Genomic DNA, 144179 nt, shown 5'->3' with positions numbered 1-144179 from the left:
AGTGCAAATATTGGGCCCAGAAACATTAAAGGCAGAATTCAGTCTACTGTTCAATAGATTTAGTAGTAAATAGATTTAATAGATTAACAGTGAAGTAACAGTGAACAGTAAGTGAAGATAAAAAAAAAATGACAACTCTTTTCAAAAATCATTCAAAATCATCATCAAACTGTCCCAATCATCTGATTGCCCACCACCTTGAGGACTTGCCCCACAAAAGATTGATATCATAGGATATCAATAAGATATCCTTTATCAATCCAAATACTGGGAAAGGATCATTTACATTTGTGATAATCATAGACTTCCCACTGATGTATTTATTCCCATTGAGAATATACCACTTCAGAGACAACAGATTGTATGACCTCTATTCCTAAAAAATCTTTGACTTTTCTCTTAACATATTCAAGATTTTTGACAGCTGAGACGGGCCCTGATTCTCTTTCATTTGCAAAAATTGGATGCTCAATACCTATTGCATTCTGACAACATTCAAGAAACTGATTGTGATTTGCAAGTGATTTATCAATCAATCAATCAATCAATCAACATTTATAGTACAAACATTTTTCAAATTTAACTTTGAAGCCCACTGCTTAATATAACTGTGCTTTGCCTCAAATCGCATGCACATACTCCTTATTAGAGGACCAAGCGATGTGATTTGACTTGGAAGATGCAACATGTAATGCTGCTTGGGTATTACATTGGCATCAGGAAAAAGTTGTTTGAACTGATACAAGTGTTGCTCAATCATACTCTTAAGCCGTAATATCGTCTACAAAGAAATAATCGGAGCAAGGACTATCAGAACTATCTCAATTAATTTGACAATAAATTGAACATACTCATTGTGCACATCATTCAAAAGAAAAGGCATTATTTTTATAAGAATTAACGTTTGCCCACAAGATTGTTTCAATCTGTTGTCATTAGCTGCCAAAGTGCTGACACTAATAGGAGATGGCTTATCCCGTATATCGAGAGGTGAGTAAGGAAAATTTTGAATGGCTGAATTAAACTCATCTAATTCTATCAGTCCTGACAGAATAAGGTATTTTAATACAAGCTTAACTTCCATTGGTGCAACGCCTTCAAAAATTACATGCATGACGTCCTGTGGAGTTTGTTTGATCAGGTCAAATCCAGGAAAATCAACAAGTACACTTCTTCAGTTAATCCCGTAAGTGGTTCTGAGGGATGAAAACTGAGGGATGAAAACAAAGTGAAAACTGGAGGCGGCCAATACAAACCAGCACAGATTCGGCTACATAATAAGGAGCTTAAATAATTGTTACTATTATTAAAAGGTATCTGTGCTTGCTTTGTCTATATTAAGACACTGGCTAATTTGTTTCTCCAAAGTTCTTTCAACAAACTTATTTTCTTCAAAAATACTTTGCATATCCTCAAAGATGCACTCGCATTGTCTACATTTGCTATAGGCAAATCCAACACCTTCTTTAAAGCCAGCAAGCTCATGCTGGGCAAGTGTGTCTCCACATACAGCTGTTACCGCACCGAACAACTCTATTTCACCGTTTGGCATTTCAATCCTTACACCATTGTAAAGCAGTGTTAGATCTTGTAGAATTCTTTTTAGTACAAGATCCACACCCGACTGAGTAATATCGTTTGCCTTAGCAATAGCAAGGAGTCGTATAGCAGCCAATTTTGGATCAATATTTCCTAAACTATTATAAAACATCACCAATTTATTTGCAGACGCATGGGACCCTAAGGGGTTACAAATTTCAATTTCATCCGAGTACAATATTACTTGCAATGCATTAGGCCTTGGAGAATATAAAGAATGAGATGTAAAGAGGTTCCCATCAGTAAAGTCATAAAAGAATCCTTCTCTGCTTCTTTGTGGAGCAGTGTTTAACATGTTGAAGATTCTAGAATTGGTCAATAACTGTTTTAGGCTTTCAATTAGTGGTACATAGTAAAAACTTTTGTTTCTCATAGCCATGACCCTTGAACAACCTCGCTTTACCCAACAAATCTTCTGGGACACTACTACTTCTTCTGGGTTGACTGGATTGAAAAGCTCCCGAATAGTTCTATTCTGTCCATATGCAGTGGTGGAGAAAGGGTCTATGAACTTATCAAATGTACTAGGGATGGGCATTCGATAAAATTTTCTTAGTCAATCGTCGAAAGAATTAACGATCGACTATCGATTAATGATTAATATTTGTATATTCAAATTTATTATATTTCACTTTTTATAAATAAAAATGCATTGAAAATACAACAATAAAGCGTGTTTTTCCTCGATATATATAGATAATTATTACAAGATTATCAACTTGTGGCAGTTAAACAGGGCGTTTGGTTAGGCTAAATTTAAAGTTATGCGCGGCAGTGCTCTAACGCAACTAAACCTGCAGCTGCGAGTTGGCCCTTGTGAGACCCTCGTTTGTTCCAAAATAAGTAAGGGTTAATGCCCTCCGAGGTGTCCATTGTCAGGTTTTAATGGACGACGGCGAGGCGTAAACCGGCCGACGCGCAGCAGAGGACGGTTGCCTCCGCCGAAGTCCATTAAAACCTGACAATGGACATCTCGGAGGGCATTAACCCGCTGTTACCATGGTCACTTGCCAAATAAAACATTTTTAAAACATTAGTTTATATTTTAATTAGGCTAAATCTAGTTTTTACAAATAATAACTTGCCTGACGGTTTATTTAGCAACCGGAGATATTTATAGTCCGCTCAGCTTGTACAACCCTTCAGGTTCAAAAATGCATTTTTTTTTTCATGAAACACAAAGGTAGGCATAGTTATTTTTTTTATTACACATAAAACAATTAATAAAAAATAAAAAAAATAAAAATTTGTTCTGAGCACCAGCGATTTGCGCTTATAGAGGGCAATAAATTAATCAGATCAAAGAGAGGGTCATTTGCCTACATGCTAGCTTTTTTTATTTACAATTAATTTCAACGTTTCCATTTATAGTGCAATTTGAAAAAGTCGGCCAGTCAGGAGGATCCACAAAAGCTGGGTAACGTTACTGCTGCCCATGATGGGCACTTGATGCAGACAGTACGTTGCTCCAGCTTCGTTTCTCACGGACAGACGGAGCCCAGTAACGTAAGCCCGCAGACTGCTCTCGCATCGATGGCCTGTCACCGACATTATTTGACGGCTCTCCAGTCCAGCATCGGAGAGTCGACCTACAGCATACCAGTCGTCAAAGTTGCCATATTCTCCATAAATGTTAAAAGAAATAACGAAGACGCTCATTGATGTATTAGGCTATAGTAATGCGTTAGATCTAACGTTAGATGTTTGTTTTGATAGAGCGTTTGACTGCCTGTTGCTATGGTTACTCACAGCCGTTGTAGGCAGCGCATTTATTTATTAATTTCGAATGGTAAACAGGCAGTTTCACCAGAACTACTTTACTAGGTGTCCTCTATCACTTTTTAACGGACACCCTGCAGCCAATCAGAATCGAGTATTCACCCAGACCATGGTATAATAAATAATAATAAAAATAACTTCACCAAAAACATAATAACATTTAGATCTGACAGGTTTTGTCAACATGTAACTCAATCAAGGCACAGAGTCGAGAAAGGGTGAGAGAGATTATACTAACTGACAATCAATTAGGCTAGGCTCCTTTAAGCTTCAGAAAAAAAATAACTCACATACAACTTCTGCTCCAGTCTACTGATTTCTGTTGAGAAAGATAAGCATGTTGATGACATGATCTGGGGTCAGACGCGACCGCAACCTGCTTGGTGACCGTCAAGCCTTGTTTACACTTTCCCCTGGCACTTCAGCGCGTGAGCGCGAGTCTCTGCAGACTGCCCGCGCACCTCCCCAAATGGACGAGGGGTTTATATTTATACTAATTTTTGCCTCGCGCACCTTCATGCTCGCTCGTGCGGACGCGTCGAGTGTAAACAAATGCTTCAGTCCAGCCGCTGTAAACACAGCTCTGATGAGGGGACTCCCAGCAAACAATATTACGTTGTGACGTCACGTGCTGGTCATTTTTAGTCACACTTACGTTAGCATATGACGTCGCCACAACTGTCAAAGTGAAACACCAAAAGATGTCGCTATGACGTCGCCAAACGTGACAACGTCTCCAGTACATCACTTTGTGACCATGTTATTGGTCGCCGATTGGTCATTTGATGACTTTTTCATTATATATATATATATTCATTCTGCAGTGGTTTTTATTGACAACCATTTACCTGCCACTACTGCCACAGCAACATCTATAATTGTGGTTCTTGTTCAGAACTTGTTTTTCAAGTAGCTTTACTGTTCAAATCGTGACATTTTACTCAAACAATTGGTAAAAACATGTTTAAACATTTACTATTGTTAATGTTAAAAAAATATGTAGAATAATTGAAAAAACTGAAAAGTGTTTTTGCAGATTTTATTTAACATAATTTAATAGACACTATAATAACAAATTGGGGAAAAAATGAACAACTATACATTAAAGCAAAAAAAAGGCAAAAAATAAATGTCACTATTTAAAACACTTTAAAAACAAATGAGAAAAAAATGAACAACTGTACATTAAAGCAAAAAAATGTTGTTTTTTTTGGAAAAAAAAAATGTTTAAAACACTTTTTAAAACACTTTAAAAAGGTCTTCATGTGATTTGCTGGTTATTGTCCTGTTGCGGGACCGCCACTTCTGGGACTGACTGCACCTAGAAAAACAAGATAGCCCCTGTTGTGTAGAATACATTTTTTTTTTAAATGTTTATTTCTTGTGTAATTACAATGTTTTACAAAACAAGTGGTGGACTCATTTAATATATATATTATGGGCATTTTGATATTGTCTTTTAGATTTGAAAACAGCAAGCTATATTTTGAAACATTAAATAATTTTAGAGCATAAACTGAAACTAATTTTTAGTTTCACTAAACTAATTTCACAATTACTACCAAAAATAACACTTATATTAAACTCACGTTTGATAACCTGGTACACTGCTGTATGCAGCAATGTTTTTTTCCCCTTCTTCCCATGAAGGCTGTAGTTTTTCCAGACACCGCTAGAAGCAACAGCCCGCATGATACGCCTTGTAACTTCTCCCGGGTTGGCTCCACCAATCAGACTGAGATGGTGTGTCTACACAGAGGAAATACAGAAAATTAAAAATCAGTAATGCGGTAAATATTTAGCTCTACATAAAAGATACTTTATGTTTAAACCATTACCCACCAATCTCTTCTTGTAGTCCGGAAGGTCTTTCAGTTTTGCCTCCAAGACAGCAAGTTCTTCCAAAGACTGGGCCACATCGGTTTCTATTGGGGTCTCCGGACCCTGGCTGGCCCCTCCAATCTGGTTTAATCGGAGAAGTATCTCCTGGATGTTTTTTGACATCACATCCTGGCGGGTCAACATTGTCTTAAGTGTCTCTGTTTCAGAAACACAAAATATTTCAAAGACATTAAAATGAAGGTCAGAAACGTACAAAGTGCAAAGATAACACATTGCAGTTCAGCTTGTACCCACAATAAAAAGTAACATACCTTGTATTACTGTAACCGTTTGGGTTAAGGCGGAGATAGAATCTGACACACTCGAGGAGCAGCTGGCAGTTTCTGTGTGCACATATGCAATAGAAAATGCAAGCGATTAAACTCAACACTTAATGAAGTTTTATGTAAACAAAGTTCGGGAGGAGCATGTTCAGGTCAATCAACTCAAAGGAAGCCGGTATAAATAAAGCTTCTCTCACCTCATGTCTCACGACAAGTCTCTCAGCATTTGACTCCGCCCTTGTGCCGTCATGTCCGAGCTAGAGCTTTTCCCTTCCGATGACGATTCTCTCGTCACTGATGAGACTCCATCACAACCCGCGGATCCAAGGATCGTTCCATCTCCAGCCTCCTCAAACCGGGGACGCCAACTTCCACGATCCTCTCCACGCACGCCAAGACGCAGAGGACTCCCCTCACCACCACCGGCGAGGACCCCACCATCTTCCTCTGCGTCTTCGCACTCTTTGACACACCCAAACATACCTCCCATAGGGAAGTGGACCGTTAAAGCGCTGAGACAAGCCCTGATTAATTCAGACGTTAACTTTTCTCGCAGAGCGAAAAAAGTAGATTTATATAACTTGTACGTGTCTTTACAATCTACTCACCTTTCTGTTCCAGATGCCATTTCACCGGCTCGAACGAGCAGAGCCTGCCGGACCCGGATTGCTCGCCTTCCAGCCTCTCCACCTTCAGTGCCGGGCTCCGCCCACGCGCCACGTCGCCGCAGACCTTCCGCCAGCCTGGGCCGCGCCCCAGACCTAGTCGCGGAAGGGGTTCTTTCTCTTCCAGGTCAAATTTTCCCTCCAGCCCCTCCCACCGTGGCACCGTACGCGCCGGATCTCTGTAACACCAACATTACATCAGCTCCTCAAACGCTTCCTCTCCCTCCTGACGTTACTTCTTTCAATTTTCCTTACTTTCAAGCACCAGGTGCGCACCCTAGCGCGAGGATGCCTCCGTTAGCCGGTCAGACGCCGACACATTTTCTTCCTCTTCCTCTTCCTCACTACTACCCTCAATTCTTCCCCCCTCCACCCGTAGCAGGGGCTGACTCTGGCGTGAGGATGCCTCCGCAAACGACCTCAGCTCCGGCCCTCCCCACTTCTAATCCTCTACACGTTCGATCTTCCTTCTCTCTCTTTTCAGCCACTCCTCAACCAGCCCCTCCAAACGCCGTTGCCGCAGAACCTCCGCCAGTGACGAACAGCATCAGAGCTCAAATCCTCGCAGGTGCGGATGTAGACTTGGGCTCCCTACTTTCGATGTTCCCCATGTCGGAATCCAATCGCCAGGTGGATTGCGGCGATATATCCGTCACTTTAAAAAACAACACGCAAGCTTCATCTCGCACATTGTCTTTGGCCGAATTCTGTATTTCCTTTAACCGCTATACCGAAGTTATATGCTCCGTTTTCCCCCATAGACGGCGCGAGCTCAACGATTACCTTTCTATCATAGCGGAGCTTGCGCTGTCGTATGGGGGTAGTCATTTTTACACTTATCACAAATTATTTTCTGCTAAATGCGCCGTCCGTATTTCTCAATGGAATCAGTGTCCTTACTGGGGAGCGTTGGACTCTGATCTCCATAATCGCGTGTTTCTCGGATGCCGAAACATCTCTTGCGCAATTTGCAGGTCCGTAAACCATGCCACCACAGCATGCCCGCAAATCAATCCCTCGATTCCTCCCGGCCCAGCGCAGATCCCCATCAAACCCACAAGCTACGTCCCGCGACTGGCAAGAGAGGACCTCTCTTCCGGTAGCATCTTTCCGAGCAGAGCCCCAAACGTCGTGTCCAACAGGCAAGTCTGCAATAATTTCAACGAGGGTAAATGCCAAAGACAACGCTGTCGTTTTCTCCACATTTGCAATTATTGTGGCGGTGCCCACGCCCGTGTTGTATGTCCTGTACAAAAAGCTGTAAATAAAGGTGAGAAAAACTATCTCTCGACTCCAGTGAATATTTCCCGCCTGGCTGAGGAATTATTCCATCACCCAGACGTCAACTTTACAAATTACCTGTTGTCCGGTCTCAGCCAAGGTTTTAAACCTGGCGTGGAATGCCAGCCTACCAAAAACATCATCTGCAATAATCTTCAGTCCTCCTTAGCAGAGCCTGAAGTGGTAGACGAGCTAATAAAAAAAAGAAATAGAATCAGGTTTCATGATCGGTCCGTTCGAAGCCCCCCCGTTCGTCAAATTTCGCATTAGCCCCATAGGCGTGGCTACAAGAAAATTTTCAGGAAAAAAGCGCTTGATTATCGACCTCTCAGCTCCTCACAACTCTCCATATCCAAGCATCAACAGTCTCATTCCCCTCGAAGAGTTCTCAATTAAATATCACGACATTGATCAAGCTATAACCATGATCAAAATAGCAGGTCGCGGCGCGTGGATGGCGAAAGTAGATATCACTTCTGCTTTCAAAGTAATGCCTATCCATCCAGATTCGTGGCATTTATTCGGCGTGAACTGGCGGGGAAAATTTTATTTTTCGGTACGCTTAACTTTCGGTTGCAAAAGCAGCCCCAAAATCTTTGACACCCTATCAGAAGCCATATGTTGGATCCTTTCCAATAATTATGCAATTCCTCACCTTCTCCATCTGCTCGATGATTTCTTAATTATTTCACCTCACGACGCCATCCTGCTCACCTCGTCAGGGTGCAAAAAGTCTTCGCCGAGCTAGGGATTCCGTTAGCTCAGGAAAAAACAACAGGGCCAACCACATCCATAGAATTTCTGGTCATCAATCTGGATTCCGTTAATTTCCAGGCTTCACTGCCAAAGGAAAAAATAGATCGAATCATTTTAATCGCCGCCAATCTTACGGACCGCTCAAAGTGTTCCAAACGCGAACTCCTCTCGCTGCTTGGCCACTTAAACTATGCAATGCGTATCATCCCGCAAGGCCGCCCGTTCATCACGCATCTCCTCGCACTCTCGTCATCAGTTCACGCGCTGGAAGACCAAATCAACCTTTCTTGCGAGTGCAAAAAGGAGCTAAAATTATGGATCACTTTCCTTAATCAGTGGAACGGTCTAACTTTTTTTTACAACGATTTTATCTCTCTCCCCCTCGACATCAAGTTGTTTACAGACGCAGCTCCCTCAGTCGGTTTCGGAGGTTATTACCAGGGTCGCTGGTTTGCATCTCCATGGCCCCCCCAGCTGCTAGACACTCCCGAGTCCTCAGCCTCCTCGGCCCTTTTTGAGCTCTACCGGATTGTCGTCGCAGCTTCCCTATGGAGGAAAGAATGGTCATCTAAAAGCATTCAAATTCATTGCGACAATGAAGCAACCGTTCAATGCATCAATAAAGGTGCTCACCTGCAATAATGCCACTCCTCAGACGCCTCATCTGGATCTCCGCCTGCGATCAGTTCATCATTAATGCAAAACACGTCCCAGGTGTTCTCAACCAAATCGCTGACTCTCTCTCCCGTTTCTATTTTCAGAGATTCAGGATGCTGGCACCAGAAGCGGACCCCGTTCCAACCCCAGTACCTCCTTATTCTCAACTAATCTTCCCATAAACCATCCATTGAAATCCCTTCTGGTCACGTCCATCGATTCTATCCTGCAAGCAGTTTCTCCCAGAACTCTCCAATCATACTACACCGCGTGGAAATCTTTCAAATTATTTCACCTCTCGCATAGCTTACCGTTTCCTGATTTTTCTCTTCTAACCGTTACTTCTTTCATATCTCACCTCAACCAAGTTAAAGGTCTCCAAGCCGGATCCATAAAAAGCTATTTAAGCGGCATTCAATTCTTTCACAAACTAACTTATGGTAAGCCCGCCCCCGCTATCAATAACTTCCAAACGTCCCTTCTCATGAAAGGAATTCAAAGAACTCACCCCACTCGCCCGGATACCAGACAACCCATTACAATTGATATACTCGCCAAATGCATTTCATCACTCCGTCTAGGATACCACTCCACCAACACAGCGCGCACATTAGAAGCTATGTTTATTTTAGCTTTCTTCGGCTTTCTCCGTTGCTCAGAATTGACAATCACATCCAATTTCAATCCAAACATTCACCCTACCATTTCAGATTTGCAGATCGTGGATAACGAAACTATATCTTTCTTCATCAAACAAAGCAAAACAGATCGAGCTAAAAAAGGTCATTTTTGTATATATTTTCAATCTGCCGACTCCCATTCAACCGTTCCATTCCCTGCTAAATTACCTTCAGTATAAACGTTCCACGCTAAAATCCCCTCTCGATCCACTCTTCACAGACGACTCCAATCATCCAGCCACGAGATTCTGGTTCCAAAAACATCTCAAAGCAGTCCTCATCAAATCCGGCATCTCTGCAAACCAATTTTCAAGCCATTCTTTTCGCATCGGCGCAGCAACCACAGCCGCACAAAAAGGTCTTTCCCAACAACAAATCCAAACCCTCGGTCGTTGGTCATCTGAAGCTTTCAATACTTACATTAGATCCAGCCGCTTCCACATCCGAAACGCTCACCAAGCCCTTACTAATTAATTAGTTAATTTCCATCACCTGTTGCGCTCCGTTCATCGACACCATCACCGTATTCCACGCCCGCGTCGTAAGCATATCCAAATTACGGCGTAACATTTTAAAATTGCAGGCTCCCCCGTTCGTACGAAGTGACGGCTCCCCGCTCGTGGGTCGGGCTCGTCCCCCTTCCGAGCCGCTGGTCGAGCCCTCCCGTCCGAATCGCAGTGAGAGCCTGCCTATTTTCATCATCGTTGGACGACCGCGCTTGTGTCGCCGCAAGGGCTCCCCGTTCGTTGGGCCGCGAGAGGTCTATTTCCGTGCCCCAGCACCCTTCGAAGCGCCGGTCGAGCCCTCCCGACCGAGTACAGCGGGCGCCCCCGTTCAACTGGCGAGGCTTACCCTTCCGACGCTGTGTGCACTCAAGTTCCCGTCGGATGCCGCGAGAGCCCTCCCGGTTGAACGGCTTAACTCGTTCCAATATCCCGCTCGTATAAATCTGGCGTCATCGAGCTGTCAGTTCAACTGCTGGCGGGGCTTATCCGTCCGATGCTGTGAGCATCCAAGTTCCCGTCGGACGTCGCGAGAGCCCTCAATGGTCGAACGGTCAAGCTCGTTCTTTAGTAATTACCTTCTCATGCCCTTCACTTTTTGGGGGAAATATTTTTACGCTCGCTGTCCCATACCTTGCTTTTTGGGGAGTACTCTGGGTTCGGGCAAAATTCCGAGCTCGGAGCCCTCCCCCGAACAGCACGCCAAATACGCATTAAAATTATATTTGATTTCATGTACGTGTGAACTCCTGAAATGAAGTTTTATGTAAACAAAGTTCGGGAGGAGCATGTTCAGGTAATCAACCAATCAACTCAAAGGAAGCCGGTATAATTAAAGCTTCTCTCACCTCATGTCTCACGACAAGTCTCTCAGCATCCCTCCACCACCCCATCACCTCACTCTGGGCTGGGTCTACCCCAGTATAGGGGGGAGTACTCTGGGTTCGGGCAAAATTCCGAGCTCGGAGCCCTCCCCCGAACAGCAAGCCAAATACGCATTAAAATTATATTTGATTTCATGTACGTGTGAACTCGTGAAAGGTTCTGCATAAAACAAAACTACCAAAGTTCAAATCACCTGGCTACATTTCTTGTGTGTCAACATGTTGATAACTAACACTTTTTTAACACTAACACAAGATTTTCATTAAACCAACAATAAGAATATAATCACACCATCAGACATCTCAGGCTGAATAGGATTAACTGGATCAAGGTCTGTGTAAATAAATAAAAAATGTCAACATAAGGTATATTTTAATACAGATCCGCACAACTTAACAAACCTTATGCAGCAATTGTAAACTTAGCGTTTATAGTGTTTGTCTGCGGAAAAAAAGCAGATGGGAGGTGGAGGGTGTGTTGGTCCTGCAGAAGATTTCCTTGAAGGTGGCACCTCTGGTGGTCCATGGAACAAACCTAGATGATGCATATTACCAAGATACTTTGGTTAATCGTTCATTTATGGGACCGTCTCTAATGATTTTCAAAAATGTTATGTTATGTTATGTAATGTTATGCTAGCGATTTTCATATAGAGGGGAGTCTTGTGAAGCATGGTACTCTTAAGAAATATTGAACAATTATTTAAAATCATACCTCTGGATTTCTTATTAATTTGGAGAACCTGTTCAGCAAGGTCTTCATCTAAAAAGCATACAATTTACTCCAGACAACAAACCAGTCAGGGATACAGCATGCAATAAATAACTGCATGGAAATGCAAATACCCTCATCACTGCTGTAAGCACATTTTGCTGGCCTTTTTGAGAGCACAGCCCCATCATCTGCACTTTCCACGCTTGACATTGTTTCTGCCTTTTTCAACCACCGCAGTGCCTGGTTGAAGTCAGCTACAAAGAAATGTTAACATTAGGAAAGTACAAACAATATAGGATTAGTTTAAACATTTACAAGTATTCTACATTATGCAATGTATTTAGCTTTTTTAACAGCTTTCAAAAAATTACTTGAGCATGCACAGCAAAAACAGGACAAGAAATTAATACAACTGTACCTGTAACACCACTAAACACCTTGACTTTCCTTAAAATCCAAGTATCAGGATCAGGTTGTTCTCCCTTTCGTGCTCTGGCTGTCGGGTTACATGCAGGCCAGTAACAATAGCCATCCTGAAATTCATGAAAAATATTTAATGAGTACTGTATTTTAAAAAGTACAGTACACCCCCAGAAAATAGTCGATAGCCAATGATCTGATAAAATACCGTTTGTTCCTTATACGTCCAACATTTAGCCACCACAGCTACACTCCCTTCACTGAGGAATTCAACAACGATGTAAGACATACTGTTGATTAGAAAGAATAGACAATCTCAATGACCACTGACATATTCCTGCCCGTGGTAATTCTATGCATTTACCTAGAAATGAGACAACCACAACACTGTAATTTAATCCCATTTAAAGTCAGGTGTGTCCTGCACAGTCTTAAGCCCCCAGCTAACATTTCCGAGCTTCATTTAATATTCAGAGTCCAGACCTTCCATTGCAGAAACAGTTTTTAAGCATCAAGGTATATCCCACTGCCTGGCACGAAGTAACAGGGGTATATTTTTTTCAAAAACAGCAGCTACGGTGAAGTAACCTAAAAGGTAAAGGGTAAAAGGTAATCGAGCCTTTGATACAATGTCAACATAAGGTATATTTTAATACAGATCCGCACAACTTAACAAACCTTATGCAACAATTGTAAACTTTCCGTTTATAATGTTTGTCTGCGGAAAAAAGCAGATGGGAGGTGGAGGGTGTGTTGGTCCTGCAGAAGATTTCCTTGAAGGTGGCACCTCTGGTGGTCCATGGAACAAACCTAGATGATACATATTACCAAGATACTTTGGTTAATCGTTCATTTATGGGACCGTCTCTAATGATTTTCAAAAATGTTATCTTATGTTATGTTATTTAGATTGTTCGATTATTTAGATGTTATATACATTGTCGTGTTTATTTAGAAATAATTTGTTTTAAAAAAATTGAGTCTTTAAATGATTCAGCCTTTGGGCTAAGACATTTTCTACTTGGTCTTAATCCCTCAGATCCATTTTCAACTTTCTTCAGACCTGATGTAGAACTGCCATAAAAGTTGTAATCTGCCCCCTATCTACTAGTATGACGCTCCTCCAGAGTTCTGTTGTAGAAATCCTCTTCATCAGTGTTCCTCCTGTGGTATTGGAACACCCGAATCAAAAAACGAACTGCATGGCTGAGAGAAAAGAGGTTCAGGGTGGCGGTAGTGGTCCTTCCTTTTTTTAGAAGTTATCTTTTTTTGATGTTTAATTGGCCGGTTCAGACTCTCTTCCAGTCGGTTTGCTACATGAGCCAGGGAACTTTTTCCAGATCGTACCATCTTCTTAATGGCGTGGAGGTAGTTCTCAAACATGAAACCACTGCTTCGAAGGCCTGGACAACTGCAAACTGCATCTGTTGACAGGTGCAGCATGGTGTGTGTGTTGTAGACCAGGAAGGTGTGCCCGTACAGTTCACAGCCTTTCTCTACAAAGTATTGTAGTAGTTGGTGACCATAGTCATGGTACTGCTGCACCAGTGTTGGACACACCAGCAACCCAACAGCAACACTCAATGTCAGGAAGTGGTTGTAAAGGTCCTCTCCTAACTCTTTCCCCGCCAAACACGGAATTTTCCGTGTTTAATGAAAAAACGCATCTGCGCCAAACACGGAATTTTCCGGGTATCCGTGTTTAGGTGGTATACGGTAAGGAAGACCCGCGCGCATGTCCTGAATGATTGCTCAACTCTTTGATCAGAGAAACAGATCGCAATCGTCTCAAACAGTGGAGTGGTGAGAATGTATCAGACAGACAATGCAGAGGTATATGGCTGAAGTACTGGAGGTTAATGGACTCGGAGTCCGATCACTCTTTATTTGATAATTCTGAATCTGATCGGGACGAAGTAGTCAGTGAGAGAGATGCACATGTTCATGCTAGCCATGGACGTGCCGCAGATAGATCGTATAATATTATGACACTACAATATGTATGTGTGTGTGCAGGCATTTATGTGTGGCTGTCTAAATATGAAGCGGTAATTGTCAAATTATTTCTCTCTTTGTGCACATTTACCACATTGTAATATGTATTTGTGTGTGTGTGTGTGTGTGTGTGTCTAGGCCTGTTTATTGTAATTCCAATTATTCATTATTCACAGGTAGAACACAGAGAGGCAGAGGCAGAAGTTTTAATGCAAAAGTTACATTTCCCTTACATCCTGGGAAATTTGATATATTTTACATTTATTTTATGTTTTTAATTTATTTTGGAAAGTTTTATATATGAAGGAAACAACATCTGAATGTATTCTGCTTTTAAATGCACTTGTTTGATAAAAATACCTTTTTCTCAGTTTTTTGTCCAAAATGTTGTGTTTTTGACAAAACCTACCTCTGTTCAAGAGGCAATAAAAAAAGAACAGATGAAGATAAAATAAAAACGTTTTTTTTGCCTAAAAGCAGAGGCTCAGATCTTTATTTTTATATATATCATCTTCATATATTCATGGAAGAAAATATTCAGCGGGGGCATTCAAATTTAGCGAAAATCGTCAAAAACCTGGGCGGTGGCTGGCAACTTTTTTTTAAAACGCTGGCGGGGAAAGAGTTAAGACACCTTTCAGCACCAGTTTCCCTGTGTATAGCAGAAACTGGCGAAACTCAGTTGCCTTCCATCGTTCAAGCTCATCCAGACCTCGAGGACTGCGTGCAAAAAACGAGGGGATTGATGACTTCAGCAGTGGTGGCTGGTGAAAAATATTGGAAGGGGGGCTGAATAAGAGCCCCCCCCCCCCCCAGAAAATTTTGAATTTAGTAGATGTGATTTCCTGCATTCTGGTGCATTTTAGGCCTTAGGCCATGCCCTTACCTATACCAATAAAATAACTTAAACCAGTCAATACCAATGGTCAAATAATACAATAATAATAATAACAGTTTGACAGTTACTGATAATGAACAAGTTGCATGTTTATTATGCTCTGTGTGCTGACAGAAAAAGTGCAAACGCATAATATTGATAAATTATAATATAGGTAATACAAAAAATAATAGATAATACAACAATCTAGTTTAATCAATCCCCAGCTGTAGATTACATATTTTTGACAAATTGACAATTGGATAATGGATAACAATGTGTTGATACTAGAGAAAGAGAGAGAGAAAAGGCTCTGAAAGAGAGGGTGGGACAACGTTCTTGAGGGTAACACCCAAGTATGAGAAGAAAGTTGATTTTAACTAGTATGAAACACAGTAATCTAGCTCAGAACTTAAAAACATCAAAAAACAAAGCAAACACACAGGTATTAATATTCCTATAACTATTTTAATATCAAATGTGTGTGAAACAGTGTTTATGTGTGTGTGAGTGAGTGAGTGAGTGAGTGACAGAGACAGACAGGTCAATTCCCACGACTAACTTTACATTATTTCCACTCGACGTCACTGGCGCTGCCATTCTGCTCTCATCTGAGGTAAAAAAATGTCCCGTGGGGCGCGTGCACGGTGCACTCCCCTAATCTGATACTGTGGGCGATATTTTCAGCGCCCCCAAACCATAAAATTTGACGACGCTGATTGGCGAAATATAAACTTTTTTGCATAGCAACCGGGGAACCATTGGCTTAAATTCCAGCACTGTGGGGCTGAGCGAACTGGCGCCCTGAGAAGACAGCCTATTGGCTATACTACTAAACCAACATGATAAAAGTAACGAAAGTGAATGCAAATATCATTCTGGTGAGTTCAAAACACTTTTCAAAGTAAAACCATTATTAGTATATAATTAACATTGATTATTTTTCAAAATGATAAATTATAATATATATTAAAAAAACAGACAGACAGGTCGGAGGGAGGGCGGCGCCCCAGCGCCCTCTATGGGCGAGCCGCCCCTGGACTTCAGCATTAGCAGCCTGCTGCTCAACTCCTGAACCTGGCTGGCAGATATCCGCATCCCCTTTTCGCCTCTGCACCAAATATAGGGCAGCTTCTTTGTGATGCCAAGGCAGACCTGGTGCATATAGTCAATGGGGAAACTCTGAACCATGTCAATTGGAAGGTCAGACAGTGGTGTGGTGTCATGGTGGTGCTCAGGCTGTGTTTGAGTTCTGAATGATGCATCAATACGCAGCTCTAAATCAGATGTCTCCGGGTATGTGACTCGATTTAACCATAATCCTTGTTGTGTGCATCGCTCACATCCATAGTACCCCGAGTAACATTTGGTCTTCTTGATCATTGCTCTGGCTGGGGCGTCACACACAAAGCACCTAACCGTCACTTTAATGTGCCTCCCTCTGTAGTCCAGGCCATTTGCTAAGATCTCAGCTAGGTCCTTCACTGTGTCCTCCAAGAAGCCAAGGTCAGTTGGCTTCTTCAACCCACAAGTCAGTGTAGTGGGAAAAATAGTTACTGGACTAAGCATTACAGCACAGAGGACCGGCCACATGGACTTCCCAGAACTTTTGAAGAGAGGCAGTCCATCTACATTAAAGGACAGCTCCAGAGTCTCAAGATCACTCACAAGCTGAACTGGGTAACGATCCAGGGTCTCAACTAGTTTCTCCTTCAATTGGTAGTGTAGACTCTCCATGCCAGACTTCTCCACAGTTTTCACTTCTCTAGGTGTTTTCAGAAGTGTACGGGCAGTGGATGGCAGTTGTGGATGACCATGGCTTTGCAGCAATTTCAGTAAGCTATCCACAGCATTGTGCTTCACCTGGAACTCACTGGTCCAAGCTGCAAGGGCTTCAAACAATGTGCCATCAGAGTGGTTGTCGAGGTCTGAGTCACTGCTCACTGAGTCACTGCAGGGTGACTCCATACAACTTTTGTGCCTATCACATAACTCGTGCACACTGTCTTCAAACAAATTGTCTTCATTCACGCTTTTATCTCTCTTCAAATCTGACACGTCCTCCATTACAATTCCATCTCCATCTCTCTCATCACATGCCATGAATGCGTCTCTATTGAGGCTCTCAGGGTTTTGGCGAGTGAGATTCTCTGCCTGGCTTGCCCGGGTATTCCCTGCCTGGCTTGCACGTGCATTTTCTGCCTGGCTTGCATGGAGGTTTTGGAGAGTGCGTCTGGTAGCTCTCCAGGACTGTAAATAGATTCTCCGACTTGGCTTCATCCTAAAATACAATCAAATTTTATGACAAATCAATCCCGAGTGTACTTTTTTTATGTTTGCTGTAAACAAATCGAAGTATGACTGAAAAGACAATATCAGAGCAGTTTTCTTAGTTATTTTTTGTTGTTTACCATTTACATGCAATTGTTCTATGAATCAAAAGAATTAAGTTTATTAAAAAAAACAGAGAACAGTCAACAATGTCATCTCAGGGGTGCAACAATACCAAGCTGTTCTCCTGGATACGCTGAGGGAGGGAATGAGAAGGGTGTTTGAAGAGCATCCAGAGACAACCACTCAGCTTCAGGATGAGATTTTGGGTACATTTTAGGGATGGGCATGATTAATCGACGATCGGTTATTGATCATTAAGAATTTCGTCGATCACGTTAATTTGTTATCGATTATCATTAAACTAATGCTGCTGCGTTGCGTAGTTTGAGTGGAAAGTGAACGTGTTCCCCGGGCTGGTGATGTTAGCGCGGAGGTACCTGTGCATCCCGGCAACGTCAGCTCAGCAAACACGTGACGTAACGACGACCAAAAGTGACGTCAGTATTGGTCGTTGGTTCGTCGCGTCACCAAAAGACTATGTCACGACTATGTGGCAACGTCATCAGAAGGTAGTCTTGTGACCACATTGCTTGGTCGTTTCCTTACCTTCCCACAACATTGTCTAAAGACCAGGTGATGACCAATCATCTTTTAACCTCCTCACCACGTCTTGGCCACGCATTTCTAGACTTCGCAGTTAGAAATTGTTTTCAGATGTTTTATATTTACAGGTGCTGGTAATATAATTAGAACATCATCAAAAAGTTGATTTATATCTCTAATTTCATTCAAATAGTGAAACTACATATAGTATAATTATATTTAATTATAGAATATACCCAGATAGCAAACTGACATTGAATCAACGTGGAAATATGACATCGAAACAACGTTGATCTGACATTGTTTTGCTCATCGAATTAACGTTGAACCAACGTCAGACGCGTCATTCTTTCAAAACTAATGGAAAATCAACTTGAAATCAACGCGTTGTTTCAACGTTATGAAAGCAAACCAATTTTCGATTTTCATTTAGCTTTGAAGAATGCCGCGTCTGACGTTGGTTCAACGTTAATTCGATGAGCAAAATCAACGTTGTTTCAATGTCACGAGAGACGTCGTTTCCACGTTGATTCAATGTCAGTTTGCTGTCCGGGTATATATATATATATATATATATATATATATATATATATATTCTTTTTTTAAATGTTACCCTATTCACCTGTAGTGTCTCACTTAAGACTCATTCAAGTCATACAGATTTCAACAATTTCCCTTCAGTACAGTAGGGGGCAGTATATGCAACTCAAACGCTTGCAGTGAAGAGCTTCCGTTGCTGGTGTATAAGTCCCGCCTCACGAACGTGTGCGGATTGTGTTTGAATTTTCACTTTTCGTATCCTTCGATTATCTTCTAGTTGTTTATTTTACACACTTTCCTATCTTTTCAGTTTTTAGTTATCTAACGTTACAGCAGTAGTTTAACATATCAATCGAAGAAAGAAGAAATACACCATTGCTTCACGACGAAACACAGGTAAGTGTAAAAACAACCCGCCGTAAGGGTCCCACACGTTCTCTGAAGTATTTTTAACCAGGATCTCTATTTCAAATGTAGTTTTTAAATGGCTTTTTAACTAGTTGGGTTTAATTGTTGAGTAGACAGTGTTGGGTCTGTAAACTATTCTGTTTTTAGAACTTTACAATCCCCTAACTTTGTTTTCAACACCTTTTCAGAAACATCAATTGGCTACAATGTCTTTACACAAGTAAAATATTTTTATAGCACTTTTCACAATTTAGCATATTTTGTATCAAAGCAGCTTCACAGTATCAATCAAAACAACATAACAATGGTTATTTCTTAGTGGAAAAACAACATATGGTCTCAAGTGGATAGTTGCTTTTGCTTATTTTATTTCCAAACCATACTTTTTTTTTTTTTTTTTTTTTTTTTTTTACAATATTAGGGCCAGTGCTTGAAGTGGGAGAAAAAAGGTGCCGGTACTCTCTTGCATTGGCAAATCATGACATTTGAAATTTATACAGCGAAGAACAAAACTTGGAAATATTGCTGGTACAACAAGAATTTATTGTTACTTATGAACTACATACATTTATTTAAACAAAGTAGTGTGTGTGCGTGCGTGTGTGCGAGCATTTCTTTACAAAGAAATCATCTTTTTAGAAGTTGGTCATTAAAAAATAAGAGATTCGTATTAAATCCTCCCCACTATTAATAATAACCTAGAGGTCCACAATATACACTACACTAACACAATGTAAGGGATTGCCATTTTAAACAAATATTGGCCATCATGACAATGTAAGGGATTGCCATTTTAAACAAATATTGGCCATCATGACAAGCACAACTGGGACAAGTGACACTGTTCCCGGACACAGATTGCAAAAGCTGCTGCAGATCTGGTAATATCAGGTCTGGCTCTGGATGTTACAGCAACAGCGTCTTCCTTTAGATTAAAAAAAAAAAGAGAGCAAGTTTTTCATATCCGTATGCCACCTGACAATAATGATTGTGTCTGACTTAAACTAAAGATGTTTTTGTATCATTATTGGGTGTCATATCTTGGATGGCATTGGGGAAAGTAAATTATTAGGAAATTTTCATTTTGAAGTGAAATAATCCTTTAACCCTCTGATGGTCCTCGGTTACTTCTGACCGAAAAAAATTCTGTTTAGAATTTACAAAAAAAAAAATAAAATAAATAAAAAAATCACAGCTTCATCGGAAGGTTATGATACTTGGTGACTTTTCTGGCATTGGGTATGTGAATACAAAAAAATGAGGTCATGATCCGAGCATGCTAAAATGACCCCCATAGGAAATGAATGGGAAACACTTTATCAATATTTATAAAAAAAAAAGAAAGAAAGAAAGAAAGAAAAAAAAAACTTCATTCACATGCCTATCCATAGAGAGCTGTACATGCCATCTAGTGGTTACACCATGGTTCTACCCTTTTTCTCTATACTGTAACCAGATGGTGCTGATTTTCTTTAAAAAATGTTTTTTTTTTCTGAAGGCCTAGACTCTATATTAAACTAAAATACTGCATTAATAATTAATATATGTAGAAAAATGTAAATTTTTTCAATGGCAACTGCAGAAATATTACTAAATCTAATCAAATTAAAAAAGAATAAATATTAAATTAAATTAAAAAGAATAAATATTATATAAAACAAAGATAAATTATAAATTGCATTGGTTTTTACTGGGATGGAGGAAGTTTCATTTTTAGGGGTCACTGACCGGGAAGGCTCAGGACGTGACTCCTAAATGAAGACCATCAGAGGGTTAAGTTGGCTGTCAAAATGACCACTGAAACTTACTTGGACAGGTCTGCCAACAACCTCAGGCTGTGGTGTTTCCGGTCGAGAGGGTCCAGAAGTATCAGGCGATATTTCCACAGCGTTGGTCGTTGTAGGAGTGCTACAATTGGAAAAAATTGATACCCCAAAATTTTCCAATCCATGTGAGTGTGCTGTGGGCATCGTTCTCCATCCCCTGGGCATCCATTCGTCAAATACAGAGGGTGCGTCCGTTTAATGTGGCGAAAGAATGAGTTGAAAACTCTGAAGTCTTGCTCACAACCATCAATTCCACAATAAACCCAAAAATCCAGACTACGACCGTGACTTGTATTTATGTGGCTACCCAGATAGCAAACTGACATCGAAACAACATTGATCTGACATTGTTTTGCTCATCGAATTAACGTTGAACCAACGTCAGACGCGGCATTCTTCAAAACTAATGGAAAATCAACTTGAAATCAACGCGTTGTTGTTTCAACGTTATGAAAGCAAACCAATTTTCGATTTTCATTAAGCTTCGAAGAATGCCACGTCTGACGTTGGTTCAACGTTAATTCGATGAGCAAAACAATGCCAAATCAACGTTGTTTCGATGTCATGAGAGACGTCGTTTCCACGTTGATTCAATGTCAGTGCTGTCTGGGTAAGGAGCACTTTTAGACTTAACACAACAAATCGCGTTAAGTCTGATCGCGTCTGATATGACCATGAGCCTGAGGGACGATGGGAAAGTGAGGCGATTTTTACTATTTGCTATTGTGCTACTACACTATTTCCATTTAACATACAGCATAAAATAACTGTTTTTAGATAATTATATTTGTTATTTTAAAATAATTTTTATTAACAAAAATATTTTTTTTTGTTTTGCGTTTTCACTTTTTCAGCCCGTCTGTTGCGTTCGTCCGTTACGTTCACGGTCACGTGTGGATGATGTAAGTCATTTAACGTTCTTAAGCGATTTCGCGGTCTTTCTTGGATGCAATTTGCAAATTGATTGGGACAAACACACCTGGCTGTGGCTCATTATTACCAGGAGCTGCTTGGGCGAGCTCTGTTAAGTTGGCATGGACGATTTTGACGACACCATACTGTCTGTGTTGGAGGGTAAATCGTGTTTTTCATTAATATTTGCGGATTAGTTTAGCATTGTTTTAAGGGGGTCACACACCGGACTTCAAGTACAGCGCTGCGTCGCGTCTAGGACAACTCGAGGTTTCGCACACCGACGGCCACTTTTCTCAGTTTATGGCCAGCAAAATTGTTATGTTTAAGCCATTATTAAGATAATGTCAGTACTGTCTATGTTGTACTGGACAATTAAATACAATTATTTGTAGCGAAGTCTGCAGTCTGAACACTTTAACGTTACCTCAGAGCGTCCGTTAAGTGAATGAATTGAGAATCACCTGAAAGTACGATAACATCAGCAATTTTCATTCAAGCAGCTGATTTCTGTAAATGAATGTAAAACCAAATGTATATTGCTGCACAGGGCGAAACGAACCACGATTTGAGACAAGTAAACGTACATTTTAAAAATGTAATTATTGTAAATGGCGCTCTGTAGCGCGGCAGGATATTGAACAAGGTCATGAGCCGCTGCTGTGTGTAGCTAACCTTACACTCATAGAGAATGTGTTCGAATTTTAAAGACGTGGCTCTGCGCTTCTCGTCCAGTGTGCGACCCCCCCTTTAGCGTCGGTCTTTGTATCTCTGATCACAGAATCGTTAATGTTGCACACTGTTGGATAAGGCCTGTCTGCAAAAGCCCATAGTCTCCGTGGATAACAACTAAGTTATAGTTCCAGAAAATAAGTGAGTAAAATTATATCGGCTGCCAGCTATTAGTTTCTTTTGAAAAAACGTGGACTCTGGATGCTTAAAATCAATTTTTGTCAGTTTTAAGTCGAATTTCAGACATTTAAGAAAATGTAACATCTATGATGTATTACAATAAAACGTAACTGTCCAAAAATAAAAAGATAATTTTTCAGAAAAATAATATTTGTCACAAGTAATGTTTCTAATTTCCTCAAATGCTTTTTTAAATTTGAATCAGTTAACGTCTGGATCTACTAAACGATATTCTTGAATATGCTTTTATTATTTGAATCAATAGAATTGTGTTACAAGTTAACATTTTTGTACAAATTGGAGTAATGCACCAGTTTATGTACTTTGAGCAATATACATTTTATGAGGCTGTCAGAAGCAGCAACTTTAGTGATGATGTTGTTGAAAGCTTGGTTAAAGGGCTAGTTCACCCAAAAATGAAAATTAAGTAATTAATTACTGTACCAATGCTGTACCAACCCCGTAAGACCTTCGTTCGTCTTCGGAACACAAATGAAGATATTTTTGATTAAATTTGAGAGCTGGATCACTCCTACATAGACTGCCTAAGGGACTGACTCTTGACGGCCCAGAAAGTCAATGAAGAAAATGTTTAAATATCCCAAGTGACTACCGTGGCTCAACTATATGTTTATCAAGAATACTTTTTGTGCGAAAAAACAAACAAAAATAACGAGTTTATTCGACTATTCCTTTTCTTCCTTGTTGGCCTGAAACGAGACTTCCATAGATTTCCACGACGCATGCGCGAGATTTGCGATCTCCTTCAACTACTTCAGTTCAGTTCTCGCGCATGCGTCGTTGAAATCTAAGAAAGTCTCGTTTCAGGCCAACAAGGAAGAAAAGGAATAGTCGAATAAAGTCGTTATTTTTGTTTGTTTTTTCACACAAAAAGTATTCTCGTCGCTTGATAAACATATAGTTGAGCCACGGTAGTCACTTGGGATATTTAAACATTTTCTTCATTGACTTTCTGGGCCGTCAAGAGGCAGTCCTTTAGGAGCCAATGTGGTAGTTATACAGCTCTCAAATTTAATCAAAAATATCTTCATTTGTGTTCCGAAGACGAACGAAGGTCTTACGGGGTTGGTACAGCATGGGGGTGAGTAATTAATGACTTCATTTTCATTTTTGGGTGAACTAACCCTTTAATTGGTCAATTTGGTAGCCTGGTAGCCCACAACATTTTTTGGTCGGGAAGTTCGGTCTGGACTCGATCCATTGAGGAGTAATTATGGTCGGTTCAGAAATCATCGAGCCAATCAAATTGCCAGGGCGGGCTTTATACGATGATGGACAGGTGATCTTAAGGGACATAATCATCACGTTATCAAAGAGCGCTTACTGGTTTCCCTCAGAGACGACTGCAGCTGGAGAATTGAGATGTATTGATTCCGCTGTCGCGTCTGTTGTGAAATAAATCGACAGCGCATTAATTTTAATAGACAAACAGAAAACTGCAATCAAGGCATTTGTCGATCGGAAAGATATTTTTGGCGTCCTTCCTACGTGATTCGGGAAAAGTGTAACTTATCAGCTGGCTCCGACGGTCGTTAAGAAGATGGGACGTAATGAAAAGCCTGTGGTCGTTGTGGTTTCTCCTTTGGTGGCACTCAAGAAGGAGTAGGTAAAAGAAGCAACACTCGTTATTTAACTTCTAAAATAAGTAAAGCTAGGCTACGTTCTGTATTTGAAAACTATATGCAAAGTAGCTGACTTACTGCGTTGCTCTGATTGGTTGTAGGTTTACCGACTATCCAATTGAGTGCAGAGTTGTTGTTTTTTCCTGGTTCGGTTAAGACACGCCTCATAATTAAAGCCAGACGGAGGGTAGGAAAATGAGTATGACGAAGTCAGGCTATCAATTTGGCCTTAGCCAGTAAATTTAGACATTCCTTTAAAAGGGCTTAGTTTCAATTTCTCTTGGTTGCAGTAGGTTAATTAATTTCAATCAGATTAACAATTACATTAAAAATAGTATTTTATAGGTTTCTGTCAAACATTCTGTCTTGGGCTATGTTTTGGAATTCAGAGAGACAAAAACAAATATTTGTCTCATCAATTTACAGCTGCCAGTATTGATGAGGAGGCTTTGAAAAGCCTTAGCCGTGATGACCTGAAGGATCTTTTCCCTGGCCCTGAAATTTTTTTAAGAGAAAGAAAACAGACAGGCTTCGTAAAATGAAGGCAGCAGGGCAGGTTTTTGAGCGCCGTTTCAGAGCCTCTGGCCTCACTGTCCACAAAGAAATTTACCAGGAGCAACAAAAAAAATATGCACAGTCCCTCAATGAGGCAAGGTCACAGTTTTACTCCGATGCCATCAGAAATAGCCCAGGAAATTCCAAGCAGCTTTTTTCCTCTATAAACCATCTTCTCAAACCACAATCTCCATCACTTACCACCACTACAGAAGAGCAGTGCAATAAATTCATGGATTTCTTCACATCAAAAACTGCACATATTCGCTCAGCCCTTTCTGGTCCTCCCACCCAAACTGTCCCCCCAAAATCTACCGTCTCCAAACCCTTAAACTGCTTTCCTGAGATTTCATCTGAAGAGGTGCAGAACATCATTAGGAAAATGAAATCCTCCACCTGTCCCCTGGACCCTCTCCCAACCTTTCTGGTAAAAACCCATATCACTGTCCCAAGTCCCCTGATCACCGCTGTTATAAATAATTCTCTCCAAACTGGTCACGTTCCCCCTGTTTTAAAAAATGCCATTATCACACCACTGCTCAAAAAACCCACTCTTGATCCTGAAGTCCTATCCAACTATAGGCCCATCTCCAAACTTCCTTTCATATCAAAAGTACTTGAGAAAGCAGTTGCCACCCACCTTCAAAATCACCTCAAACATAATCACCTCTTTGAAAAATTCCAGTCAGGTTTTCGCTCTGCACACAGCACAGAGACTGCCCTAGTCAGAGTCACAAACGACCTCCTCATATCATCCGATGCTGGCTCTCCCTCCCTTCTCATCCTCCTTGACCTTTCTGCTGCATTTGATACTGTCGACCATGGCATTCTTTTAAACCGGCTCCACCTCACTACTGGACTAAATGACACTGCCCTCAGTTGGTTCAGATCATACCTCACAAACCGGACAGAATACATCTCCCTGGGCCACTCCAAATCGAAACCACACACGGTTACTTGTGGTGTCCCCCAGGGGTCAGTCCTTGGGCCCATCCTCTTTATCCTCTACCTCACCCCACTTGGCCAAATCATCAGCCGTCACAAAATTTCATTCCACTGCTATGCCGATGATACACAGCTCTATGTAAATGCCACAGCTGACCCCCCCGGCTCACAGTCATCCACATCAAAACTCATCACTTGTCTGGAGGAGGTAAAGGTATGGATGGAACACAACTTCCTTCAACTAAATAGCTCCAAAACCGAAGCCATCCTGGTTGGCACTCCTCACCAGGTTAAATCATCACTCATAACCAGCATCACTTTTTCTGGCACCATCATACCCCACTCACAAACAGTCACTAATCTTGGTGTAAAAATGGACCCCCAACTTACTTTCGAAGCCCATATAAATCACCTGTGTAAGACTTCTTTCTACCATCTCCGTAACATCTCCAAAGTCCGGTCCATTCTCTCCCTCTCAGATGCTGAAAAGCTGGTTCATGCCTTTGTCTCCTCCAGACTGGATTACTGCAACGCACTTCTCATTGGGACTCCTAGAAAGAGTCTGCAGAGGCTTCAGTACATCCAAAACTCTGCAGCTAGGATCCTGGTGAGAGTGCGGAAACATGAGCACATTACCCCCATTCTCCACTCACTCCACTGGCTTCCCATCTCCACCAGGATTGAGTACAAGGTTTCTCTTCTCACGCATCAGTGCATCTATGGTTATGCCCCCCCCTACCTCAAAGAACTTATCAACCCACATAACACAACACGTTCTGTCCGCTCCACTCACTCAAACCTCCTCCACATACCCAGAACCAGACTTACGACAATGGGAGATAGGGCCTTTTGTGCTGCTGCCCCAAAACTGTGGAATGCACTCCCTGACACCTTGAGGGCACCTCAATCCACTGAATGTTTTAAAAAAGGCCTTAGGACATTCATTTTTAGCAAAGCTTTTGATACCCTTTAGATGTTATTTTTTTCTTTTGTTTTTTCTCTTTCTTTTTTTTATCTTCCTCTCTTTTTAAAGAACTGTTTATCTTTTATTGTTTTTAACCTGTAGCACTTTGAGATCCTTGGATGAAAAGTGCGTTATAAATAAAACATATTATTATAAGAAGCTTTGGGATTTCATCAGTCAAAAGGTAATATACATATTGGAATAACTAATGGGATTATCAAAATATCTTGTATTATTAATGCTCTCAATTGTCTTTCTTTTTTTCTCCCTTGCAATTTTTTTAGTGTGAAAAAAACACGACTGACTAAGATGCCACCACTTGTAGTGGGAGTGGGATTATACGCTCAACTAGTGTCGTGCCACCTTGTCAGCCTCCAGCCTTATATCCCAAACTGCTGACCAAACTATGAAAATGCCAGACCCACCAGAGTATGTGGTCTACACAGATTCAGAATTAGAGATGGTGTGCAGCCAGTATTTTGCATTCCTTCGCAATGGAAAGGAAAAGGATGTCAAGGGCATCCTTGCAAGATGTCAAAGGAGCTACGTTGCAGACTTGTAAGATACACAATCCCCAGCATGGTTGCGATCCTGCGTGCTAGCAGGGAAAGAAGTAAAATACCCCGAGCGGATGTACGGACGCGTTGAGTAAAAACAAGGCTCGAAAGTCTTGGATAACACAAAACGAAATGAACAGGATTGTTGCAGGGTTCATTGTAGAAGACATGCTTCCCCTGTCGACCATTAATCCCCCAGGTTTATAAAAATACATTTTAAATTAAGATTAAGAATTTTATGGGATAAAGTGACCTTTATTTTATTATTTTTCATTCACATCTTAATTTTTTTTATTATTATTACGATATTTCAAATAAAAAGTTGGCTGTATTCTCAGAAGAAGAGTTTTATTCTCCCAGCCTCTTTTGAAACTTCTGTGTTAAACCCCATTTTAAAATTTTGAATTTTGAACCCCATTTTGTTTGTGAATTTTATAGTGCGGCATATTTATTTGTGCAGACAGGGATATTGTTTGTTCATGTCATTTTGTATAAATTTTTACAATAAAGTGATGATGGGGCAAAAACTGATGATATATGATGTTTGTCCATGTACACGGTAAATTAAGAAACGGGATAGTAAAGTAATAAGTAGTGAAGTTACTTTTTCAACGCAGTAACTAGTAAAGTAATCTCATTACAATTTACAGAAGTAATTAATAACTAATTACTTTTTTTTGAGTAACTACCCCAACACTGGGTCAGACATGTATTTATCATTAATTCCAGAAATAATAATAATAAAAAAAAAACATTCTTCCTAGTTCAGATTTCATCCGTGAACATCATACGCTGCACAAAAGTCCGCCACCATCAATGAATTCGAAGTAAAGGCAGAGATAGCAGCATTACTTAACTTCTTCCTATGACAAGACCCCTGTTCCAAGATGACGGGGTTTTGACGCATGCTTAGAACCTCAAGGTGTGGTCTAGTGTATATGTCTATGCATTAAGCCTATGCTGTCAGACCCATAGACTGTAAAAAATGTGGACGTAGTCTCCGTAGGGTGGCCATTTCCATAATATGTACCAGTACCAGAAAAAAAAAAAAAAAACATTTCTGGACTAAGATAAATACATAAAAATTAATAGAAATACATAAATAAACAAATAATCTGGCACCATAGGGTCATCATGTCCACCAAGCCATGTTTTATCAGCCTTCAAAAATCGGTATGGTTTTAAACCCAATACATATTCATATTTCATATAATATTCATATTCCCATTCGTAAAATCAACGTTTGGGGGTTTGCGTCGTGCGCGTGCAAACGCTCTGTCATCATGCGCGTGCTGCATCTATAATTCTATTATATATATTAACTGTTGGCAAACTAAGATTGTTTGTAGAATTTGTCAAATTCTTATTTTTACCTGGGTGCGCTTTCCCATTCTGTTTCCTTGTGTAAGCAGCTGGAACATTTATTAAACATGTAGAATACTTTCCAGAGCATTACATATAGTATTATAAATTCAGACGTTTATGATATATAAAAAAATAAAACATAAGATTATCTTTTTTAAATTAGATTGAACACGGAGCAGTTTTTTTCCTGTGAGTGAGACTGGAAAACCCGTAGTGGATTAGAGTGGAGTGATAACAGAACACTAAGACTAGAGTGCAGAGAGGAACAGGCTTTTGCTCCAGTCCTGGCTTTGCGTCCGCGCCGTTAGGAGCTAAGCTCTAGATTAGTGTATTTTTTAACTAATTTGCGGTAAAACTAGTTGATCACGAGTGGCTCATCAGGTAGATCTATAGATAAACTCATCTTTCAGGGATTTGACCGGCCGGGTTCACACTTCAGCGTGAGAAATCTGTGGCGTGAGAGCGTGAGAATTGGCTCAATTTTGCCTGAAACTCACGCTCAATGCATGAGAGTTGGCAACCCTGGATTCAATCATGTGTTTGACTAGAGATCTCACTAGGCATGGGCGGTATCCAAATTTTCACACCGTCAAACCTCCTCCCTATTTTACCGCGGTATACGGTATTACCGCGTGACTAATTAAAAATTACGAGATAAGGCTCAGACGGCATCACACATGATGACACGTTCAACCAGAGAGTGTCGGTTCCAATAATGCATCTAAAAGATATAGCTTGTAATTGTTTTGTTTAAAAGTATAGACATTTCAAGCTTACTATATATATACACTTCTCAGATCATTAAGACATGTATCTTATATGCCGAGTTTCAGTTCATGTATGAATCGCGCTCCAGTCACGCGCCGGCGCGTGTCCTGATCACTATATTTGCTTTTTATTAATTAATCCAGGCAATTCGTTGATGAAAAAAAATTAAAATGAAGATGCAATTTATTCAAAACGAAATTCGTTTTTAAAAAAGGATTTCTACAAAACAAAACGTAATAAGTGGACATAATCATGTCTGACTGACCCATTCCAAATGTTTTCCGATATTGCGCATTTTATGATCTTATCTTATTCAGTTCCCTTTTCATAAAATCAACATACATTGAAAAACATCATATTATTAAAAAATATGAAAGGAATAAGTTTTTTTTTTTTCAAACCTAGCTTATATTTAAGCGTCACACGTCCGTCCCGCTGTAGACTGCATGCATGTGGCGTGCATGTGGTGGTGGGGCACAATTTTCAAATAATAATCGAATAATACCAGGCAATCTTTAAATATTATTTTTGCTTGAAATGCCCATCCCTGCCAAACTGCAGAAGTCGTGTTCTTCTTCGAGACCAAGTCACTCGGTGCGCAACTTGCAATCTTTGCCCTCTCTCCCCCACTCTCTCGTCACCACACTGTCACGTCATGAGAACCAGATATAAGCATTTTAGCCATTAAATGAATTGTATTTAAAACATTGCATTTATATAGGAGACAAGGAATCCTTGTCTCCTATATAAATGCAATAAGTGCATTGTTTTTTTTTTCTGACGGTATGACGATATTGAAACTGATACCGTTGCTATTTTTAGATTCCGCGGTATACGATATTACCGTAATACCGCCTAAGCCTAGAGCTTACGGCATTAGATGCTATGCTGCTGCTGCGTCTCAATAAAGATTCTAGAGCGTTTTTTTTTTTTTTGTGGCTGATTCAGATCAACTCCAAAAAGGAGGACAAAGTGAGTGTCCGGCTTGAGGCTGCGCCGGACGCCGGACACGAAGCTTAAAATCTGGACTGTCCGGCCAAAATCCGGACGTATGGCCACCCTAAGTCTCCGTGACATCACCCATAGGTTTCTAAAGAGCGGTTTAGAAGCCTAAAGTGGGCGGGGCCGGCCGTCACCATCTTGGCAGTGCGTCACCTCTCGTCACTGCCGGATAAATTAAAATGGGCAAAGAGGCGGGCCGCGGGTGGAGCTGAGATACTAATGCTATGCTACTGCCGCTGAATTGACAGCTGATTGAAAAAGTAAAGCCAATGGTTAAAGTTCATGTTTTGCCCTTCTAAATATTATAATAGTTAAGACGTAACTAAAAGTGAGACTATTTACTTTACTTTTTTATCAACTTTATTAATCTCACAAGGGGCAATTAGTTAAGAGCATGTATACAAGTACATTAACACATATCACACACATTCCTCACAACATACAAGCAGTCAACTATGTGCATCGTGATGCATTATTATTCTGCTAGTTAAAAATGTATTAGTTACTTACAATATTGCTCTAAGCTTGTGCATGTGACAGTGATTCAAGGCAATTAAGCACATGTCACTCGGCTGCCGGCATCTCACGTCAAGTTCGTCTGATTTTGGCCGCCAGTTTCTCAGATGAACTAGAAATGAACTAGAAATCCGCGCTCATTCAAGGGTGTGCATCATTTAAATATAATTTAAACAGATGAGTTGTAAAAAAATTCACCCCCCTCACAGTCCTCATGAAGGGCGAAATTAGCGATATAGACCAAAAGAACTATTTGCCACCAGGCTGTAAACATGTTTTTTTCTGCTGTAAAGTTGGGCATTTTAACATGGGGGAGATACAGATTTGACTCGCTTCTGCAGCCTGCCTCAAGCGGCCACTCGATAAATTGCAGTTTAATTCACTTCCGTGTTGGCTTCAAGAGAGAGACGGGGAGGTTCCCCCTTGGTCAGACCACCGGAAAGAGCGATGATTAGTTCACTTGAGTCTTCGGGTTTGAGTCCTTCATTCTTTAGTCATGTGAATTGCACCGTATCGAATAGCCCAATTCACAAACTTTTTACAAACTAATTCACAAACTTTTTACAAACAAGCACGTAGATGATGTATAATATAATAGTAGTCGATTAATGTATAATATAGGCTATACTAAAACACACGACAGATGGACAGGGACAATAATTAGGAATAATGAATAATGGAACTTTTGTTTATAGTGTTTATTGAACATATTTTGTATTTTCATGTTTAACACAATATACATTCAGACGCAGTCAATAACACAAATCTAATGTTGTATTTGATGCGAGAGACCAGTGGCCACGTGAGAAAAGAACGAAGGACTCAAACCCGAAGACTCAAATAAACTAGGGCTGTCAAAACGATTAATCGCATCCAAAATAAAAGTTTGTGTTTACATAATATATGTGGGTGCACTGTGTATAATTATTCTATATATATATATAAATACACACACACGCTTGTATATATTTAAGAAATATTTTCATGTATATAGATTTATATATAATTTATATTATATATAAATATAAATATTTTATATATAAATAATATTTTTTTCTTAAATATATATGTGTTTTTTTATATATATATACAAAATAATTATACTGTCACGGTTTGGGTTTTGTGTCTTGTTGCTGTTCTTGTCTGTCATGTGATCCCCTATTCTAGTCATGTGATCTTGCCTTGTGTTCACTTTTCTGTTGTGTCATGTTTTCATTGGTTGATAGTCACAGGTGTTTCTCATTAACCACGCCCCCTTGTTATCTTGTTCAGCTTGTTTGTCTGTGTATTTAAACCCCTGTGTTTCAGTTGTTGGCTGTCGGTTGTTGTTTAATGTTTGTTGTTTCCTAGTTCCTGTTATGAGTTCCCTATTCTTGGTTTCCCTGGATTCCCTGTGTGTTTTGTTATCATTAAAAGTGCTTGCATGTGGATTCACTCTCCGTTTCATTCCTGCCTGCAGCATAACATATACACAGTGCCCCCACATATATTATGTAAACAGAAACTTTTATTTTGGATGCGATTAATCGTGATTAATCGTTTTGACAGCCCTTAAATGAACTAATCATTCCCCTTTCCGGTACTGACAGCATAGTCTCTATGGGACTGACAGGAAGAACGAAAGACTCGGACCCGCCGAACCCGAACTGAGACTCGAGAGATGAACTAATCTTTACTCTTTCCGGTCCTGCTATATCGCATGGCACGGCCCAGCAGACAGCACAGATCATAGTTAGACACTGACCAGTCAACAGCTAACGTCTCGAGACATGAGAGGAGGAGAACAAACCTGATAAATATGAAGTTGCAAAGGAAAGAACGTCTCGGATCAGGAGGTGAGGTGAACTATAACAGGGTCAGACTGCAATAGCCTGAACTTGAGACCCAGCAACTAATTAATACAGTTATTTCAGTTGCTTATAATTTGGCTAATTTTGCTTATAATGTTTTGGGATATTTAACATGACATTTTAATCATATAATGATGAAATGACCGAAATGACTCAATAAAAGATTTGTTCATTTTACTGAACGAGACTCAAAGATCCGAGTCAGTAAAATGATCCGAACTTCCCACCACTAGACAGAAGGCGACAGACGAAGTTTTTCAAGCGATAACTATATAATTCTTGAGAGCAATGATGAACTCAGCGAGGATGGATTCAGTGGAGGTGTGTGCTAAAATGGGGAATAAATAAAAGTGTGCTACATAGTCCTCGTTTCTGTACGTCAGAGTAGATTGGCCTGTGTTTTCCTGTTACTTATACTTGTTTACAATTTATTTGGTTATTTTTCCCAGGAAAAGCATCTTCACCACAGCCAGCCCCCCGTGTGCCAAGGAAGACGCACATAAGCACTCTGGCCTCACCGATGCCATCTAACTCAGCATCAGACCCCTTGCCCAAGACTTTGACCACTGCACTAAGGCTACGTTCACACTGCAGGGCTTAATGCTCAATTCCGATTTTTTGAAAAAATTAGATTTTTTTGCAAGGCCGTTTACATTTCCAATTAAATGCGACCTTTTGTGATCTCCTGTGTGAACGTGAAATAACCCAGAAGTGACCCGCATGCGCAGAAGAGTAATCAACGGTCAACGACGTCACTTGTTGTTTGCGGAATAGTCCTTTTTTTCCATATGTTCCGAGCTTTTGTTTATTATTATTATTGCCACAGCCCATATACAAACACAGACAACAATTATTTTATCAACGGGCAAAGTTTGCACATAAATGTAAGATTTTTCCGATCCTCACCGACCTCGTCATAAACCCCACGTCCTCGGCGCTCCTTGCTTTGTCACCGGCGGCCGCAGTGCGTCACTGGTGGCTGGTGTTGCCAGATTGGGTGTTTTTCCGCTACATTTTAAGGCATGTATACATGTGTTTTAGCCAGGTTTTCGCCTGGAAGGCTCTATAGAAATCAATCTGGCACCCTACTGTACAAAGTTAAACTGACAGAGAGCGCACGTTTACAGACACCAGAATGAACGTGTTCACAGTAATGTTCATCAGGCAGTAATACAGTATATGAACGCGTTCAGGCACAACACTGGGGAAGAGACACGTCTGCAGTGGCCCATAACAGTGCAGAAACGTTGGCGTTAGCGTGTATTGGCTAGCTACAGGTGCTTGCAATGACGTGCGGGTCGGATATATGTGACCTGGCCGTTCAGATTGAAGTCGCATTTCAAAAGATCGGATTCATATCGCATTTGGACCACATACCCAAGTGGCCTGGGTCACATTTGAAAAGATCGGATCTGTGTCGTTCAGACTGTCATGAAAAAATCAGATACAGGTCGCATAGGGGCAAAAAAATCGGAATTAGGTCGTTTCAGCCTGCAGTGTGAACGTAGCCTAACTGCACCTGCAGAGGATGTTGTTGGTAAGACCATCAATACCCATGCCAATGTCAGGGTTTTTCCTGGCTCAAAATGAGGCAGAGGTGGTAAAATCGCAATACTAGGGGGGTCCGGGGGCATGCTCCCCCAGTAGAAAATGTTGTACATTTTTAAAGAAATTCATTAATCTGGTGCACTTTGAGTCACTTGAATTTGTTAAAAGTCCACCCGTCAACCACCCATATTCTTTGATTTAGATATCTGCATCTGATCATCACATCACATTACAATTATTCAATTAAGCTTGATAATATGGTAACATATCACACTGAAGTAGGCTGATTTAAAATTTAACATTTATTTAAATTAAAAGTTCTCCTTTATAGCCTAAACAGAGTCTTTACTCCCTTTAAACTTAAATTGTTAATGTTTCATTTTTGAAAATACTCTTATCTGAATAATTTTTTGTACCTTTATAAAGGGCATTTTCCCCCTAATTTTATTTAATGTATGCTCTAAATTTCATTTCAAATTTTTGAATTTTATCAATAGTTCATTAAAATAAGACACTAGGCTATTACAATTAAATAAAAACATTTACATTAAAAAATTATTACTGTATTAAATGAGATTATGAGATTGTTTTAAACATTTTTGAAAAAAAAAAAAGAATGTCGAAAAGAATTATACTTTGACACTAAACCACCATTAGGAGGCGACCGTTTTAATGAGCGAGTAATTACTTTAAACATTATTTTTCAATCAAACGGCTGATTTGTTTTGTTTTGTTTTCCCCAGAATGAGACGGTTTAATAATAGGTAATTGAATCTTTGACTCGATTATTGAACTGTTATGAAATCTCGGTTTCAATCGTGATGGCATTCAGGAAAACGGCACTCTGGTCGTGCGTAGCCTTCCATGTTTCTTTATATAATTAATGTTATAAATAACTGCGCAAGCCTCAACAGCGCAACTTTGTTACCGTCCGTATATAAGGTAGACCTATAAGCTATTATCATCAACTATAGGCTATCAATTGCCACTTACATTAAATGAAATAAAATGGAATCTTCCTCACGGTTTCCTGTGATTCAATTGTTGTTTTTTATTTGTATTTCTTATTGTTTTTATATCACTTTTCCCTTAAAGGAGCAATGTGTGATTTTTAGCGACATCTAGTGGTTCGGTTGCGAGTTTGCACCAGGTTTGCACTAAGGGCTCAGCCCACTGCTCACCCCTCCCTTTCGAAGAAGCTACATCTCGTCGGCTGAGACAGCAGAGAATAGCCAGAGTAAGCCAAGAGTGTGTAACATTGTCACTGTTTCTGTACCACAGTCCATTATAAACCACATCATGAATACTGTCTGTTTACAAAGCCATAGTCAGGTGAGGATCAAGGGTTTTAATATATAATTTAATAAAATAATAATCAGCTGATTGTCTCACAAACGTAACCAGCAGCACATTTCTCCCCACATACTGTAGCAAACCCATAATACAGCGAGGGAGCAGCTATATATTTTTTCTAACAGGGTAGTAATAGTTTAGCTGGCTAATATGAGCTGTTACTGTGGCTGAGCTGGGACGCGTCCACATCGCATGAGTCCAAAGGTCGGAAGTGCGCGCGCTGTTACAATCATGTCATCTCCGCATCCCATAGATACTATTTACTACACACAATAGGCTTTTTTTCTCTGATTTTGAAAATTCTTCGCGATCGACTTTAGTGATAAAAGACTTTAGTAAAAGTCTCTATCGACGGGTTAGTGATTCCTGTAACGTACTGTTTTCCTGAGGAGAATTACGTTGTTGAAAACCAAAGTAAAAGAGTGACACAGGTTCATTGCGTTTTACCCTGATGAAAGTTACGTGTCTTTATTACACTCAACACATTATAATGATTTATCTGTCATCCACCCTCGATTGAATGGAGTGTTTTTGTTACTTGGCCAGCTCGACCTGCGGATTGTGGTCCGTGCAGCACTATCGGCAAGCTATATGGTTTGAGAATGGACACAAGCGGGAACCAGTGTAAATGAGCATGTGATTGTTAGGGGTGTCACGATTCTCAAAATCCTCGAATCCATTATAGTTTTGTTTGTAACAACACTTTGTTTGTTATAATTCAAGGTTTTTCCAGCATACAGAATTCAGCAATGAACAAAAAGTCTGTTTTGAGCGGTGAGGGGAGTCTATCTTAAATGTTTCTGATTGGCTGTCTGTGATTGGCAAAATCGTTCAATGCTGCAAACATGTTATAAATAGAAACTCTGGCCTGTAAATCGTTTCTATTTTGTTTTAGTTCTTGTAGCTTTTCTGCAACAGATAAATACAAATTTATTAGTTTGAATGTTTTATTCATAGATTTTTCTAGTTTGCGGGAGTCCAGCGACTCGTTTTATTCTCCCGCACACAAAGAGTGAGTGCATTACTGCCCACGCTCGCACTCGGCCATCAAATCTAGTCCCACGCCCTTTCTATTGTGAGTGCACGTCTATAGTCTTAAACGAGGGCCCGCTATGAGGCCCGAGGATAGTGATGGGAAATATCGGCCCGGGTCGGGTCAAGTTCCAGTAAAATGATCCGAACTTCCCATCATGGGGGTGACGTGAGGGCGACGATTTCATTTTTTAATTCGATGACCTAATTTCGGTGACACCCCTAGTGTCTGTCCGAGTTTTGACGAGAGGTGGAGGTGGCGTGAAGTTTGATAGAGGAGGCCGCCTCATAATTGTCTATGCAGGAAAAACCCTTTCTATGATGGTAGCTGTCAGAGGGCAAGCCAGAGTTGAAATTCCTAAGCACATCATATGTTATTTCTCAGAGTCTAAAGTTTTTGACACACTTTTTCTGACCCCAGTCGATCAGCTGACTCAGCCATTGCCCACATCATGTACAAGAAGCCCAATGTAAAACCCAACAGAGGTGATGTTGTCCAACTTTTGGACCTTGAGTTCGAGGCCAGGCGGGCTTTCATTGATGCGGATGTTACAAAGGACGAAGATAGACCCACGAAAATTTTTGAGGCATATCCATGCTTCAAAGACACTCGAAATGTAAGCTTCTTAACTTCCCTCTTTGGTGCTCTGTGTGTCTGTTCAGGCTGCCCTAACGTGTTCCCTTGCCATCCATCCCCAAATGTTCTCAACGTGTTCTCCTGATCTAAATCCCATTGAGAACATTTGGGGATGGATGGCAAGGGAAGTTTACAAAAACGGACGTCAGTTCCAGACCGTGGATGCCCTTCGTGAAGCCATCTTCACCACATGGAGCAATGTTCCCAGCAGCCTCCTGGGAACAGTCACATCAAGCATGCCGAAACGAGTGTTTGAAGTGATCAACAAGAACGGCGGGTTATATTGCAAATATTTGCATTTTGCGCTGGTGGATCATAACCGGGTTGTAAGTACTGCTTCAAAATGCCAAAAGAAGAAACCGGAGCAAGAGACAAAAAATAGAGAGTAGGCAATTTATTGAAAACTGCATTTAAACTCAAACAGGCTGTTCATCAGCTGATCAAAAGTTTAAGACCATAGGCATAAAAATAAACCTACAACAGAACTAAAAGTGTCAAAAAAGGACTCAGTAGTGAGAAGCAGTACTTACAACCCGGTTATGATCCACCAGCGCAAAATGCAAATATTTGCAATGTTTCCCCCGGTCTTAAGATTTTGTTCAGGAGTGTATCTGCAAAGTTGCAGCGCTGAAAGTTCAGTGTAAGCAGAGATATCGTCTTTTAAAAATCAGGAAGTATATTCCCTACAAAAACGATTCGAATGGCTATATTTCTGCGGCTTGTCAAGTGTGTTATGTTCACCAGCTGTCACAATGGTTACAATTTGTTTGATTATGTTCCTGAAAATGAGGATCGTAATCTAGCTCTCTGTGCTGCGCATTTTACGGAAGACAGCTTCCAGAATCTCCACGAGTTCAACACCGGATTCAACAAGAAACTGTTACTAAAACATGAAGCAGATCCGACTTTATAACCAGAGGCAGCAGTTGTTGGGCCACAACCTGTAAGTAGGCTAAGACTTCATCATGTGAAGAAAAAAAGCAGTAAACCACCCCTTTAAGATGTATATTCTAAGAATAAGGACTAGTTTTAATATGTGTTTAGGTTATTTCAAGATGAGCAAACTTGTATCAAGTAACAGCTTAATCATACTTCTCTAAAACAGAGTAAAATTGTACTTAGATTAGTTAATTTTGTCTTGTTCCGAAGCCTTAATTTGCTCAAATTTAAGAATACAAATCTTTTTAAATAAGAATAATTTGCTTGTATTCAGTATATTTCACTTATTTTGTGCTGTAGGAAGTTTGTTTTCAAGTAATTTGATCTAATAATCAGTTTTTTCTACTTATTTTCTACTCCTTATTATTTATAGATTTAATAATGTTTTTTCAAGATTTCTTGTTAAGTGAAATTAACTTGCTGCATGGACAGATAATTTCTCTTGTTTTAAGTAATTTTCTCCTCAAATTTAGTTTTTTTTTTCTTATAATTCAGCTGCCCATATTTGCAGTGTGAATTTGCATTTTCATTCAGTCCGTATGTTTTTGTTTTATGCACATGTGTCTTATGTAACAATTTCACAGCTAAAGTCAGACCATTCTGTGTTTTCTTCAAGTCTTGAAATTACACAATCTAGTCAAAAACAACTGCTCATGCTACATGTATGTAGCATCTCTGTTTGGATTGTGATTAAAATGCAGTGATTGACTCATTTCAAATAGCTACAGTTTTTTTGAAGGCCAGTTTGGACTGTTATAGAGCAAATTAACAAATATACGTATTTGTTTAAATAAAGAAGAAATAAAAAACAGCAGCTGGTATCGGTATTGCTTGAAAAAAAAAAGAAACAGAATCGGCCATAAAAAATCTAAAGGTACATCGTGCCTTTTATCAAGGCCGATGTCAGGGAACTTGGACTTGAAAAGGTTGGTGACCGCTGACTATTGTAAATGATTAATCCCTCTTGACATTTGTGCTGCGACTGTTTACAGGCCACCAGGGCACCATACAGACTTTATCAAAGAATTTTCTGATTTTTTTAATCGTAGTTAGTACTGGCAACAGATTAAGTCCTAATTGTAGATGATTTTAATATCCATATTGATAATGAAAAAGCTGTATTGGGATTGGCATTTAGAAACATTTTAAACTACTGGAGTAAGACAACACGTGTCAGGACCCACTCATTGTTGTAATTGTAACAGAGCTGCCAACTTTTAAGTTTAGCTTAGCTTGGCAGTGTTTCGAGGCCGCGAGGGCTGGTCTGATAAAACGGAATGTAGGGTATATTTTAATTAAGTGTCTGTCTTTTTAGCAAAAGCACGCCCGTTACGGCACAGCTACAGTGGTGTAGATCTTAGAGCATGTAGTTCGTGAAAGAGCTTTTGATGTGCTCGGACCCGAGTTCGAATCCGCCTTTTGGCGAACGTATGAGATGTAAAATGTATAAACTAACATGAAGGTCTCTAGCGTTATATTTTACCAATGATCTATAATCGAAACCATATGTTTTTTTTTTTGCCTTCATAAAACAGCACAAGACTGTAAGAATAGGCATTCTGTTTGTGCTGGTGATTTAGAGAAACATGTGCAATTTGCTCATGCGATCAGCATGGTCATCTTTTGTTTCCCCCTAATTAAAAGCTCAAGGGTTTATTTCTTGCAAGTGTAGAAATAAAGGACAGAAGTATTTTAATTTCCCTATATTATAGTGTAATGTTAGCCTGGCTAACCCCAGACCACGTATCATTGAGAATGAAACATGATCTGGAAACCACATGTTAAATTTCTCGTATTTGAGGCGTGGTTTACGAATCCCCAGAGCCGTATTGTTGGGTGCTACGAGTCTATCAAATGCGCCTGTACGTCTATCAAATGTGCCTGTGCTCCCTCCCCATTCTGTGATTGGTTCCCTATTTCAGGGGAAATTTTGGTTCATGGTATCCAGACTGCCTTGCAGTGCGAATAAAATCGTGCTGCGGCAAGGCAGAATGGGGAAACCCAGGATAGTGTAATGTAGACTAAAATATACTTTTGAAATATTCATTGTCATTTATATACTAGCCTACATTTATATGGATTTTACATTATAGGAATAACTATATAAATCATTATTACATTATAATAATAATTGTTTGGCATCCTAAAACACCATTGATAATAAAATGTAGACTGAGACTCTCATAATTAAAAAAAATGTTTTAAGCCCTATTTATTGTCCTGGTACAAATCAATGCTTTATCTTTGTTTAACGAGCAGTTTATGGGTTGAAGCTTTTAAAGGAGGGGTTTGATTGTGATTTCATTTTTTTCATTTTAAATAGTGTGTAATGTTGCTGTTGGTGCATGAACAGTATCTGTTGCAGCGCTGAAAGTTCATGGATATATATTTTATGACGTTATTTTCGATTTGATCAAGAACGTAAACCAATGCCAACGCTGTTTGTGAGGTATATAGTAGACAGTCAGTTCGATGCTATTGTTTAAAAAAAACGTGTATAAAGTTAGAAAAATATATAGGCAAATTTCTTTTCAGAAACGTTTAATAAGAGCCGTGTGTGGCGAGGTTCTGCATGACTCTCTTCATCGCCGCTTTCTCAGTCTGATTCTGGCTCACTGATACTGCAGTATCGACACCATTATTTACATGGCAGGACACACATGCAACTCTCGCCTGTAAAGGTAATGGGCGTTAGTATCCGGACAACGTGAACTACTCAGTTTAGCCAATCACAATACACCGGCCCAAACGAACCAATCTGAGCCCACTGCGACTCAGGAAGTCGACCAGTCGTTCAGAGGACAGAGGAGAACACGGCTGACAAAATAAGACTTTTTAAAAAAGAAAAACCACGAATACATGTTATATTGCACCCCATAAACACAATCATGCAAAGAAAAAAAGGCAGTCAACCCCCCCTTTAATTTTGATCTATCAAAGAGCACGAGACTGATGCATTTAACCTTAAAATGTAAAATAAATTCTTGCGGGGGAGCAGTCAGTAAAAGTCAGTAAAACATAAGATTATCTTTTAAAATCGATAGAACACGGAGCAGTTTTTCCTGTGAGACTGGAAAACCTGTAGTGGATGTAATCGGAGTGATAACAGAACGCTTACACCGTGTCCTAACTACAAGCGATGCGACGCCACAACACGCGATAAAAGGTATCTTTTCCATGTTAATCAGAGCTTTTGTCCTAACCAGACGCGACGGCGACACGCGAAGTTTCTAATTTAGAAACGGTTCCTATTTCTGCGACGTCGCGGCTGACAGAATGAAGAAATTACACTGGTTATGAGTTACACATTATTTATTTCTAGTTAAAAATAGGTCACTGTGCCACAAGCAATAACGGATAATTTACCTCAGATTTTGAAAGCATATAATATAGCGTTCAAAATGAATTCTATGCAAACATACAACTGTACTTCATAACAAAATTAGTCAATGAGTATATTTTGTTAATGTTTAGATTTTTAATAATGTTATTTCTTGATTTGATTATGTCCTTACCCATTTCCATTGCGAGTGTGGGCCAACAGTGCGCTTTCACAGAGAGACTCCGCCCACACGCTGTTCTGAATGCGTGGCGTCTCACAGTCGCGTCGCGTCTAGTGTGGACAGACACACTTGCTGTCGCTGGAATTTTATCGCCACGCGTGTAGTTAGGACACGGTGTTAGAGTACAGAGAGGAACGTGCTTTGGCTCAACATCTCGCAGGCAAGATCGCTCTAGATTAGAGGATATTTTAACTAATTTGCGGTAAAACTAGTCGATTACGAGTGGCTCAACTGGTGGATCTATAAATAAACTCATGAATCAGGTATTTTACCGACTGGCTTGACACTTCAGCGTGAGAAATCGGGGGTGTGGCGTGAGAGCGTGACAAATTGCTCAATTGCGTGAGTCTCACGCTCAATGCATGAGACTTGGCAGCCCTGTTGTAACATTTAGTCCACTGAAGTTGTGACTTTGTGGAGAACCCAAGTGTAGTATATTTACAAAATCTGATCAAACAGAAAACAAAAGATTGGCGTGGGATGAACTCAAAAACATGGGACATGATGCTTTCCAAACAGCGGTTTACAGGAAACAATACTTGACAAAGACAAAACACAATAAAATACTATTCCTATTTACTACATTGCTTTGCTGGCTGTAAATGCAGTGAATCCATGATAAATCCTAACTGGGAACTCACAGTTATAATTAAATTAAGTTTTATGTGCGTGTGAACTTGTGAAATGCACTGGCTGGCGCTGTGGAGTTGTGGTAATATGCATTGCATTTGTAACGGTCACCAGGTGGAGTGCCCTTGAGAGTCACCAGAGGGCACTCCACACCAGATGTTTCATTCACAACTACATTTCCCAGAACTCACTGCCTGGACTCATCACTGATCACATTCACCTGTACCTCATTCACTGATTGCATTCACCTATGTCTCATCATCCTGTTTGTCTGTCTATATATACCATGTTCATTCAGTCACTCACTGCGAAGTCTTGTTTAAGTGTTACACTGCAATTCTGAGCATTCTTGTGGTTTTCTGGTCTGTTGGTTTTAGATATTTTGCCCTGTTCCCTGGATTGCTCTCTTGCCTCTGGTCCCTGCCTGTTTTGTTTGTTTCTTTGTTTCTCTGTTTTGGACTGCCTATCTGTGTATGACCCTTGCCTGTACATTGGATTACGCCTCTGGATTGCCCTCAAATAAAGCTGCGTTTGGATTTCATCCCAGTGGCTGAGCAGATTCGTAACAGCATTAACCGTGCTAGCTATTGAAGGCATTGTATTATTAGGGTTTACATTTTTGTCAAGTCAAATCATCTTCATTTATATAGCGCTTTTATTAATAGAGATTGTGTCAAAGCAGATTTACAGTGATTATAGGGAATTAAAGTTCAAGGGCTCACTGTGTGTGTGTGTGTGCGCGTGTGAGTGAGCATGGCTCATTATCTCTGCTGATGAGCAGATCAGTGGCAGCTTTATATTTATTTTCTGTGGTTTTGTCAGATCGTTTGTAGTCCTCCTGGGCATACAGTGTTTTTTCTGAGACGTCATTCCTGGTTTGTGTGATATTCCTTGCTTCCTGGAGATTTTTCTGGTTTTGCCCGGACCACAGTCTGTCCATTGCCTCCCAAGCGAAGACCAGGAGACTGTTGTATCTTCTGCAGGACTCTTTATTGAGAACACGAGCTGTTTGTAGCTGCAGTCATCAAGACTCACAGCGCTGTAGTCAGAGCCGGATTAACGCAAAGGCAAACTTGGCACGTGCCTAGGGCCCGATTGGTGGGATGGGGCCCAGACAGAGGGACAAAAATAAAAAATTTTACAGTTTCCTATCTACAATTTATTTCAATATTTATTAATTAACTAAAAATAGTGACGATGTTTATCTTAACCACAGACTGTTACATTACGTCACATTAACGCCGGTGAGCCCATCAGGTGCTGCGAAGCAAAAGGCTAAATAGGCACGCAAAGAAGCACAGCTCGTAGCTGTGTGCATTGTCGTCATGTTAAATATAAACTTGTACTGTAGATCAGTGTCATTTCTGGAAAAATCATTCTTTATTATCGCTTTATTACGAGTTTAAAAGAGCGTGACCCTGCTGAAAAAAACAGCATAGTTCCCATGCTGGTTTATGCTGGTCTGGTTCTGGTTTAGCTGGTGGATCAGCATGGTTTTGCTGCTGATGCTGGTCAAATAGATTTTTTTGTGACAACCTTAAAGGGCACCTATTATGCCCCTTTTTACAAGATGTAATATTGGTCTCTGGTGTCCCTAGAATGTATTTGTGAAGTTTCAGCTCAAAATACCCCACAGTTAATTTATTATAACCATTTGAAAAAGTCATTTTGGGACCTGATTCAAATTGAGCTGTTTCGGGGGTATACGACTTTAAATGTAAATGAGCTGCATATCCCCGCCCTGCCTTTGGATGAGGGCGTCACTATGGCAGTCGGTACTGAGAGAGTGAGAGACGCGCTGTTTTGAATGTCATTCAGCGTACGTTTGAATCGGAATATATAAATAGTACGAAGAGACTCCGGCAGAATAAACACATGAGAATGGACCAGTACGTCTCGGTATGGTTATTTGATACATTTATGAACTTTAGCGTTGTAATCGCGTCCTCTTTGAAATGATGGGCATGTGCAACACACACACACAGAGACACACAAACACTAACGCTGGCGCAATTTTTTTGAAACTACATACACATGCTGTGATAAAGTTTGCTACGTACAAGCGAAATTACATTTATGCGAGGGACGGGGACCTGTTGCGTCATGTTTAGCTTGTCATACAGGTGCTTCTGTGGCAAATGTGAGGAGATGGCTAACTTACAGAACAACAACATATATGCAGTTTTTAATACAATATCTTTAAATATATATTTATAAACGTGTGGTTACACACTATACAAACAAGGTTTAAATTATATAGCCTACACAGACATCCTACGACGACAACAACTTTAGACGCATTTGTTGTTGAATTGGCTGACATTGACTGAAAAGACTATTTGCTCAAAAATCATAAAACACACTTACTGTTACTGGATGTGACGGTGGATCGCAAACAGTAGACGACGATCCACACTTGAGGATTAATTTTTAAGCCACAACAGGATTAACCCACGAGTCCACGACAGAACACTTATGTTTCCAAGAGACATTACCGGCTGTCATTGAAACAATGGAGGATGATGTGTACAGATCACCGAGGGCGGGGTCTAGGCCACAGCCACACTGTCAATCAAACCCCTTGCTCACTTTCTACGTCACAAAGAGCTGAATCTCAGAACAGCTCGTTCTGAGACAGTGCACATGATTTATTGAGTTTGTAAAAAAAACACTGGGTGGATTTTTTATCATTCTAGGGTGGTTTTGCTCACACACTGCCAACACACATTTATGTTCAAACACCATGTAAAAGTGAATTTTCCATAATAGGTGCCCTTTAAGGGTAGCCTACCTTTACTTAATTACTAAGTAATAAAATAACAACATTGATGAGCAATACATAACATGTGCTAGACAGATTTTGTGTTATGAGTGTATGTTTTTTTCAGCAGAAACAAATAAATACATTCAAATAACACTCCGTGCTTCACCTTTTCCCTGCTCTTCTGAACAGGAACAGAAATATCTTAAAGAGTCACACAAAAAAAAAATTAAGCACCAGTTAGTTCTCAGTTCATTTATGAATGATAATGTATAGGTTTTAATCAAGTGACTTTTTGCAATGTAGGTTACTTTTATTTTTGCACTGTTTACCATTTCTAAAGCTATATATATATATATTTTCAAATAAATTAAAGAGATTGTGTTAAATTCTTAAACTAAATTCATGAATTAATATTAATCATGTTTAAAATTATGTTATATGTTTTAATTTAGATATGCACTAAGAATGCAATGTGCCAAAAAACGAAAGAAGAAGAAGAATCTAAATGTTTGCTTATATGCAGCGTGCATTTGAAGTGTTTTAATGCACGTGCCCGTAAACATTCGAGTCGCATGGAAAGACTGGAGCGCGCGGGTGAGAGAGCTCGGGCCTGTTTCAGAATGGAGGTTAAGTGAAAATTCTGTATGTTAACCCTGAAATGAGGGAAACTCTGGGTTTTCCATTTTAGAAAGGGGGGTATATCAAACCCGAGAAAGCAGAGTAAGTCAAGCCCGTTTCTGAAAGAGAGGTAACTTATACTCAGAGTCAGTTACCATGGTAACTTACTCTGTGAACCTAACCTGGTCGGGAGCAGGTTTTCTTCAGTAAACCCAGAGTTTCTTGTGGTCTCCTCCCCTTTTTTAAAGAGGAAGTGCTGTTTAAACACCAACAATAATACTAAAATGTATTTACACATTCTTTAAGGAATATATATTGTTTCTCCATGGTTTAATTGACTAAATCTGTTTTGCAATACTTTGCCAAAAAATAAAAGGATTAAAACGTTTGCTAAACTTTTATTTGATTACCACCAATTTTGATGATATAGTTGATGATATAGTGGGCGTGGGAGTCCCCCACGCCACGCCCACTGTTAAACAAGTTACTCAGCAACTTTTACTCATGTTTTAATTTAACTACTTTTTACTTACTTTTTACTAAATTATGATTTTTAGACTGGTATTTTTACTTAAGTAAAAATGTATCAAAGTAATAGTAGCCTACTTTAGGTTGAATAACATTCTTCCACTTTCACCTCTGATATTATAATAGTAAGTTACTCTAAAATAGTTATAAATTATTAACAACAAATGACATCTCCAATGGTGTAGTTAGATTATTGAAATAATTACTATCTCTAGAAAGTATTGGTCTACATATTACTAATTGCTAAATCCTATATCAACCTCAACTACTTGATTAATACAAGGAGGAGAGACAAGAAACTGCACTTTTAATTCTTTCAAATTAACAATATACAATTGCATGAATTATTCTAGAATTGATCAATGTGTGTAGAGGGAGAAGGTTACATTAAAAAAATATACCTTTTAAAAATGTATGTTAAATCAACTATTGTTTTATACTGAATTGGTCTATAGTTTATGCAGTAGGGTTGCAACGGTATGAGATTTTCACGGTATGATAATCGTCTCAGAAAATATCACGGTTTCACGGTATACGATATTAAACTATCATTATTGTTATAATCATCATCAGCTACAATGATCCTTAAATGAATAAAAACAGATATGGTTTTTGGTTGAACATGGTTTATTGTAACAAACTTTTTTTATGAAAATAAGAAAACTTGGAAGTATGAATCTACCTTTTGGAAGAAAAATAAAAATAAAGCTGAACATCTCCCATTTGAACAAAATAAGGAATAAGTTATTTCTCTTTATATTTGACAACAATAAACAAAACTGTCCTTCCTCTTTAATATGGGAGAGAAAAATGTGCTGGGTCATGTTAATATTTTCCTGAGATTATCATAGCAGCCTGCATTTCTATGCTTTTTTCAGGTCAGGTTATGATGAAGAAATGTAAGCATGTTGAGATTTTCAGGGCTCATTCTTGACCTCTGAGGTGAGAGAATGTGTCCACTTGTACTAAACATCCTCTCCGAAGGTACACTCGTGGCAGGGACACAAAGATACTTTCTGGCCACATTTGCCAGAAGAGGCATTTCATCAGCATGCATTTTCCACCATGCCAGTGGGTCAGTGTCCGCGCTGATGCTTGGAAGAGACTTGTACATCGTCATTTCAGACATCACCTTTTCACTGACATTCTCATTTCCTGAGGTTGCCTTGTTCTGCTTAGATGAAGTGATTCGCTGTAGCAAACCAGATAGACTTTTCTGTTTCTTTTTAGTGTTGGTGGTGGTAGTGGTAGTTTCCTGCTTCTGCCCAATTTTCTCCTCTTTCTGCTTGAAGATGTTCTCTATCCAAAGGAACTTTAGCAAGATTCACAGCTTCTTCCACACATGCCTCAACTGTGTCATCCAGGTTTTTACAGAAGCTTCCCTTAAATCGGGCATCCACGAAGCTGGAGATTTGTAGCACTCGTTCCACCTGTTCTGTGTATCTCCCTTGCAAGTCTTCTCTCATTACTTGCTTCATCTGTCTGATTAGTAGATTGTCTTCAGCTTGCTCAGAGAGGATTTCGCTGCAAATGTGCTCCAGTACCGGTGTGAGTGAGGACAGTGTGACCCGTTTCTCCGATGCCAGGGTATCAGTGAGGTCATAGAGTGGTTGAAGGAGCTGATTGACATTCTCAAGAGTGGCAATGTCACTATCTTTTGGCATGAAATGCCATGTACTTCTGTCACTAGCCAGGACTGCACAGACAGCTTGTTGTTGCTCCAGGAACCTAGAGATCATCTCATAAGTTGATCCCCACCTTGTTACCACGTCATGGATGAGGGCATGCTCAGGGAGTTCCAGGTCTGACTGTTTTTTTTTAAATTCTCTTTTCCTTTTCCAACTCCGAGAAAATCCTTGAATCAAGTGTCTGCATGCTCTTACTGCAGATTCAACCCTTTGGATCTTCAAGGCTTTGCTAATGGCCAGATTTAAATTGTGACCAAAACAAGTGAGCCAAACACATGGGAACTCTGCAGAGGCCTTCTTCATATTGCTTGCATTGTCTGTGGTAATTCCGCACAGACTTTCTTTTGAAATCTTCCATTCCTGGAGCATACTATCAAACATCTCGGAGATGTTTTCTGAGGTGTGGTCTTCAGGAAAAAAATGAGACTCCAAACAATGGCACTTAAGCTGCCAATCTGAGGAAAGGTAGTGGACTGTAAAACTTATGAATGGCTCCCCACCTCCACTACTGCTGGTCCACAGGTCTGTGGTGGCTGAAATCCACACAGCTTCCTTCAGCTGTTCTTCAACACTGGCCCTTACCTCTTTGTACATGCGAGGGATTTCATTGGTGGAAAAGTATGTTCTTGATGGTACCTGGTACATTGGGACTGCCTTTTTCATCAGGTGAAGAAAGCCAGGTTTTTCCACTACTCTAAAGGGCATCATGTCTTTAGCAATGAAATAAGCTACAGCATGATTCAATTCTTTTGCTTGTTTGGATGTAGGATCTATCTTGATTGCTTTTGCAAGTGACTGTGTGACAGTTGGTTGAGCTGGATCAGGAAGCGTCTTTGCAGAGGTAGTTTGACCCTAAAGAATAAACAGAATTATGAACATTATTAGCATGTAAACAATTAGCATGTAACTACATATGAAGAGTTCAGATGCAAAAGCCTCTAAATGCCATTTGAAATTTTCTTCTTTAATGATGATTTTTATCAAACTTGTATATTTAAGTTCAGTAATTTCACTTAAATAACAATTAATAGGTAATCATCATTGCCATTTAAGTGAAATCACAGAACTTAAATATACAAGCTTGATAAAAATGATCATTCTAGAAGAAAATTTCAAATGGCACTTAGAGGCTTTTGCATCTGAACTCTTCATATACACACATAATAAACAACGTGGATTTAAATAGGAAATTTAAGTAACTTGGATGGAGCAAACTAATTCAAAATTTTAAAATACTGAAACATGTCTAATAAATTGTATTAAAAAAACATTTTTAATTTATTATTTATTATTTAAGAACAAAGAGTCTTTATGAAATATATATTTATTTCCTCAGAAATTCTGGGTTGTCTCATATAACTGGTCTGGATTCTGTGATTGAATACAAAATGTATTTTTGAAATGCAATCAGATAAAATGTAACAACTTTTGTTTGTCTACACGAGAGGTTTACTAAATTAAAATATGGACAAAAAAAACTATATACACAATGGTATATATTTTAGTCATTATTTATTCAGGCTAAAACGAACTTTTTTACAGGTTGTACTGAACACCTATGAGTTTCAGTCAGTGTATTTGATGATTATTCTTTTAAAAACAATCATAAAATGATCATTAAGTGTTCTCTGTCTGGATATGTTCATGTGTTCACGTCTTCACATAGTGGGTGAGACAGCTTTAAAAACCATGAGCGTCATGCATACTTGAGTGTGTACTAGATCTACGAGACAAAACGGCGCTGCTCATTAATACAGAGACACACTAATAGAATTAAGAGGGTCGCACACCAGTCTTTTTGCGCTGTATAGTCACAGAAACGCACATCGCGATTTGATTTAGGCTACTGCACAGCTATATTTTGATTTATTCATCCATCTAGTATCTATCAAATCGCACATTTTACATGGCATCTGTATTGTAGGCCTAACACAAAACGACTGGTGTGCGTCTTTTTGACAGAGCGGGATTCCCTCAGCATGACAGAAATAATACGGCCTTAAGTTATAAAAGTTATGAATTACCTTCATCTTCACGGAGGGATGGTGTTCCCGAATATGGGAGAACATGTTCGAAGTGTTCCCCCCTTTTGCAGCCACTCTTCGTCCACAGATCTTACAAACTGGATATCCATCTTCAAGGACGACACCACGATCGTTTTTTGGATATCCAAAATATTCCCATACTGCAGATTTTAATTTTTTTTTCGGCGGGAGATAGAGATTTGGGGCCTCTGTCTCGGACATTTTCAGCGCTGTTCAGGTATGGGTGGAGTAGCAGTCAAGCAGAAAGCAGTTGCATGCGGCAGTGCGGGTGAGTTCTGGTTTAATTTTTTTTTTTTTTTTAAACCGCGGATAAGCAAATGTGCACGATATGATAATCGTACGTGTCAATATCGCAATAAACCGCCATACCGGTATACCGTTACAACCCTTTTATGCAGTAGCCTATTTACCTCATTTCAGCTGTTCTGTAACCGAAAACGTCTCGGGTTATGACTATAACCCTTGTTCCCTGAGAAGGGAACGAGACACTGTGTCGAGAATCGACACTTTGGGGACGCTCCCTAAGCGTGCGCCTCTGAAGAATGAATGAAACTAATCCAATCCTGATTGGTGTTGCGTCGTGACGTAACATGTGACAGCATACCCGGAAGTATAAAAGTGACGCTGTCACAACACACACTAGCCTCGCGATGAAGCAAGACGCTCTAAGGCCTCAAGGGGCGTGGCAGAACGACGCAGTGTCTCGTTCCCTTCTCAGGGAACAAGGGTTATAGTCATAACCCGAGACGTTCTCTTTCGAGGGAACTCTACACTGCGTCGAGAATCGACACTTTGGGGAACGAGTGCCCACTAAGCCACGCACCGAATAGGCCTGTCCCGGAGTGAAGCTGTCTAGGCACTCAGCAAGGACTAAGCACGTGTGCTCCAGGTGTACTAGGAAGGTTAAGACTGTAGAACCTGATAAAAGTATGTGGAGTAGCCCAGCCGGCTGCCTCACGGATCTCCTGTAGAGGTACTCCCGCCAGGAGGGCCCTAGAGGAAGCATGCCTCTAGTTGAATGAGCCCTTAAGGCTAAAAGTGAAGGCAAGCCGCACACCTTGTAAGCCTCAGTAATAGCCTGGACAATCCAGTTACTAATAGTCTACTTGGTTGCCGGGAGCCCCTTCTTAGGTGACCCAAAACATACTAATAACTGGTCTGACCTTCTCCAAGAAGAGGACCTTTCAAGGTATAAGCTCAAAGCTCTGACGGGGCAGAGCAAGTGAAGCCTCTCTTCTTCCGCCGACACATGAGGTGGAGGATGGAATGCCTGAAGGACTATAGAGCGAGCCGTATCTGATGGAACTTGAGGCACGTAGTCCGGACTCGGGTGCAAAAAGGCTTTTACTCTACCAGGGGCAAACTCCAAGCAAGCTGGCGTTACTGCCAGGGCTTGGAGATCTCCCACCCTCTTAAGTGAGGTAATTGCTAAGAGAAAAAACATTTTTAGTGTTAAGTCCTTAGGCAAAGCCGACTCTAAAGGTTCAAAGGGAGCCAGGGATAACCTTTCCAGAACTATTGCCAGGTCCCAGGCAGGAACCCTGGACCTGGTTGCCGGCCTCATCCTCCAAGTACCACGGAGAAACCGAATGACCAACTGGTGCCTCCCCAGAGGCCCACCATCTAATGGTGCGTGGAAAGCCGAAATGGCAGCCACGTACACCCTAAGCGTGGACGGGGAGAGACCCGCAGAGAAACGATCTTGGAGAAATTCCATAACTGAAGCCACCGGGCAGTTTAATGGATCTAACCCATGTTCCCTACACCAAGTGACGAACACATTCCACTTGAGGCCATAATCTCCTGGTAGATGGGGCCCTAGAGCTAAGTATGGTTTCAAACAATCCAGCTGATAAGCCAGCATTCAGGTACTGAACCCCCTCAGAGGCCAGACCCACAGTTTCCACAGCTCTGGACGAGGGTGGAAGATTGTGCCCTCGGCCTGAGCCAACAGATCCCTCCTCAGAGGAATCTGACATGGCGGAGCTATCAGGAGTGAAATTATGTCTGAAAACCATACTCGGGTCGGCCACATTGGGGCAACCAGAAGAAGACTGATGCCCTCTTGACGGACCCTCTCCAGGACTCCCGGGAGCAGAGCGATCGGGGGAAACGCATACAGGCGAAGCCTCGGCCAGGCCTGTACCATGGCATCCAACCCCAGTGGGGCTGGATGTGAGAGGGAGAATCAAAGTGGGCAGTGGGACGTCTCTCGAGACGCAAATAGATCCACTTCCATTGGTCCAAACCTCTCCCATATTAACTTCACCACACCTGGATGAAGTCTCCATTCCCCGGGCCTCAGCCCCTGCCTCGACAGGATGTCTACTCCCTGATTCTGAACCCCTGGAATATACATTGTGTTGATAGACAGTATTTCCCCTTGGGACCCAAGAATAATCTGATGCGCCAGTCTGCACAGAGGGCGCGTTCTGAGTCCCCTTGTTGGTTCAGATAGGCTACCACTGATGTATTGTCCGAACGTATCAAGACATGATAACCCTGGATGTCTGGAAGAAAGCTCCTCAGAGCCCTGAACACAGCCATCATTCCTAGAAAATTTATGTGCCAAGAATGATGGTGGTCCTGCGACAGACCCCTGGCAAAACGGCCATCCATGACCGCGCCCCAACCAGTGAGGGAGGTGACTGTCGAAACGGTTTCCCGGCGACATGACGCTCCCAGCACTGGCCCTTGGGATAGGAACCAATGTTTCTTCCAAATTACCAGAGAACGAAGGCATCTGCGCGTAAATCTGATCATACGGAACAGATTCCCCTTGAGGGAAAAACCCTTGGTTTTCAGCCACCACTGAAGGGGGCCTCATGTGTAGAAGGCTCAAATGTATAATGTTGGATGCCGCTATCATGAGGCCCAGCAGTCTTTGAAACTGCTTTACAGTGATGGCCTGGCCTAGCTTTATCCCGGACACAATGGCCAGGATGGATTCGATACGAGCGGGAGACAGTCGTGCCTGCATTGTAACCGAATTCCATTTCATGCCCAGAAGAGCAGTCTTCTGAACTGGGTCCAACACATTTTTCTTAGTGTTGAGTCTCAACCCCCGATTCTAGTTTTGGCCAAGGGCGACATCTCGATGCCGAACTGCCATTAAGATACAGTCATCGAAGTAATTCAGTATACGGATGCCCTGAAGCCTCCGTGGAGCCAGAGTCGCATCCGTATACCTACACATGAACATGCGGGGAGAGAGTGCTAGGCCGAACGGACCTAAGAGAACCAGCCTCTCGAGACTGGCCTCTGATGTTTTTCGAGCACCCTTCTCGACTGCCTGAAGTGGAAGACCGGCAGGCTGTAGTCGATACGGTTTTGTGACCATAACTGATGCTCGTTATATTTATTTATTTTTTTATTTTTTTATTAGAGGAAAAACGACGCAGAGTGCGTTCGTTGGAGATTAATGCGGCCCAAAGCGCCATAGACGGCGGGCAATACACATCGTTTCCTAGAGGGCCTCGATTGCCCCGCAACTGAGTGGACCCTCAACTTTTAGATCTACCAAACCAGTCCTCGGATCTGATTTGGTTTCCGATAATGGAAATAGTAAGCATTTTGAACCTGAATCTCCTCAAAGAACAACTCAATAGCCTTAGATCTAAAATTGGCCTCAGTTCACCATCCTCCTTTGGAACTAAAAAGTACCGGCTGTAAAACCTGGACTTCCTATCTGGTAGGGGAACACTCTCTATGTCCCCTTAATTCCAGTAGAGTCTGTACCTCTTGTTCCATAACCCGAGCCTGTTCTGGAACCACTGCAGTCGGTACGACCCCAATAAACTTGGGAGGTCGTTAACCGACTTGCAATCTGTACGCATATTTAAAAATATTCAGGACCCATATAGATCTATTGGAAGGCGTTGCCATTCCACAAAATCTACTAAGGGAACCAGCCCCTCGAGACTGGTCGAGAAAAATTTTGTGACCATAGTCGGTGCCCGGTTGCAAGCCCTCGGGGTGAACGCCACGGTGTGCGTTTGCTGGAAATTCATGTAGCCCGAAACGTTCAAAACGGCGGGACAACATATATATAAATATATATATATATTTGATGTATAAATTCCTTATTTATATATATATATACAATTTATTTAATTATAAACCTGTCGACGAATGAAGTTACAGCGTCGGAGAACAGGCAGTTTTCTTTATTGCAAAGTAGACTCGTAATCTTCACGCTGCCACTATAGATTCTGTATTGCAATGCAGACTTTAAATCTACACCCTGCCTTGGCAAACGCGAGATCCGAGCCACTATAGATTCGGTATTGCAATGCAGACCTTATCTACACACTGCCTCGGCAACGCAAGATCTCAGTCACAGAATCTTTATTGCAAAAATTTAGGACACTGGGTTTGGAGACACAGGACGAATGCGGTTCATCCCACGATCTCGTGATCTTTTTGTGGAGATCAGGGAAAAACGGCAAACCCCGGCGCTGAGACTGTGACCCGTGAAACGCTCATCTAATTTACTTTGAACTTGCGTTCCCTGCTCATCTTGTTAAGTCTCGCCAGCTGATGTTAAGTCTGGCCACGGCACGAGTCACACCCTCACCAGTTCCCCATATGCTTGGCCGTGAACTGGCGCGCCTAACTCACGGTCATCCGCATCGATACTGAGCACGTCTACTTCCACGGAAGCAGAGAGCTCAAGTATCGGAACCTGATCGTGGTCAGAAGAAGCCGCGGCGCGGACTTCTGCACCACTCTCAGGGGCTACGGGATCATCAGACGATGAATGGGAAAGTGCCTCAGCAGTCTCATTCTCGTCTGCAAGATCCCGCTGCGAACCCCACGATCTCAGTCGCCGCGCCACCTCAACGGACGCGGGACCAGAACCGTGGGGAACGCGAGCCTGACCGTGCTCATCAAAGCACGCCAGCTGGGAGCGCAGCACTCTAATAGGAAGTGCTTTACAGTCTGCACAAGCAGCTCCCTCGAGAGCTGCTCGTGCATGCTGCGCTCCCAAACAATTTACACATAAAGCATGTGTGTCCCCACCAGTGATATAACGAGGGCAGGGACACACACATCTTTTAAATTGTTCGCTGGCCATTTCTAGTTCAAACTGAGTGACAAACAACACCAAATAAGACGGAGAACTTGCTGAAGAGCGAAAGCTAGTGTGTGTTGTGACAGTGTCACTTTTATACTTCCGGGTATGCCGTCACATGTTACGTCACGACGCAACACCAATCAGGATTGGATTAGTTTCATTCATACTTCAGAGGCGCACGCTTAGGGAGCGTCCCCAAAGTGTCGATTCTCGACGCAGTGTAGCGTTCCCTCGAAAGGGAACTCAGAGTTTCCCATCCCAGGGTAAGTCAACTCAGAGTTCAAGCTTTAACTCAAGAGTTGGTTGAACCTCCTTATTGAAACAGGCCCCAGGACAAGATCTTGATGCCATCCACACTAAATAGATGAAGGTGAGTTTCCCACTTTCAAGAGCGTGAACACAACAGGCCTTCATCTATATGAACTCACCCATACGTAGGGATGGGTATTGAAACCCAGTATTAAACGGGCCCTGGGGCCAAATCAAGGAAGACCACAGTATCGATAAGCTTGGACGTTATTGGTTCTTCATATAACGTGTTTTTCAGGCTGGTTATTTGTCATTTTGTAAGAGTATACAGTGAGAGGGTGTACCTCTCGTGTGTGTGTGTACTGTGTATTATAACTTTTCAACAGGAGCTGGTACTCTTGTGACATCATATTCTGTACAAACAAAAAATTTGCATTAAAAAAAATTTCAATACAGCAGCTATTTTTTGTTTAGAAGAACACACTTACTTTTCTCTTCCATTGGGAAAGGAATATTTAAAATGTCATAGGTCAGTAACGTTTTATGGATACTACCATTGCAACTTACCTCTTATTGAAATCTGTGACAGATCTGGGGCTAGTAAGTTACGCTGGGGAAAAAAATGAAAATATTTCACATGCTTAGGATATCATTTTACAATCATTGTTAATTTGTCAACTCTAACGTTAGCCTTGTACCGGGCTAAAGCTTGAAATGTCCACTTTTAAACCAACAAATTCGAATCGACAGTAAATATCGTCGCCGGTTTTTTTTTTTGGACATTTTTCCGCGAGCGCGCGCGCACACACACACACACATGCACACACTTTTAAAATCATACGATGGCAGACAGGAAGACACTTCTTCCATCATTCCAGAATGTCAACGTTACAGTTAAGTTAATCTCCGGTTAAATTAGCAAGCTAACTCGCTCAGGTAAAGGGCAAGGCTGTGGAATTATTCGACATAATTCTGAAAATTACACCCATACCAAACAGATTAAGTAGCCTATGTATAAGATGGTGTATTAACATAACAACAATAGCATGCTAGCTGGTTACTTACCAAGAGTTGAAAGAGGAGTATCTTTTAAAATTGAAATCGACGATCTCTCTGGCAGTGAGCAGACGTGTGAGTGAGGGCGGTTGTGCAAATCTTCTACTTTTCCGCGCGATATGACCAAGATGTGACGTCTTTTTGTAGTCAATTTGTAGTTGATGATGATCATTTTAAAAATCCGCTTCAATGTCAGATTAAATTTACCTTTTATAGTATATGCAATTATAGTGTCTGCTGTCATTTTAATCAAGAACTGAATTAAACTAGCTAGCATTTAAATAAAATAAAAATCCAAAATACATAGACCTACAAAGGCCTACAACTTTCAAGGTCTTTTAGATGTTGAAAATTAGTCGCATTGATTTACAGTGAGTAATAAATATACTTTTTCAGACATTGTTTTGATATACATTTCACATGAGGTCAAAATCTTGACTATTTGTTGATGTCAAATTGACGTCCAGGGGCTCGTTCTTCGTACCTTGCTTAAAACATCCGAGATCAAATGAGACATCCAAGATAATATCATCGTGCTAATCATGATCCGGCTAATTGGGTTCTTCGAACACACCTGTTTATGATTAGTATCGCTGGATTGAGTTATCTGAGATAACTGCGCGTTCTCGCGTTGGTTTAAAAGGGGACATGTATCGATAGCAGAACCAGTGATCAGCAACGCTGCTATTGGCTGTTCAGCATGGCCAAAGGACACGCCCAGTTTTTCTCCCAAGCAGAGTAAGCGCTTTTAATCGAAGGTTATGCTGAATTTCAGTGTAAGGGAACACCTCAAAGTCTGCAAAAGCCAGGAGAGAGTGCTGGCAAAAGTAGAAGACAAATTAAATGCGTTTGTGGTGGCCATGTTAGATGTTTTAATAACTTATTATTATTTTATTTTTATTTTCATAATTTCATAATTACTTTGTTCATTGTAATGTGTTTTAATAACTTATTATTATTTTATTTTTATTTTCATAATTTCATAATTACTTTGTTCATTGTAATGTCGAGTCACCACACTATAATAATGGACATGGTGAAAGTGAAGTACAAAAATATTCTACTTAATGGTAATTTTAGGCCTTATAGGCCTACTAGTCTCTTTTAAAAAGGCACTGTTAAATAAATGATTGTCTGTTCATAAAAGCAAACAGGAAAAAGGCTGAGAAAATAATAATAATGATGCTCCTGACCCTGGCAGAAGAGCTGACCCTTGGGTTGAATGTGAATTGGCCTGTTGTGAAGGGCATCGCTGGGTTCAGCTCTTCCAGACCCACATCAGGGACCAGTAGCAGCAACACCTTCATTACTGGGAAATGAGATTTAAATTATCTTTGTACACTGTGAAATAATTTGTTGCTGCATTAAATGAAGTAGACCTATAATCCAAACTGGCTGGTTTAGTCATTTCAACTGTTAAATCTTGAGTAATGATAAATTGCTTTGTCTTGTGAAAGTAAAAACTGATAAACTTATGTTAATGTAAAAAATATTTTGCCATGAGTTATCAAACACATTGCACTGGAGAGTGAAGAAAACTTCTCAGATGACTGTCCTTTGGAGGAAGTACTTTAATTTAATTGATGGCTTTAATTGATTTCTACTTGTGCCTATTATTTCTGACAGGAGTCCACATGTACAGAAGAGTCTGCACACAGCAGTGATACAGGGGTGGGGAGTGTAGAGACGACTTTTCCTTTTTATGTGTTGCATGAGGCATGTGTGACACAAACGACACTGGGTTAAATTCGTTCCCTATATGAGTCTTCAACAGAAAATAGAGTATTTTGAAAAAACAAAAATCAGGGGAGAAACAGAACTTGACAAAGAAAAAATTGCACTAGAAATAGAGTTGCTTCAAAATAAACTTCAGAGTAAAATACACTATTTCACACAGAGTACTATTGCTGACCTTAATATCTCTTTTAAAAAGATGACTGAATAACTGGCTTTTCTTTACAAAGAACTATTGAAATAAAACTCTAAGCAAATAGAGTTTTGCAAATTTGTCTTGTCATTTATTTTAGGCTTAATTAAACTTTTTTTTTTTCTTTTTCTGATGTTGGCAGTGTTGTGTAATATGGCACATGCAATGTCACAGGCCCAGTCAGGTGCAACCCTCAGGGTTTTTAGACCCTGAAATCTTCCCTTTAGTTGGCCAAAGCTCATGTCATTGTGTGCCCTTGTCCTAGAGCTGCATTGTAACTGGTCTGGGGTTTGGGTCAGGGAATGGGGTCATAAAACACCTGTCTCCATGCAGGATCCTGTTGTAATCACCTGTTTAATGGAAAAATGCAGTTCTCAGCATAAGTGTATGTAATACCGTGAGTTTGATATTTATAATTTTCCTTACCAAGTTCAAATAATGTTCATAAATGTGAATCTCTTAAAGTTCTTGAGTCATGCACAGATCCTGGCCATTTTGCTTTCACACTGATTTGTGATATAGAACATGGTCACACACCATCTAAAAGATTTTACTCAGTCAAATGCCTTTTAAAAAAGTGATATAATATTCCAAATCTGGAATATTAAAAATTGTAATAGTAATTTGGCTGCACTGTATAAGCCCCCTTTCTGCTCACAAAATCCCTTCATTGAGGCCTTGATGGGAACATGTGTGTAGTCTACAGTATATGGCACCAATCACGTAAGTTAAGCCTAAGGGACTGTAAGTCATAATCGGCATGGTCATCATGATTGCATTATCGTCATTAAAATTATAATATACCCTAAGTTGGCAAAAAAAAAAAAAAAAACTAAAAGCGCTAGGTAAACTTTGCGAATGGCATGAAAGAAAGCTTCTCTGCATCTCCAATAGTGTAAAGGAAGCCACTCGCAAAGAATTTTAGGGCGATGCAAACATTTTTGTTGAATGACCACATTGTTGTTGAAGCCCGACATCGAATCGAACATTAATGTGCATTTCCAACATAATAAAGTATAAACGACACCCTCACGACGATTGTTTCACGAGAAAAAATAAATAAATCTCAGAAATTAGGCTACACTAACGAGCTGCGCTGAAGGACTTCCCGTATCAGCCGCGTTCTAATCCTGTTTACATGAAATAAGCCTGCTCGCGAGCAGGTTCAAGCTGACGGACCTGTTGCTATGACAGCAAGTCCAGGATGAGCGTCGAAGAACCAAACGATCCAAGATCATGGCAAATCGCCAACAATCAAATCCAGCTAACCGAGTTAGCGAGGTATGAAGAACGAGCCCCTGGTGCCTGCTGGGACCATTGTTTTCTCCTTCTTACTTAAATCTCGTTTTTGAAAAACGCCCCTGAAAAACGGGCGAATCTCCACATAATACCGACTCTGACGTAAAAGTCGGGATTATTAATATGTATGACCCAAAATATTTGCATATGCGCATGTTCAGTGACAGAGGAGACGGAGCTGCGCAGTCGAAGCATGGCCGTTGATCAGTGTTTGGATGTACTAGGAGTGTGCAAAGCAGCCAGTAATTGTATTTGTTGAGGGGGGGGAAGTATTTGTATTCGTATTTGTATTTAAATTCAAAATAGGCGTAAACATCCGTTTTTTTGTGTTACACTTATGGTTACACTTCAAATTTACGTTATAGTGTAAGGATTCTTTAATTTTATCCATTATAATAATTATGGATATGCAATATTGATTGATATTTTTCTATAAATCCAGCAATCAACATTAAAATTAAAATAACATAAAAGCCATTACCCATTAATCCATGATTAAACCAACTAATAAAATAGAATTGTGAACATTATGACCCCACCACCACCTGTCCTTGTTGGAGGACGCTGAACGAATAAGTTAGGCATAATGTATAGCGAGGCAGATGATTATGAGCCAACGCGAAGCGGAGGGGTCTTGAACCATCCTGAATCTGTAACAAACGCCTCGCTGTAGATTATCCCGATTATTACATGGCTACCTACCAAATAAATCAATAATTTGACTCAAAATAATGATTTAAAAAAGAGTTTATTTATTTAAATCGATTGTATTGCTTCCGCTAAAAAATAGTCTGTTTCGTCTCTACGTTTAGATGGCAACGTGTTATAATTAGCAGCGGTCTGTTTATTAAGAAAAAAACTGCATTTTAGAATTCAACCAAGCCATGTAATAAAAACAAATAATTACTGTTACCGAGGTAACAGAGCTACGTACTGTAAACAGAGCGAACATGAGCACCCGACAGCAGACGTCAATAATGCAGCGTAATGGAATAATCTCCCGATCAAACTCCATTTCACGAGTTCACACTTACATATAATTTTGAGTGAGTAAGATTCAATGCATATTTGACGTGCTGTCCGGAGGGAGGGCTCCGAGCTCGGAATTCTGCCCGAACCCAGAGTACTCCCCCCGTATACAAGTGATATTTTAGAAAGAGGAGTGTGGAGAAGTAGGAGTGTGGAGAAGGGGTGGAGGAGGGATGCTGCAAACTGCCAATGGATCGAGGTAAGACTGCTGAGTCTATATATACCCTCTTCTCATTGGTTGCTGATTGCTGTCCACTCGTGTTAATTATCTGAACGTGCTCCTCCCGAACTTAGTTACTAAAACTTCCTTTCACGAAAGTTATAAACTGCCTCCGGAACACAGTTAAGGTACAAACACCTATTCAACAAAAATAGTGATGCAGTTAAGTGTTTTTTCGCTCAGCCGAGCCCTCTCTGTTGCTGTGTGGAGCAGCCTGTGTCAGTCACCTCTTCCTGAACGTCACTCACTCAACTCGCGCTTTGAGGTCTCATGAAGAAACACGTTTTTTAATAAAAAGTTTTTCTTGTTCCCGAATACAAATATTTTTTAAAGTATTTATTCGAAATAAGTATTTGTAAAAAACAAGTTATTTGTGCCTTTCCAAATACCGTATTCGGGTTCGGCTCCACCCCTATGAAGACAAAAGTATTTTTAGTTCCTTCATCCGAGCCTCTGAAGAAACAATGTGTTAATTTTATTTTCTCTGGATATTTCCAAACATTTCACCGAAGACTGTTTCCTCAACTTTCCAAGAGCTGGCCTTGGACCGAGCTGATGTGTAATTGTTGTGTAAACAGATGTGTAAACAGGTAAAGTTAACGTTAATCTTTCACTCAAAATCGTTCAATACTGTTTATGCATCAGTTAGTCAAACCAGGGACTTCACATCGTTTCTTTTAGTAGGATGAAAAAATAATAATTGTGAATAAATTGTATACAGAAAGCGATCAATATCTTTCCACACAGCGCGAGTTTATCTGGACACTTGCCAAACTCGTTATGAATTCAATGACGCACGTTACACTGCACAACGAAGCTCTTGCTGTATTTAAATGATCGTGTGTTTGCGTTGGTGAAAAAGCATTAGACTAGAGAGAGCAGAAACTGCATTGCAATGATAATATCTTCATGCTCGCGATCGACAGACTGTCTGTCCTCTGCTTGTTCAACACAGCAACACTTTATGTGATGGGAATAGATCTAAATACTTCAAAAACATCTCACGATCCGTTAATCTCGATTGCTGTAATAGTAAAAACCTATAATAGCTGTAGTAAAATTATTCGAGACAGTTTCACATGTAATATGTAGCTATTTCATATGCAAGCATGTCAGCCAATCACAGCAGAGGCCAGTTACACACAGCAGACACGCCCCTTCAAACCGGTGTTCAAATCAGAGGCTAAAATCAGGCTATGGAAAAATGCCTTTTATTTCTAAATTATGGCTATTTTTCATCTAAAAAACATACTAACATTATAAGAACAACCCAGGAAACATTATAAAATAATTTAAAAAACATTATAGGGCACCTTTAAGATATACAAATAGGGCTATATTAGGGCTGCACGATATTGAAAAACGTTTCATCAGATTATTTATTTATTTAGGTCCATTTGAAAACAATGAATCATTATAGAATAATTGGGGAGTGAAATCTATTCAAAAGTGAATCTGCATAGAAAATTATAAACAAATTACACATTATAAACAAAATTACATTTGGATAAATACAATTGAAATAAGCAGTGCATTATGTTTTTTTTAGGAAATCTAACTTATCAGGTACATAAATTGAGTTATCAAATGTAAAATAAGTCTAGAAATAATAGTGTAATAAAAAAAATAATAGAAACAAACTGAAACAAATTAGGATGTTGTTATTTGTTATATTTGTTGTTATTGTACTGACCGAGAAACCCCTTCAAGATGATTCAGTGAGAGAGAATCTCGTTCAGGAACCGGGGCACTTAGGGAAGACTCTTATAGGCCCCCCTGGGCCACACACAGTAAAAATATTACATGGAAAAGAGGCCGCACTATGCATATATTGTTTATTTTTGCACAGATGCATTTCTTCAGTGTGCCTTCTTCAGTGTAGCCTGGTTCAACCATACTCTAGTTCATTTCATTTGTACAGAGAGTCTGGCACCGCTCCATTGAGAAACGTTTCCTTCCTTGTAGGCGGGTTCACTATTACAGTTCAAATCTATTGGATCTGCCCAAAGTCACTCACCATCTGCCATAGCCAATCGCTAACGTGTGGTCGTGAGTGACGTATGTCATGCGCCGAAACGGCTGGAAACCACAAGTCCGAATGATCAGAGGATTATGTTTACAATAGGATTTCAGTCAACGAGCGCCGCAGGTTTTGTTAATCTAGGAACAATTATTAATTCGAAATGTATATTTGACACGAAGGAAAGTGATATATTCATTCAACGGTGGAAGCTGTGTCTAATCATTACAAATACGCCGCTGTGGTCGTTTTCTGATCTGCCGCAAATGCTGTAGCAGCTACAGTGAATGATCAGTCTGTCTCTATCTGCAGATGTGTAATAAACTACAATTTTTCATATTACGTCTTATTGTTTCTTAATTACCTTAATTATGGTCTTCAAAGTATGTGTTTGTACATTTTTATGTGGCATTTAGTTTTAGTAAAACAAATCAACCATTGCCATCTAAAACTGAAAATCAAATATCTTCAAAGTATGGTTTTTCACATTTTTATTTATGACAATTATTTTTTTTAAATCACAACCAATTTGTATGATTTACAACATGTAAAACTGACACACCAACCTCCTGCACGAGTGCACAAAGGGGCTCAAAACAGTTGGGAATATGAGCGACTGACATGACTCCTGAGCGGATCTTCAACAATAGTTTAGCAGCCAGGACTCGGGGCTTCCGAACACCAGGCTAAACCGTCCGTCCAAAATGTCACGGTCATCGTGCACGAACTGCCCAGCACAAACTTCCAACCTTTCTGCCTCCTTCACTTGGTCCTCCGTTGTGCAACAAGAGGTTAGACGACAACAATCCGGCTTTAAATTCTGTATATTCGGCAGTTTCTTTTCCAACAACGGACCGAATAGCTTTTCTCACGTCTTTCTCCGCTGCCATTACTGAACTCAAACTGACGCGCTTACATCAACGTCATCGTTCTCAGCCACTCCTTCTATTCGCTGATTGGTCCTACAAAAAAAATTGATTTCTTAGAAACCTAAGGATACACAGCAGTCCCAGACGTAGTACTGAAGGAAAATGAAATTGAGCGGAAGTGCGTAGGAGGGCGCAGCCAGGCTATCTTCAGTGTGCAACAAGATCACATTGGCCCTCATTTATCATTCTTGTTACACTCCTCTCACCGCCTGATTTATGAAGCTGTGCGTACCTTTGAAATCCAGGTGTACGCAATGCCTGCCCTTGATAAATCCCGTGGCAGAAAACGATCATCATTAGAATAACACGCCCCTAAATATTCAAGTCTCCGCTCCCCCCACGCCCTCATTTTACGCCATGGACACACGGAAGACGGCAACTGACGTGGAACTGAAATGACCTATCACAATGCATTATTTTACAGCACGTCTTTTGAATTAGCATTTAATTTAGAATCACTTCACATGTATTGGGGTGTACAATAGTGATGATGATGATCTGATGTGATGTGGAGTACCATTCATTCACATTAATAATTGCACGACAATTTGCAATATTCTTCTTCTTATTAGGCCTATTATGATTTGTATTATTAATGGCGCTTGTTAATTAGAAGAAGAATGTCGTTATTATTATTATTTGTATTATAATTATATGTAAAAGAAGAGGAATGTATTTTTTATTATTTTGTCAGTCTGAATTATTTTTTAGTTCATAAATACTATTTTGTTGTTTTTTTACACTGGGTCATAATATATCATTTCTTTTAGTTTGTCAGTGCGTTTTGTGGTGTTAGGAATTTTTCTGCGCATTTCCGCACTAACTCAAAACATGCGTACACCACCTCCTGAGCTGGTGTAGGATTCGAGCGTGCCGTACGCCAACGTCCATATTGATAAATCTCAAAATCACCGTGGTTTTGAGTGTACGCCAGGTGTACGCTGGAAATGTGGTGTACGCACTTTTGATAAATGAGGGCCAATGTACCCAGTCTTATATAACCACACCCATATTAACACTGCCCTACAGAGGCAAAGCGCAGTAACTACACATTTGCTCAAAAATGAGTGAAGACTTGTAATGGGCTTTATGACGTGTTCTGTCTGGTGAAAAAATATCTGGGTGAAATTATGTCCAGCGTGTTTATGAACGCCGTTGACTTACCGTTATATAAATATATGACTTACCTCAACCCCGTCCCTAAACCTAACTGTCACTGGGGTTAATGGCATTTATGACTGTTCCCTTACCATCCTAGGAAAGAAAAAGATATGACTTACCTCAACCCCATCCCTAAACTTAACAATCACTGGGGTTAATGGCATTTATGACTGGAGATTTGACTGTGTGTTCAGACACGCGGAATGACGCGGACGTTAATGGCGTAGACATATACGCATACACGCAGATACACGCGGATAGCTCAAAATGCGTGGAGATAAAACGCCACCTGACTCGAAAGTGGCGTATATGTTTACGCAAGTCATGATGTCATGTTGACTGGCCAGAGTTTTGAGATTGCAATAGACGTGACGGACTATAATGCGTTAAGAGCTCGCTCAAGTACTGGGGAGTTAAGCCATTTAGTGCTTTGTAGGTAATCATCAATATTTAAAAATGTATATAATGTTTAATAGGCAGCCAATGCAGGGTTGACAGAACCGGGCTAATATGATCATATTTCCTGGTTCTGGTAAGAACTGGAGCGTCTGCGTTTTGGACTAGCTGGAGTTTGTTTATTAAGCTTGCAGGGCAACCACCCAGTAGAGCATTACAATAATCTAGCCTTGATGTCATGAACGCATGAACTGCCAGTATCTGTTCTGCGTTTGTAATTGAGAGCATATGAAGAAATTTAGATATATTTTAAAGATGGAAGATACGGTTTTGGGGCTGGTTTTATGGGCTGGAATTGAACATGGTTGTATATTTAAGCTGAAATAATTCAAGTCAAAACATTTCACACACATTTTCCTTATTAAAAACTTAATCCATATTCACCTTTCAGACTTCACTTTCAAAATATTCAGGTAATTTTCGCACCATTTTATTTTATTTGTACTAATTTGCTTACACAAATTCAGTGGTTCAAATTCGACAGAAAATGTAACATTGGATACCCAGGAACTGGATGAACATTCTAATATGCCTTAGAAAATGATATGCTTTCATTTAAAACAGCTTTAACATGCATTTTATTCCTTAAGCCTTGTCTGTGAAACCGGCTGAAGTGTGCCGTTTGGGACCAGGTGGGGTGAATGTGTGTGTTTGTGTGAGATATGAATATATTGCGAATGAGATATGTGTGACTGACTTCACTGATTGGATCTGGATACAATTTTCTGAAATTAACATTTTAATAAATTCTACTCCGTACCTCACACAAAATGTGTTTATACTGCCAGAAAGCATTTCAAGGTCAAAGTGGCTATGACCACTGGGCCACCTCCCCTTTCACAGTAGCAGAACTTTAAATATCACTACAGCTTCAGATATCTACCATATCAAGAACAGAGACTCCAGGTAAGATATGTGTTAATATAATATCAACAGGCAGTGTCAGTGTGAATGAGTTGGAGTAAAGGTTCACTAATAAGAAAAATGAATGCAAGTTTTCGAGGATAGACATGAGAAATTGTGAAACCATGAAGTTGAAACTGGAGAGACTAGACAGTGCAAAGTTTTATTTAACTATTATACTATATTTTAACTTTTATATTACTTACATATAGACATATATAAAAGCTTGTTCAGTGTGTGTGCAGGAAAAATAATAATTTTGGTCAAATTTGAAGTTGTACCATCCTAAATATTTCCTTTGTTTTAATAATCCATGCGAAATACTGTTTATAGCGCAGCATTCCACTTTTGAGAATATTCATAGTAAATTCTCGAGGGCATGAGTCTGAACCAATGAAATGTGTTTTCAAACTAATGCTGATGTAAACAAATGATCTTACTCGCGCTGAGGGACACAAAAACTCTCAGACTGCTCAATCCCGACATACACAGGATTACAGTATTTCAAAAATCGGTCTTGGTGAGTATTAACACAGACATTATCTGTCATGTTTTAAATTAACATTTGTTTAACTGTTGGGTAAAAACATCTACTGTGTAACATTATTCTACATTCATGCGGTTCAGTAGGTCATAATATATAGGCTGTCTGTCTCTTTAATGTTAATCAGACAAATGTGGGATCATGGGCAAAAAAGTTTTTGGGTGGGATTGACTTGGTTTGTGCCAAATGTGGTGTTATTACCAGGGATTTTGAAGTATGTTTGCTTAGTGAATTTGTTTTGGAACCTTCAGAAAATGTCTTGGGCAGATGCTGCGTCAAGAATCAACACATTGGGGAAATGCCATCAGTGTACCGTATCTGGGTAAATCACGGGTCACCCCTCAAAACACAGATGGTGCACTTTCCCTCTGAAACCTCCCAAAACCTTTTAAAGGGATACTCCACTTTTTTTTGGAAATAGGCTCATTTTACCACACCCCCAGAGATAAACAGTTGGGTTTTACCATTTTCGAATCAATTCAGCCGATTTTTGGATATTTAGAAAAATATCAGTAACCAGACAGTTTCTGGTCTCATTAGCCGCATTTCCACAGCCGAGCTAGGGCCGGGCCAGAGCTAACAGCGAGCCGAGCCGAGCTAGTGGGCTCGGGCCTCAAGCACCGGGCTTGTGTTTCCACTGCCGGGCCAGTAGTCCCCAGGGCCGTCGCCAGAACAAACCAATTGGGGGGGCATTTAATTTTCATAGGGGGGCACACTTTTTTTAATGGTCTGAGACAGACCAAAACAACAACCATATTAGGCTTCAACTAAAGTAGACCACAATAGTCTTGTTTTATTCATTTTATTTAAATAAAATACTTCACTGTATGATCTCAACGTCTCTGTTTATTTTCTCTGCCTATATTTTTTGTTAATCTGCATAGTTCGTCACATACACAACACAGTGCCATCTAGTGGCTTTCTTGAGTAAAAGGCGCAAACAACGTAATATCATTAGTCCAAAGTCCAAACTAAGTAAAACTATGCCAAAACCAAATTGATTTATGACTCTACACTTCATAAAAATGAGTCACAAAAGCACCTGGTTTCCACCAACAATACAGCAATAATAAAAGCAATGCATAACATACTGCAATACAAATTTAGCAATGTAGCAGACAAATTCTCTATTCTTACCTTTATTATACTGTCTGTTCCTACCATCTAATTAGCTCCAGAGTCGTTTCCACGCACGTTGTTGTTGGTCAAAAGTCGTCTTTGTCAACGACAAAACTTTAAACCACTTAGCATAAGCTTTGCTGTAGGCCTACAAAACCATAGACTATGTACAAAACCACCAGAATTTGATTCTCGCATCGCATGCACTGCGCAGCTGCGCAAAGGAATTTCGTATAAACAATACTGTATGCTTAACTAAATAAATTGCATTGTTTATATTATTTATTTATCCTTAAACACAAACTGCATATTGTAATTTGAAGAAGTAAAAATACTAACACAAAAATAACAAATTGAAAGGTCTGCTGCTGGAGACTTGCCATTGGCTGTTGAATGTGAATAATTAATGAGGTAGGTCTTTGCAAGGTTTGGGTGCTGTTTTGGGATGTTTTAACAGTCATTTATGAAAATAATTATATTTCAAGTTACATTCTGTGTAATAATGCGTTGAATAATGAATTTCTAAATCATTTCTGAAGATAATGTATTATACATTCCTACCGTTGTAGAGCTTACCGTTCCTGTGAGATAACCCACATAGCAAACAGATCCGGAACGGAGTCTATCTAATGTTGGCCCACCAATAGATTTGAAATATTTTTGTAGTTTTGGCCAGATTACTAGTTTTGAATGAGTGATCTGAAAGGTTTTCAGACCGAAATGAACGGGTCCAGATCGGATCCGGAACGGATCTGCCGCGGAGGTAAGAACCAGGTCCGGAACGGAGTCCACTTGCACAGCGCAACGGATCCGGAACAGATCCGGATTGCGGATCCAGACTAGATCCGCGGCAGACCCTATCCGGATCCGATCTGGACCCGTTCATTTCGGTCTGAAAACCTTTCAGATCACTCATTCAAAACTAGTAATCTGGCCAAAACTACAAAAATATTTCAAATCTATTGGTGGGCCAACATTAGATAGACTGCCCACTAAACAACATGATGTCCAAAAGATGTCTTTTCAACGTCTTTGTCACAAAAGTCGGATGCTGAAAAGACGTCCACTGAGGAGCCAGAATTAAAGTTTTTATGACGTCTTTTTTTGACGTGTTCTGCACGTCCGATATAGACGTTCATCGAACCTTCGTACAAGTTTAAAAACTAGGTCAAATGTGGCCATCGTGTTTAAAACTCATGTTTATATCAATGTCATTTCCTTACATTGTTTAGATGAGGTTTAGATGTTGATATGTTTCATTTTAAGAAACCATTGTGGTGATGAGTGTTTGCTTTAGTTGGGCTCTTGGTCCCAATTCATCTTACTTTAACTTTACTTTGGTTGTAGTAACTGTGTGAGTGTATAACACTATTGTTGTTGCACAGAAAGCCAAGAAAAAGTGAGTTGCTTGTTGATTATCATTGTTAAATCACAAAGTGAGCATTTGATGTTGTGTTTATACTTTAGTCTTTATTTCTGCCATTTATAACCACCTATCTTGTGGAACTGTGTTATTTGTATACCATTAAAATTAGCACTTATTTGAAGGTGAATAAAAAAAAGCTTGTTAAACAATGTTATTAGGAAATTTACCTTATAGTCACACACAGACATCAAGATTTTGCGTATGTATCACAAGAACGGTGACAATAAAAAAAGCTTCATGCTGCAATGCATGATGGGTAGTTTTCAAAGTACAAAAAATCCTTGATTCCCAAGCTTTTTTGTTTTGGTTGTCACCGTTGTTGAGAATCATATGCAAAATCGTGATGTCTGTGTGTGACTATGTGATATATTTGCTCAAAACATTGAGTACACATGATTTTTATTGACCTTCAAATAAGCAACAATTGTAATGGTGCTGGTCCAAATAACGCAGTTCCACAAAATAGGTGGTTATAAACAGCAGATATAAGGACAAAAGTCTACACACATCATTAAAAGCTCGCTTTGTGTTTTTGTCATCATCAACAAGGAGCTGATGACAGCCGATTTTACTTTTTCTTGGCTTTCTGTGCAACAACAATAGTGTTATACAAACACACAGTCACAACAACCAAAGAGAAGTTAAAGTAAGAATTGGGACCAAGAGCCCAACTAAAGCAAACACTCATCACCACAATGGTGACTTAAAATGAAACATATCAACATCTAAACCTCATCTAAACAATGTAAGGAAATGACATTGATATAAACATGAGTTTTAAACACGATGGCCACATTTGACCTAGTTTTTAAACTTGTACGAAGGTTCGATGAACGTCTACATCGGACGTGCAGAACACGTCAAAAAAAGACGTCATAAAAACTTTAATTCTGGCTCCTCAGTGGACGCCTTTTCAGCATCCGACTTTTGTGACAAAGACGTTGAAAAGACATCTTTTGGACATCATGTTGTTTAGTGGGCAGTCTATCTAATGTTGGCCCACCAATAGATTTGAAATATTTTTGTAGTTTTGGCCAGATTACTAGTTTTGAATGAGTGATCTGAAAGGTTTTCAGACCGAAATGAACGGGTCCAGATCGGATCCGGATAGGGTCTGCCGCGGATCTAGTCTGGATCCGCAATCCGGATCTGTTCCGGATCCGTTGCGCTGTGCAAGTGGACTCCGTTCCGGACCTGGTTCTTACCTCCGCGGCAGATCCGTTCCGGATCTGTTTGCTATGTGGGAGCTCATTACCATAAAAGTTGACCTGATTTCAACTTCTCACCGCCAAAGACAACTAAACTACAGAAGGGTTCCTGAGCATTATGATATTGAAATTCATGTGCAAGGCAAGTTTTTTTATATAGCACATTTCATACACAATGGTAACTCAAAGTGCTTTGCATAGAAGAAATAAAAATAATCAAAATAAATCAGAATAATTAAAACAATTTAGAATAAAAAATAAAATACAGTAAATAATTAAAACAGTTTAGAATAAGAACGTTAAATAAAGTACAGTAACAGTCGTACGAACAGTGGCACAGTGCTCATTCAGTAAATGCACAGCTAAACAGATGTGTTTTGAGTCTGGATTTGAATGTGACTACTGTAGGAGCACACCTGATCTCCTCTGGAAGCTGGTTCCAGCATAATAGCTAAAAGCAGACTCTCCATGCTTAGAGTGAACCCTTGGTATTTCTAGCTGATGTGATCCTAGTGATCTGAGTGATCTGTTGGGTTTATATTCAGTGAGCATATCTACAATATATTGAGGTCCTAACCCATTAAATGATTTATATAACAGTGATAATACTTTAAAATCAATCCTAAATGTAACTGGGAGCCAGTGTAAAGACCTAAGGACTGGTGTAGAGGAACAATTAAGTTGCAAGTTTTCAAATCACTAAAGATTTGGCAGAAACGTCTCAAAATGGCAGAAAACAGGAAATGGCAAAAAAACAAAATCAGCATTTAGTGATCTGGTCTGAAATCTGGGTATCAAAGTGCTCCTAAATTGTCTAATTTAGTTTTAGAAACGTGTAAAGATTTCACCTTTGGAAGAAGGCCTCACAGCACTGGCTTCTGTAGGCATCTCTTCATCTGCTGGTAGTCTGCGTCTCTTGGGTGGTGGCGGCATGTCACTCCTTTTGGTAGGAGGAAGTGCCACCTCTGAAGATGGTTCTATGGAAAATAATCAAAGTTCAATGTTTTCAGAAAGATATACATTTTAAAATTTACTATAAAATGCTGACAATTGAGTTTCCTCAAGAGTTTCCAGCCAAAGATTCCTGCCAGTCCTGTTTCTCTATTGTAGGTTAAACAAGTCAAATTACTGAGACCGTCTTTAAATGGCTCTAGGAGCCCGTTCCAGTCGTTGAATAGTCAGGCTGAATGGATTATCACCCATGTATCTGAATGACACTGTTATGCTAATGAGATCAGGGATGGGGAATTTCTAGTAATGAACTGACTTCCGTACTTCATTTACATGCTTTGTTTCAGAGTGTCTCCACCTCTATGTAAATCCCTCCCCCTTGAAAGGTATATAAACAGGACAGTGAGTTCTCAGTAAAGAATCCTGCTTGAAAGATATCCCAATGTCTGTTGGTTCGAAGGAAAATTTTCCAACAGACAATACACAATGTGTTTAGTCACACTTATGCACTGATTATTTTAAATCATTAAAGTACAATAAACTCTTAAACCTGTGTAATTTTTCATTATTGCAAGTATAATTGAACTGCATCTTTCCAGCAGACATTTAATCAAACATAAGCTCAAGCAAACTAAGACATGAAATAAAATGGTTAATTACTTGATAATCTGACATGGTTCATTTAGTGCCATAACACAACAAACACGAGAAGAGAACGGATCAGCTAGCATTTTACGAAAAATGTGCACGTTTCTCTTATGAAACATAATTTTTATGGTAGTAAAGTCCACAAAAAATATTCACTCCAAAATAAATGTTTAGTGCAAGACATTTTGAAGAATAGCTTGGAGGCATTTGATTCATTACACAATGAGCAGTTTCGTTAATAAAAAAAGAAAAAAGCTTTTGTTCAGCATACTGAAGAATCTTCTTTAATGTTGGCTTTGATGTTAGAACATTGTTTTTGCATGTCAGGTCTTCACAAGTAAAGTGACTGAAACCTATGAATAACTGCAAAATCTAGTAGTGTATTTTGAAAGTAATACAAACCGTCAACAGTAGATGAACAGAGTCCCTCTGTTATGCTCTCGTCTTCCTCATCAGAGTTAAGAACTTTTTCTGTGGAAGTTCAAAGTAAAGCTTAATGGCATATAATAGATCGTAAATAGATGGTAAACAGAAAAATCAAACAAACGTCAAATAAAATACCACACCATCAGGATCTATCCCAATTTCATCCAAGTTCTTGCCATGGAACTCAGCTAATCTTCCTTGTTCAAGTGCCATTAGAACTTTGCTGATCTTGGCAAGTTGCAAGGTCTTCTCAGGGAGTCGATAGAACTCACGATGGATTCTTATGTCGTGTCCAAGGAAGTTTGCCAGCTGGTCCATCTCGGTGTCAGTCATATTCAGCACTGTTGAAAGCGTTGCGGCATGCTTTCGCAGTCTTGTAGATGTCAGTGACTTGGGACACTTTGCGCCACACACCTTAGCAAAGCCACGGAGGCAGTCTGACCCTCGAAAATGTGTCATGGCTTCTGGTCTTGCAAACATATAGGGATTGTCTTTCAGAACCCCACAAACCTCTCTCTGCTTAACAAGGAGTTCTAAGGCACATAGCATTTTTGGAGTCAGAAGAATTGGAACTGGTCGACCACGCTTTCCTCTTGTGATAACCCTTGTGAAGTGTCTGCAGAGTTTTTTTTTCCACTTCAGAAAGTGCCCAGTCCACATCCTCATGTGGATGAGAAGTGTCTCTTGAAAGAAATGCAGACAAAGGCATACTCGAAACCTCTCCTTCCCTGCGGCGGTTAAAGAGAATCATCTGGGCTAGACACACCTTTGCCAGCTCCATCCAGGTTTTAGTAGAGGGACTTCCAGAGAGTGTTTTGAACTACTTCTCTTGCACTTCACTGAGATGTGTGTGCATTTTCTGGACGTCTTCAGTAAAGGGCATGATAGTGGGCACATTCCACTTTGCTTCACTGATGTTCCTCAATGCTGTAGCCGAGATCAACTCGTTCCACTTATTCTGATGGACTTCTAGAAACTCACTGGCATTCTTAACAAGCTGTTTGTCATTTGAGATTAATCCCTGAGCTTTTAAGAGTTTGCTCACTTTAACCAGGGAATTCCCAAGCTTATTTGCAAGCGATGGAATCATGAACTTGTCTGTTTCACTGTCATACCCACACGTATACTTCACAGCTTTGACAGTCTCCATGTACTTCTTTGGATTTACACAATCTTCCATCGTTTTTAACGAGGGGACTCTCCTCGCCTTGTGAATCAACCGTCCCAATTCTCGCATCTTCTCCCGCACATACTGTTGATTTTTGGCTGATATCCCTCCTTTGTTCAACAAGTGCTGCCCAATTTCAGTAGTTACTTTGTCATTTTTTATAATATCTGTGATTGGGTCAGGATTCATGGCACTGATTACTCCCCACAGTTGTTTGGTCATGTTTGAAGGCACAGGCTCCGTGTATGTACACATGGACTGAACACGTTTTTTTCCTGGTTTGGGGGGGACTGACTGAGGTTTAAGTCTGCAAGAACGCATATGTCGCCAAAGGACCTTTCTCGTAAAAAGTCCTTGACAGTATGCACAATGCATGAAATCCTCTCCCAGTGCTTTTTTAGGTGGTCGTTTAAATGGCACCAGTTCCCCCTTTCCTGATTCCATAACCGCAGCATTGTGGGCATAGTTCCCTTTGTTGCGAATATAATCCAACTGTTTTTTTCTCTCCTTTGAACATTTTGGAAAGCTTAGAGCTCTAGCCACATCAGATGTATTTGCATGTGAACTTTCTAGATGCCTTGCCATCTTAGCGTAAGGTTTGGAGCAATACAAGCAGTAATGTCTCTTGTTATACACTCTACCACCATCTCTTTTATGGTATGCATTAACAACTACGCAGTCTATTGTGTTCTGACTTGAACTGGGCTCTTCTACTGTTCCAGATGCTTTAGACGTAACGCTGTGCATATTGTCTGACGTTGTTGAGTCACAGTCAGGGGAGCTTACAGAGGCAGATTCATTCATATCCAGTTGATCAAGAAGCTGACGTTTTTTTGGGTTCAGTGTAAGGCTAACATCACTGTCACAGTCACTGTCGGAAGTGGTATCTGGAACATAATTATCTGAACTCTCTGGTGTAGAATCAAAGAGCTCACCAAAATCTTGAAGATCAATGTCTTTCATCTTAAAAAAGTAAACAAGAAATATCAAAAAGTTCATTAGAAATAGGTAGAACTGCTGCATTTAATTGATAATTAAAAGATATAAATTGGCAACTATTTAAAAAAAAAAGTACTGTTCAAGTATTTTTTTTTAATTTACAACTTACATGTGATTTGCAGCTTCTTACTGCTTGTTACACTAAAGTTCTTAAGTGTAATAAAACATTTTGGGCAGTTGATCTGACACAAATAAGGACATCTGATTTCAAATAAAGGGGATGCAATTTTTTTGATTCACTGATATTTTGCAGTCAAAATGATTTATCACATAATTTATTAATTACATAGCCTACATTATATTTCACTGAGTGATTGATGAGAATAAAATGTTGATGGCAGCTCTAAGCAAAATAACTTATCAATAACAAATGACAATGGTTACGTTTACATGCAACCAAATAATCCATTAGAAATCAGACTGACGGCTTAAAGGAGAACTCCGGCGAACAATGAACCTTTGGTCTAATAAAACATTGGTACCTAGTCAATCGTTCTCTTTGATGAGATTTGAGATCATGAGATTTATTTTCATGATAATCGAATGTAAAGAGTTTTATCTCTAAAAACTGTTTAGCGTATAATGCTAGTAATGGGGGCATTGACTAAGTAAAAAGAAATCGCTAGTTTATACCACTAACAAGGCTCAAAATAGCCCCACACTAACACAGTAATATAATGAGGCTCCATACGTGCAAAACGAAGCATTGAGAACTTTGTAAGTGTACAGACCGTTTAATAAGAAGATACTTTATGAAGACAGTTCACTTTGTGTATACAGACAGGAGCCATCTTAAAAAAGTCTCGATAAGTCAAACCACGAACGCCGTTCATACAGTTCAGAAGTTCGATGAACTTCATACAGTTCAGATCACTCAGCACGACGTTCGTGGTTTGACTTATCGAGACTTATTTTCTAAGATGGCTTCTGTCTGTATACATTAACAGTGAACTGTCTTCATAAAGTATCTTCTTATTAAACGGTCTGTACACTCACAAAGTTCTCAATGCTTCGTTTTGCATGTATTGAGCCTCATTATGTTACTGTGTTAGTGTGGGGCTATTTTGAGCCTTGTTAGTGGTATAAACTAGCGATTTCTTTTTACTTACTCAATGCCCCCATTACTAGCATAATACGCTAAACAGTTTTTAGAGATAAAACTCTTTATATTCGATTATCATGAAAACAAATCTCAGAGAACGATTGACTATGTACCGATGTATTATTAGACCAGAGGTTCATTGTTCGCCAGAGTTCTCCTTTAATCAGACTGAAAAGCCTTCATATGCAAACACCTTTATCCTATGTAAAAAGCGAGCAGAGCAAGCTTCCATAAGAATGGACTCAAATTATGAATGCCCTTTACATTTAACTTTCGCTTTCAAATTATCGACGATTTTAAAATTTAAAAGAGAGGAGCAAAAGAGGGAAAAACTCCAACGTGTGCATGTAAACATAGCAATTGAGTCTCTTGTTGCAACTTGAGGACTTACCACAAAACTTTTAGTCCGTCTCAGTCTTGGTACAAAAATGTCATTTTCATTTCGGTGCTGTATCACAATCTGTAAAAAGAAAAGAAAACAGTGTAAACAACATTTTAGTATTTGACATGTTAAAATAAAAAGCGCAAGAAAACAAAAATTATATATATATATATATATTCCTGTCCAGCAAAGCTTGATCATCTGGATTACATCTTGATCTACATCTGGATTAAAACCAGCCTCATGGGGACTTTACACACACAACGTTATAGTTCCTTACGGGGACCAGTTTCATCAAATTCAAAACACGGGTGTGAACTCAAATACTGACCAAAAGTGTGTTGTGGGGACGTCGTGAGTGTCCATTTCAATGCAACAATTAGTTGATTTGGGGATTTGGATATAATTTATTGGAACAGACAAATTTGATTCATAGATTTCTAATAGATTCAAATTCTAATCTATTCAACCAACAAATTTGTTGACATGTTGCAAAAATATGACCTATTTTGTACACAGTGTGCTTAACAACATACTTGTGTTCTCCATGGGTAGTCTTCTCCCCCATAATCATAGGCAATTTCTTCTCCTTCTTTAATGTCATTCAGGGCAAACAGACAAAGGTGAGGCTTTCCATTGACGTCAATTTTTTTCATCTTACAATTTGGATGATTGTGGCAATCATTAGCGATACGCCCATACGATCCATCTTCCCTTGACGCGTCAATACTTACATATGAAACCATGAGAAAAGGATGATTACAAGTAATACAATTAAACCACCACAAATCAATGTATTTTTACTATCTTTTTATATAGCTTTGGTACAACTTGACTTCTTACCACCATGTTTTCCCTCGCCACTTGAAATCAAACATAAATGCAGCACAGGATGCGTGGTAACGTTTTCTTCTCCTCTGAAGTTCTGCTTCATTTATCATATCTCCCCTGTACTCAACAACAAAATCACCTTTGCAAAAGGCAGCCTTTGCAAATAGACCACGTCCTGCAAAATACAGAAAAAAACATTTTAAATTAATAAAACCTTATAGATAAAGGATACCAAATACACTAAAAAAGTCATCAATAGTTGGCAGTTGATTTAAAATAAGCTGCAACCAGGGGTCTGATTAAATATACCCAGGAGTTTTGCATTACATGCTCATAAGATTATGGTTAGGAAATGCATATCTTGGTAAATATTTCATGATAAAAATCACACCACCTTACCTTTCACTGCATTGATATACTTCACATCTAATTTGAATGTTTTGTCAGTTTTTGAAACAACATGATGCATGGCATCCTTAAGGGGGCTGATTCGTGGTGGCATTTCAAACTGATGAAAAATAAAAACATGCTCTACTCTGGTCTCATCATGTTTGTGTTTTCTCTTAAAAATCGCTGTCCGTTCCTTTGCAGAGCAGCCATGGTGATCTACACAGTAACGGTGAACACAGGAAAAAGGCTTTTGGCAGGAACCACCAGCTATATCTACATCCAGCTGCGTGGGACTGAGGATGAGAGTGACGAACAGCGTCTAAAATGCTTTCGCGGGTTTTGGCAGGGATCGGTAAGTGCACCCAATTAAACCAGTAGTATGGAGTGTGTTTTGGACAAAAAACTATCAATTAATGCTATATTTAATGGAAGATAATTGGGTAACAATTTACAATACTGCAGTTTCTTTCTTACTGCAAAACTAATAAGGAACGAAGAACTAATAGGTAATTCTTCATTAACTTCTTCTTCATGACTCAGAAAGATTTGTTAACCAATCAATATTTAACAGAATTGTATGATTGAGTAACAGTTAGTTAATCAATAACTAATACCGTCATACGGCCTAAAGACCTACTATTAATTATCAACTAACAAAGGTTCAAGAGAAACAACTAAGAAGTAGGGATGGGACGGTATGAAAATTTCATATCACGATTATACAGTAGTGTCCAAAATAATCGTGATTATCAATATTATCACGGTTTTGTTAAAAATTTATGAAAGTGCTCAAAAAGAACTGATGCTCACACTGAAAACATTTCAACAAGTTTTATAATTGAAAATCAACAAACAACAAATAAAACAAGCCTCTCTATGCAGTTTTTTTAAGCAAGATTCTATTCTATGGCATTTGCTTCTTTATAATGCCGTCGTCAATAGCAACACATTATTACACAGCGCACATCCATATCACACCAGTTATCGTCCCATCCCTACTAAGAAGTGACCAAAAACTACATTGTGACCCTTTCTGAATTTACTAATGTTATTAATAGTAGTATTGTGAAAATTTTATCAAAGACATTTAACTGTCAAAGATGTTTTTGCCGTTGTGATTTTGTGTTCTGCAAGAAATCAACTTCAGAAAGGAACCCCACTCAAGAGCCTTGCCATAACTAACCTCAGATTAATTTTTATATGTTAAATTCAGTGCTGTGTTTTACATTAAATGTCATGCATCAGTAAATTCATTTATTGGAGGCAACAACTGGGGGAAACTGAAAAAATAGGGAACTTATTAGTAATTAATAAATCAATTCTGCAGGAATTACTTAGAACCTGAAACAGTATTCTAAAGTGAAAATATAGTGCTCATTAGTAATTAATAAAAAAATATACTTCTGACTCAAATCAAACTTACAGTGAAAAATCACTATTAACGTAATCATCTAAACCTTAAAATACACGACAATGACTTGTTTACATGATATCTTCCTATATTTCAAATCAGAACATTTATTAAAGTCCCTTTATACCATGGTCTGGGTGAATACTCGATTCTGATTGGCTGCAGGGTGTCCGTTAAAAAGTGATAGAGGACACCTAGTAAAGTAGTTCTGGTGAAACTGCCTGTTTACCATTCGAAATGAATAAATAAATGCGCTGCCTACAACGGCTGTGAGTAACCATAGCAACAGGCAGTCACATGCTCTATCATCTAACGTTAGATATTATAGCCTAATACAACAATGAGCGACTTCGTGCTATTTCTTTTAACATTTATGGAGAATATGGCAACTTTGACGACTGGTATGCTGCTGAAGAAAGAAAAAATGTAAATAAAACGGAGAAAATTACACCGCTGCTGCTCTGCTCCATTGAACTCTATTGGTAACGACGTAACTTGCGACCATAGTTGGATAACGATGCTTTCGGGAAACGCACCCCTGAATGAGACCCTGCGGGAGTTTTACGCAGCTGTCCAGACAACCAAGGCAGGAGAAGGCTGAACGTTACAGCGTTTCAAGCCTAAGGAGCCTGAGGCAAATGACCCTCTCTTTGATCTGATTAATTTATTGCCCTCTATAACGTTAAGCGCAAATCGCTGGAGATCAGAGCTAATTGTTTTCTTATTGTTGTTTGATTAATTGTTTTATGTGTAATAAAAAAAAAACTATGCCTACATTTGTGTTTCATGAAAAAAAAATGCCTTTGTGAACCTGAAGGGATACGAGCTAAGCGGACTATATCTCCGGTTGCTAAATAAACAGTCAGGCAGGCAAGGCAAGTTATTATTTGTAAAAACTAGATTTAGCCTAATTAAAATATAAACTAATGTTTTATTTCGCAAGTGACCATGGTATAAGCGGGTTAATGCCCTCCGAGGTGTCCATTGTCAGGTTTTAATGGACTTCGGCGGAGGCAACCGTCCTCCGCTGCGCGTCGGCCGGTTTACGCCTCGCCGTCGTCCATTAAAACCTGACAATGGACACCTCGTCGGGCATTAACCCTTACGTAAAGGCAATTCTACAAAAAAGTTCTAAACACATTATAAATGTTACATGTATTGCTAAAACATATTACAAAGTCTGTGAACTGTGAAGTACTGAAATGTGGAGTTAGACCGTTAAAGCTGTAGTATACGATGTTGAAAATCGGTCGAGAGAGCCTGAAACGGGAGGGAAGTTTTGAAAAACTCATCCCGCCTCTTCACACACACCCCCCTCCCCTCTGCTACCTGATCCCTCCCACAGGGAAACGAATTAGCAAAAGATTAGCAACACATGAAATGTTCTACACTACCCACCACCGTAAGTATGATATCAATAGTATTGCTAAGGTTGTGAGTAATTGTTATAGCAGCATACAGCACATCTTTTTGAAATTCCGATCGGCTCGAACAGAAACCCGCTAGGCATACTGCAATATATTCAAGCACTTCAAGAAATATATTTACTTTGAACCGTGATACAGGCGATGCTAAACAGCTAACATTCCAATGCCGACCGGCAGCATTAGCAAGTTTTCAGACTGATAAAAAGCTATTTATGTAACACGTCACACCATATAAGAGTACAAATAAATGTTTACGTGCTCAACAAAAAGTCAGCCGTGTCAGCGTCGGTCTTCAGTCCCAGATCTCGCTAAAGTTTCCTCCATCGGTCAATGGTGGACCCTATATTTATCCTGCTCAACTTTCGGTGTTCTTCACATTTTCTTTTCGTCTCTGCTTTTTCCTCAAATTACTTTCTCTTCCGTCCTAACTTTCTTGTAGGGGCAAGCAGGGGACGCTTGCTGATGTATTTTTCGTTGTTATCCATTGCTGTCTGATGTGCTACTTAGCTAGCTACCATGTGCGGTCACCTGCTAGTGCTAACGTGCGCGATTCTCATGACGAAGAAGGGGGGCGCGGTCGGGGTGGAGACGCGAGCTCCAGGCGGAGTTTCAAGTGTAGCTGGTGATTGGATGAGAGCAGTTGACCAATGTAGCTTTGCGCTCGCAAAGCTTCCATTGGTCAACTTTTATGTGGCTTTACAGCCAATAGAGTGAATGGATTTTTTTCGTTCTTTTTTCTATTTATATTGTTAGGATTATACTATATAACCATAAACAGCATCTAAACGAGGATATTAATAATGAACAATCTTTGAAATCGTATACCCTAGCTTTAAACAGTTTTTCACCATTGCAATTTTACGGATTAATTAGGCGGGGCTGAAACAGGGCTCGATGACGCACTGGAGCCCATGAGCTGCTGGACACGCCCCTATTTGATGACGCACAGTCTGATCTCCCCCTCTCCACACACACTCCCCGAGCACATTCGCATTCACCGCTCAATCGCGAGTGACTGTCAGTACTATTAGTTACTACAGCTGAGCCTGCAGTTTTCTAGCTAGCTATGCCTTCCACAAGGACATGCATGGGCTACTACCTGGATGCGATCATGTACAAAACAGATCGGTATCTTCATTTAAAGTCCCTTAAAAACGACCACATCAAGAAGAGGTTTTTAGAGAGCCTACCGTGATGAAGAGCTGAGGATCACCGACAGCAACACCCGCCTCTGTAGTGATCGTTTTACACTGGATCGTTTTATAAACTTTCCTCCGAGACAACTTGGATTGACTGATAATCCGCTGTTACTGGCAAACGGGGCCGAAACGACGATCTCCCACCTCAGTGTTCATCCTCCCGTCTCAAAAAGCTAAGCTAATCAGCTAACGGTAATATCACCGTCGACAGCTTTCCCGTGAGTGGGCGTGGTTTCAGCGCAGCCAGTGGACACGCCCCCAGCGTTTGAGAGCACAGAATACTGCTCATTTTTTCATGATTTTGATAGCTTATTTTATGCACTTCCCAGCATTTTTTATCATTCAAATTTGGCTGGGTGGCTAATAACACATTTTCTGTGGTGTCACAAACTCAGAACAGATACTTAATTTTGACTTTAATTACATCTACAACACTGCCTAATTTTAAACTGCAGGGATTAAAGTGAAAAAAATTCTTCTGACTGAATTTTTTTTCAGGCCAAGTCATATTCCTGTAACTTTATTTAAATAGTCGAGACCAATAGCGTTTTAAGGGGAGATGTTTTAAACTGATCTACTGCCAGTTTAAAAGCTATTTTAATCTATGAAAAACAATTACTTATCTTGACAAATAATCAACCATATACATAACTTTTCAGTGCATGTTTTTATTTATCTTATGAGACCAAACAATGCTAAACTATATTAATATATAGTTTGTGCCATGGCAAATTGTTTTGGCTGAGGGCAAAGTGAAGTTTCATAATTTTATTATGTAGGCTATTTAACTTTAACTTTGTAGCCTATTAGAGAGCTGACTTATGTTTAACTGAATTGTTTGCTTTATTTCTCATTGTATAGCTTATTATAGCCTACCTATTAGGCTACTTATACTTTTGAACAGGATATTAGCATTAAAACTGACATTTAACAAAAAAAGACACATGGTTGTGTAATTTTATATATTCTAAAATATATAAAATATTATATTACTATGCATTCTCTTCACTGTATGTGTACACATAATACAATAAAATGATACAACCCTGTCTGTTTGTTAAATGTCAGTTATAATGATAAATAATGTTTCATATTTTTAAAATGAAAACAAAAAGAAGCAGGTTTGTGTTTTAGCAATATTTCGTGTTGTTATAAATATATGATAATCAATGTGCGTTGCCTGAACCACATTTGTGTGGCCATTTATATGTTTATGATAATAATTATGTTCATTTATAAATGAAAAGAGGCACAGTGGTGTTGATGAAAAAAGGCAGAGTTGATAACCGGAGTTACATGCTTTCGCTCCACTCCAGGCTTTATCACATCCCCCCTCAGCAGGGTGAATACGCATCATCTTTCCTGAATTTAAGACCTATTCAAACTAAAATTAAGACATTTATCACACGTTTGCGAAATGAAAGCCTATTTACGGCCTTAAAATTATGAAAAGTTAATTTAAGTCATAAGGGCAGACGGGAACCCTGCAATTGATGGATATCCGTCATAGACTCGCTGCAATTAACGGAAATCCGTCGTAGCGACGGAGAACTTTAATCCCTGAAACTGGTTTAAAACAAGTGTAAGCAGACGGTGTCTGTCCTCCCGTGTCCACGGTAGTGGTGCTGGATCTCGTGTTCGGCGGGGAAACTGCTAACTTCAGACCGTTTCACTTAGAGAAACATGCTGGGACTGACTCCAGGACTAATTATCATTTTACTGGAGTTATATTTTATTCAAATTCAAATTTATTTATAAAGCACTGAATAAAACAACAGAGTTGACCATAGTGCTGTACAGACAATAAAACCATAGACAGAGGAATAAAAGAAAAAAAAAATGTACATCCACATATCTAATTAGGTAATATAGGCTTCATCAATCAACAACATGTATTTATAAAGAAAAATGAAAAACACTAGCACCCTTCACGCTTATCTTGATCGAACGCTATCATAAAAAAGTAGGTTTTCAAGTGACTTTTAAACTGACTAAGTGTAGGAAGGTCCCTAATATATAGAGGTAAACTGTTCCATAATTTAGGGGCTGCGACCGCAAATGCGCGATCCACTCTAGATTTCATCTTTGACCGAGGAACGTCAAGGCGTTTCTGAGAATTTGATCGTAGTGATCTCATCGACTTTTGTTCCTGGATTAGATCTGCAATATAGGATGGGGCTAACCCATGTAGAGATTTGAATACAAAAAGCAACATTTTGAACTGAATCCTAAAAGTGACAGGCAACCAATGTAGTGATTTTAATACCGGAGTAATATGGTCGAATTTGCGAGTGCCTGTCAACAGACTTGCAGCCGCATTTTGTACCATCTGAAGTCTTTCTAAGACTTTATTTTGGGCACCATAATATAGAGAATTGCAGTAATCTATTCTTGAAGTGATGAATGCATGAATTATTTTTTCCAGATTTTTATGGGATAAAAAAGGCTCAATTCTTGAAATCATCCTCAGTTTAAAGAAGCTCGTTTTAACGATTTCGTTTACCTGTTTGTCAAATTTAAGTGCACTATCACAAATCATCCCCAGATTTTTTACATGATGTTTTCTAAACAGGCTCAGAGGACCCAATTTGGCTTCGGATGTATTTTCAAGGTCAGATGGACCAAAAACAATCAATTCAACAAGAGATAGGACTTAAACCAATTTAAGGCATTGCCAGAAATGCCTACACATGTTTCAAGCCGGGAGATACGAATATTATGGTCAACTGTATCAAACGCCGCAAGAGATCCAACAGCAGGAGAACAGTCACGTTCCCTTGATCGGTTGCCAAAAAGATGTCATTAAAGACCTTCAATAGAGCTGTTTCAGTACTATGGTGCTTCTTAAATCCCGACTGAAGTACTTCACCAACATGATTTTCATCAATAAATGCCTCTAATTGAGGCAAAACACATTTCTCTAGGATCTTTGCCAGAAATGGAAGTTTTGAGATAGGTCTATAGTTGCAAAGAGCGCTCCTATCTAGATTTTCTTTTTTCAGCAAAGGCTGAACTACGGCATGTTTACAATACTCGGGGACAATCCCTGAGAGTAAACTTTTATTAATTATAGCAACCATATATGGGCCAACCGATTCTATGGTTTGCTTTAACAGAGATGTCGGAAAAATGTCTTGTCGAGCAGAAGTGGATTTCAGCTAGGGCTGGGCGATATATCGAGTATGTACGATGTATCGTTATATTTTTTGAAACGATATGGAATGAGGCAATACCGTTTATATCGATACAGTAGTTTGATATGAGCACATCTGAAAAATAGCGGAGGTTGCAGTGTGAGCTGCTGCAGTGAAAGTAGCTAGGCTACGTAGTACAATTTGTCCTAAACATGACACAAGCTTATATTAATTGCGTCAAAATCACTTTGATATAGTTAACAAGTTTAAGGCAGCTTGCTGCCCGGTCAAATGCTCTGACAGACACTGTTGCTGACTGACAGATATACTTGCGCTGTTTAATGCGTTTGAGATGTGGTGCTTTCCTCAGTGCTCAACTTACATTTCACATATTCTCCATCTGTAAATGTTAGAAAGTAAAGCAAATATGTCCATTTCACAACAAATATGTCCATGTCAGAAGAGGACGAGCTTCTGCAAGTGAATCTCCGCTAAAATTCATGCTTCCTTGAACGAGCGCCGGCGCGCGCATGCGCGTGAATAGTACTACGTAGTACGCAATAATTCTGACTAAAATAAACATATTGCTTAAATATTTGTTGTTGGAGAAAATAAATGTGCCATATGTGGAATTTTAAACCTACAAGTATATATTTTTAATGAAAGTGAAAGTGATTGTAATGGGGTAATCAAATGCAGGCTAATATAATTAGTTTGTGCTTTTGTTTTTGTTTTTATTTTCATTTTTAGTTTAGCTTTTAGTCAATATAAAAACAAAAGCTTTTTGCACATAATATATTGCATAGCCTATATTATATTTGTTTCCATATCCTTCAATATCAACATTGTTTGTAGGATATCATTGGGCCGAATGTGAATATATATATATATACATATTAAAATATAAAGATTTTCTTTATCTAAATAGAAAACGTAGAAAGTACCGAGATATATATCGTATATCGCCATTTGACCAAAAAATATCGAGATATGATTTTTTGGCCATATCGCCCAGCCCTAATTTCAGCTTAGAAACCATATTGTTAAAAATAGGGATAGAAATAGGCTCAAATTGCGATAAGTTAACGATCGTTTCTAGTGCATATGATGGCACAGATGTACCATCATATGTACACTGCTGTATATTATTCCGGACCTCGGATATACGATCGATAAAGAAGTGCAAAAAACTTTCACATAAATCAGTTGAAAAAACCAGAGGTGCCTCCAATTTAGGATTCAAAACAGAATCAATTGTTGAGAAAAGAAATCGCGGATTTTGGCGATTTTTCTCAATAGCATTTACAAAGAAGCTCGTCCTAGCAGATTTTACAGGCCGTTGAAATTTAGACAGCGAGTCTTTCAACATTTCATAGGAAATTTGCAACTTATCTTTCTTCCATTTCCGTTCACATCTTCTACATTCCCTTCTAAGGGATCTAATTTGTTCATTTAGCCATGGAGTGGGTTTGCGCTTATTGTTCACCTGCCGAAGAGGTGCTACCTGATCAAGTGTGTCTGAGCAAACAGAATTAAAAACATTAACCGACTCCTCCACGCTAAACCGGGGTGATAATAGGTCAATTTTTTCATCCTGCATAGAGTCCATAAAAAGTTTATTAAAATCCCCATGTATATTTTTAATCGACCGAGCCAGTCTCTTTGTAGTGCAGACTTTTTCGGATTGACATGGGGGAAGGACAGTAAATAAAATAGGATTGTGATCAGAGACCAGGAGATCATCTATGATAATGTCACTGACTGATAAACCAAGCGACAGAATCAAATCCAGAGTGTGTCCGTGGATATGTGTGGGACCGTTAACATATTTGCTGGAGGCCAACAGAGTCAATGAGATTTAAAAAGTCTTTTGAAAGAGGATTTGTTGGACAACATACATGGATGTTAAAGTCACCCAGTATTAATATTTTTTTCATATTTCACAACAATATCCGTTAAAAACAGACATCTCTGACATAAAGTTCTTATTAGGTCCAGGTGGTCGGTAAACATTAGCACAAAGCATAGGAAATGACAGTTGCATTTCAAATACTTGGAGTTCCAAACTTGAAAAGCGCTTTATATTGAGCCTGTTACAGATAAAAGTATCCTTAAAAATAGAGGCCACACCGCCTCCCCTTCCCGTTTCTCGGGGGGTATTAAGAACTGCAAAATTGCAAGGTACCACCTCTCCAAAGACAGACATATCCCCGGCATTCAACCATGTTTCCGTAATGAATAAAAAAATCTAAGTTTCGAGCTTTAATGAACTCGTTTAAAATAAAAGTCTTATTTCTCAAAGAACGAACGTTTATCAGCGCCAACCTGATTTCTGGTCTCACATCGTCCACTGAGATGCCATTTGACTGCTGCAGGCCAAGTGGTACAAGGCGAAGATTCCGCAGATTAGCTCCCCTCCGGTAGGGACGCAGAGCAACCCACGGATGTGTTATGGAGCGAAGTATGTGCCTAAACCTCACACACAAACAAAATGTGTTTTACTCACACCCAATGATTCACAAACAAACTCAGTGTGGTTTGTAAATACAAAACATCACTCACAAACTAATGCATATTGTTCTGCAAATAAAAAACGTACCTATCAAACAAATACAGTATGTTTTACATATACATAGAAACTTATTTCTTCAATGACCAAAATATCCTGCAAGTACAAACTAAAATCTTTAAAAGTACAAAACAAAATTCTACAAGTACAAAACAAAATTCTACAAGTACAAAACAAAATTCTACAAGTACAAAACAAAATTCTACAAGTACAAAACAAAATTCTACAAGTACAAAGCAAAATTCTACAAGTACAAAACAGAATTCTACAACTACAAAACAGAATTCTACAAGTACAAAACAGAATTCTACAAGTACAAAACAGAATTCTACAAGTATGAAAAACCGTCACGTGACTTTTGGCACTATTTTTCCGCGTCCAGGCAGAATCAGATTTTCTCACAAATACAGTTGAGCAACTTCCTCTTCTAGAACAGTAGATGGCGCTAAGATAAGGGATCAATTTGCTCGCCTTTGCCCATGGGAAAATGAGCGGTGAACAGGTGTGTTTCTGTCTAACTTTATCTATAATTAACCTTATTGAGGTTTTGGAAAATGTTTATTATATAGACAGAAATCAACATTAGCACTTAGTAGTAACGAACTCCACTCTAGGATAAGGGAATCTATAAGCTGAAAGCTCTGCCATCATGTTGCTTTTACATTTTTGTAAAAATGTTTCATTTACTGAATGACTCTATTTCTTTCGTTCTCCATAAATTAATGAGAACATTTCATTTAAATGAAAGGGTCCCACTTATTCATTAATTTAGTTGGAATTCAGTCAGCGTAACTGTTAATGTAATAAAATAATGAATGAACAAATCAAACAATATACAGTTGTTTCTTGTCGCCTTGCTTTTGGCTTGCTTTGAGCTTGCTCAGTTGGGGTTATTTATTTAGTGTTTAGCAATGTTGTTGATCTGTGTTGTGCTACTTACATGTTATCACTGTGAAGCTGCTTTGATACAATCTGTATTGTGAAAAGCGCTATATAAATAAATGTGACTTGACTTGACTTGACTTCCCTGTGATGTATTGTCCAAATTATTATTTTGGACAGACAAATGAAACCCTCCTTTCAATTAAATTAAATGTTTTCATTATTGAGAACGAAACGAAAGTAATAGATTCGTTCAGTGTACATAATCACTACTTTAGTCATTTAACACGCGTTTTATGTAGGCTAGATTATTAATCCTGGTGCGTTCACTGCAAAGATCGCGAGTCAGCATTGTCATCTTCATGTTTTCAGCCGACACACTGACAAAGATACACTTGTTTATTAATAAACAATTAAAATATCTTCTTGCTATATTTTACATAGCCTATCTTTTGCCGGTTCTTTGTGACAGCTTTATGGTGCTTTATTGGCAGTGCCACCCTACATGTTACACGCGTCACCACCGCATCACCGCACCCACCAGAATAGCCCAGTTTAGTAAACAGAATTAGATGGCCACAATTCTTACACTTATAAAAGGCAATTCAATGCGGATGTAATCCCTCAGATTGAGTAGCTAATGTAATGGAATACGAAAGTGAGCGGTGAACGGTGTGTTTCTGTCTTACTTTATATAATTAATCTTATTGAGGTTTTCTTTTGCAAAATGTTAATTATTTCTTGACAAAAATCCATATTACCGCTAGTAGCACATCACTCTCTCTAGGATATTGGAATCTAGGCTGAAATCTATATCATATGTTGCTTTAAAAAAAATAATATTAATAATCTACATAAGACGCGTGTGAAATGAAATTAGTGATTATCTTCACTGAACGAATCTATTAGCTACTTTCGTTCTCCATACATTAATCACAGTAAATTCCCCGGTGTTAAATTTAACACCGCTCGGTGTTTATATGGGAACCACCAGCAGGGTGTTAAAAGTAACACTGATACAGTGTTAAAGTTAATGAGATAATTAAGTGAATAATTGAGTGATGATTGAGCATTATTGAAGACACCTGATGTTAACAAGCAGAATCACTGAAGGACAAAATCACAAATTGTAAGCCACCGTTATGGAGATCAGTGTTTGCTTTAGTTGGGCTCTTGACACTTATACTTTCACTTTAACTTTGTTTGTCTGCTTTTATTAATTTATAACAGTCAAATGAACAAAGAAAACTGTGATCTGATATTGTTGGTTATGTTTTCACATAATCATGCTGTGATCTGAAAAATCTAACTTTTCAGATGAATTGGCTTAACTTGTTAGTAACAGTTTAGTGATTGTGCAGCATATCCGTGTTTTTCTTTTAACCGAAAATATTTAATAACAACTATTCTGATCAAATCACTTTCATCTTTATTTAGAAACACAGACATAAATAGTCAGCCTGTGTATCTCAACCATGGTGACATTAATAATCCTTGTTTCCACCAATCACAACTCATTAATGGCTCCCATCATGCATTGCGGTATGAATAAATTATGATCTGAATTGTCTATGTAATTTACTTTTCCTAATTGAATATTCTGCTCGTCACCATTGTTGAGAAGCATTGACTGAATTTTGAGGTTTATGTGTGCCTATAAGAAGTTTTTTTCTAACAACTTGTAGAAATCCATTATATTATATCTGACATTCTGGATATTTCTGTACAATCTCAGTTATGTTGTGACCTACAAAATTATCCACGAACATATATTTCAAATGAATGTCATAACATGACCAACACCATCATATAAATTGTCTCTTTGTTCATCTGGCAGGTATAACTCAGATGCAACAGCCAATTCAAATGTAAAGTTAATAATAAAAGGGTCAAGAGCCCAACTAAAGCAAACACTCACCTCCATAACGGTGACCTGAAAGTTAGGTTTTCTCCTTGTAATTCTGCTTTAGGTGTCTTCAATAATGCTCAATCATCACTCAATTAATCACTTAATTATCTCATTAACTCTAACACTGCCTCAGTGTTACTTTTAACACCCTGCTGGTGGTTCCCATATAAACACCGAGCGGTGTTAATTTAACACCAGGGAATTTACTACTGCACTATCTTTGTGTAATGCCTTGACATTTCAGAACTATAAAATAAGCCATGGGATAAACCTGTTTCATCAAATCTCAAATGGACACACTGTAACTGCTCTAACCGAATTGGTTCCAAAACTTAGCTCAAGGTCTGAGATCTTTTACAAATGGACTCTTGCCTTTACCGGCTTTTAGAAACTGTTATAGACAGAGATCTTTTTCTTATGTGCTTACAAAAACCTGGAATGAGATCCCACAGCACATCAGAAATATCACATTAAGAAGACTATTTAAGATAACATTTGCTCGCCATTTGATGGACCAGTATATCTGTGACCATTGAGATGGCTTTACAGCCCCTCATGCTGCCCAATTCTTGGTTTGTGTGTCTGTTGTTGTCTCTAGCTGTCTAGTGTGTGAGCTTTGCTGTGTATGCGGTTTTTATGTTCTGCAGAGCAGGAACCTGATTAAAATCAGTTTTATACTGAGCCAGGCCCGATTGTCCTAAATCTTTTCCTGTTTTAAAAACAAAAATAAATAAATAATACTTTTAGTCTTAATTCCTCTAATCTCTACCAGTGGAGGAAGGAGGAACGTTTTTAATTGCATACAGTACTTTTATTCTATTTCTACATAGTAATAGTAAGCAAAATGTACTAAACGTTACACATTGTCAACAGTGTTATAATTAGGGGTGTAAATCTGACAGTTAAAGGGTTAGTAGGTGAACTAACCCTTTAATCACGATACGATATCGATTCTCTCAGCCAGCGATACGATATTTGCAAATACCTCAAAAAATTATACTTTACGATTCGCTTCAGGGCTATATCGATCGATTAATCGATATTTAGATACTATGTGCCAAGTGTACTATGTGCCCAAGATGTGGAGTGTGTCAAAATAAAGGTACCGTATATCGATATTTTATGTGTGGCATCGATGCATCTTATCGTTGGACGTTTGATCGATGCATTGATCTATATCGATGTATTGTTACACCCCTAGTTATAATCATATAAATTATTGCTGGTGTAACATAACATTATAGACAGAATGAGCTGTTGAGCTGACAACAGTGGCTCAAGTATAAGTTTATCAAGCGACGAGAATACTTTTTGTGCAAAAAAAACAAACAAAAATAACGACTTTATTCGACTATTCCTTTTCTTCCTTGTAGGCCTGAGATGAGAGTTCAAGAGATTTCCACGACGCATGCACGAGAATTGTGATCTTCTTCAACTCTACTTCAGTTCAATTCAATATATAAACTTATACTTGAGCCACTGTTGTCACGTGGAATATTTAAACATTTTCTTCATTGACTTTCTGGGCCGTCAAATTTCTATCCTTTAGGCAGCCTATGTAGCAGTGATCCAAAACATAATGTCAAAACATAACCAACAATATCAGATCACAGTTTTCTTTGTTCATTTAACTGTTATAAATCTATAACAGCAGACAAACAAAGTTAAAGTGAAAACATAAGGGTCAATAGACCAACTAAAGTGTAAGAAATTATAGTCTGCTCCGATCCAACTTCCACTCCAATATAGATTATATTAAAAGGTTCCTTCACTTAAAAGAGCTTATTTATCATAGAATCAATTCCTTTCAATCTTAAATGTATCACAGTCATGTTCATCACCTATAGCGTGGGAAGGACAGCAGGTATTCAAGAACCATCTTGATTAGGGGGCTTCAAAGAGATGTTATCACCTTAAACATTTGGCCGTTCTTATTTGAAAGAAGATCAAAGACAGAACACAGCTGTTACGACAAGAGCAACTTCATTTACATTAAGAGGACAGTAACAGGATAAAAGGTTGAAGATTTGAATGTTCGGGGTTCATTCTGACGCCGGTGAACCCAAGGTGCTTCGTGTGCCTTGCCACTGCTATGCTGTAAATAAACTTCATTTTTGAGATCTTCGACGTCCACTTCATTTTTTCTTACAAAAGCAAACACTGATCACCATAACGGTGGCTTACAATTTGTGATTTTCTCCTTCGGTGATTCTGCTTGTTAACACCAGGTGTCTTCAATAATGCTCAATCATCACTAAATTAATCTCATTACCTCTAACACTGTATCAGTGTTACTTTTAACACCCTGCTGGTGGTTCCCATATAAACACCGAGCGGTGTTAAATTTAACACCGGGGAATTTACTGTGATGAGACCATTTAATTTAATTGAAAGGAGGGTTTCATTTGTCTGTCCAAAATAATAATTTGGACAATAGCCTACATCACAGGGAAGAAACAACTGTATATTGTTTGATTTGTTCATTCATTATTTTATTACATTAACAGTTACGCGGACTGAATTCCAACTAAATTAATGAATAAGTGGGACCCTTTCAATTAAATGAAATGGTCTCATTAATTTACGGAGAACGAAAGAAATAGAGTCATTCAGTAAATGAAACATTTTTACAAAAATGTAAAAGCAGCATGATGGCAGAGCTTTCAGCTTATAGATTCCCTTATGCTAGAGTGGAGTATGTTACTACTAAGTGCTAATGTTGATTTCTGTCTATATAATAAACATTTTCCAAAACCTCAATAAGGTTAATGGGCTTTATGCACAGCTGCACTACTTCCTGAACTTCAGCCAGCTCCTTATTTCCTGTCTGCCATTATTGGCCAAATTGATTAATTCAGGTGTGTCTGATTATTGTTGCCATGACTACTGAGGTCAGGTACACCTGAATTAATCAATTTGGCCAATAATGGCAGACAGGAAACAAGGAGCTGGCTGAAGTTCAGGAAGTAGTGCAGCTGGGCATCAGTGTTGGGAGTAACGCATTACAAAAGTAATACATTACAGTAACATATTACTTTTTGCTGTAACGCAGTAGTGTAAGGTATTACTAATCAATTTTCAGTAATATTTTACTCGTTACATGTTCAGTGAGGCTTGAATTACAGTTGTATTACAGTGTATTGTCTGCTTTTACTTCTTAAAGGCAACAGACTATGTGAAAGTTTTAAAGCAGTCTTTTAGTGCCAGTTCAGAGCGGTCGCGTCTGTAACATTGTTTTTTCCTCATAAATGCGAACACGAAAACTAAAATAAAATGAATATTTTAAGTTCTATGGAGACTGGAGAGCCAACCCTTCCTCATCCGATTTGCTCAGTGTAATTAACAGAATTACAAAAAATATATTTTGCCTCCTATTTTTTTTTGTCACGCATGAATGTGTGTCTTTTCCCTAATATTAAAAATAAAACATAGACTGATATTTGTCTAATGTCTGGAGTCCTTTGAGGAAGTAGCCTATATATGTTTCAATACATGTATTTTCTGAGAATTTTTATTTCAAGTTTTGACTGCAAATGTCCATAATGCTCCTTAACTAGTTTTGTGGTGTAGGTCTACATATTTTATAATGTTAACTTCAAACAATACTAATAGCCTAATTTAAAGATAAGGCAGCATTGGATCTGGACGGTAAGGAGAATAACGCTGGAGTTGGGAGAGGTGTGTCGCGATTCTGTTCGTGGATCTGAGTCGTGTGGCGAATCGCAATTTCGGTTTCATATTGCATATCGTTACAGCCCCAAAGTTGTTCTAGTTATTTTGGTGAAAGTAACTCAAAAGTAATACATGAGTAATGTAACGCATTACAATTCTGAGACAGTAATATTGTAAGGTAATGAAACAGTAACAAGTAATACCTAATGTATTACAGTTTGGAAGTAACTTGCACAACACTGCTGGGCATAGACCCCATTATAGATAAAGTTGGACAGAAACACACCTGTTCACCGCTCATTTTCCCATGGGCAAAGGCAGAAAATTGATCCCTTATCTTAGCGCCATCTACTGTTCTAGAAGAGGAAGTTGCGCAGCTGTATTTGTGAGAAAATCTGATTCTGCCTGGACGCGGAAAAATAGTGCCAAAAGTCACGTGACGGTTTTTCGTACTTGTAGAATTCTGTTTTGTACTTGTAGAATTTTGCTTTGTACTTGTAGAATTCTGTTTTGTACTTGTAGAATTTTGTTTTGTACTTGTAGAATTCTGTTTTGTACTTGTAGAATTTTGCTTAGTACTTGTAGAATTCTGTTTTGTACTTGTAGAATTTTGTTTTGTACTTGTAGAATTCTGTTTTGTACTTGTAGAATTTTGCTTTGTACTTGTAGAATTCTGTTTTGTACTTGTAGAATTTTGTTTTGTACTTGTAGAATTCTGTTTTGTACTTGTAGAATTGTACTTGTAGAATTCTGTTTTGTACTTGTAGAATTTTGCTTTGTACTTGTAGAATTCTGTTTTGTACTTGTAGAATTTTGCTTTGTACTTGTAGAATTCTGTTTTGTACTTGTAGAATTCTGTTTTGTACTTGTAGAATTTTGCTTTGTACTTGTAGAATTCTGTTTTGTACTTGTAGAATTTTGTTTTGTACTTGTAGAATTCTGTTTTGTACTTGTAGAATTTTGCTTTGTACTTGTAGAATTCTGTTTTGTACTTGTAGAATTTTGCTTTGTACTTGTAGAATTCTGTTTTGTACTTGTAGAATTTTGCTTTGTACTTGTAGAATTCTGTTTTGTACTTGTAGAATTTTGTTTTGTACTTGTAGAATTCTGTTTTGTACTTGTAGAATTGTACTTGTAGAATTCTGTTTTGTACTTGTAGAATTTTGCTTTGTACTTGTAGAATTCTGTTTTGTACTTGTAGAATTCTGTTTTGTACTTGTAGAATTTTGCTTTGTACTTGTAGAATTCTGTTTTGTACTTGTAGAATTTTGCTTTGTACTTGTAGAATTCTGTTTTGTACTTGTAGAATTTTGCTTTGTACTTGTAGAATTCTGTTTTGTACTTGTAGAATTCTGTTTTGTACTTGTAGAATTTTGTTTTGTACTTGTAGAATTCTGTTTTGTACTTGTAGAATTTTGCTTTGTACTTGTAGAATTCTGTTTTGTACTTGTAGAATTTTGCTTTGTACTTGTAGAATTCTGTTTTGTACTTGTAGAATTTTGCTTTGTACTTGTAGAATTCTGTTTTGTACTTGTAGAATTTTGCTTTGTACTTGTAGAATTCTGTTTTGTACTTGTAGAATTTTGTTTTGTACTTGTAGAATTTTGCTTTGTACTTGTAGAATTCTGTTTTGTACTTGTAGAATTTTGTTTTGTACTTGTAGAATTCTGTTTTGTACTTGTAGAATTTTGCTTTGTACTTGTAGAATTCTGTTTTGTACTTGTAGAATTCTGTTTTGTACTTGTAGAATTTTGCTTTGTACTTGTAGAATTCTGTTTTGTACTTGTAGAATTTTGTTTTGTACTTGTAGAATTTTGTTTTGTACTTTTAAAGATTTTAGTTTGTACTTGCAGGATATTTTGGTCATTGAAGAAATACGTTTCTATGTATATGTAAAACATACTGTATTTGTTTGATAGGTACGTTTTTTATTTGCAGAACAATATGCATTAGTTTGTGAGTGATGTTTTGTATTTACAAACCACACTGAGTTTGTTTGTGAATCATTGGGTGTGAGTAAAACACGTTTTGTGTGTGTGGGAGGTTTAGGCACATACTTCGCTCCATAACGTGTCCCCACAGGCTCCGTTAGTCCGACGGGCCGCACCCACCGCGGCATCGCTCCCCCCGAGCGCCGACACAGCACCCGGTCGCCACTCCACTCCCACAGAAACACATCGGCTGGACAGGGCACTCTCGGGAGAGAGATCAGGTACGCTTTAAGTTTCACCAACTTTCCTCCCCGCTTTCCCCGACGGCGCCGTTTCTTTTCCAGGGGAGGCCAGGGCTCACGTTTCAGCCAAGAGGGAATGATCAGCGGTGGCTTAATTGGGGGTCGCAAATCACCTCTTCCAACCTCAAAATATTTCTCATATGAGCTTTGAATATTTAAAAGTGTATAACGATCATAGATCAGAGCGGAGGTAGCGTCGTGTATAAACAATGTTCTTAATAAAACAATCATAAAAAACAAACAGGAGAGGACAGAGAGACGGCATGCCAGCACCGGCGCCATCTCGTCTCAGAATATTAACTCATGAACTCACTTTATTGGGAGTAATATTTTATATATATATAATCTGTAATTTTACTCAAGTACTTGATTTGTGTACTTCATCTACCACTACACTGCAAAAAAATGGATTAATGTAGTGATTATTGTGTATGACTGTTCATTAGTAGTTACTTCATAGTTATTTTCTTGAACCTTAATTAGTAGATCATTAATAGTTATTCAGGAGGTATGACAGAATTCATATTAATTGACTAACTGTTACTTAACATAAAATTCTATTACATAATGATTAGTTAACATATCTTCCTTAGTAGTTAACAGTATTGACTTAAGTGTTTATGTAAGTAAAAAACAGTATTAAAGGGTAATTCCACTGGTGGAGACATGAATATATATATATATATAGTAGAATAGTATCATAAGTTTCTAATTTGGGTCCTTCTTGGCCGATAAAAGGCAGAAAATGACTTTTTAGTGCTTGTGAATTGTAGACAACAATCCCCACAGTGCATTGCAATGCTCAGCTCCGCAGGCCACTCTCACTACTCCGCCCATCAACGGTAGACTAGAGTTGAGCTCCACTCTACGCCACCACCTGGAAATCATTTCGCACAATGAAATCAGATAATGCGCGCTAATATAATATGACGCCATCAGCCGTGATTCTGAAACATAATTCTACACGTGAAATGCAGCCAAACCTTGGAGCGCAAAACATAGTAACGTTATTTCATAAAGTTCGGGATTGAACCGAACTACAAGGACATTCGCGGGCTTCATTGAACAGGTTTTGCGGCTTTGCTTGATGTTATAACGTTACTCTTGCTTTTTTAAAGTATGTGTTTTTACACATGTAATTAAATACATATTTTAAGAGTTATTAAGATTAATTAATAAGAAAAAAAGTAGATCGGATCATGAGCCATCTAAAGATTCCCATCCCTACTGTAGTACAATGATTTATTGCTTGTCTTTGTCGATTAATACAGAAGGTAAATAACTTTTTTTTTAAATCGCAATCGCAATATTGGTTAAAAAAATAAATAAATAAATAAAAATATCGCAATTAGATTATTTTCCAAAATCGTTCAGCCCTATTTCTAACAATGGAAATCTTAATGCAAATGGGTGAAGTGTCCCTTTAACGATAATTGAAAGAGTGAGTATAAAAGTTGTAATGATAAAAAAAATTCATTTTTTATTAAAAAAAATTTAAAAAATTTCATGTAAACTCTGGAGTTTCTTTTGTGAATTTGAACCCCCTCCCCCGACTGCATATTATTTCATTGTTTTACACACAGTGGCCCTAATACGCCATTGTACATACGTCTGTTTAGGTGCAAGAATTTCAGATAGACTGTAAAGCGCCCCTGGGAGAGCTCATAGATGTCAAGCTCCACTCCAAGCCGTTCATGGGTCTTCTTTACGACCAGTGGTTCTGCGATAAGATCACCATCAGCACGCCAGAAGGAGACGAGATTTTGTTTCCGTGCTACAACTGGCTGGACTGGAACGAGAGGCTCGTTTTAAGACCAGCTAAAGGTAGGCACTCCCATTTCAAGTCATGGCCCCCATTCACATTTACCGGAGTAATGGAAAGTTCAGTGGTGATGTCTTGCAAATATACTGCATGTGCGTACACACACACACACACACACACACACACACACACGCTTTTGTATATTGCAGAGTGTCAGATGCTCAAATACAGTATAACTCCTGCACAGGGTCAGGACTAGAGATTACATGGCTATGATTGTTGGGCTGTCCCATATGAAAAAAAAACAGCATGGTTCATATACAGCAACCATACATCTTCCTTGCTTAAATTGGCCAGAATTACCTTACGTGTTTCATGTAAGACCAATACATGTCCTATAAAAAAAGCAGACCAATTATGGCCCCTTTCATACTAAATAGCACACATACAACTTATAGGGGATTTTTGCGTCATATACGAATACTGTAAAAGTCTTATATGAGTTGAACATGACAAAAGTATGCAATGGTGTATGGTACTTGTAGAAAACACACAATATTCATATACATCATTTAAAGTTCTTATATTGAATCATATGAATTTTAAATGACAAACATATATGCAATGGTATATGGTTTTATTAGAAAACAACTTAAAGTCATATACTAATCATTTAAAGTTCTCCTATTGAATCATATGCTAGTCAAATTAAAGTCATATAGGATTTATACACATTTTGTGTCATTTTTATACTCGTTATAAAAAGTGTTTCATACAGATTTCATGTTTAGATGACCAACATCACTTATATGAAGTTTGCAAATTTGGAAATTGTACAGTGTAGAATCCTGTTCATTGTAAAGTAAAAAAAGGGCAAAATTCAAACAGTGGGTTTAAAGTAACACCAGGTAACTTTTCAACCTTCATAATATATTTCCAAGTCTCTTGTGATGGTACATTGACTTACAATAGGTTGAATGACACGTCCGCCATAGCCCGACGGGGCCTGTAGCGTTTTTAATTTGTACTTTTAAACTTCGGGTTTCGGGTAGTAACCCCGCGAACAAAGACAACTACAAAATTCGACTGCTGTACAGCACATACGTCACTTCCACTACCACTTCCTTAAAATCGGACGTGCGAGCCAAATTTTATATTCATGGGCGAAGCAGCACAGAAAAACAAGAAAGCAAAGGTTTTATCGGACGAAAGCAAAAAGAGAAACGTGATCGTGTTAAAGGCAGAACGAGGTTTAACTTTGCTGATTCATTTATGGTAGCTTGAGATTATAATATTGACGATATATGGTTATTATCTACCACTCAAACATTGCGTTTAAACACCAAGCCTGGTTAGCATTAGCCACTCGGTGCATCATAGAAATGCTCCTAGAAAACACAAAAAGCTAAATCAATAACTTACATTTATACATGAAAGCATAACCACCCAACATCAAAAGTTATTCTGATAAGTACATTTTGCATAAATATTTAATCTAAAAGAATTAGTTACCCATTCTAAGAAACTTGGTCCTCCAAAAAAGGAAATAAAGTGACAATTTCACGTGCATTGCTGATCTGCAGTCTGTGGAGTTGTTCTCAGTGGGGGTTCAATCTTCAACTGGCTGGCAGGAGCTGCCACTGGCAGGTCACGTGACCTGTCAGTGGCTGACTGGCAGCTGCCAGTGGTTGTCTGTCAGTCTAGTTTCAGAAACCATTGATTTTTGACAGTTTTTGTGTTCCTCCCTTTATAGCTCATATATTATGTATCTGTTGAAATTATTATTATTAGTAGTAGTAGTAGGATCCCAATTTAATAGTCAAATGGCCGTGATCAGACTGGCAGCTTGCAGACGCTCATCCAGTCAGCCGAGGCTGAGACTGCGAGTCTAACGCGTCGCCTGACACTCTCGCTAAAAGGAAATAAATTGTTTTCTTATTATGAATATAATGTCATGCCTTTATTCTTGTGTATGATTGGTATTTTGGGGCCGTTTATCCCGATTAAACCAGTCAAATGGCCGTGGGCACATTATACATTATGACATTATATTCATAATAAGAAAACAATTGATTTCCTTTTAGCGAGAGTGTCAGGCAACGCGTTAGACTCGCAGTCTCAGACTCGGCTGACTGGATGAGCGTCTGTAAGCTGCCAGTCGGATCACGGCCATTTGACTGGTTTAATCGCGACAACAGTACCCAAAACACCAATCATACACAAGAATAAAGGCATGACATTATATTCATAATAAGAAATTTTTTTATTTCCTTACAGCGAGAGTGTCAGGCAACGCGTTATATTCGCTGATCACCCGCGGCTGACTGGATGAGTCCAACTGCCAGTCTGATCACGGCCATTTGACTATTAAATTGGGATCCTACTACTAATAACGAATAATTTCAACAGATACATAATAAATGAGCTATAAAGGGAGGAACACAAAACACAAAAACTGTCAAAAATCAATGGTTTCTGAAACTTGCCAAAGGCAGACTGACAGACAACCACTGGCAGCTGCCAGTCAGTCACGTGACCTGCCAGTGGCAGCTCCTGCCAGCCAGTTGAAGATTGAACCCCCACTCGTTGTTCTTCTGTTTTTCATTTAACTACACTAGGTGTTCTGGTAAACGAGAGTAAAAGATAGTTTGAGGATAAATATACATACTTTTAATATTTTCACATCACAAATATTGTCATAAACAATATAAAACACGTATTGTAATGAGTTAAAACACTTACTATTCGTTTTTACTGCTAAAAGCACTCCACGTCTGCACTGCGTCGCGAGTCAAAGAAGATGCAGGCCTCTGTGAGAAAGGTTTAAGCACGCACATCACATAAATATTGTTACAAAACAATATAATGCCATGAAATACATGTTGTAGATTAGATTAAAAACATTTTTCCGTGTTTTTCCTGTTAACGCTAGTATTGAGCTCAGTATTGAGTCAAAGATGGTCGCCTTAGAGAAAATATTCGGCTCGTTTAAGTGCACAAAGCATCTAAATATCGCTATAAATCAATATATTATAAAATACATGTTGTAAATTAGATAAAACACTTACTTTCGCCGTTTCCCTGTTAAAAAACAAACCCATCCTGGCTAGGTCGTCGACGGAATTAAGTGCCCCCCTGAGAGCGGTTTAGCCACGCACAGCACATACACATTGTTATAAAACAATAAGACGTTATACAATGCATATATAAATGCGATAAAACACTTAATCCATGCGTTTTCCCTCATCGGATGGCTTGCATCGCGAATCAAAGAAAATGGGCTCTATGCACGGCGTTATTTCCGGTGAAGGATTAAGGATGCTCGATAACTTCAGTTTGTAACTGTTTTCTTTATTTCACATGTAAAGAAAACATCTTAAAGATGTTGTTTAACTTTTTGATTCAGTTTTATATGTTCTGTTGGTTGTATTTTATCCCAGCTTTTATGTAGTGTTAAACTGAAACAGGAAGTGCTTCTGGACCAGTGTTGTTTACATCTTGTGAAATGGTCTATATCATCCCACATACATCAACATTCACTATCATACCTGCAATAGAGGTTTCATTGGGCTTCATCCGGCGCTGTGTGTTCAGCTCCTCCGTCCACACTCATCTCCCATGGCAGGTTCAACATTACACACTTATTATAATCTATATCCCAAACCTGAATCATATATGAATGTAAAGAATGCTCTATATAACTGTCTATCCATTAAACCTTTTCCTACAATATCCTCATTCTTCACTCTCCATTCTTCAACACATCCCGAAAAATATTATATTTACTACAACTAAATAATACATGACAAACCTTTTCAGATACACCACATTCATCACATAATCCAGTCTCATGTATAATCCCCTAATTGCCAGTGTTGAGTTTAACCCTGCACATCCCCGTGCCATAACCTAGACAGCAAAACCTCTTCTTTCCCATTTCCTCCCTGGCAGTTTACCCTCCCTACTATCTTTGTGATACTATGACCTCCCTTTGCTACTACTATCCCATCTAATTTGCCATTTATTTATTAACTTCCTCTTTAAAATCGATTTTGCCTCCTTTTTCCCCATAGGTACTCTAACATCCACCTCTCTCTTTTCTTGTGCTTTTTCCCCCGGATGTAATTCATCAAAGTGTTTATTTCAATCAGAGGGTGCAGCAATTTAACAAAGTTGCGTCAAATGAATAAAATGTTGAAAATTGGCTAGAATATATTTTTGTATGTGACAAACTCTGGTGGTGATATGCATAAGAATAACTTAAGGAAAGTTTTATGTTTGTACTAGGTTAAGAATAGTATTATATATATATATATATATATATATATATATATATATATATATATATATATATATATATATTTTTTTTTTTTATTGAGAAAACGTTAAAGGAAAATACAGAGACATTTGAATCCATGAAACAAAAATAATCACAATTCTGCATCTTATTTCACATCAATCATCTTTCTAATACATTAAGTATCCTTTTCAGGTTAAGAATAGTAGATGTACTAACTTAGTAGGCTTACTGTGATAAAGTTTACAGAAATTGTCACAAATGAAAATGAAATCTGATGATACAGAATTTAAAACAAAACCATTGATATATGTAAAATATTCAACTGTATCTTGTAGAATACACTCTAATATTTTTTTTTTTGTAATTTAAATGTGTGCTTGTGTGTGCAGTTTTAAATAGTTTTCTATTAAGTTTCATCAAATGTTGATGATTGAGCATGATTGACATGATTGACTGCAGCCTTACCCTTTTACTGTCTATGAGCCTTACACTTATTTGTAAACTTCACTGTTTTATTAATTCACTCAATTCTATTAATTCACTTCTTCAGTTAAAAATAAATTAAGGTTTTTGAGGAAAACATTCTAGGATTTTTCTACACAGAATGGACTGGTAACCAAAGATTCAAATTTTCAAAGAAGGTTCAAATGTCCGTCTCAATGTAGCTTCGAAGTCTCGACACAATCCCAGTCAAGAAATAAGGGTCTAATCTAGCGAAACGAACGGTCGTTAAAAAAATAATAATAATAATTAAAAAATTACTAAAAATAATATATATATATATATATATATATATATATATATATATACTTTTGAAACTTCTTTGAACATTTCATTGAAGTCCATTCTGAGTATAAAAAATTTAAGTGATACATGGATATCTTGGATGACATCAGGATGAGTTTTAAAAGTCAACTTAATAGGGCATTTCAGAATGTTTGTAAACAATAGGCACCGCGATACTTCCGGGTGGCAGAACGCGAGCGGCTTCCATTGACTAACTGAAGAGATCCAGCCGGCAACTGAACAGTTAGACAGTTAAAATCATTGTTGTTGATCAAAGTTGAATCTATGGCGAAAATATGTTGTGTTTGGGGTTGCGCCACCAGATATACAGCAAAAGGTGTAGGTTTTTTTTATCGATTTCCTTCAGAAAAAAGTAAATCTATCCAGCAGAACCTGTGGGTGAGGAGGTTAAAGCGAGTGGACGTCGTCAAAAGTGCATGTCGTCTTCTAATTATGAGCCTGAGCCCGATTTAAATCCAACCATTTTAATACGTGGGTCGTTATATAACTGACGTTCTCAACTAACTTAGTTATTTCTATTACTTTCCATGTTACTTTCTTTTGAGCGGTGAGTAAATGCTTCTTCATCGTAAATGCTTCTGATTGGCCAATGCGTTCAATAAATCAACACATATGTCTGTGATTGGCTACATCGCTCATCGCTGCAGTCACGTTATAAAATTAAACTCTGCCATGTAACTGTTAAGTCATTTCTATTTTGTTTTAGTTGTTCTTGTTGCTTTTCTGCAACAGATGAATACAAATGTATTAGTTTTTATTTGTTTTATTCATAGATATTTCTAGTTGGCGGGAGTCCCGCGAATCGTTTTATTCTCCTGCAATCCGCACACACAGAGTGCATTACCGCCCGCACTCGGCCATCAGATCTAGTCCCGCGCCGCGGTCTAGTGCGTTGGGAGTGCACGTCTCTAGATCAAAAAAATCTAAGCTTTAATGATCATGTTAACTATGTCTGAATTTCCACCACGTCTGTTCTTGAATCAACTGTTGAAATGTAGATTAGGCTTCTGCCGGCGGTGTGTCTCCCTCCATGCAATTTACTAGTGTTGCCATAGGGACGCTTCGGCTTTTGCCACCCGGAAGAACGTCTTTTATTGTTGTGACGTCATGGTGAATTGTCGTATACTTTAAGATGCTGGACATGAATATTAAATTAGCATTATTTTCCTATGTTTTTACATCAAGAAAATCTATATGGCTTTTGTGTAGGACAAAAATATATTAATATTATGCAATTTATATATGTGGATTTTGCAGCATATATGTCCCTTTCAATATTCTGTTGGAAGGAATCACAGGTGTTTTTAGCAAACCTTTTCCATATGGCTGATGGCTTGCAGATGTACTGCGTATGTAGTTGTCATTCAAATGGTTCTTTTTTATGTATCTCAGAAGATTAGCTATAGGCTAATGCTACTATTACTTATTATGCTACTAATAAAGCACATTTGAGAAGTCATCGTTGTATAGTCAAGACACGATAAATATATATATATACATACATACATACATGTATTAGGGTGACCATATTTTGATTACCAAAAACCAGGACACTCGGCCTGGCAAACAGATGGGCCTACTCAAATGATACTCGAAGTTTACTCAAAGATACCTTATTAATTTCAATACATTTAAAGTAGGTTATGCCTCCTCTGTATGGATAGAAAATTGTTATTTGAAAACAGGACAGTTGGTCACCCTAATATATATACAAAATATAGATTCCATTTTTTTTTTTTCAAAAGTGTTTCCAAACTGAAATTTAGATTGTAAATTAATGTTGGCATTTGTATTTCAGCTTCACTTGTGTTCCAAGACACCAACCCAATAGCCCAAAAACTAAGGATGAGGGAGGTGGACGAGCAACAGAAGTTATTTAGGTTGGTGGACAGCACGCCTGCCTATACAAGTCGAGTGTGACAGCCAAGTGTCTGCGTTATATTAAGATAAAGAGAAGTGAAGTTCCTTGTGTTGAAATACAGCTGAATACTGTACTCCTAGGTGGCGTGTGTATGCTGAGGGCATGCCTCAAGTTATCGATTGCGACAGTGCCATCTCTCTGCCACCTGAAGTCCGATTCTCTTTCTCAAAGGAATCCGAGTTTTACTTCTCTGCAAGAAAGCAGTAAGTGACCAAGTCATTTTTACTCCCTCCTGTAGTGTTCATCTCTTTGTTACACACTGTTCAGAGTTCACGGGTCTGCTGGACCCAATATTGGGTTTTTACAACAACACAACCTTAAGAATTTAGGGAAACAACTGAACTGGTGTCAACTCTATTTCTTATTTGAATGACAAGCAATATATTCAGTAGGCGTATTCATGGTTTTGCCATATTGGCTTCCTCTTCCAGATTATCGGCAGCAGCAGCAGGTTCACGTCGGTGTAGTTTCACTCTGCTTCTTTTCTTATTATTCTATTCTATTATTCTTATTCTATTCTATTTCTTGTCATTTTCTTATTAGAAAATGAGTATGATGAAGTCAGGGACAGATTCTTGTGCTTTTTCAATTTTTTTCAAAAGAGCCAGAGCAAAGTTTACACTCGTGTATTAGAAATATTGGCGAATTTTTATTATATAATAAGAACAGTAGTAATATCCGACTTGCACTGGTAGCAGTTCTGGTATTTATATAACGTTACAACAACAATCCTGTTTTTGTCACTCATTGACACCCAAGCTATAGGCCTACTTTATACTATATTTTATTCACTGACATGCTGGTTTCTAGCACACCTGACGAGAAGCTCAGCGCCACATATTTAAAGTTGAAGCACTTTATTCTCTAGGAGTGTACACGGCGCCCAGCAACGGCTCAGGACCTTGGTCAAAATCCTGACCAGAAATGTACATTTATTTGTCTCAAAATTGCATTAAAGAGCCCCTATCATAGCATTTGAAATGTTCCTATTTTTGTTTCAGGAGTTCCCAAAAAAACGGTTTAACGTGCATGCAAGGATAAAAAACACTTTATTTGTCTTATAATATGCATTTATTTTTAACTGATTTGATCAATGACTCCCAAATGATTCGTTCGACGATTCATTTTCCCAAACACCTCCTTTGAGTGACGCGAATCTGCGGCGATTGGTCAGATGACCCAGTCAGTTGTTATCGGTAAACCGTAGGCAGAGACTGTCGGCAACGGAGCGCCCACAACCAGGATTATAGCTCGTCAAGTGTTGAAAATTGTATATAGTGTTTGAACAAACGTGTCAGAAAACGTGCACTTTCCACACGGCCAAAGTAGTAACTACAAAGATGCTCACAACTAGTTGAATATCAAGGCTGTTACACTATGAATGTTTGCACTGTGTATTCTGTGTGTGCAGGTTAGTTCCTCTAAAGCTAACTGGATTAGCTGACTGCAGAGATTCATGGGAAAGCATCAGCCAACTGGAACCAATTCTTTGTGACAAAAGATCGGAAACCATTGGTACTCCTCTTAAATGAAAAAACTGCTCAAAATTACTGTATGGCAAATAAAGTACTGTCTATACTATATCATCCCTTACAGAGTAAAAATATATGGGAATATATTGCAAAATGTAATGCAATAAATTACATAATACGTTTCCATATATGGGAAACTAGTGCTCATCTTTTCCAATATACTGCAATTTATACATTGACCATTTATGGCTATTCATGAATATAAAATATTTATAAATAGAGACAAAAACAGCAATAACATTCACAAGGTTTTGGCCTTTATGTGTACATGTATTGCACATACATGTTCCCAAAAAATTGTAAATGTATGTTCAATGTGAATGGCACACAAATATATATGTTCACACACAGTCACGGAATGAGTTACATCAGACTTCTAGTTCCCAGCATGCTTTGCTTCTGACTGTTAAAGGAGAGCAAATGTTAAAATCAAGTGTTATTTTAATCTGTTTTGCTCAATATTAGTATAGGGCCGAGATATGCTAGTGTTTCCTTTTTTAATTTAAAAGGTTTTCTGGTATATCCGAGTATCTCTATATACGTGTGTTTATGTGGTGCTTGAGTAAGTAAATAAAATATCTGCAGTGCCATAGCTAATCATGTATACATCTATATATTATGAAGTGTATTACTGAATATAAAGTTACATACATTATGATATATTAGTAAATATACTGCCACATATTTTTCAATACATGAAAAGCAGCAAATACCTTATGTATAATTCAATAGATTGTAACATATAAACACAATATATTTTTCTGAATTTTTTCAAATGTACTGTTAAACCATTCACACATGGGAAATATATTTCGGTTCTGTAAGGGATATGTTCTGACACGGCATGCTTTGCAGAATACTGTCAGGAGCACTGGGATGAGGACGAGTTCTTTGGCTACCAGTTTCTGAATGGCCTCAATCCCATGATGATCCAGCTCTGCTCAACTCTGCCCAAGAACTTCCCCGTCACAGACGACATGGTCAAAGGCTCCCTAGGAGGCAGCAGCTTGGAGCAGGAGATGGAGGTACGCTTTCTTGCTACTGGCAATGATTTGGAAAGACTGGGTCTGGTTTGCTTTGGTTTTGTCTAATTTCGTGTGTGTCTTCATATTTGGTGTGATCTGCACCCACACCCAGAACGGGAACATCTTCCTGTCTGACTATAAGATGCTGGATGAGCTGGTGGGCAATGTGGTCAGTGGCAGACAGCAGTATCTCACGGCTCCCCTGGTCCTGCTGTACTGCAACCCTCAAGGGATGATGCTGCCCATCGCCATTCAGGTGCGGATCTACAAGCAGAAATACATTACGAATAAAACCTCGGCTCTTTGAGGGAGAACACAAGACATCACGCTGAATGGGACGTCGCTCCTTGAGCTTGTAGAGAGATTCGAATTGGCTTCAGCTGGGAAATGCTCAAGAAGTGACATATCCCAGACTGAAACACAACTACCTGCTCAGTCTTTATTAAATTAAACACAGATGAATAAATCTCGAAAGATGAGGTAAACAACCAAATTATTACAAAGAATAAAATGTGATATATAATGTACAACTGAAGAGTAGGCAAACGTCTGAATGATGTCAATGTCTTTATAGAGTAATTACGACAGATGTCGTGGAAATCCTTTCTCATTTCATAAAAAGGGAGAAAAAAAATTGCAGAGATTCCCTCAGAAACCATTTGTAGCATTTTCACGGATGTTCAAATGTAATCTCCACAGTTACGGCAGAAGCCCGGCAAAGACAATCCCATCTTCCTCCCGACGGATTCAAAGGCTGACTGGAAACTGGCCAAGATCTTCGTCCGAAGCGCAGAGTTTGGCGTTCACGAGGTGGACTTTCACCTGCTGAGGACTCACCTGCTGGCGGAGGTGTTCACCGTGGCCACGCTGCGCAATCTCCCCTCGCCACACCCTCTCCACAAGGTATTGAATCTGCCGCGCATGAGGCGGTTTGACGTGTGTGAAGGATGAGGGCTACAACAGTGGCGTGCTCCAGAGATGCCACATCCACACCCACAGAGAGAGAGAATGATAGCGAGTTCAATAATGTATGGCACTTCTATACTATTTGACGGCAGGGGAGTTTTCAGGTGTAGTGTGTGGTCACAGCTGTGTCTATTTGACCTATCGTATCTATTGTTACCAAGTGAAAAAGGCCATCCTTCATAATTGGCCTTTTGGAGAGAGGGACTGGCCAACCCGATCTCACGGGAATTCGTACGAATTTTACGAGGTGGCTAATTCGTGGCTAATTCGTAACAATTCATACGACCTCAGTCGTACAAATTAGTACGATTTTTGCTAAATCGTACATATTTTACGAATTGGCCATTTCGTATGAATTCGTACGAATGACCTACCCCTGACCCCGCCCCTAAACATAACAGTCACGTGGGTTTAGATAAATCGTATGAATTCGTACGAGTGAGGTCGTACGAATTAGTACGAATTAGCCACTTTTTAATCACTCGTACGAATTGGTCGTGAGATAGGGTAGGACTGGCTCATCTATAGCTTGTGGACACAGACTACACAGAACATTAGGCACACAAGTAATGTCTCACTCAAACCCAGTCACCTCCCTCTAACAATTCTCTCCAGAAATGGAATCGTTCTGTAATTTGTGTAAAAATAACTGGAGTGGAATTCAGGGAGTCGCATACAAAAGAAGGCTTGCGGGTTCAATTACACACACACAGGTGCAATAGCGCACGCACTCACAGACAAGAAATTAAAATTCATTCGTTATTCATATATCTTCAAAGAATGTGAAGGCAGTGAATACAAATGTCTTTCTTACTTTTCCTTCTGCAGCTCCTCTTTCCCCATATCCGATACACGCTCCAGATCAACATCATGGCCCGGAATCAGCTGATATCCAAGGATGGGGCCATTACAAAGGTGTGCACATTCAATGGTTAAAAGAGGCACTAAAGGATCAGTCTAAAATGAATACGTGCAAAAATATCTTGTAAGATTGGTAAAAAAAATATATACATAAATAAATATATGAATGGCTCTGACGTCTTCAATACATTGCTAGATTGCTTTTACTAAATTTTAACTAATATTTTTGTATTTAAATGCTGAGGAAATTATAATGGGATTTGTGATGACAGAACTTTGCTTATACAGTAGCCTTTGCCCTAACTTTATGTCGCGTCTTCTCTCCGTTCTACCACTCGTAGTATGCAGGAGTAGGTGGAGAGTCATTGGAGAAGTTGCTGAAGCGTGCCACTGCCTCCCTGACCTACAGCGCCCTCTGTCTTCCTGATAACATCTCAGAGAGAGGCCTGGAGACTGTGCCAAACTACTACTACAGAGATGATGGGATGAAACTGTGGCATTTCATCAACAAGTATGACAACCAGTAGAGTTTAGTCTAGTGTTTAATTGATAGGCATTACACTCACCTGAAGGATTATTAGAAACACCATACTAACACTGTTTGGCCACTTTCGCCTTCGGAAAGCATTCTTTAGAAATGTTGGCCCATATTGATAGGATAGCATCTTGCAGTTGATGGAGATTTGTGGGATGTTCATCCAGGGCACGAAGCTCCCGTTCCACCACATCCCAAAGATGCTCTATTGGATTGAGATCTGGTGACTGTGGGGGCCATTTTACTACAGTCAACTCATTGACATGTTCAAGAAACCAATTTGAAATGATTCCAGCTTTGTGACATGGTGCATTATCCTGCTGGAAGTAGCCATCAGAGGATGGGGACATGGTGGCCATAAAGGGATGGACATGGTCAGAAACAATGCTCAGGTAGGCCGTGGCATTTAAACGATGCCCAGTTGGCACTAATGGCTCATTTCCACTGAGGGGTGCGGTACGGTACAGTACAGTACGGGTCGGTACACCATGATCAGGCTTGTGTTTCCACTGCCAACAGTACCCTTACTTGATAGGCGTGGTGTTTGCTGGAAAGAAGCGATCGACGTCATTCTCGCGTGAAGAAAGCGACATAGTAAACAACAATGGATGACATATAGCAGATCTTGTTCTTGCTTCTCGGCATGTTTGTCACAGGAAACAAGCGCTGGCATTAGGCGTTTCTCAATACCAAGTAGCCTACGCTAAGCCCGACTCAGGAGAATGACTCCCGAGGATGCGAGTCCAGTAACGTTAATTCTGCTAATGGAACCGCACGTTCTTGAATGCACTTCTCAGCTCGCGCTGCTACTCCGGTTATCTCTGTATGTACATTTGAGGCAACAACAAAACTTAATATGTTTTAAAACACCACTCTGCTTCTTTTCGATTTAATTTAAATACATTTTAAACATTATAAGCACTCAAATGTGGTTCAGGCAACGCATAACCTATTGATTATTCAATGCATGTATGTAACGTTATATTTATAACAAAGCTAAATATAAAACACAACCCTGACTCTTTTCGTTTAAATTTTACAAAATTAAACATATTCCAGGCAATATGTAATGTATTGCATATTGCATTGGTAGGCCCTACAAATATTGCAATAAACATTACAGATGATCTTGTAATAAAGATACAGTAAAGCTTTAATAACATAAAGCAAACAATTCAGTCAAATATACAAATTCAGCGCTCAAATACATGAAACTTCACTGATCCTTCCGCCCAAACTATTGGCCAGGGAACGAATTATAGATTCACGAGACCAAAGATCGCCTGTTAGGTCTGTACAAGACGAATATCTCATGTTTATATCTCATGTTTAATCACCACACAGACGTCAGAGTCAGCGGTAGAGGTGTGCGATACCGCTAGATTTGGTATCGATCCGATACCAAGTAAATACAGGGCCAGTATCGCCGATACCGATACCAATACCAATACCGATACTTTTTAATAATTAAGGATGCCTCTTCAACCTAAATCTAAATGAATTTTCATGACTTTTGTTTTTGTGATTTGCATTTTGGGTTATTAATCAGTTAAAATCAGTTTAAAAAATCAAAGCTTTTGTTCAGAAACAACTTTTGGTTACTTTTGTTTTATTTAAACAAAGTTACAAAATTATTACTTCACAAATATAAAAAATACAACAAATTTGTAAAAACAAATTTTCTTTTCAAGTAGCATGTTAACAAAAAATGTTTCTCTTGTTTAGTGCACTTCTTTTCAGGATTTTTTTCTTAAACAAAGTCACAAGTTCGTCTCTGATTGTGCTGCTGTAGACTAGAAATGCGCGGCCGCGCGCGCCTGACTGGTGGTAGTCCTGGAGCGCGCTAATGGTGAGTCACGTGACGGTACAACACAGGAGAGGGAGACGAGAGCAGCACGGATTACTGAGAGCTTGCTCTGCTCTGTGACAGCAGCAGCATTTTGACAAACACGGTCAGGTCGCAAAACGAGAGAAACTGAAACTTAAGTATCGATATTTTCACGTTGGTATCGATCAATACCGATACCAACGTTGGTATCGATATTATCGATATTAGTATCGATCTGCCCACCTCTAGTCAGTGGCAAACATTAGAATGAATGGCCGAGGAAAGGCTGTTCCAGGCGGGGGACACGAGCGCGAGCGTCCGGTGATCGCTTGGAATGGATCTTCAAATGATCATAAATCTATGAATAAACCAGATTTGAGCTTTTAAGCCAGATTTACTGTCTCGCCTGAAAACCTATTAAAACCACATTTCGTGACACAATAACAATAGTATTATATTTCAACTGTATGCTTTAATGCCCTTGTGGCACGCACGAGTGACGATACTCTGTCCACCAATCAGCGTTCTGCAGTGAGTCTAGCTCCACCTTTTAGTACCCTTTCACTGTGCTAGGTACCCCAACGGAAGGGTACCCAAAAAGTGGTACGGTACGGTTCGGCTTTTTGGTACCATTCACAACTTTTGACAGTGGAAACGCAAATAATTGCATACCAAACCGAACTGTACGGTACCGTACCACTCAGTGGAAACGAGCCATTAGGGGCCTAAAGTGTGCTAAGAAAACATCCCCCACACCATTACACCACCACCACGAGCCTGCACAGTGGGAACAAGGCATGATGATCCATGTTCTCATTCTGTTTACGCCAAATTCTGACTACCATCTGAAATCGAGACTCATCAGACCAGGCGACATTTTTCCAGTCTTCAACTGTCCAATCTTGCAAATTGTGGCCTCTTTCTCCTATTTGTAGTGGAGATGAGTGGTACCCGGTGGGGTCTTCTGCTGTTGTAGCCCATCCGCCTCAAGGTTGTGTGTGTTGTGTCTTCTTCACAAATGCTTCACTGCATACCTCGGTTGTAACGAGTGGTTATTTCAGTGTCAAAGTTGCTCTTCTATCAGCTTGAATCAGTCGGCCCATTCTCCTCTGACCTCTGGCATCAACAAGGCATTTTGGCCCACAGGACTGACCCATACTGGATGTTTTTCCCTTTTCACTCCATTCTTTGTAAACCCTAGAAATGGTTGTGTGTGAAAATCCCAGTAACTGAGCAGATTGTGAAATACTCAGACACCAACAGCCATGCCACGCTCAAAACTGCTTAAATCCCCTTTCTTTCCCAATCTGACATTCAGTCTGGAGTTCAGGAGATTGTCTTGACCAGGACCACACCCCTAAATGCATTGAAGAAACTGCCATGAGATTAGTTGATTAGATATTTGCACTAATGAGAAATTAAACAGGTGTTCCTAAAATCCTTCAGGTGAGTGTATGCTTTCTACTCTCTCTCTCTCTCTCTCTCTCTCTCTCTCTCTCTCTCTCTCTCTCTGTGTGTATTACACAATACATCCAGTTTTTAGGGCTGAACTAATACATCCTGGTGCAATTTCTGATTCATATTTCAACAAATACAGTGTCAATTATACAGGTTCATGGTTCAGTAAACACATGCTGTACATGTACAACACATGTACTGTGCTCAACACATGTACTGTGTTGCTTTGAATAAATTCCGGCTTAAGAAATAAATGCAAACAAGTAAAGCTGTTAATATGTGAACCTGGGAAACATCTGACTGTGAGGTTGCTTACAGGTTTGTTGCAGCGCTCTTGTCCCACTACTATCAACATGATGTAAACGTGCAGAAGGACACAGAGCTGCAGAGCTGGATCAGTGAGATATTCACCAAAGGCTTCCTGGGAAGAGATTCCTCAGGTCTGTTATCAATCCGTTGTCAGGACTGTTGCAGGTGGAAATGCTGCACGAGTGATTTCTGGTGGAATACAAATGTGTCTAGACCAATGAGAATGCATTTCCAACGGAATTGTTGCCATTTTAGGACATATAATCCAACAAAGGTTTATTTTCTTTGTGTGTGTGTTCAGTAAAAACTCAGTATTTGCACAGCATAAGATAGACATATTTGCTTTGAGGAACAACCTCTTTTATAAACCCCACTGTAATTCACTGTTTTATGCAAAATAATTTAACCAGGTCAATAGCCAAAATTAGTTTAGTTTATGGCTCTACTTTCCATGTGTGTGTGTGTGTGTGTGTGCGCGCACATGTAGAAACATCCCGAACTGAGTTCCTCACTGAGAAACCGACTTACACTCTTCTTCCCAGGAATACCATCATCTTTTCAGACATTGAAAGAGCTGATCAAGTTTGTCACCATGGTGATCTTCACTGCATCAGCCCAACATGCCGCTGTGAACAATGGACAGGTCAGTTAAATCAATTCAATTCCAATCACACAGAGCCATTAAAGCCTCAGTCCGTGGTCCTAATCGCATACACTTTTCCTCAAATCCAGCGAATTGCTCCACGCATTCCTCTAGCTGTCCGTTCAGGGTCACATGTTCATGTTTTGAGTCATGTGTATAGTTTTGTTCTAGTGCCGCACACTGTGGGATTCTGGCCACGATTCGGACGTCTGGGACAAATTTAGCAAATCCTAAAACATTCGTCTGATCTTTGGCTAAATTCTGAAGTCTTTGATCGTTAGTTTGACATGCTCACCGACAGCCGATTAAAGACCGCTGCGATCACAGTTTACCTCCTTTGAAATTCTGGCGGCGTCATGAGACTTGACTCTCAGTCCTGCAGTATGACGTCAACGACGACCGTCAGATTGACCAAAATCAACATTAGATATTTCTTTGTAGCCACCATTTCAATCCTGCGTGTAATATCTGGATTGAATTGATGCGTGATGAATGCACTTCCACAGCAGTCACGAGTAACAGCGGGAATGCTTAATTTGAATTGATGACAGTCACGAGACCGATTAACGTTACTCGATCCAATCACGTTGATGGATAAAAATAAAATTAAAACAAGCATGTAACGAGTAACGGCCACAAACAGAAGGAAATAGCGGAGAAAAAGTACCGATACATCACTTAAAATGTACTCAAGTAAAAGTAAAATTACACAATTTTAAACTTACTCAAAAAAGTACAATTTCTGAAAAAAACTACTTAATTACAGAAACGTCAGGTATTTGTAATTTGTTACTTTACACCCCTGGTTATAAAATTAAAGATTTGAGTGTTTAAACAACCAGTTTTGCTTTTCAATTACAGTACAAGTTGCCTCTATTTAGGGCATGACTAAGTTACCTATATCACACTATTTGATGCAATTGGTACAGTATAAGACGATCGATATTCTTGCTTCGGCATCCCATGTTGAACTCCATCATATCGCCGGGATAATAATCATTTGATCTGAAGTGAATGCTACACACGACCGCGTTTTCCGAAGCCGATGCGGAAGAGAAATCCCGTCTCTTCACCTGCACAAACCGCACCAGGAACGAAAGATAGGCTATAGCACCGTCCCTTTTCTTGTAATGGAAACTTGTGGACTCGATCTTGAAGTCCTGACAGCACTGACAGAGTTTTTGCAACCTCCACAAACACAATAATTTACCATGACGATGATAAATTAAAATACAAAAACTACCGAAAGCCAGTGTTGGGAAAGTTCAATTTCTCCATGAACTAGTTCAAAGTTCAGTTCACACATAGTTCAGTTCATACTTCAAAAAATGAACTAGTTCATTTACAGTTCTTTTTTTCCATATGGCTTTTTTATTATTATTGCCACAGCCCATAGCTATACAACCACAGACAACAATTATTTTATCGACGGGCAGTTTGCACAGAAATGTAAGATCCTCACCGACCTCGTCATAAAATCCGTTTAAATGATCATACGACACCTCACGCCTCCTCGCTCGCTGCTTTGTCCACGGCGGCTGCTGGCTGGTGTTGCCAGATTGGGTGTTTATTCACTACATACTGTATTAAGACCTGCTTACGTGTGTTTTAGCCAACTGACGACCGCTCTGACTAAACACCATCCGACTCCGCGCTGAGCCGAGGCTCCCTAGCGTGACGTAAAATGGTGCGACGTTTTTATGAGCAGTCCTAGAAACACTCACTTTATCTACTAAATTAGTGCCCTTAAGTTGTTTTAAAACATTTTAAATCTTGCATGAACTTTTCATGTTTTTTTTCATACAAGGTTATCTATTCATTTAGATTTTTTTTTCAGAACCTGCAATATGCTCTTTAAGTGTTTTATTTAAGAAACAATGTCCCAATCTTAACCTAGATATCACAATTTCTTCTCTCCTATTTCCACTTCCAACCCTCGTCTCTTTAACTTTCATCTGAATTTGAAATAAGTGTCTCCCTTTCCCCTCTCTATCCCACCTTTCTTGCCACTTTTGATTTGTTTTCTCCCATATCACACTTCTGCTTTGCAAAATTTCCTTTTGTTAATGCCCTTTTTGCTAATTGATCTGCCATTTCATTCCCCATTATCCCTACATGTCCTGTCACCCATGTAAACTTTACCTGTGTACCTTGGTTAACTATTCTTGTTACGATGACTTTTGGATTTGAATGACCTTAGGCTTGTCAAAACTGATGATGAATCTGAGCATAGCAATACTTTGTTCTGTCCCGTCCTTTCTACCCATTGTAATGCAATTAATATTGCAAGCAATTCCACTGTATAAACCCCTAATTTATTAGATGTTCTCCTATTGATTCCTGTTCCTTTATCTGGTATCACCACCCCAATCCTGTTGCTTCTGTCTCTGGATTCCTAGCTCCATCTCCATAAACCTGGATATATGCATTATATTTTTCCAATAACCGATTTTTGAACACTCGATCTAAATTAATTTCCTCCTGAGCCTTCCTTTATTCCTGTGACACAGGCCAAACTATCTTCCATGGAGCAACCTCTGGATAAACTATCGTGGGACTCATTCTCAAATTATACACCTCTAATTCTTTGGCTATATCATTTCCAATCTGTCAAATTTTTCCCATACTCTTTCCCATAAGTACTGCTTTAGTGAGATGTGTATTATTATCCCTTGTAAACCAGCCCATTAACTGTTTCCTCCTTAAAGGGATAGTTCACTTTGAAATTAATTTTTGATATGTTTTATCTTCCCTCAAGGGCATCCAAGATGTAGGTGTTTTTGTTTCCACAGTATTTTCAATTTTGACATTTTTCGGTCAAACCGTTCTTGTCTGTCAGTCATATAATGCAGGTTTAGGGGGTCCACCTCAAAGAGCATGCACAGAGAAGTCCAAATTAAACATGATTTAATGACTCGTAAATGTAAGTTCACATTGATGGCCAGAGACACGAAACAAGCGGTTTGTGTGAGAAAACAAACAGTATTTATATCGTTTTTACCTCCTGTAACACAGCCATGTCCAACTGATCTGAATCAGTTATCCAATGTCCAACTGAACTGTGTTCAACATTCCGACGGAAGTGATCGCTTGCGCGTCTACGTCACTCATTGTTTACACTAATTAGTCTCATTAGTTCCTCTGTTTGTGGTGGACTTAAGGCCTGTTGAGTCCTATCCAGTTGTCAGTTCTAACGTCTTGTTTTGTTGGTTGTTCTGTCCCTGAGCTTGTGCCTGTTCATGAAATTCTGTTTTGTGAAGATTTGAGTTTGTCCTTGAAATTAAATTAAAAGACTTCTGCAATTTGATTTTGTTTAATCTCTGCTGCAACCTACAGTGACATTCATGCCCCGCTGGGGGTGAAAGAAGACGCAGATATTTCGTTTCTCTAAATACCCGGCTATGTGTAAATGTGGCCTCAGTTTTCAAGCTCAAAAAAAAACCCTGTTGTCCTGGCTCTGTGAACGGGAAACAAACATAGTGGGGTTTGGACCGAGCCATAAACCATTCCAGCCAATCAAGCTTCAGCAGCATGGAGGGGAGGGTTTTCATTTGATTGGCTATTGAGCTCAAATATCCGACCTTTCACACACCCATCATTGCAGACTCTGCTTTAAAGTGGATGCAGGCAAACAGAAAACAGTCGTTACAGCAGCGTTCAAGTGCGTGAATAGTGGCTGGCGGTCCGCATTGATAAATCAGCAACGATCGTCAATTCCACTGAATCGTTCTCCTTAAGACCGTTGACTTGTCAAGTGTTCAAGGGGGGCTTGACTAAAAAAAGTTTGACAACCACTGCCATAGAGCAAGTAGCCCATGACGACAAGAAAAACACGTTCTATGGCCTAAGTAATGTTAATTATGAGCCCTGTTTGGCGTATATATCACAATTCTCACCCATTCTTTTCCTCAGTTTGACTTCGGCGGCTGGATGCCTAACTACCCCGCTGCCCTCAGACAGCCCCCTCCCAAAGAGAAAGGCCAGACCACTGAGCGCACCATCATGGAGACCCTACCTGATGTGGGCACGACGGTGAACGGGATGGCTGTGCTGTCACTGCTGAGCAAGGACTCTGCAGACCATGTGAGTTTTCATATCATCAGGGCATGTTGAAAGACTGAAATTCAATTTTGCTGTGAAAAATGGGAATATTGTTCTTGCGTATGCCATCACATTACTCTGGATGACAATGGCTTGCTTACACTGCTTTCATTCCTCAAGTTTGCATTACCTGACTGTTACAATACAAAGGAGATTTAGCAAACTGTAAGCATAGTGGGCTCTTGCAGAATATTAGTGCTGTCATTAGAAGTGTGTTAAACATTGTTATAAACTTGTTTCTTATCAACGTTATTTACGATTACAATCTTGATGCCCTGTCCGTAGTACCCTCTGGGAAATTTCCCAGAACATTTGTATGATGAAGAGGTCCCCTGCAAGCTCATTGAAGATTTCCAAAAGGATCTGGGGAAGTTGGCCGATCTCATCGAGGAGCGGAACAAGAAGCTGGAGCTTCCCTACACCTATCTGAGCCCCAGAAATGTGGACAACAGTGTGGCCATTTGAAAGGATACAGTACACAGCAAAAACTCCAGTGTTAAATTAACTCTCCTGGGAGTTTATATGACTCCACACTCAAGAGTGTTACATTAACTCTGAAGCAGTGTTAAAGTTAATTAGATAATTAAGTGATTAATTGAGCAATGATTGACCAACATTGAAGACACCTGATGTTAACAAGTAGAATCACTGAAAGTGAAAAATCAAAATTATAAGTCACCATTATGGAGATCAGTGTTTGCTTCAGTGGGGCAGTCTGTCAACCCTTACATTTTATACTTTAGATATTGTTTTTGTCACAAAAGTCTGTTGGGGCTGATCCACTGAGGGGCTGGAATGAAAGTTTTCATGACATCTTTTTGTGATGTGTTCTGCACGTCCGATATAGACATTAATGGATCCTTCGTACAAGGTTAAAAACAAGTTCAACATGTTTTCAACATAACTCATGGTCTTATTTAGACAATTTAAACTGTTTCTGGACTGAAGAAACACTCTCAGGATGCATTAAATTTACAATTTGAAATTAATTAGTATATTTACATTGTTTAGATGTGGTTCACATGGTGATATTTGTTTCATTTTAAGTCACCATTGTGGTGATGAGTGTTTGCTTTAGTTGGGCTCTTGGTCCCAATTCTTCTTACTTTAGCTTTTCTTTGGCTGTTGTAACTGTTTGCATAACACCATTGATTGTGCAGAGAAAGCCAAGAAAATTAAAAATTAGATGTCTTTAGATGTTTGCTGATGATGACAAAATCATCTAAACTTATGTTTTTATATCTGAAATTTATAATTATTCGTCTCGTAGAACTGCATTATATGGACCAGTAACTTTATAATGACCACTGCATACAATATGTTTTAAGAAATTGAAACACATAGTCACACACAGATATCAAGATTTTGCATATGATTCTCAACGACGGTGACAACCAAAACAAAAAAGCCTGGGAATCGAGGATGTTTTGTACTATGAAAGCTACCCATCATGCATTGCGGCATGAAGCATTTTTTTTATTTATTGTCACCATTTTTGTGAATCATATGCAAAATCTTGATGTCTGTGTGTGACTAGATGGAACATTTTCTCAAAACATTGTGTAAATTTGCTTTTTGTCCAACTACTAGGCCAAATAATGCAGTTCCACAAGATTGGTGGTTATAAACTCTGGATACAAACACAAAAGTCTAAACAAAACGTTAAATGCCCACTTTATATTGATTTCATCATCATCATCGTCAACAACCGACAAGGAGCTGATGAGAGCCAATTTTCTTGGCTTTCTCTGTCACAATAATGGTGTTATTCAAACACACACAGTTACAACAGCCAAAGAAAAGCTAGAATACTAATTATTGGGACCAAGAGCCCAACTAAAGCAAACACTGATCACCACAATGGTGACTCAAAATGAAATAAATATCACCATCTAAACAATGTAAGGAAAAAAAATAAACATAAGTTTTAATTTAATGCATCCTGAGAGTTTTTATTTGGTCCAGAAACAGTATAAACCAGTATAGACCATAAATAATGTTGAGAATGGCCACATTTGAACTAGTTTTTAACCTTGCACGAAGGATCCATTAACATCTTTTTCAGATGTCCAGAACATGTCAAAAAAGACGTCATAAAAACTTTCATTCTGGCCCCTTAGTGGAAGTCTTTTCAAACTCTGCCTTTTGTGACAAAGACATTGAAAAACATCTTTTGGACATCATTTTGCTTAGTGAGTTATGTCAAACCATAATCAGCAGCACCTGATCACCTTTTCTCTAAGCAAATAATGATCACCATTATGGTGACTTCGAAAATGAGATTTTTCTTCTTCAGCGATTCTGCCTGTGATCATCAGGTGTCTTCAATGATGGTCAATTATCACTAAATTAATCACTTAATTAGCTCATTAACTTTAACACTCTTGAGTGTTAATTTAACACTCATATTTTAACACTTTAACACTCTTGAGTCTGGAGTCAAATAAACTCCCAGGAGAGTTAATTTAACACTGGAGTTTTTGCTGTGTAGTCCCTCTTAATACATTTTCTTTCTATTCATAGCTTTGTCAATAAATATGAAGACCAAAGCAAAAATAAATCTAAGCGAGTCACAGATGTTGGGGAAAATAAAATAAATCATGTGAAAAGCTTAATGTGTGGTGTATTTTTTTAAACTCCGATAACACCAGAGCAACAGCCCCTCTCACCTGACACGTTATCCGTCTCTCCAGCATCTCCACTTCTGTGCTTCTCAGAGAAAATGGAACCACTGGTGTCTGCTGGAACCAAACTATCACACTCTTTTGCTGTAAGCCCCCAGATACCAACCAAAAAACGGCAGGCCCCACAACCACCAAAGCTTTCGGGCCCAGCTCGCCCTCCCCCTCTTCCACCGAGAGCTCTTCGGCCACTGCCACAGCACCAGGGCTCACACCCTCCTCCATCGGCTCGAGGTGAACCAAAAACAACTGATACCAGTTCTAAGTGATATGCTTCGGGTCCTCGCTATGAAAACAATATCTTAATCAAATGTTTACAGAACAAGCGTTGAACCCAGTGTGCCTGAATCTTTCTCTATTACTGTTGATAGAAAATCTAAGGCCTTCAACAGCCGCACAGCAAACCCATCTAATCTGGTGCCTATTACACGCCAAACTAAGACTGCTGTGGGGACAAAAAGTAAGACTGTTAAGTTAGCACTTTTAAACATCTGCTCACTTAAAAATAAATCACTTCTAGTCAATGACTTAATAACCACATACAACCTGGACTTCATGTTTCTAACTGAAACTTGGCTAGAGGACAGCTGTAGTGCAATGGTCTTAAACGAAACATCCCCTCCTAACTTTACTTATATGAGTGTCTGCAGAGCGGGTAAGAGAGGCGGGGGTTTAGCTGCTGTTTATCAATGTAAGCAAATATCATTTGGGAATTACCCCTCTTTCGAATATCTGGGTATTGTGTTAAAAGGTGCTCCACGTATTTTACTTATCATTGTTTACAGACCTACAAAATACTCTCCAGCCTTTGCTGAGGACTGTTATCAACAATTGCCAATTGAGTTTGACTGTTTTGCCATTGCTGGAGATTTTAACATTCACATAGATAATGCAGAAAACAATATAGAAAAAGAAATCATAACTGTTTTAAAAACTTTTGATCTGACACAGCACAATCGTGGACACACTCTAGATTTACTTATCAGTACGGGTTTAAACATCTCATCGATTGGTGAAGCCCCTCCTGAAGAAGAGCAATCTGGATAAGATCTTAAGCAATTATAGACCAATCTCAAATCTTCCTTTCATAGGCAAGATCATTGAAAAAGTTGTCTTCAATCAGCTGAACAAATTCTTAAGCTTAAATAGATACACAGCACAGAGACAGCGCTCATAAAGATAATAAACAATATTCGCTTAAATACTGATACAGGCAAATTATCCGTACTGGTGCTACTCGACTTCAGTGCTGCATTTGACACTGTTGATCACGACATACTTCTTGACAGGCTGGAGAACTGGGTGGGTGTTACAATGGAGGCTCCCGCTTCGTCTCCTCTTCGCCACCAGAGGGAGCCTTCACCGGAATATTGACCATTGGCTTCAAACTCAAATTCCCATCATACCTCATACCTGGGACTGATTGCACACCACACCTGCACCGCATTTACACACACCCATAAAAGCCACTTCCACACACCACACCAGTGCGAAGTCCTGATTTGCCCCGATGATCATTTCTGAGCGTTTATACCCTGATTCTGATATTCTGGTTTTGGACTTTGGACTGTTTGACTTTACTGTGATTGATATCTGCCTGGCCTGAACTCGGACTGTTTAAGGATTACGAATATTGCTGCCTGCCCTGATCTCTGCCTGTCTCCTGGATATTCCTGTTGTCTTGTCTGCATTGCTCTGTCTGCCTCGTCTCGACCCTGCCTGTACGACTCTGTCAATAAAGCTGCAAATGGATTCCTCTGTTCCCTGTGGTTCATTACAGTGGGGCTTTCTGAAATAGTCTTAAACTGGTTCAGGCTTGATTCTTGCACCACTCCTGTTCAACCTGTATATGCTCCCAATGAGCCAAATAATGAGAAAGAACCAAATCGCTTACCACAGCTATGCAGACGACACACAGCTCTACTTAGCCCTATCGCCTAACGACTACAGCCCCATTGACTCCCTGTGCCAATGCATTGATGAAGTAAACGGTTGGATGTGTCAAAACTTTCTGCAGTTAAACAAAGACAAAACTGAAGTTATTGCGTTTGGAAACAAAGATGAAGTCCTCAAGGTGAATGCATACCTCGACACTAGGGGTCTAACAACTAAAAATCAAGTCAGGAATCTTGGCGTCTCTAGAGTCAGACCTTAGTTTCAGTAGTCATGTCAAAGCAATAACTAAATCAGCATACTATCATCTGAAAAATATTGCAAGAATTAGATGCTTTGTTTCCAGTCAAGACTTAGAGAAACTTGTGCATGCTTTCATCACCAGCAGGGTGGATTACTGTAATGGCCTCCTCACTGGCCTTCCTAAAAACACCATAATTCTGAGCAGGACCAGAAAATATGAACACATCACACCAGTCCTCAGGTCTTTACACTGGCTGCCAGTTACATTTAGGATTGATTTTAAAGTATTACTACTGGTATATAAATCATTCAATGGGTTAGGACCTCTATATATTGCAGATATGCTCACTGAAAATAAACCCAACAGATCACTCAGATCATTAGGATCACATCAGCTAGAAATACCAAGGGTTCACTCTAAGCATGGAGAGTCTGCTTTTAGCTATTATGCTGAACCAGCTTCCAGAAGAGATCAGGTGTGCTCCTACAGTAGTCACATTCAAATCCAGACTCAAAACACTTCTGTTTAGCTGTGCATTTACTGAATGAGCACTGTGCCACTGTTCGTCCGACTTTTACTGTACTTCATTTTATTTTTGATTCAAAATTGTTTTAATTATTTACTGTATTTTATTATTATTCTTTTTTTATTCTAAACTGTTTTAATTATTCTGATTTCTTTTGATTATTTTAATTTCTTCCATGTAAAGCACTTTGAATTGCCACTGTGTATGAAATGTGCTATATAAATAAACTTGCCTTGCCTAAACTTGTGGGTTCTTAGATATTTTTTACAGCAGTGGTGCTGCATTGCATATGTGTCAGGGTCGTCAGGTAATGGGGAAAATAGAGATCCCAGAACTATACTTGACACTCGACTACACCATCTGGGATGCACAGGGAAACATCAGCCCTACACAGGCCTGTTACCAATATGTGAAAAAAAAATTACTGCAAATGTACAAAAAATACAAATACAAAAGAACCCCCCCCCCCCCACACACACATGCAGTGGAGGGAATCAATCCAACCTATGAGGCACAGCACACAATGTGAACACCATTAAGTGACAGCAGCCAAACTCCCCCTTTACTTCCCCATTACAATTCAAACTTCCCCAATACACCTTGCCATCCCATAATACAGTGATGAAACCCTTGATCATGTAATCAACCGGTCAAACACGAAAGAGCAGAATTACTAATAAAACAATTGCAGGATTGAAAATAATCCTACAAATTTGACTGTTTTTTCCACCCCCTCATGATCAAGGCCTCTATGCTGACGAGTGTGCACTTCAGGGTCTATGAATCGTCACGCCTTTAGTACTGTGGGGGAAGTTGCATCTGATTGGTCAGTTCGAATGTCTCACATTTTGGTTTTAGTCACAGGATAAAAGAGGATTGTAACTGTTGCTCTGCTCTCTTCTGACTCATTAGGCTCTCTCTCTTTACCTCATCTTTTCTCTTTTTCTCTCTCTATCTATCTTTTAGGTAACATTTTACATATATGCTGTGGGTACAAATAATAATATATAATAATCATCTCATACATCTATTTTGTAACTATTTTAAAGTAACACCAGGTAACTTTTCAACCTTCATCGACTTACAATAGGTTGAATGACTTCTCAGAGAACTACAAAACTACAACTATAAAATTTGACTGCTTGACGACATATACGTCACTTCCACCACCACCCCGACCTTAAAATCGGACGTTCGATCCAAATGTTATAGTCATGGGCGAAGCAGCACAGAAAAACAAGAAAGCAAAGGTTTTATCGGACGAAAGCCAAAAGAGAAAGTGATGGCGTTAAAGGCAGAACAAGGATCAACAAATGTGGGATAACAGAGTTTACGACAGCAGTAGAGGACAATACTGCTTCCCAACTGTAGGGGGACCCCGAGAACTAAAGTAACCTGGTGTTACTTTAAGTGTAATTACCATATTTTACCATTAAAACTTTTCAATTACAACTAATAGTTTACTAAATAGTTTTGATTTGGTATTGACTAAGCTATTGTAACTGCGCTCATTTCCGTCGCTGTTATGAGTAGCAGTGGGTGGAATAGACAAGAAATGTACAGTTTTCCACCATCATGCTAATAACTTTTCTTTAGTCATTCGGCAGTCTTGCAGACTGAACCCCTTACACAATCATAAAACAATCAAAACATGCTAACGAAACTTGTACATCTCAGGAGATCGTCACAGTACAGTACTATGAGTAGTCGTTGACCACAATGTGCAGCTAGTTGTTCGTCGACAAACTACACATAAAACCTCAAATAGTAAATAAACACGGTAACACTTTACGGTAAGGGTACGGGAATTATCATGAATTAATGTGTAAATTAATGTATGAATTATGCATTAATATCTCGTGAATCATCAGGAACTAACCCAAGTTCAATGTTTATCATTCATGACTTCATGAATGAACAACACCTGAATTAAAACATTAACTAAGATGAGTACATCATCATGAATTATGATTTATTACACATGATCATGATGTTTTCTATGTTCACAGTTATGCCACCATTAATATCACATTGTTCATCAGTGTTTCAAAGGACCTAGTCCCCACTTTAGTTGAGGGGCCACACACATGATGAAGTCATTGATGGATAATGCCAAGTTAATGGTGACTTCTGTATTTCATTAACAGAATCAGAATATTTTAATTAAGGTGTTGTTCATTCATGAAGTCATGAACTTGTTAGTTCCTGATGATTCATGAGATATTAATGCATGAATGAATGCATAATTGATGCATGAATTTATACATGAATGCATGATAATTCATGTACCCTTACTGTTAATAGTTACCAAAACATTTATAACTCTATAATCTTTTAAATATAGTCTTCATTATGTTTTCATGCCTCCTCTTCTTGGCCCTGCCCCCCACTAGAATCCACTCTCTCTCTCTCTCTCTCTCTCTCTCTCTCTCTCTCTCTCTCTCTCTCTCTCTCTCTCAGGGTATTGACTCGCTCAGTTCATTAACGCGGCGCCACGGGGTTATCTTGGCTATCGGAGAGGTTGATGGACATAAGCAGCGTCATGGATGAGCAATGCAGTTGTTTGTTTTTTGGACACTGTAGAAAATGCCAATAATGTTGTGGAAAGAGGAGTTGTGATTCGTGGTCTTTTTACACCTGTGCTTTCTCCTTCAACCTTTCTCTATCTACCCCGGTTTAACACTAATCTCTGCTTCTTTGAAAAAGTTTTTAAAAACAAAATTAAATACTGATCACTTGATTTTTAAAAGTTTAAGAAATAAAGTAACACAACAACTTAGAAAGGCAAGAGCAAACTTCTTCCTCAATGTTATTAATGAGGCAAAAGGAAACCCTAAAAAATTATGGAAGAGCATTGACAAATTACTTGGAAGGGAAAAATCAGCAAATAAACACTGTATTCAGGATGATGATAGGATTATTGGGGAATGTTTTAATGATTATTTTATAAATTCAGTACAAGAATTGAAGATTTAAGATTTCCAAACATTCAAATTACACAAGCTTTAACCTGTAGTGATGCTGCTTTTGAGTTCTCTTTAATCAACCCAGAGAAGGTGGAAAATGTAATCTCACTTCTATCTAATAGTAAAGCTAAAGACATATATGGTTGTGATACAGCTTTTTTTAAAACAGCAGAAGAAATCTATCATGATACCTTTAGCGATGATTAAAAAACAAGTCTTTTAATGAAAATGTCTTTCCCAGTGTGTTTAAATATGGCATCGTCACCCCTGTGCACAAATCTGGGGATACCCAAGTGGTCTCTAACTACCGACCCATCAGTATTCTACCAGCTGTGTCAAAGGTTATTGAAAAGGTTGTGGCAGAGCAACTAATAGCACATCTGAACTCTACGTCCTTTTTACATCCGATGCGCAATTTGGTTTCAGGAAAAAACATTCTGCTGAAACTGCATGCTGTTACCTCCTTGAGGAGCAGTCTTCCTAGATTTACGCAAAGCCCTTGATACAGTGAACCACGAGATACTGATATACAAGCTGGGCAAATACGATATGTCAAGAAATGTCCAAAATTGGATAAAATCTTATTTGATAAATCGAAAACAATGTGTGCAAATAAATGGAACTTTGTCAACGTCTCTTGACTCCACTGTGGGAGTACCACAAAGATCAGTTCTAGGGCCTCTATTAGTTTGCTTATATATTAATGACCTGCCTTTGATCTGCAAGGGTACAAACATTGTTGTTGTTGACACATTTTTATACACCCATGGGAGAAGTGCAATAGAAGTAGACAAAAAGTTAACAAATGTTATGGTTTAGGTTTCTTTTTCTTCTCTTCAGAGTTGGTGGGATTTTGGCAAGATTCAAATTCAAGTTTTTTTTGTCGACAGTATACTCAAAACATCACAAGAGCAGACTGATCTCATGACGTGTGTATGACACACCAATTCGTATTTCCATTTTTGGTGTGCTATCAACACAGATAATTGCTTTTCAGCGTGTTTATGAACGCAGTGGACTTAAAGTTACATTACTGTTTAAATATATGACCAACCCCAACCCTGTCCCTAAACCTACCCGTCACTGGGGTTAATAGCATTTATGTGTCTTCCCCTATATCGTATATCGATATAGGGCTATAAACGACACCAGGCGATGAATAAGGGTCTTATCAAGCGAAACGATCGCTCATTTAAAAAGTTTACGTTTTAAGCACAAATGCTCGCCTTGCTCTGTTCTGTGATGAGTGTTCATGACTCTCCTGTTCAAGCTCCTTCATCAAAATGAACAAATCTTTTTTCGAGTCATGACTCTCAGGGTCCTTGATAAGACCCTTATTCATCGTCTGGTGTCGTTTAAAGCCCTTTGAACAGTTTGCACTGAAACTGTCTTTTGGACCTTGAACCGTTTGGACCCCATTGAAGTCCATTATATGGAGAAAATCCTGGAATGTTTTCATCAAAAACCTTCATTTCTTTTCGACTGAAGAAAGAATGACATGGACATCTTGGATGACATGGGGTATCAGCTAAAGTTTTTTTTAAAAGTGAACTACAACTTTAAGCCTTGATTTGACTTGTTGAAGGAAAAGGGTTAGATGAAAAAATTACTTTTTGATGAAAAATTGACTGTACCAGTTTTTATCGTTGGTTTTAAATATACCCGAAGAAGACAATATGAATGCCAATTGAAAATTTTTATTGTAGGCAAAAATGTCAATATATTTTAACAGAAAGAAAAAAAGTTCAACAAAAAGGTGATTATAATGTTGTAATGATGTTTGCAGCTATGATTAAATCTAGACTGCTAATTGATTTTTATTTTTTTTTAAAGCTACTAACTGTCTGGAAGCGTGTCATAGAGTGGCGTTGTGTTCTGTTATGGAGAATGAAATTGACTTTCCCTAATTTTTATAAATATGATTTTTTTTATGCTTTTATATTTTTGTAATAAATGTTTTTTGAAAAATCAAAAAAAAAAATCTCTCTCTCTCGCTAGGGATTGTAGGTAGTGGGAAGAATTAGAGTTCGGCAGTACATGAGAGTTTATTTACTTTAATCTTGTTTATCGTTTTCTTTTCTATAAGATTTCGTTTTAGTTTATTCAACAAACTTATCCTGAATGCTGACAGAGGTCGGCAAACCTAGATAAATGGGTTCAAGAGGAGATTTCTCATGCACACCTGATGATTCAATACCTGTGCAAGATGAGGTGATTGCAGTCAGCGAACAGGTTGGTGGGTTAAATATCAAGTCAGCTTCTAGGATGAACAAAGCTGTTGTTGTTTTTCTTGCCGATGTTCAGATTACGATTACGATTAATGACACGTTTGTGCCAGTACTGCCGTTATCGAGTCCATCTAAGAACATCATACTATCGAACGATCCTCCGTTCATAAAGAACGAAACTATCCAAAGCGTTCTTGAAAGATATGGCAGAAAAACAGCACCGATCAAAATGATTCCGTTGGGTCTGACAAATCCAAATATCAAGCACGTTATTCGCTTTACGTACATGATATTGAATGAGCAACAAGATCCGCTCAATTTAGCTGTGAATCTCAACGAATGCAAAGATTATACAATCTTTATTAGCTCAAATCACATGCACATGAGTGTTGCTTGCGGAGAACACGGGCATGTTAGGCAAACATGTCCAAAAAATCAAACAGATAGGTTATCGAATCTGCAAATAGTTGGACAAAATAATGTTTTGGTTCCTGGTGTTGAAACAGCACCTAAAGAAAACACTGACGTAAGCTTAATAAATGACGTAGAAAATCATGATACAGGTGAGGAGATTGTAAATCTAGCAAGTGTAGAAAAATCCATAGAGAATCAGGAAAAGAGCAAACAGTTCTAGAGGATGATAAAGCAGAAGGTGAAAGAGGGGAAGCTGGGGAAGAAAGCTACACCCAGATGTCCAGAGTGAGTTCAGGATATGCTGTTTCTGAAAATGATTCAGTTCAGGATCTTTCTGATGTGGATGATGCTGAGAGAGTCGCTTAGCTCAGGTTGTTCACAGTAAAGCAAATCAATGACTTTCTAGACAGTTTTAAGGGAACTCGCAAACAGAGACGTTTTTCCCTGATTTGAAGCGATTTTTGGTGTCATGTAAAATGGCAATGAACAAAGCAACCTTTGAAGAACTAAGTACAGAGTCGGCGCCAGAGCAGATCGGGCATTGGGTGGGGGTGGGGCACCGTTTGAGAAATAGTTTGACGAAGAAAAAAAAAACGAAACACCTTTTGCGAATTTCCCCACCACTTTTTGCCAGGGTCGATATTGTCCCCAGCACTTTTAAACATCTCGCGGCACGGACGTACCAATACAAATAAATAAAACATATCCGATTAACTAGCAGAGCATTAATTTGTTAAATAAGAGGCGATATAGTGCTGAAATGTGTTGTTTATTTAAATTAAGTGATCAAAGTGCGCGTTGACTCGATCTGTGGAGCTGACAAAGTGTTGTCTTGTGGCTCGCATCTTAACACGGACGCGCACTTGATCTGAAATCTCTATTCGTACCGGTGAGATCACAAAGTAAAATGCACTCAAACATGTCCCTGCTTGACAACCACTGATGATCGGTTTTAATGAGGGAAAAAAAACCCTATGCGAGTGTGGATTTGAACTCAGAATTTCTTACACGCTAGTCTAAAGTTCTGCCACTGGACCATTACAGCTCTTAAAAGTAAAAGACGGATTGGATTTATCTATTTCTTCACGTGAAAATTCTTGGCACCAACACATATTAGATCTCGGCCCTCGAATGCCCCACCATAGCGCCGACCCTGACTAAGTAGACAGAAGCATCATCGCCTCATGACAATAATAACAAAAACACAGTAAATCGTAATGTAAAAAAGGTTTGAATTTTCTTTTCTTTTTTTAAAATGGAGAGAAAAGAAATTATTGGCTGTGTTTGGATGCTTTTTGTCTCTTTATTAATAGTCAGCATCATGGCATCCTTAAAGGTGCCATGTGTAAGAATTGAGGTTCGAATAGCCAAAAAAATGAGCTATGCGCATCAAAAGAATGAGAAGAAATAAGGTTGATGATGTCATTAAAAAAATTACAAGTGACAGGGGGGGGGGGCACGTGCAGTTAAATAAAATCCTCTGTGCCACGAAGGCTTTCTATTTTTTTATCATTTCGATTAATTTATTGGCAATGGCGCCCTGCTTGCTGAGAAGGTGCCGTGCGCAGAAGCGATATCAAGGGGATCTCCTGATTAGTTCACGTATCGTGTCTTTTGCGCGCTTGAGGTTGTTATTTCAAATAGGCGCATACACGGGAAGCGCGCTCATACACTTTTCAGTATGGGAGTGCACGTGCACCCAAACACTTGGGTGTTTTTTCTTTTCTCTGTAAATAAATCTTTTTCAAATAAATCTTTTTTTAAATAAAGCGTTTTTCTGTGGTGGAAATACATTAGTTTTTTTTAAACATTATATTTATTGAATTTTAACAAAACAAACAACTGATACATTGACATATTTCACAATATTTCACAACTTAATCCCAAAAGCAAAAAAGCAACAAAAAAACAAAAACAAAAAACAAAAACAAAAAACAAAAAAAAACAAACAACAACTCGACAGTCAGCTTTACTTTCTTAATTTCCTTCATAATGTCTTAGAAACTCAGTTAATGGTGACCATATTTCTTCAAAGTTTCTTCCCTTTCCTCTAACAATATAAGTGAGTCGTTCCAAGACAATACATGATGCCATCTCCTTCACCCACATAAGATTTGAGGGTACATCCATTTTCTTCCAGTACAGAGATATTAACCGCCTGGCTTGCAGGAGTCCAAAGTCAATCAGTTTTATTTGTCTGGAGCTAAAAACACAGTTCTCTGGGTATATACCCAACACACATATTTTTGCCTCAACAGGTATTTTTACTCCAACAATTTTTGACAAAGTCTGCATGATTGACTTCCAATATTGATGTAATTTTGGACAGTCCCATACACAGTGAAAAAGAGTACCCTTTCCATCAAAACATTTACTACAGCTATCTGGGATATTAGGTGACCAACGGTTCAGCTTGACCGGAGTTATATAGGTTCTCATCAACCATTTATATTGAAGGAGTTTCATCCTGGTACTAATTGACTGTTTTTGGGCTTTTAAACATGCAGCTTCCCAGTCTACCACATTTATCTCCTCTTGGATGTCAGATCTCCATGCATCTAGCTTATCAGCAGTGGATTCCTCATCATGTGATAGTAAAGTTGCATAAAATAAAGAGATGTGACCTCTCCCCTCAAGATTTTGCAATACAATATTCTCTAATTTTGACAACGTTGGTTCAGATTCAATCTGTTTATATTTCGACATAATGAAATGTTTAATTTGTAAATGTTTGTAAAAATGTTTCTTTGGAATGTTATATGTTTGGCATAACTGCTCAAATGTAAGCAAATTGCCATCCTTATAGAGGTCTGCCAGCTTCTGTACACCTTTATCTGCCCAGATTCTGAAACCTCCATCAGCTCTTCCTGGTTTAAAACCTGTGTTGCCCCAAATAGGCGAAAAAAGAGAGATGGGAGGGATACCTTCCATATACTGATGGGCCTTATACCAAATATCAATTGTGTTTTTTAAAAAGGGGTTTTTTGTAATTTTTCTCAATTTTTTGGGGCATGCTGAATATAAATACAAATTCAATTTAAGTTTTGTTTCTAATTGTTCAATTTTTATCCATGCTGGGGGTGTCTCAGTTACAAAGTAAAATATGGCTGAGCGCAGCTGTGCAGACCAATAATATACACAGCAAAAACTCCAGTGTTAAATTAACTCTCCTGGGAGTTTATTTGACTCCAGACTCAAGAGTGTTAAAGTGTTAAAATATGAGTGTTAAATTAACACTCAAGAGTGTTAAAGTTAATGAGCTAATTAAGTGATTAATTTAGTGATAATTGACCATCATTGAAGACACCTGATGATCACAGGCAGAATCGCTGAAGAAGAAAAATCTCATTTTCGAAGTCACCATAATGGTGATCATTATTTGCTTAGAGAAAAGGTGATCAGGTGCTGTTGATTATGGTTTGACATAACTCACTAAGCAAAATGATGTCCAAAAGATGTTTTTCAATGTCTTTGTCACAAAAGTCAGAGTTTGAAAAGACTTCCACTGAGGGGCCAGAATGAAAGTTTTTATGACGTCTTTTTTGACATGTTCTGGACATCTGAAAAAGACGTTAATGGATCCTTCGTGCAAGGTTAAAAACTAGTTCAAATGTGGCCATTCTCAACATTATTTATGGTCTATACTGGTTTATACTGTTTCTGGACCAAATAAACACTCTCAGGATGCATTAAATTAAAACTTATGTTTATTTTTTTTCCTTACATTGTTTAGATGGTGATATTTATTTCATTTTGAGTCACCATTGTGGTGATCAGTGTTTGCTTTAGTTGGGCTCTTGGTCCCAATAATTAGTATTCTAGCTTTTCTTTGGCTGTTGTAACTGTGTGTGTTTGAATAACACCATTGTTGTGACAGAGAAAGCCAAGAAAATTGGCTCTCATCAGCTCCTTGTCGGTTGTTGACGATGATGAAATCAATATAAAGTGGGCATTTAACGTTGTGTTTAGACTTTTGTGTTTGTATCTGGAGTTTATAACCACCAATCTTGTGGAACTGCATTATTTGGCCTAGTAGTTGGACAAAAAGCAAATTTACACAATGTTTTGAGAAAATGTTCCATCTAGTCACACACAGACATCAAGATTTTGCATATGATTCACAAAAATGGTGACAATAAATAAAAAAAATGCTTCATGCCGCAATGCATGATGGGTAGCTTTCATAGTACAAAACATCCTCGATTCCCAGGCTTTTTTGTTTAGGTTGTCACCGTCGTTGAGAATCATATGCAAAATCTTGATATCTGTGTGTGACTATGTGTTTCAATTTCTTTAAACATATTGTATGCAGTGGTCATTATAAAGTTACTGGTCCAAATAATGCAGTTCTACGAGATGAATAATTATAAATTTCAGATATAAAAACATAAGTTTAGATGATTTTGTCATCATCAGCAAGCATCTGAAGACATCTAATTTTTAATTTTCTTGGCTTTCTCTGCACAATCAATGGTGTTATGCAAACAGTTACAACAGCCAAAGAAAAGCTAAAGTAAGAAGAATTGGGACCAAGAGCCCAACTAAAGCAAACACTCATCACCACAATGGTGACTTAAAATGAAACAAATATCACCATCTAAACGATGTAAATAAACTAATTTATTTCAAATTGTAAATTTAATGCATCCTGAGAGTGTTTCTTCAGTCCAGAAACAGTTTAAATTGTCTAAATAAGACCATGAGTTATGTTGAAAACATGTTGAACTTGTTTTTAACCTTGTACGAAGGATCCATTAATGTCTATATCGGACGTGCAGAACACGTCACAAAAAGATGTCATGAAAACTTTCATTCCAGCCCCTCAGTGGATCAGCCCCATCAGACTTTTGTGACAAAAACAATATCTAAAATATAAAATGTAAGGGTTGACAGACTGCCCCACTGAAGCAAACACTGATCTCCATAATGGTGACTTATAATTTTGATTTTTCACTTTCAGTGATTCTACTTGTTAACATCAGGTGTCTTCAATGTTGGTCAATCATTGCTCAATTAATCACTTAATTATCTAATTAACTTTAACACTGCTTCAGAGTTAATTTAACACTCTTGAGTGTGGAGTCATATAAACTCCCAGGAGAGTTAATTTAACACTGGAGTTTTTGCTGTGTAGTTTAAAATTAGGGAGTTGTAACCCCCCCCTCTCATATGGCATGTACAGCAGTCGAAGCCTTAATCTAGGTTTTTTATTATTCCAAATGAATCTACTAAATACAGTGTTTAATTCATCAAAGAATTGTTTTGAGAGAGGCAAAGGGAGTGCCTGAAACAGGTATAAAAATTTTGGTAATATACTCATTTTGATCATGTTTATTCTGCCAATCATTGACACGGGCATTACTATCCATTTATTTAAAGACTCCTTTACTTCACTAACCAAAGGGTCATAGTTCATTGGTACAATAGTTTTAATGTCTGGAGTAATTTTAACACCAAGATACACAAATCCCTCTTTTGCATTGATAAACGGGGTCTGTATGACTGGGTTTAGCCTCTCGTCCCTGTTCAAAAATAGAATAGAAGATTTTGAATCATTTATTTCATAACCAGAAAATCGACCAAATAGCTTAATTTGCTGCATTAAATTTGGGACACTGATGGTCAGCCTCGTCAAGAAAACTATCAGATCATCAGCATATAGGGCCAATTTATGCTCCTGATCTCCTAACTGGATGCCAAATATATCAGTTCGCATTCTTATCATCATTGCCAAGGGTTCCATAGCCAAAATAAATAACATTGGAGATAACGGGCATCCTTGGCGAGTGGAACGCTCCAATGTGAAAGGTTTAGAGACTATGTTGTTTGTCAAAACACTGGCTTTAGGATTTGTATACAAAAGTTTAACCCATTTGAGAAAGTTAAATCCAAATCCATACCTCGGAAGAACGTTAAACAAGTATGACCACTCTATTCTATCAAAGGCTTGACGGGCATCAAGTGATAATAAAGCCGCATCTTTAGTATCAAATTTCTCATGAATTATATTCAAAACTCTTCTTATATTATGAAACCCTTGACGTTTTGGTACAAAGCCATTTTGATCATTATGAACTAGATTTGAGATAAAAGGGTCTAATCTTTTTGCTAAAACTTTACAAAGTATTTTAGTGTCAACCCCCATCAGACTTATTGGTCTAAATGATGAGCATTCTGCAGGGGGTTTACCTGGTTTTAATATCAAAGTGATCATAGCCTGTCTTAGAGTGGGTGGAAGAACCTCATTTTTAAATGCTTCTTCATACATGTTAAAAAGTGGAATTATTATTTTGTCTTTGAAAGTTTTGTAGAATTCAATTGTAAATCCGTCTAGCCCAGGGGCTTTACCACTGTTGATACTTTGTATGGCCTGCGATATCTCTTCAATACTTAAATCCCTTTCCAGCTCCTGTTGTATGTCTTCTGTGAGTGTCTGGAACTGAAGTTGGTCCAAAAATAGGTTTTGTTCCTCCGAGGTATGGCAACTATCAGATCTGTACAAATTTTCATAAAATTGTCTAAAACTATCGTTAATTTCAGATGGGTCTACTGTTACATCACCCGAGGAGGTCTTAATACTATTAATTGCTCTTTCGCTCTGTGTTTTCTTTATTCTCCATGCCAAAAGCTTTCCCGCTTTCTCACCCTGGTCATAATAAGATTGCTTTAGCCACATTAAACTTTTTGCTGCTTCATCAGAAGACAATTTATTATATTCAGTTCTCAAGCGTAATAGTTCCCTTTGTTTTATTGGGTCATCACTAGCATTTAAGTCTAATTCCAAAGATTTAATTTTCCTATCCAAGATTTCCATTTGCTTTTGTTGTTGTTTATTCTTCGTACTCGTATAGCTAAGGATTTCACCTCGAATATATGCTTTAAATCCTTCCCATCTCATTGCGGCACAAGTTTGATCTGTATTCAACTCAAAGTAATTATCTATTTTCTCCCCTATAAATTTAACAAAGTTTGAGTTCTGTAGCCATCTTGCTTGAAACCGCCAACGGAACTGTTTGTGGGTAAAGTTATCCATGTAAACATTCAGTGAGATAGCTGCATGATCACTGATCACTATACTATCATACTGACATTGTTTGACCCTTGATAAAAGTTCCCTCGAGATAAGAAAATAATCTATACGCGATCGGGATTTGTGTATACCTGAGTGACAGGAAAATTCTATTTTATCAGGATTTTGTTCCCTCCACACTTCCACCAAGTTCAAATCCAATATATATTGATTTATTAAATGTCTAGATTGAGCCTTATAGATATCTGAGCCTGTTGAGCGATCTATACTTGGATTCAAGGTACAATTAAAGTCTCCTCCAATTATATAGAGTCCTTGCAGAGTGGATACAGTAAGAAATAGATCCTCAAAAAACTTTGGTTTATTTTCATTTGGGCCATACAAACTAACTAAATTCAAAGTAATTGAGAGAATGTTACCTTGGACGATTACATATCTACCAGCCGGGTCTTTTTTTATTTGTAGCATTTGAAATGGTATACTCCTATGAATCAAAATAATTACGCCTCGTGCATAATTATTATATGATGAGTGTAATACCTGGCCAGGCCATCTGTTTTTTACAAATTTTAATTCACAGTCTGTAAGATGTGTTTCTTGAAGAAAAACTATTTTCGATTTGAGTTGCTTAATCCTATTGATAACCTGTTTTAGTTTAATTCTTTTCCTGAGTCCTCTGACATTCCAACTTGTGATTTTTATATCAGACATTATGAATATTCACTTGCTCCATACTTTGTTAGTTTTTTCAGGAGTATTAACACAGCAATACATTGTGTCGAGTTGGTATGAAATACAGATAACTTTTGAATAATAATAATAAAAAAATAAAGAAAAATAAAATAAAATAAAAAAACGTCCTGAACATGACACATAACACTTAACCCTTAAATCCCCCCACCCCCTCCCTTACTCAGATTAACAAATGGGGGTTTGTGCTAATCCACTAATAAGGGGAGTAGCTAAACTATAAAACCCAACTTCAAAAAGCAGCAGTGGTGTCCGTGAACCATGCATACACCAAATTAAGAGATAAACACAGCAAACCCATATGAACATGTTAACATAATTCCTCCGTGAAATGATTCAACAGCAATATTACTTATCTGCTCACATTGTCTCCTTTTCCAGAATAAAGTTTAACCAAAGTATGTAATGTGTTTAAAAAAAAAATAAAAATAAAAAATAAATAAAAAATAGTATACACAAATATATATATATACATATGCATACATACACGTGCCCATAGTAGCGTTATGAACGTATTATAGAAAATACCTTAAAGTGCAATTATTAGGTCTGAGCAGCTGATTTTCTAGTTCGGGAACCGAGTCGCTCACCATCATAATCAGTCCTGTCCGGCGTGTCTGTGGAGAAAATCCCCAGCCTCCTTTGGGGATGAAAACAGCTGTAGCTTCCCATTGTGGAGGATCCTCATCTTACATGGATTGTATTGGAACCCGCGGAAAATGCCTTTTTCAACGAACACTTTCCTGACGGTGCTGAACTCGGCTCGTAGTCGAACGGTCTCCGCTGAGAGGTCCTGGGAGAAAAAAAGTTTGTTTCCTTCATGTTCGATATTGCGTTGTTTCGTGGAACGGAAAACAAACTCCCGGTCTTGGAAGTTCAGGAATCGGATAAGGACTGCTCTGTGTTGGTTTGGTCTTGGAGGTGCCAGGGTGCGATGAGCCCTCTCAATGACAAATGATTTGTCGGTCTCCAGCCAGCGCGGCAGCACCTCCCGTATGTACTCCAGCAGCGGCCGCTGACCCTCGGCGCCCTCCCGGAGGCCAAACAAACGAAGGTTCTTCCTGCGACCCCGGTTCTCCAGGTCATCAGTCTTTGCCTCCAGGTAAGATATTCGCTTCATGGCGTTGTTAAGGTCGGCCGTGCTCTTTTCCAGGAGCTCCTCCGCTGACATGATTCTATTCTCAGCTTCCTCCAGTCGAGTAGCATTAGTGGCTACATTTTGCTTCACCTCCGTCATGTTTTTCTCCAAGGCAGCGACGGACTTAGTCATTTCACCCAGACGATTATCTATGCTACTTAGCTTGGTTCCAAATCCAGCGAACTCCGAGTGCAACGACCGAAGTTCAGCTAACACCGTGGTGAGGTCACACATGCTATCCGTGCTAGCAGCAGTCCCCACGTTGTCTTGACCTGTTGCCGAAATGTCCGTTTTAGCTGGTTTTTGGGAACCGCGTTTTCGTGTAAAAATATCACAATCCTTGGGAGTAGCAGATTTTGACATCTTCCGTTTCAGTTTGCACTTCAAATGCTGGGTTTTTTAAGAATTTTGATGCAGGTTACACGGAGCATTCACTTTAAGCTGCCATCTTGGTTCACGGCTCCATAGCGCCCCCGGAAATACATTAGTTACTGAAACTTCTCTGTCGTTGTGGAGAGCGCAGTGCATGGTTGTATTATAGCAACGACAGCCATGGGGAAATCGGACCGAATTTTACTATTAATAATAAAAGATAAGCTACTGTGCATTATACATGTCAGGAATGTATCTTTATTGACTTTAATATTCTTCTTATAGAGATGATTGAATGCTGAAATATGAGGTTTATATTTTTTTTAAATCTTTTTTGTGTTAACCTTTTTTTAAGTTTAGTAGGTAAGATGAAAGACACTCCTTAAAAACAAATCTTTAATGTTATTAACTTAGTGAATTGATTTCATTGTGTATTAGGCTTTTTGAACAAGATTCTGTGTATGTGATCATGTTGGTGTCACAGTCCTTCGTCTGCACCATCCTGTCTGCGTCTCCTGCACTACACTTCCCATGATCCTCTCGTCTGCACACCTGAACTCACTCCCTCATCAGCCTCCCGTTCAGCGTCCTGCTTCATCTGTCTCACCTGTTTGCACCTCGTTATGTTTGATTCATCTGTGTATTTAGTTTCCTCTGTTTTATTCAGTCCTTGTCGGTCGATGTGAATGTCAGTGTTACATGAGTGTTTCTACCCGTCTGCCTGCCTGTACCTGTATCCTGTTTCGTGAGATTAAACCTCAGTATTGGAACTCTTGATCTCTGCCTGTTCGTCAGCCTGCACTCCTGCACCCACACCCGTGACAGATCGACCGACCACCAAAAAAGGGAAAAAATATGGACCCTTTCGTAGGGGTTCAATTGCTCTGTTTAGAGCAAACGGACCGGTCTCTGGAGGATCACCTCATGGACTTCCTCTCCCTCGTTCCAGCCACAACCTTCCCGGACGACAGCCTCTGCAGCTTCCTGTATGCTGGCCTAAACACCGCCACCAGAGAGCAGTTGTCCGGGAACGGTCCCCAGGGGAGCCTTGCGGCGTATGTTGAGTGGGTGCTGGTGTCCTGCGGATCACCTTTCACCATCGATGATGGCACCAGCCCCACTCCAATGCCCGATCTCTCTTCATCGCTGGTTCCGCCCAGCCCCGTCCAGCCTGAGCCCTCCTCTTCGCTGGTTCCGTCCAGCCCCGTCCAGCCCGCTCCAGAGACCGTCCAGCCAGAGCCCGAGACCGTCCAGCCAGAGCCCGAGACCGTCCAGCCAGAGCCCGAGACCGTCCAGCCAGAGCCCGAGACCGTCCAGCCAGAGCCCGAGACCGTCCAGCCAGAGCCAGAGACCGTGATCCCACCCAGCCTCCCTCTCCCACCTCCTCCTATCCATGATGTTTTCACCGTCTCTCCACCACTGCTTGGCAGCCCCACTGCTTCCCCGGAATGCTTCGAGGAGGTAGAATCGTCGTGGGTCTGCCGGCCACCAACTCCATCTGGGTCAGGGGATCCCCGGTCTCCTCCTCGAACCTCCTCGACCTGGTCTCTGCCGCAGCCCTCTGGTCCATTACCTCCACCATGGCTCTTACCTCCCTCACCTCCGCCGTGGCCCTTCAGCCCACCAGCTCCTCCAGGCTTCCTCGTCCCCCCGGCTTCCCCTTGGTCCTTCATCGACCCGCCCTCACCCTGGGACTGCGTCCTTCTGGTTCGGTTGGGCTCTTCTCTCCCTCCGGGTCCACCTTGGTCCTCGGTCACTCTGGCTGCGCCGCGGTCTTCAGGGTCCTCGTCTCGGCCTCAGTCGCCGGAGCCGTTGGTGTCGCCATGTCCCGCCAGCCCGTCTACATCGCCCGGTCTCGCTGGCTCGATGGCCTCACCCGGGTCTCCACGATCACCTGCTCCGCCTCCATCAGTCGGCTCCCTGGAGTCGTCAGTCCTGCCCCCTCCATGGCTCCTCCCTCCGTCATCTCCGCCGTGGCCGCCGGAAGGGTCTTCACCGCCGTGGCCGCCGGAAGGGTCTTCACCGCCATGGCCGCCTGAAGGGTCTTCACCGCCGTGGCCGCCTGAAGGGTCTTCACCGCCGTGGCCGCCCGAAGGGTCCGCTCAGCCCTGGCCACGCCCTCAGCCTGCTCCGCCCTGGCCACGCCCTCAGCCTGCTCCGCCCTGGCCACGCCCTCAGCCTGCTCCGCCCTGGCCACGCCTTCAGCCTGCTCCACCCTGGCCTCGCCCCGCTCAGCCCCCAGTTCGTCCCCCCTCCTTCCTCTGTTCTGCGGCGTGAGGTCACGCCTCCCGGGAGGGGGGAGTTCTGTCACAGTCCTTCGTCTGCACCATCCTGTCTGCGTCTCCTGCACTACACTTCCCATGATCCTCTCGTCTGCACACCTGAACTCACTCCCTCATCAGCCTCCCGTTCAGCGTCCTGCTTCATCTGTCTCACCTGTTTGCACCTCGTTATGTTTGATTCATCTGTGTATTTAGTTTCCTCTGTTTTATTCAGTCCTTGTCGGTCGATGTGAATGTCAGTGTTACATGAGTGTTTCTACCCGTCTGCCTGCCTGTACCTGTATCCTGTTTCGTGAGATTAAACCTCAGTATTGGAACTCTTGATCTCTGCCTGTTCGTCAGCCTGCACTCCTGCACCCACACCCGTGACAGTTGGTCACTATATTCATGAAATGAAAATAATTTACATAATGATCAACTTTGTGTTTTTACCATAGCCTATAATATGCAATGTACAATTTTCTATTTTCTAAATAATCTCTGATTCTGTCCTTTTCTTTAAGAGTGACATAGGGCTACAAAGGCTATTTTAGGTCTATAACAGTTTGGATAGTTGTTAATATGAGAGCTGTTCAAAATTATTTAAGAGATAATTAATTTAAGTATTGTGTTACTAAATAGGCCTAAGTATCTCTCTGACCCGTTCACTTTTAAAAACTCCATTTTGTGACAAAGTATAGTTTAACAAGTCATAACTAAAAGTGTGCCATGCATATAATTCAAGGCAGTAACCAATGTGCTGGTTCCTCCCTTGAAAGTTAGATTCATCTAGCAAAATAACTTAATGTGTGTGTGTGTGTGTGACAGAAGAAGCCTCTCGTGTGGTTTCAACCATCAGACAACAATTACAAAGTCCTATATCAGACCTACCAGGGCTTTCAATCGCCTCGTTTGGATGAAAATTAATATAAATAATAATTGCTTATTCTGTTGCGATTGCCCAATTGCCCTCAAAATGTTCTAAAGTACACAGAACACATGAATCTTTATAAGAAAAAAACAATTTATTGGCATTGCTTGTAATGGTTACTAAACATTTCCTGAACAAGGACAAAGATTACTGAACAAAGACGCAGGTTTCAAGTAAACAAATCTATATAAAGAAGCCCATGGTTTCTTTGCCTGTTGCAATAGTGTGGTCCAGAGCCACAGAGTTACGACACTCCCATAGACCGCCACAGGAGCTCTGGAATGAGAAAGTGCTAAATTAATGAAATTACTGTATTTTTTACATTTTATGTAGCCAGTTTTAGTTAATGCTTATCGGAAGATAATGGGTTAATTGCAGCTAGCTATAGCTTACATGACCAACTCTTCATTAAAGTTAGCTAACTTATGGTAACCTGAAGTATATATTATTTATAATATATATTTGATTGATTGATTGATTGATTGAATTGTTTATTTACGTGTCAAACACCTTGTATGGTGCCCAGCCCTCATGGGCTTATTAGACACAACAGCTTCACACATATCACCAAAATAGCCATGTGATATAAGGCAGAATCTCCAGCATAATATAACTAAACCATAAAAATAAATATACATACAAATAGAGATGACATACGGGATATCATATGGGATACAGAATACTTTGCCTTAAACACCAGGCTTTTTCTATAAATTTTGCCAAAGCAAAAACATGATTACCAAACAGCCAGCCCGAAATCTCCCCTTCATATTTCCAAAATATATCAGGATTTATATCAGGAACTAATTCAAAAAGAGAGTTCCTTAAATCATAGTATAAAGGGCAATAAAAACAAAGTGAAATTCATCTTCCACAACCTTGAGATCACAGAATTCACACAAACGTAGATGTTCAGGTATACCCTTAAATCGACCCACTCCCACTGCCAGAGGTAAGGTACTAGTTCTCAATTGCGCACAGAGGGACCTCTGCCTTCTCTTTAAATTAGGGAAAATATAAGGTTCTGTAACAAAATCATTCTTAAACTGAACATAATTTCTAATTTTTGGCTTCTTCCATATTTCTCGTTTCCACTGATTTTCATATTTACTTAACAGTCTTTGCCTGACAATGTTACATTGAAGCTTATTATAGTACTTTATATGCAAGTCAGACACAGACAATATTGTCAAAACTTCTCCAGACCAGGGGTGATGATTTGCTCTGTCCCAATTAAAGATTTTCTTCCTCTGGCAGACTAACAAGACGGTCCCACAATCGCACCGTTTCCCACCTTTGTTTTACAATACATGGATCCCATCCTGCATCTCCATTCACAGCTACCTTCGCTGCATATTTATGTACCCCGAGAAAACATCTTAAAGCACGATTTTGAACGGAATTACAATCAAAAACCTCTTCAAACTCCTGCCGCATAAAACAAAACTGAGTCAACCAAAGATTTATATAGTTGTGTAAATGTCAAAAAACCAAGATCTGTACATAGTTTCATTTTGTTCAACACAGAACCTAATGCCCTTCCAGCAGACTCTGCTAGTATTTTCCCTCCCTCTGTAAACTGCATATTTTCATCAAAAACAAAACCAAGGTATTTATAATGACAAGTATGTTTTAAGGAATATATGAGTACTCTGTAATTCACTTTTTTCCCTAAATTGAACAACTTGTGTATTTTCATTATTAATAGTAATACGCCATTTCCTACACCAGGAACTCATAATATTCAACATATTTTGTAAATTTACTTCATTTTCAGCTATTAAAACAATGTCATCTGCATAAAGCAGAATACTTAGATTCATGTCCTCAATTTGCACACCCAGATTTCTTGAGCTAAATCATTTATATAGAAAGCAATCAGGGAATATATATTTTTTAATATATATATATATATATATATATATGTATATATGCATTTATGTATGTAGGCCTATGCATATATACACACATATGAAACACAATTGAGATTTAGGGTTAGGGTTAGCAATTGAGATTTGGGTAAACGCAATTTCCGAATATTAGGAGATGCGTAAACGGCGTTTACGTGCATTTGGTCTCCACTACATCCCTGTTTGCAAGCATCGAATCTGCACTGCAATCCTCATGGATGTAATGAACTGTCAAACTCATGTACGTATCCATTGTCCTGCTTGACCAAAGATCCGTTGTGGTTGCAAAGTACTGTACATTGGCAAGATCACTCTCTATTTCCACTGTGCGTTTTCTGTACATCGCAGGTAGTGCCACCTTGGAAAAATAATTGCGCGAGGGGATCGCATGTCGTTTATCCAGAATGTTTGAAGCCTTCGTTTGTCACCGTGTTTATTGGGCACATGTCTTTGGCCAAATTCGTTATTTCACTGTGTCTTTGGGAGATGGATGGGTATGGTGATGCGCTAAAAAGGCTTGCTTCTATGGATGTCTGAGTTCATGTGGGATGATCAATCTTTGCAACGCATTTCTTGTTCCTTATGCATTCAGCGTAATGAACTTTATGTTTTTTTCAAGTGGTTAAAGAGGTTCGTTGTGTTGCTTTGTGGCGCCAACACAACTTTACGGCACTCTTTGCATATAACCTGTTGTTGTTTTGTGTCACTTGCCTTGAACCCAAAATGCTTCCACACAATGGATGAAGATCTGATTCTCGGCACAAGCTCCTCAGCCTCGCCCTCTGCTAGACATTTTTTTTGTTTTCTTTG

At 39.2% G+C, this 144179-nt stretch overlaps 4 protein-coding genes and 1 long non-coding RNA gene across 7 annotated transcripts; 1 reads left to right on the top strand and 4 right to left on the bottom strand.

Moving 5' to 3' along the window:
- Positions 1-4972: 4972 nt before the first annotated feature.
- On the bottom strand, positions 4973-5605 carry LOC148995677 (uncharacterized). Its single transcript, XR_016150784.1, has 3 exons — positions 5532-5605; positions 5221-5417; positions 4973-5127 (listed from the first exon to the last, which is right to left on the bottom strand). It is a non-coding gene; the product is annotated as an uncharacterized LOC148995677 (long non-coding RNA).
- Positions 5606-8642: 3037 nt separating this feature from the next.
- On the bottom strand, positions 8643-17256 carry LOC120459779 (uncharacterized). The gene is made up of 4 exons (XM_089128085.1): positions 15964-17256; positions 13452-13643; positions 8879-8921; positions 8643-8791 (listed from the first exon to the last, which is right to left on the bottom strand). Exons 1-4 carry the CDS (start codon positions 17254-17256, stop codon positions 8643-8645), a joined length of 1677 nt encoding a protein of 558 aa, XP_088984211.1.
- A 48996-nt stretch (positions 17257-66252) lies between these two features.
- LOC120476342 (hydroperoxide isomerase ALOXE3) lies at positions 66253-118515 on the top strand. 3 transcript variants are annotated; one of them, XM_089128978.1, is made up of 15 exons: positions 66253-66350; positions 77743-77893; positions 97597-97801; positions 104645-104726; positions 104848-104970; positions 106179-106282; positions 107155-107324; positions 107437-107580; positions 108024-108227; positions 109119-109205; positions 109493-109662; positions 113291-113412; positions 113824-113924; positions 117837-118007; positions 118311-118515. In XM_089128978.1, the coding sequence occupies exons 2-15, from the start codon at positions 77750-77752 to the stop codon at positions 118488-118490; spliced, it is 2007 nt and encodes a 668-aa protein (XP_088985104.1). In that variant the 5' UTR covers positions 66253-66350; positions 77743-77749; the 3' UTR covers positions 118491-118515. The 3 variants fall into 3 exon arrangements, with proteins under 3 accessions (XP_088985104.1, XP_088985105.1, XP_039523272.2); XM_089128979.1 differs by lacking the exon at positions 66253-66350 and adding an exon at positions 66841-66867; XM_039667338.2 differs by lacking the exons at positions 66253-66350; positions 77743-77893 and adding an exon at positions 95749-95956.
- Positions 71435-73484, bottom strand: LOC148995676 (uncharacterized). Its single transcript, XM_089128980.1, has 3 exons — positions 72810-73484; positions 72646-72714; positions 71435-71621 (listed from the first exon to the last, which is right to left on the bottom strand). Exons 1-3 carry the CDS (start codon positions 73333-73335, stop codon positions 71470-71472), a joined length of 747 nt encoding a protein of 248 aa, XP_088985106.1. The 5' UTR covers positions 73336-73484; the 3' UTR covers positions 71435-71469.
- On the bottom strand, positions 76830-77671 carry LOC120476336 (histone-lysine N-methyltransferase set-1). Its single transcript, XM_089128981.1, has 3 exons — positions 77551-77671; positions 77164-77326; positions 76830-77049 (listed from the first exon to the last, which is right to left on the bottom strand). Exons 1-3 carry the CDS (start codon positions 77651-77653, stop codon positions 76845-76847), a joined length of 471 nt encoding a protein of 156 aa, XP_088985107.1. The 5' UTR covers positions 77654-77671; the 3' UTR covers positions 76830-76844.
- Positions 118516-144179: the final 25664 nt, after the last annotated feature.

The sequence above is a fragment of the Pimephales promelas genome, chromosome 3 (genome assembly GCF_988280905.1).
Source record: "Pimephales promelas chromosome 3, fPimPro1.hap1.1, whole genome shotgun sequence".
Classification (NCBI taxonomy): domain Eukaryota; kingdom Metazoa; phylum Chordata; class Actinopteri; order Cypriniformes; family Leuciscidae; genus Pimephales; species Pimephales promelas.
This window is presented reverse-complemented; position numbering and strand designations above follow the sequence as displayed.

What these genes read in the sequence shown, in the direction of transcription:
- LOC120459779 (XM_089128085.1), bottom strand. Translation starts at nt 17,256, where the DNA reads ATGAAGCCAAGTCGGAGAATCTATTTACAGTCCTGGAGAGCTACCAGA. An exon ending in TCCACGCCATTAAGAAGATG is followed by an intron (nt 8,922 to 13,451) that starts GTACGATCTGGA and finishes AACTGATCGCAG; the next exon opens with GCGGAGATCCAGATGAGGCG. An exon ending in GAGGAGTGGCATTATTGCAG is followed by an intron (nt 8,792 to 8,878) that starts GTGAGCACCTTT and finishes TTTCCTCCATAG; the next exon opens with GGAAGCTGCGACGACAATCC.
- LOC120476336 (XM_089128981.1), bottom strand. Translation starts at nt 77,653, where the DNA reads ATGCCACCACGAATCAGCCCCCTTAAGGATGCCATGCATCATGTTGTT. An exon ending in GTATATCAATGCAGTGAAAG is followed by an intron (nt 77,327 to 77,550) that starts GTAAGGTGGTGT and finishes TGTATTTTGCAG; the next exon opens with GACGTGGTCTATTTGCAAAG. An exon ending in TGGCGAGGGAAAACATGGTG is followed by an intron (nt 77,050 to 77,163) that starts GTAAGAAGTCAA and finishes TTCATATGTAAG; the next exon opens with TATTGACGCGTCAAGGGAAG.
- LOC120476342 (XM_089128978.1), top strand. Translation starts at nt 77,750, where the DNA reads ATGGTGATCTACACAGTAACGGTGAACACAGGAAAAAGGCTTTTGGCA. An exon ending in TACTTCTCTGCAAGAAAGCA is followed by an intron (nt 104,971 to 106,178) that starts GTAAGTGACCAA and finishes CTGTGTGTGCAG; the next exon opens with GTTAGTTCCTCTAAAGCTAA. An exon ending in GCAAGGACTCTGCAGACCAT is followed by an intron (nt 118,008 to 118,310) that starts GTGAGTTTTCAT and finishes CCCTGTCCGTAG; the next exon opens with TACCCTCTGGGAAATTTCCC.
- LOC148995676 (XM_089128980.1), bottom strand. Translation starts at nt 73,335, where the DNA reads ATGAGGATGTGGACTGGGCACTTTCTGAAGTGGAAAAAAAAACTCTGC. An exon ending in AATTGGGATAGATCCTGATG is followed by an intron (nt 72,715 to 72,809) that starts GTGTGGTATTTT and finishes GAACTTCCACAG; the next exon opens with AAAAAGTTCTTAACTCTGAT. An exon ending in CTGTTCATCTACTGTTGACG is followed by an intron (nt 71,622 to 72,645) that starts GTTTGTATTACT and finishes TATTTTCCATAG; the next exon opens with AACCATCTTCAGAGGTGGCA.